Raw genomic sequence first — 141,732 nt, forward strand, 5'->3', positions numbered from 1 at the left:
ACAGTTGGGGAAACTGAGTTCCAAACAGGTTCACTGGCTTGCCCAAAGCCACACAAGGTTCCTGGTCCTTTCTTCAGCCCCACTGTGGTTTGACTCAGAGGTGGATGGAGGGAGGACGAATACCCCACAGGAAGAGCAAGTACAGTGCGCAGCTGAGCAGGAGTGTGGTAAGCAGGGAGGCTGAGGGGGCTGGATGAAGGGCAGTAACCCCTGGCCCAGGCTGCTGCAGCATAGCCACTTGAGTGTCTGCTTCTCCCCTTTTCCCTCCTGGGTGCCCAGGCCCTCAGGACCAGCTGAGGGAGGTCATGGGGCAGGAGGGCTGCTCCCTGGCAGAGCCAGGCAGGACATGGCAGAAGCGGAGAGGTGGCAGCACAAGAAAATCATGCTATGTAGCTGACCACAGTGCTGCAAGAGGGATGCAGAGGGGCTTGTACTGAAGGTGCCATGTGGGCAGGGAGCTGGGGAGGGTACAGACCCAGTACACAAACTTGTGGGGCCTGATGAAGCAGAGGTGGGTAGTGCTGGATGAGACAAGCACAATAGGCTGAAGAGCCTGGGAGGGATCCTGGGAAACAGGGCACTGCAGGGACAGGGAGGAGAAATAGGGCCACCACAGAGACTGTAGGAGAGGTAAGGAGGCTCTGGCTGGAGAGGAGGAGGGTTGGAGAAGGCTTCATGGGTCCAGGCTTCTCCTGGCAGGCCCCTGGAAATGGAGCTGGTTGGTTTGAGGTCAGAGGGCCTTCCCCTGGCCATCCTGGGAGGCCTCTGCAGGTGTGAATACACAATGAGGACAGCAGAAGCTTCAGGCTCTGCAGAAACACAAGGACACACTATGTCCTTTCTAGCCCTTTATCCCACTGGCTCTTGGCCCTCCCTTGGGAGGAGCCCAGAGCTCAGCACAGATCCTGCCTTCCCCAACCTCTTTCACCTTGTGGTTAACTGTCCAAGGGACAGCCCCTGGAGGTCAGCAAGGGAAGAAGGAAAATGGGTTAGAGGCCCCAGGCAGACGCTCCTGCCAAGAAATAGTCCCCAGGGCACCTGTCTCTTCTCAGGACCAACACACCTCTGGGGAGCCACAGCAGTAGGCCAGGCAAGAGGCTGCAGGGCCCTGTGCAGAAGCCAGCAGGGGGTGCCATACACCCACAATTGGCAACAGGTTCCTTCTGCCTTTCCAGTTCAGTCTCCACCTGAAGGGATTAAGGCTCAGAGGCTGTAAGCCGTAGTCCCTCTCAAGCCTTGGGCACAGCATGCCCTACAGAGGACAGCCAGGGCCTGAGTCCAAAGTGGAGGCAGTGGCAAGTCTAAGCAGGTCCTAGCAGGGTCTGGAGGAATAGGCCTGTCCAGCTGAGGCCCTGGCACCCCTGCCCAGCCCAGCATCAGAGCCCCAGCTGTACCCCAATGCTGCCCATGCGTGTGGTGAGATCTTCATTTACTGCCTCCTCCCTGAGGAAGGGGCCCAGCCACCACCCCACCACCCCAGCCTACAGTGGCAGCTCAACCACCATCAGCACAGGCCTGTCAGTGGGTGTCAGGGTCCTGGAAGCCCCAGGCCTCCACAGCAGCGATGAGGAAGTTCTCAGAGCAGAGGGGCTGGTTGTTGAAAGTGTCGCAGTGGCCCGTGCGGCCCCGGTTCAGGTCCCCGTCGATGTAGAGAGCCTGGCCGCCCCCTCCACCTGGAGGATGCTCAGTCAGTGGCTGCTCCTGTTTAGCACTGCTCAGGAGGTGCTCCCCTCCTGCCCCCAAGCATCTCCACTTGTCCTTGCCCCAGCCCTGCCAGAGGCCTAACACCACAGAGCTGACTTTTGACCCTCCAAAGCCCATCAGCCCTCAGCCAGGGTCTAAACTCTAGACTAGAACCCCCTTCCGAGCCAGTTTACCCAGAACACCTAACCCCACTCCCGCTCCTCATGCCTGCTCTCTTCCTCTGCCATCACTGGGCCTCTTGTCTGTCCTTCAGGTGAGGCACCTGCCATCTGGGTCAGCAGTGGCTGACCCAGGGGCTTTTGCCACCCATGACCCTGTACCGTTTTCCCAGGCTGAGACCAGCCTGAAGTGGAGAGAGATGCCCACCTATGATGAGGCAGTCATTGCCCCCAGCCATGAACAGGGACTCAGTCTTGGAGGGCAAGTTGAAGTGCCGAGTGGCCAGGAACGGTGAGAGGCGGTCAGCAGGGTCTGAGGATGAGGACAAGGATGACTGGGAGAGCAGGGACGGAGTGGCAGTGGCCTCCAAGGACATTGGCTTAGTCAGCTCTGGGTGTTTGATGACCACCCACTCATAGCGCTGGACCTCTGGCTGCAACTGAGGGTAAAAGGGCAGTATGAGGAGCTGGCACACTATGCCCTGCAGGGCCTTTTTGGCTACTTTCCTCCCACGAAACTTCATTAAAGCCCTTTGTGTAAAAGCCCTTTGTGCCAGGGCTGGGGAGACAGTTTCATACAGGGTAGGTAAGGGCCTGCCTCCTCTCACGGAGCTCATGGTCCTATGTTCACAAGCCAGAGGAAAATGGGGAGGTTATCCTGTAGGGTAGCTGTTATAACAGAAGTAAACAAGGTCATATGAGTGGGGGTGATGGAGGTGATGGGGCTGATGGGGGTACCAGGCCTGCTGACATTAGAGCACCTGCAGGGAGACCCACTTACCCTAAACACAAAGCATTCTCCGGTCCCAAAGAAGCCCAGTTTGCCTCCAAACTTATTTCTCTCACTCCAGTCTGTTGACAGGTATGCTCCACACACCTGAGAGAAAGACCCAAGGTGAGGCTAAAGCACACTGGCCTCCAGGAGCATCTGCTTGCTCAGTCCCTGCTGAGGGGTCATGGTACCATCACAGCTTGGGGCAGGGTGGTATCGTCACAGCATCCTCCACCCCCGAAGGTAAAGAGAGGTGTGGGAGTCAGAGTTCAGAATGCATGGGATTGGCAGTGAGAGTGGCTGCCATCAGCTTGTCTGGGGTATTTCTGTTTTGGCCCTCAAGCATGAAATAAGCCCCACGTTCACACTCTGATTTTGAGCATCAGCCCCTAGGAGGCCCCTCAGGTGGAAGCTTCCAGGAGGTATTCCTGCTCAACAACATTCTCTAACCCACTGTCAGCCAGGAAAACACTTGATTTCACCATCAGAGTCAAGTCCCTCTAGTGGCTGCAGGGTTTTCCCAGTGTCTGACAGAGTCACCTGCTATATATAATACAGATGCCCATACTCTCCTCCTGTAGAGTATGGAATGGGGTGAAGAACTAAAACCCTCATGGGTTCAGGTTTGGGAGCCACTGAACAAGAAGCCTCTACTGCAGGCAGACACCCCCAGGATGAGGGCACATGAGCTCTGACCTCCCTAGTCTCAGAGAGCTTTCCAGGAAACAGGTACTGTGGAGGAAAGGACCCAGGGAACTACCTGCTAGGGGGTGGAGACAGATGACAGCAGCCAACTCACCTGGCACTGGCCCACTGTGCTGGGGGGAGGCAGGGCCTTGCTTACTAGGCATTTCTGCAATGCTCCCCCTAAGTAGCATGGCTATTTCAGCAGGGCCTGGACCCTCAGGGGAAATCAGGAGCCCTGGGTACTTGGGGGTCAGACAGGGAAGCTGGATTCATGTCTTTATGGAGGGTGGCTCTGCTCTGTGCCCCTAAGCACAGGAAGTCTGGGAGGAGGCTACAGAGGTACCCACCCTTCCTGGGGCAAAGCAGACTCCCCAGTATTCAGAGGCCAGGACCCAAGGCTCCCTCTGGTCCCTGCTCACCTCCTTTTGTGTGGTCTTAATGAGAAGGAGGGTGGGCTCATGTCCTTCACACTGGAAATAGAACCTGGGAAGAGACCACACATTCCAGTACTGATTGGAAACAGTTATCCTGTCCCCTTCCCTGTACCATCTCTAGTCAGCCTCTGCTGACCAGTGCCCCCAATGTCTGAGAAATCTGGACTGATAGGGATAAATGGGCCTGGGAACTATACTTTCTTATCTCCTGGGGACCAGGCACAGTGGCCAAGGACCTGGAATCACTCTGGCCTAGGTACTCTTCTAAGCCAAGGTAGGGCTCCCTGCAGGTGGCCTGCAGGCTGAGCAGTCAGTTGCCCCAGGATTGTCTGCCCTGATGTGAAGCGGGGGTCAGTGGGGGAGGGATGGCAGGGGAGAAGCAGCATGGCAAATAGCCCCCAGCAGACAAAGCTGCGTGCCAGGTGCTTCAGGGGAGCAAGAACAAGAGAAACGTATCCCTTCTCTAGGAAAGTTCAGCGTCTGAGCACGTGGGAGCCAGTTGGCACTGGGAAGCGTGTAAGGAGGCCTAAGGTTGCCGTTGTGGTGGTTCCAGGTACCCAGGGCTTGGATGGCAGCCCTGGTGGCTCTCCTCAACTGTCCCTCAGTGGGCCTCCCAGGCCACACAGAGGTTGAGGCTAGGTGAATGCAGTTCCAGCTGTCCCATCATACTTGTGGGGCTACAGACAGTGCCCACCACATAAGATGGGCCAACTCTGCTTGTGTTGCCTCTGCCAGGTCACCTGTGATCCAAACCAGAGCTTCTGAGGCCACCTACAGTCTGAGGCTCAAGGTGGGGGCTGAACCTGACAGAGAGCCAGCGAGGCAGTGTGCCCTGGAAAAGCCGGCACAGCCTCAACCCCACAGGGCCAGCCTGTTCTTGGCTTGTGGACTGACAAGAATGGGGGTGGGGAGTTCTGAACCACAGCCTGTTTCCTTGAGTAGTCCTCTCTTATAGTTCTGTAGGATAAGCCTCACATGTCATCGCAACGCCTACATGTGGACCTGGAGCTGTAGCGTGCTCAGCAATGACCCTTGAATTTAAATGGCCTGGGAGTGAGAGAAGCCCAGAAAAGTGCCTCCCAATTCTAGCCCCCCAGGGAGAGGCAGGGCATCACCCAGTGTGATCTCCTGGAAGCCCTGGCAGGACCAAAAGCTAGGAAACATGACCGCTCCCTCTGCCCTTCCTGGACTAACTGGCCTCAGAGTCCCTGCCTTGGGGCCTCAGAGGGCAGGTCCAGCCTCCAGCCTCTTGGGTATTACCTGGTCAGACTGTACCCATGCTGCAGTGAGGAGAAGAGCAGGAGGGGCTGACAGAGGGCGAATCGCTCAGGAATCCACGACCAGATGTCTCTCATCTCCTTCACACTGACAATCTCTGAGTGGAAGTTTTCTGCATGGACAGCCAGGTGCACAAACTGCCTGGGGAGAGTCAGGAGAGGTTCAGAGTACAGCTTCGACCCCAGTCCTAACCATACCCCGCACCCAAAGGGCGTGCGTTGACTCTTTTGGAAGCTGAGCCTGGAGTGAACTTCTCACCTATTTAACCAGATTAAAGCCTGATCCTAGGTACTCTTAGGAAGGAATCTGGTGGAGCTGTTCCCTGGAGCCCCACTCCCATTTCATTACTAAGAGGGGAAATCACCCAGCCCAGGTGGGGACAAAAGCACCTTTTCTCTTCGAAATGGGGACAGAAAGTGAGTCAGCTCTGACAAGATAATGCTTCAGGGCAAGCCAAGCACCAGCATAGAGCACAGCTGAGGCAACGGAGCAGATAGGACAAACAGATGGCATCTGCACAGCAGCCAGGCTCTGAGGCAGCACTGCTACTGCTAAAGCCAGCCCTGAGAGCCAGCACAAGCAGCCAGGCCCCCAGGACAGTCAGGTCAGAAGACAAAGAGAATCTAGGCATGGAGATGTGGTTTCCAGACCTACCTTTTAGAAAGTGAAACACTGAAAAACAGGAGGAAGCAACGGACATGGAGAAGAAGAAAAATAAAAACAGACAAGGAGAGAGGTTAGTGGTTAAGTACTGATGTCCAGGATGTGCCTGTGTTTGGCCTGGAAGGAAGGCCTCCACACCTACAGTCACATCACCTGCTACCAAGACAGTACCAGGACACCGTGGGCCCTTCCCATCTCTGCTCCCCAGGAAACTGTGCTCATGGCAGGGGGAACAGGCCCAGCAGAAAAGAAGCCCAGAGCTGGAGGGATGGAAAAAGGGCTGCTGTGAAATGACCAGAGGCCCTAGCCCAGCCCACTGTCTGATCTTCTGACCCCATAGTTAACTCCCAGCTTTCATCTCTGTAATGTGCCTCAGGCCTGAGGGTAGCAGCCTGCACCTTCCATTCCCACAGCTGCCTCAGCAGCCTGTGGCTGTAACCAGGAAGGCCCTTTCTCCTTTTCTGTGGTTTTCTATCCATACACAGATGGTTGCCTGGCAGCAGGCAGAACAAGAGGCTGGCAGGACAAGCTCATGCCCCAAGACCCCAGGATGTATTCCACCAAAGCCCTACCATAAGTGGGCCCCTGGCAGCCTGCCCAGAGGCCAGCCTACCTCTTCTGCTTGACAGTGATGCCCTTTTGCTTCAGAGCTTTCTCATTGGCCATCTGCAGGAGCTGAATCTCCTTCCGAGAGAAGAGGCGGATGGCAAATGCTTTCTCCAACAGCTTTTCGGGAGAGACAGTCTTGGCAATGTCCTTGACAAAGGTACGAATGTCTTGCTTCACATTGTCTGACTCGAGTGGCTGTCCAGCTCTCACCTTGTGGAAGAATTTCAGGATTGCCAGTGCAACACGGTACAACACCTTGTAACCTTCCACCAGGAAGACATCAAAGACGCGAGCAAAGTAGTCGAGGGGCAGTTCCCCAAATAGCCAGCGCTGCCAGTCTGCGTAGACCTGCAGGACATCCTCTGACACGGCCACCATCAGCTTGTGAGCTGCCTGGCAGTACTTGTTCACCAGGTCCCCAAATGTCATGCAGGAAGACTCAAAGGCCAGAAAGCTCTGGTCGATCAGCTTCTTGCTGGGGTCATTGCAGGCCAAGATGCGGCAGGCCTTCTCAAAGCACTCGGCCTCATCGATGCTGTAGTGCAGCAACAGGGCTACGACTGCAGGCAGGGCAGGGCAGAAAGAGATGTCAGGGAACTGGTTGGCGATGCACAGCAGAATCTTCCGAACAGCACTCTCGCCCCGTGTGTTCAGGCAGTAGCTGGGCACCTGCGTGTTGTCCACAAACTCAGGCAAGGGCAGGCTGCTGCTGCTGTGCTTACCCACGATCTTGCCTACAATGTCGCTGTATACGCTGGCATCGGGTGTGACTGTGCGGCAGGGAATGTCCCGGATCAGGCGCTGGTATACCTTCCCTCGCAGAGCATGGCTGTGGGCCCAGTAACCTTGGCGCGCCAGTTGCTTCAGCTCTTGCAACTCTGTGCAGCTCAGTTCCTTGGGTCCCAGGTCCTGGATGGCAGTGTTCATCTTGTCTCTGTCCACAAAGCAGTTGTACCCCTGGGAGTCCATAGTGCAGGGCGTGCCTGGGAGGAGGGCCCTGGGCTGCCAGGAGAGGGCAAAGAGCAGCTAAACCCTCCAGCCCCCTCTCAGAGGCTTTTCTGCTAACCTGTTTGCCATGCCATACCCTGTAGGATTAAAAATCCATGCTTAATATGCATGTATAAAGGTTCACATTTTAAAGAACATGTTTTTGTTTGACTCTGCAGCATTACAAGGGCTTCCATTTAAGGTGAGTCGATATTCTGAGAATTCGTTATGAACTCTGGAGTATAACTTTTCATGGGGCTTATAAAATTACTATAATAGGCCACACAGATTATAAAATATCGAGAGTCTAGAAACAAGTTCCTAGGAGGACTCTGAGAGAGAGCCTGACCCTGCTGAAAACAACTCTCAGCTGGGGGCAGTGGGGAGACCCATCAGGCTCTCACACACCACCACCCTGCAGCCTGTGGGCCTTCTGAAAAGAAGCCATTGATTAGAGAACCTATTTAAGTCAAGAGATGCTTCATTTCAGTTCTTGAAGGCTTCAGGCCTTTAACCAGCTGTGTATCATGAGGAAGATACACATTTACTCTGCCCCACTGTGCCTGGGTTAGAATTCAGAGGCTAGCTCTTAATTTCCTAAAAATGCCAGCTAGGTTTCAGACAGGTATGGCAGAGGAGAAATACTGGTGGTGAGTAGACATGAGGCTGAGAAATAAATGAAGCTGTCGCAGCTTCAAAAATTAGACATTTTTACATCCAAATGAACCAGAAGTATTGGAGGATCTGGTGTTGTTTCTCCATTTGAGGCTACTATTTAAATTTACCCATTTAAAAAATGGGTAAAATGTGCTAAATGAGACTCGCTGGCTGATAGGTAGACATCAAGACAGAAGTCTACTGTTGAGGATACCATAATATAACATCTGTTTTTGCTCAAGGCTACTGTCCTCAGGCTTTACAATAGTCTCCCCATGTACCTCCGACTAACCTTTCTGTCTGCAATGGTACAAGTGTCTGGAGATGTCACAAGGGTTTGCTTCAGTAAGTTTTGGTAAATGACCAGATCATTCCAAGTTCTCTTGAATCTAGAACATTCATCTGAAAATATAAAAAGCAAATAATAACTTAAGAACACTAAGTGGAAAGTAAGTAGAACCTGTATTATGAGAAGATGTCTTAAGAAAGCACTTTGATATGGTTTTTAATAGTAAAATATACATAACAAATTTACCATTTTAACCATTTTCAAGTGCACAAATCAGTGGCATTAAGTTCATTCACACTGTCTGTGCAACATCACCACCACCCATCTCCAGAATTTTTTCATCTTCCCAAATTGAAACTCTGTGTCCATTAAACGCTATCTCCTCATTCCCCCTACTCCTGCAACCACCATTCCACTTTTTTTGCCTCTAAGAATGTGACTAATCTAAGTGCCTCATATTAGTGGAATCATACAATATTTGTCTTCTTGTGTCTGGCTATTTCATTGATCACAATGTCCTCAAGGTTCATCTATGCTTATAGCATGCATCAATTTTTTTTAACACTTTATTTTTTAGAGCAGTTGTATGTTCACAGCAAAATTGAGAGGAAGGTACAAAGATTTCCCATGTACCCCCCACCCCATACATACATAGCCTCCTCCATTATCAACATCCCCCACCATGAGTAGTCGTCGTCGTCGTCGTCGGCAGCCGTCCGTCTCGAGAGACGATGGTGTAGCTTCTTAAGTGTCTATCTGCACCGCCGAGAATGGCTGTGCAGTCCGACACGGGAGTGACACGGCATCTGTCTCCTCCCGTGTTGAATTGACATCTTGCGATGACGCTGGAGTGTCCTCTCCAGTGGAGCTGAAGCTACAGAGCCTGGGCAGGGTGATATGGAGGGTCCGCTGTTGCCCATGCAGCAGACCCCCCCTCTCTTCGCAGCTGAAGGATCCAAGGGAAAGACGGAGTCGATACAGCTTGGCTTCAGGTGCGCCGCAGGAGTTGCCGGTGTTGACTACAACGTCAAACCGCCTTAGGGACTCCGGCTCCGGATTTTCTGTCGGGGTTTACTCCCTTAGCCTTTCCCCAGAAGAGGTATGCCGCAAGGCAGCGGAGGTTTTTTGGAGTCAGAGTTTTCCTTCTCTGATGTACCCTGACTGGAAGATCGAACCAGCGACACTTAGCTCGCAGGCCGACGCTCAATCCACTGAGCTAAACCAGCCAGGGCACCATGAGTAGTACATTTGCTATAATTGATGAACCTACTTTGACACATCATAATCACCTAAAATCTACAGATTAATGAAGGTTCACTCCTGGTGGTATACATTCTACATTTTGGACAAATGTAAAATATTATGTATTCTCATTACAGTATCATATGGAGTATTTTCACTGCCCTAAAAATCCTCTGAGCTCTACCTATTCACCCCTGCCATCCCCCTATTTATCAGAATTTCATTCCTTTTTATGGCTAAATAACATTCCATTATATGAATACAGCACAATTTGTGTATCCATTCACCTCTTGATGGACATGTGGGTTGTTTCTACATTTTGGCAAAGTAAACAATGCTGCTGTGAACATGGGTGTACAAGTATCTGTTCAAGTCCCTGCTTCCACTTCCTTTGAATATACAGTATATCCATTAATACTGCTTTTATAAGGGCTTCCCCACAGAAAACACTGATTAAAATACAGTTTCCTGACAACATCCATTTAATAAGTGCCAGTGGAAAAGCCTTGCCCACAGCAGAACCAGGCCTGTTGCCGGTGCTGGAACCTTCTTTATCAGAAAAAAAGAAACCCTGATTGGGGTTAATTTGCTTGCTCTGTTCTGGAAGGAAAAGCAGTGAGGATTCCCTTCTCCAGGTTATGAAGACCAGTCAACAGGCCCACTCACACTCTCACGGCTATGTCCAGGTTGCACTCCATACTCTTCCATGTGTAAATTACTTACTGCTTTTAAATCCTTCATTCTAGGCTCTGAGCCAGCTAACTTCTGGAGAGACCCCAGGCCCATCCTGTTCGTGTGAAAAGATCCAGCTCTTTCTCGTAGCAATAAACACGTTTATAAACAGAACAAGAGCAGGGCAGGACAGCCCCAACCCTCACTCAACTGGCTTCAGATTCAGGTTGAATATTAAACTGGAAACTCCAAAAGTGATTATTGGACCTTGCAAAGTTCATTCAGAGAAGACCCACAGTTTTGTTTGTTACAGTAAGTTGCCCAGAGACCCAATGGATTCAGAGGGACTCTGAGGCAAGACCACATGCAGGAGACCCTAAAGGAGCCCTCTGGAGTCCTGCAGGTCTCCTCCCCAAGCCTACATCCAAAAAGAGCATGGTGTTGCTGCAACTGGGCAAAAAGGATTACACCGGGTCCAGGGTGGTTTCCTTAGGTTTCTTTTTACATGAATGCATGATCACAAAACAGTCAAAGAGTACGCAGTTACAGAGTAAAACTATAAAGCCCTGTTTACATTATCCCTTCAATCCTATTTCCTCTTCTACCTAAGATAATCAACCATTGCTCACCTGTTAGTGCATATCCTACAAAATCTTTTCTTACATTTACACACACATTCACAGCTGAATTAGACTGTTAAGGCTGGCTACTGGGAAGGGGAAGTCAGGAGGCAAGAAACAGATCAAAAACATAAAATTATCCAGTTGGATACTCACACTCTAGAGGTAAATTTTACAGGTGAAGTCATGTTCTCTCCCTGTTATTCCACCTGCAGTGTGCAGCCATCATGCCACACCTGCTCCTCCACACAAAACAAGGCTCCACCTATACCCCGCAGTCCCCCAGCTCCTGACAAAGGTTGAGGGAGAGAAGGGAGGCAGGAGCAAATGTGGGAAATGATCCAGTTTCAAGTCAGACAGGCCTGGCTTCAAAGTCCATCTTCGCCACTTGTTGGCCTGAACCTCAAACAAGTCATGGCTCTTCCCCAAAAGGTGGGTGCCTGTCTGTAAAAGAGAGCTGACAAACACAACTCACCTTACCTCCATTAGTCCCCATGTGACACCTGAAGGCTGAACTCTTACTTGGGACTCATTGGCTAGGGTGTAAGGGACATCTCACTTTCTCTCACTTCCACTCACCCCTGCTCAGGCAGTCCAAGGCAGGCAGCCAGCAGGGCCCTGCCAGCAGGTTCACTTTCCCTTGTACTCAGAGTGACAGGGAGGGGGGGAATAGTTTCTCACCATAAACAATGAACTCACCTAAAGGCCACCAACCCCAAGTTCATTGCAGAGAAATGGGGGTGGTGGCAGGGCTGGTTCTCTGAGGTGACACCTCTCTATCAGCCCATACCTGTGGGAGGGGGCTGGCCCCAGCTGCCCACAGCTCCCTGAATTTGGAATGTAAGGAAGTACAGTTGACTTTTGAACACCATGGGTTTGAACTTCACAGGTCCACTTATATGAGTTTTTTTTTTTTTTTTTTTAATATTGTAAATGTATTTTCTCTTATGATTTTAATAGTATTTTCTTTTCTCTAGCTTACTTTATTGTAAGAATACAATATACAAATACATATAACATACAAAACAGTGTTAATTGACTATGCTATTGGTAAGGCTTTCAGTCAACAGTAAGCTGCTAGTAAAGTTTTTAGGGAGTCAAAAATTGTATGTGGATTTTCTTTTTTAAAAAATTTATTTTATAGAGAGCTTAAGTGGTAAGAAGGAAGCAGCCAGAAGAGCTGAGGAAAGGTCACTCTGGACAATGAGAAGAGCAAGTGTAAAGGCCCTGAGGCAGGAACAGGCCTGGCATGTTCTGGGAAGAGAAGGGCACCAGTGGGGCAGAGCACAATGAACAAGAACAAGAGCAGCAGAATGGGTACAGAATGGATTGTGCACAGGGAGGGAGTTTGGATTTTATTCTAAGCACAGAGGGAAGCAGTGAAGGGATGTGATCTAATGGATGTGTTTAAAAGCCAATTGTCAGGATTAACAGACTATTTATAGAAAGCACTCAGCCTAGCCTTACATGCCAGGGCAGCTCACACATTCTTAGAGTATCCCAGTTACTGCTCCTTGGGGTCCCCTGGCTCTGAGATGTCTGGGAAGTGACAGGGTTTTGGTGGGTCAATGCCTGATCAGTCCTGCAGAGGTGCCTAAGCACCTCTTCACCATGGGAGAGGTGCAGCCTCAGAAGCTGCCACTGAGGTTCTCCCACAGGCCCACATAGGTTCCCTGCTCTCTCAGGGATGGTCCTTCCAAGTGGCCACTCTGACAGACCTCCTTCCCCTTCCCTTTTGTGCTGCTGCTTTCCACCCAGAAAGCCCCTTCCAGTGACCTTCACATCCCTTTCCCTCACAATTACTGTGCCTGTTTTGAGAGTTCAAGCTACTTGATGGGAAGCAAATATTTCTTTAAAAGAAAAACAAAAATGTACATGGAAATGAGTGACCTCTATTTCCTCAAAACATTATCTTGCTGTCAGTGACACCTCTTTCCAGCTCCCCATCCTGTCATGATGACAAGTGCTCCCAACATACACTGTCCTGGGTCTGCCAAGGGCAAGTTCTCATCAGACTCTGATAATACCCGATGCATTAAGGCCCCCTTCAGTGACTGCAGGCCCACAGCCCCACAGAGAATTCCCCAAATCATGCCCACAGAAAAAGGGAGGTGGCCATCCAGGGTGGGAGCAGCCCAGGCCTCCCTGAGCCTTCCAGCTCTGCATGTAGCCCTTCAAGATTTCTGATCAGGACCAGGATAGGAGGGAAAGCAGATACAGAAGGAAGGATAAGCCTTCTTGTGGACAGTTAGGCAGGGGACATCAGGACCAAGCACCTGGTGTTCAAACAGGACCCCTTCTCACACCATCCTTGGGGACCACCAAACACAAATTTCACAGCTGCTGTCCGTCAGGTGATTTAGCTTCGCATTTCTATCTCTAATCCTGAGAACAACCCTATGGCATAGGGATTTGCTCCAACAGATGAGAAAACTGGGATACAGAGGGGTACCAGAGTGGGAGGTTCTCAAGTACAGAGAGAACTATCCCTGGTCTGTCAACTTCCAGAGCACTCATGGTAACCCCACAGTGCCTGAGACTCCTCTCCCACCCAGGACAGCCAGCCCACCCATGCTCCTTCCTCAGCAAGTTCAGGGCTGGCTTCTCAATGCCACCTGCTGTCCCCAAACACTGCTTCAGGTCTGATGAGCCCTAAGACCTCTTCATTTCTCGCCTCTTTAAGTGGGGAACACAATTTTCCCAAACAACTGGATTTGAAAACAAATTTGTTCTCATGTGACAAACACAGGCCCTCATATTAAGCCTGGGTGATTCCATCTTAACCACCCACCAACATTGGGTGCTGCACCTCCCATCCAGGCCACCTTTCCTGAGGGGCCTAGCACTCCATCATGACTCCCCTTGCTCCAAACTTTTATTGATTTGACAAACTTGTATTGAGTTGCCTTTTCTGTGCTGGGTCCTGGGCAGGGCACTGGGACAAGAGAGTAAAAGATGACTCCTGAGGACAGCAATGATCACAGCCCACATAGGAAGTGCCATGAGGCCAGGCAGGGCCCTGGCAGACCACGAAGGCAGGATGCTGACTCCACATGAGCACTGCAGATGGAGTAATGGTACCCCAACTGTACCATAAAGATAAGTGCATGAGGGAGGATACAGCAAGTTGGGGAGCCTCAGGCAGGTGGTATTGGGTGGCTGATGATGGGATAAGAGGCAGCTGATAGCCTTGCATGCCAGCTGCACTAGGAGATTGGACATCACCCCCAACATAAAGGAGCTGGAGGAGAGTCTAAGCAGAAGGTGACATGCATTTTATTTTATTTTATATATCTTATTTATTTATTTATTTATTTATTTATTTAGAGAGAAGGGAAGGGAGGGAGAAAAAGAGGGAAAGAAACATCCATGTGTGATTGCCTCCTGCACTCCCCCACCTGGGGACCTGGCTGCCAACCCAGGCATGTGCCCTGACTGGGAATCGAACAGGCAACCTTTTGGTTTACAGGCTGGCACTCAATCCACTAAGCCACACCAGAGAGGGTGACATGTATTTTAGAAAAATCCCCCTGGTGGCCCAGGAGAAAGGAGGGCAGAGTGCAGAAGAGAAGGCAAGAGGAGGCAAGAGGATAGCTGGGCTGAGCCTGGCCAGGGAAGATGGAGAAGATGCGGTAGACCTAAAAGACTGCCTAAGGGTTAAATTCTACCAGACCAGATGATCAATGGTGAAAGGCAGGGTCCAAGAAATAAACAGAATTATGGCCTCGTGGTGGAGTTCTGGTGGGCAGAGGCGACACTCCATTTTCAAGTTAAAAGTGCCTCTTATGACATAGATACGTCTCAGGCAAATGCCAGAGCAGCTCAAGCTGGAGGCAGAATCCTGGGCTGCTGTAGTAAGGTCCTGCCAAGACACCCAGTCCTCAGCCCAGAAGCCCACGCTGGCTCCTGGACTTCTCACCCAGCTGATCTTACAGACAGACCACACACACACACCAGGATGCCACCAAAGTGTCAAATGTGGTGTCACTGGGCAAGAGATACCATTGTGCAGAGAAAGGTGGACACTCACCAGGACTCCTACCCACTCCTACTGCTCCCTACCCAGCCTGGGCCTGACTACCACCCCACCTTTGCTGCAGGAACAGCTCACGGTCGTAGGACCCAGGGCTCAGCCTGTCTGGGTCTTAGTCACTGTGCCACAGGAGGGTGGATGCTCTGTGGGTGTCAGCTGCTGTGTCTCAGTTCTTCCTCATCAGTCTGAGCAATGTTACATCTGTTTCCCAGGCATGAAACCAGGAAACAAAGAACTAAGAGGAAGGAGGCTGCAGCTCCAGACTGGCAAATGACTGGGTGAGGACAGGAAGAAGGGGCAGTAAGGTGCTCTATTCTGGGCCTGAAGAGTTCCACGTGACAAAGAAATGCACACTCCTCTGTTTCTCCAGAGCAGAATTCAGAACATTCGCTTTCTACCTTAGAGACCATCAATCCCCAGTGAGGTGGAGCTTTGCAGAGGTGGAGCAAGCAGGGACACAGCAGAATGACTGGAGTCTCTTGACACCTACTTGGCATCAGGGGACAGGCATGCAGAGGTGACAGCACCTCACTCCCTCAGGTGTGCCAAGTCTGGGGATGAGAAAGAGATAGCAATTACAGGATATGTTCACTGCCTGATGAGGAGATGCTCAGAGTTCCAGTGACAGTGGGGAACAGGTCAGGTGAGGAATATGGCAGCAGGACAGGGAAGGGAAAATGACCTGTGTGTGGAAGGAAGGGCGCATCTGGGTGGCTTAGCGTGTGACTCAGCATTAGGGTAGGGGCAGGGGCCATGGGACAGCTGGAAGGCTTCTGGGCATGAGAAGGTGGAAGGAGGTGAGGGCTCAGGAGATATTCCTGAGACCATCCACCGTGCAGCCAGAAGGGGCAAGGATAGGCCTGGAATAAGATGAACTCTAAGGCAGGTGATGAGCACCCTCTCCTGTTATGTCATACAGAAACCTTCCTCTCTTCAAGCCTGAGTCGTCTAACATCTTCATGACAGGCCTAGTCCTCCCACACAGCCATAGGGGAGAGGTCAGGGAAATATCCAATCCCACCCCAGGAATCTGCTCTAGCCCCCAGACACAGTTTCAGGACTTCTTCTCAGCTGTAGGTGACTCCCAATTCTGTGGATGGCCACTGGTGACATTGTTACTGACTGAGGTGACTACTGTCACTGATCCTCCTCATTCCCTTGCCTTGCTGCCCTCTTCTTTGCCTACCTCACCACCACTCCCACCTCTCATCTTTCTCTGGAACTTGTCTGTGGGAAATAATCCATCACTTCATCCTCTCCCAGAATGCTTCCTTCCTCCTCTAGTCAGAGAGCAGCCCGCTCTCCCCAGGACCCTGCTGGCTCCTCCCTGAAGGCTTTCCCCTAGGACTCTGCCCCTCTCTCTCCAGCTCATTACCTCCATTCCTTGGCTGCCATCACAGAGCTCAAGGATTGAGTAGGCAGCCCTGGAGCGAAGCTTCTTACGTTCAGAAGCCTTTACATCTCTAGCGTTTTATCCACAACCTGGTTAGCCTCGGAAACCACTCCACCCAGAGGTAGCATATCACAACCCCACTCTCTCCTAACCTTTTCCTAGAGCTCTTCATTGCCCTCTTCCTACCCGCATGACTCCATCTCCTTCACCTACCAGCCTCTTGTGGCTTTATGCCTCTGCCTGCTAGCCTAGACATGTTCTACCAAGCTCCACCTGTGCTTCTGTTTCAGCCACTGGCAAAATCCTCGGGAAGCCAGACTGAGTGTGCTTCTCCATGCTCACACACCAACTGTAAAGGAAAAAATCATGCCACCTTGCTCATGACCTGGCAGACCTTCCTGGCATGTCTCACCAGAACCCTCTCCTATTCCTCACACTAGCTTATAGCTTCATGTCCACCCGCAGCCCCTGCCCTCCCTTTCTCCTGAGGACAGGGTGCCAGGCAGGAGCTTCCTCTCTTCTCTGACCCTGGCTCTTGATCTGCACCCCCACTCTTGGTCATGGATCTCACCTCCTGGGGACCCCAACTATCCTGCATCCTTAATGGTCCCTCTCTGCTGTTACAGACCCCCGAAAGCCACTCACAGAACCTGATGCCTCACCTCCTCTCCTTCCCAGTCAAGTTTCTAGTGAGAGCAGGCTACACCTGTCTCCCACCCCTCCCACCTTAACTGCCTGGCTGTCAGGTCATTTAACTGACACCTTTGGGCCCTTATCTTCCTAAAACACACACAACTGACCTCAGTGCTCTCAGGTCTTCTCTCCCTGGGCCTCCTGAAACCCTTGCCTCATGTCTGTCCTCATCTCTGTGGCTTCCGCTGTTCCTCTGCCTATCTCTTAAATGTCCCTTTTGCAGGAATCCATCCTCTTCTCAGCCTAGAATCCTCTGTGAACTCAAGTCCCATAGTTGCAACTGCTTTCTCATCCTTTGCACACTCCATGTGACTCCAACATGTTTCGCTCTGACTCCCAATGTGCTCTGCCCCACTCTTCACCTGAAACCATGCCCTCATTCCCCTGCCATCCCTTTAGGATCTGGTCCTACCTGCCCTCCAAAGGCAGCTTCAGGAGCCTTACCCACAGAGCACCAACTGCGGCCCCAATGACACATGCACAGGGTATGTCTACAGTCAGGAAGAAATGAAAGACACACCTGTTCTCCCTTCTCCTCTTGGTCCAATATACTTCAAGCCTCAGCCCAAATGTCCCCTCCTCCACCAGCCCTTCCCAAATTCCCAGGCAGGGCTGAAGGCACCCTGGCTGCATTCTACCCCTCCTTATCCAAATCTGTTTTAACTCTTGGCATGCCATTGTAATGATTTATGAATCCAGCTCTTCTGCTATACTGTGACTTTTGAGCCAGGTGTTTCACACCACACCCAGTGTACCCAGGAAGGAAGAAACAAGAAAAGGAAACAGACGGAGACTCAGAAATATCCCAAACCACTTGGTTCCAAGAGAAAAATTTAATTCCAAATAATAATAACAGGGTGCACTGTTTAGGTATATGACCTTCCCAGCAGGCATCATCACATGACAGAATGGCAGGCCATGCTCTGCCTCAGCCCTGAAGCAGAGCACAGAGATTTCTCAAATATTAATGGCAACTGGCATTCTTCAGTGACTATCAGGCAGCCAGTTACTGGGGAACTTGATAGTGGGCCCTTTGCTAGTAGCACACAATGGAGGCACGTGCCAGCTACAAAGGGTGTAACCAGTAAGGGTATTAGCATTAGGCGTTAGTCACAGCACCACAGGCCAGTTGGCTGGCCAGTCTGCCTGCCACCTGTCAGAAGTTCAAATGCAGGTCTTACTAATGGCGCCTGAACCTGTGGGGCCCCAAGCAGGTAAGAGTCCCAACCCTGTTAGCCACTCAAAACAGTTCCCTGCATCCCCTTCTCAGGCAGAAAACCTTTTTCCCAGCCCGGTCTGGCCCAGGCAGAGGGCTGGGGTTGGGATGGGGCTCTGCTAATTCAGGATCTTTATCAAGGGTCCTTTCAACAGCATGTCTGGGAAAATACCAGGGCACAGGATAAACCAGCCAGCTGCACAGAAGAAGAATCAGAGAAAGAGAACTAGACTGTCAGCAGCATTAGGATTTTGACTGGTCAGGATTCCAAGCAGGGTGCCTTTAATAGGTAGGCCTCCGAAGGCCAGGCACATACCAGGTTCTCCATAAGTATTTTAAGATCTGACGACAAAGCTGGGAATCTTGCAGGTTTAATCATTTGACAGGCACTCAAGACACTTCCTGAATGCTGGTGTACCAAGCGCTGGAGTACAAACATGTGAGGCCCAGCTCCAGCTCTCAGTGAGCTTCTGGCTGTGGGGATATGGGTGTACTGGCCATGCCAACTCAGGTACCAGTGCTATGATAGGAAAACACAGGGTACCTGGGCCCCCAGCACATGAGGAAAGAGGGGTTATGAGTCAATGCTGCCTCAGCTGAGTCCTGAAGCATGAGGTAGCCTATGTCCAGGAAGCAGCAGAAACAGCATGGGCATAGGAAAGGGTCTCAGAGAGCACAGCCACTTGGGATGGTAAGCCCTTCAGCTCTTCGGCCAGTGAGTGCCATTTGTGGCTCAGATTAAAAGACAATTCTATAGTCCAGCCTCATGAGCTCCAATAAGCCAAAGGACCTGAGATAGAGGCCTGGGGTTCACCAGACTGTTGGGGAAGCCAAGTACTCCTGTGTCCTAGGACGTGGGAAGGGTCAGCCCAGGAAGGCAGGAAACACGCCAGAGGCAGGAGGATTTAATGTATACACCCAGATCCTTTTAAGGTCCACAGGTTTATCAAGATATGAAGGCTGGAATCATCCTAGGCAGAAAAGAAGTTAGAGAATTAGGGAACAAAGGCAAAATGATTAAAGGAAAAGATGAAGCGACAGAGGTGAGGGGAGCTTTTGGTGGGACACAAGTATTAACCTACATTTAGAATACTACACAGGGAAGGGCTTCTATTGGTAACAGAATGGCCCACTGGTAAACAACCCTCAATGTGTATGGTAACCCCATTAAAATTGTGTAACAATTAGGCAGACACACAGTTTCAGATTATGAAAAAAAAGTTAAGCCATGTGTAGTGTGTTCTCAATCATTTGTAATAGAAGAGAACCTATCTGAGTTGGATGGAGGGAGAAACCATGACTTCTCACATGTGACTCCTGCCAGTATATCTTTGTGCAGTACCCAACCAGGCCAGGAGACGACATAACTATATAGGACAGAACAAGATCTTGTCTCACATATTATAACTGAGGAGGTACCAGAGACAAAAATAACTCCTAATGGCCCGTGCACTTATCTAGAGGCTAGGCCAAGTCCTGTGGGCAGACAGGGGTTCCTTTCGCAATATCATCTTTTCTCAGCGTCCCCCCCTCCCCCCAACTTACCCCTCAGTGTGGGAGAAAGACTGGGAAGGAGCCACCAAATACAGTTCCACCTGCTGCAAATGCTAAGGTACCACACAGAAACTGACAGCAAGGCGACCTCAAAAATTCTGCAATCTTGGATCTATCTGAGTCTGAGAAGACCTTTCTTTAGAGATGTATTGTGAGAATGCTCTGAGAGAACCAATCTTCAGTCTGGAGGGAAAAGTGAGATGAGTGACAATCTGGAAGTGTCCCAGAAGGCAAATAAACACATAAAACAGGAAAGCCCTTGGAACTGATTATGTGATTTTTGCACCTTAAGCATTTTACATCTTGCCATTTACACTAACCAACAAACTGGGCCTTTGTCACAGAAATAAAAAGCCCACTATCCTGCCCCCACACCCTAAAATAGGCAAGGGTTTATTGATGACAATTCTGTTAGCTTATCTACCCTGTTTCATAGATATAAAACATTAGGTGCCTCCAGGGTTCAGTCTTCCTTTTTTTCCCATACACTCTCCTGGGAAGGCCTACCTCACTACTCCCTGGCTTTACTGCTACACAGGAAGGAGTCCCCAAAATGTTCTTGAGTCCAGTATACTCTCCTCGGCTCTAGACTGACATATATCCACCTACTTCTTGGAAGTCTCACTGTCCCTCAGATCAACATCTCCAAATTTCAAGTCATCATCTACCCCCAAGTATGCCCCCATCCTGCACACTGTGTGTGGCATGGACCCAGTTGCCAGCCACCCAAACTTGGACTGTTCCCTAAGTTCTCCTTTCTCCCTTGCTCTTCCCCTACCTCCACAGGCACCTGCCTCATGGTTTTACTCTCTTTTCTGTACCCAATGTCCTTCATTAGTGCTGGGCCTTACGTCTCTCTAGATGTGCTATAGTGGTCCCAGTACAACCCTTCATTAATCCACCTGGCAACCACTGCCCAGTCACCAGTGGAGAACACAATCTTGATCAGTCGTTGACAGACCCAGGATCCCTTGATGACTTCCTACGGTTCTCAGGGTAAAATTCAAACTAGGCCTGGTACTCAAGGCCTCTCCCAATCTGCTGCCAGCTTAGCTCCTTAATTTCATTTCCCTCTATCCCAACCACCAGAACTACCCGCTGCCCTTCTTTTAACAGCTGATGGGTGGGTCATGCCCTTGTTACTTCACATACACTGTCTCTGCCTGGAAGCTCTTTCCCTCACATGGTCTTGCCACTCCTATTCATTCTTCAAAATTTAGTTCAAGACTTTCTCAGGAGCCCCCACCAAAGGCCACCTGAATGCCACTCTGTGCCCAAAGCAAGCTCTGTCCTCATCTATGGGAACACTCCCACAGTGCCACAGTTCACTGGCCTGTCTCCTAATTCCACTGTAAGCTCCATAAGGGGAGAGAGTCACTCAACTTTGTAGCCACATAACACAGGGTACAGGCCCTCCTCATGTGAATTATGATTTCGATAAAATTTTGTGGAATTTTAAAAAATCATCAAATAATAAAGTAGATTCTTAGTAAAAAGCCTGAGGTTTTGTTTCCTTAATAAAGTGACACTTGACACAGTCACTGAAATTGCTGCTTCAAGTTAAAAAGGGCTTCTTTCTTTTTTTATGTACAGAGTTGTCATAACAGAAAAGGTATGCTCAAACAAGTAAAACATTGAACAGGGTAAATGTTAAGTGCTTTTTTATAACCTGCTTCATTGTCTTTATGTACTTTAAACCAGAAACCATCTAAAAGCAAACTTAAATATGTCATCTGAGGTTAGCTTAGACTGTAATGAGAATTAGAAGCAACAGTGCGTGCCCAAGGTCACTTGGCCTTCTGGACAGTCCTAGCAGGTGTGGTCAGCAAGAGCTGGTGAGGCTCACCTACTGGTGCACTTGCAGATCCAGGGAGTGAATTTTATTATTGTTATGAAAGCCTGCCTAGATTACTAGATTACTTCTGCTTTACCACCCCCGACCCCCACTGAAGGTCACCCTTACTACCAGATGAAAACCACTACACTAGTTTTACTTAGCACCTTGGTCCATTTCAAGAGATAACCCCTGCCCATTGCATGCCAGGCAATGGGGAAGCAAAGATGAATGCAACAGGCCTCCAGCCCTGTTCATAGGGAGAGACAAGCTTCTAAACAGAGCACTCACTACCAGGTAAGCATTTCACTTAAAGGCCTTATCTGAAGACTGAGAAAATTAGATGAGGACCAATCTTCAGAATAAAAGGAAGCTGCCTGATGAGGTCATTTCGCTAGCTGTAAACCTTTGTAAAAGTAACACCTTTGTGAGGTTTCTTGAGCTTTTCTTACCTGGAATTGTTTCCTCCAGCCTATATTCCTTAAAATGAAGAGAACCTGTATACTTGCCTCTAAGACAATTAAGCAAACATTTACAAGTGCCTACTCAGTACTGGGGATACAATATGAAGATTGAGCTCTCACCCTCAAGTGGAGGAAATAGCTACATCTGTTGAATAATGGCGTGATCTTTTTAAAATGCAATTGCCTGTAAGTCCTTGCTGAGTCCCAAACAAACATATAGCAAAACACAGAAAACTACTTTAGAATGCTTCTATTGGCCCTGGAAAGGCAGACAGACTAATAACTTATAATAAGCAGCTAGAAAAGACCACAACACCACCACAGCCACATCGGCCACCAGGACTGTATCTCCCCACACACCACTAATTTAATAGTCAACCTGTGCCTCCACACAACCCAGGGGGTCCTTAGACAACCTTTAGCCTTTAATGTCAGCCCAGAGAGTGGTAATCCAGGAGGCGCACAGCACCTGTCTCCATACTAAGGTCACCAGTACCCCTGCTCAGAGAAAACCAAGACCAGATGTAGCCCACCCCAGACCTCCAGCTCAGATAACACAGAGCCCAGGGACCCTGTGGAAATGCTTCTGTTTCTGGGCCCAGTGGCCAGGACAAGGGCGCACCCTCCAGACAGGGCTCAAATGCTAGGGAGCAACTAGGCGGGCATGTCATCCTGAGGCAAACGGAGGGCAGGAAAAGGAACAGTTGCAGGTTCTCGACAGCAAAACGTTATCAGAGATTCTGTTGCGATTTCGAGTCCTGAAGAGGATTTCCTACCCCGCAGAGACAGAAAGTGGCCCCAGGAAGGAGTGACACAGACAGTTCCTTCTGACTGATGCCTCGCCCTGGGCCAGTCAGCACGCAGACGGGGGCTGGATGAGGGGGCCGGCCCTGCCTCTGAGGTGAGTGTCTGGTGGAGCTGAGGTGCGACGGACAGCGGCGGGGGCGACGGGTAGTAACAAAAGGACCGCCGCGGACCCCGGACCTCCGCGCAGCGGCAGCCCCCTGTGCCCCACCTCAGAATGAGGCCCCACAGTACGGTCCCCACGCCCCCTCCCTCGGCAAGCCCCCGCCGCAGTGACAGTCGGCGACCTGGCCCCGCAGTCCCCGAGGCCCCGCGGCAGGCCATCACACCTAGCACCAGTCCCGCGGCGTACCCACCTCCGCCGCCGCCGCCGCACCGCACCGCTTTCTCCTCAGCTCGCCGCGCAACTGAGCGCGGGCTTCTCTACGCATGCGCTCACGCTGCCCCGCCCCCGGTGAGCACGCGCCACGGGCTGCCCACCGCGGGCGCCCCGGGTCTCCGCCACAGCGGGCTCTGGGCATGCGCGCCGACGCCCCGCGGCAGAGCGGTGGAGGCCTGCGCCAGCTCAGGACCGTGCCGGCGCGGAGGGGCAGGGGTTCGCGAGCGGTTAACCCTGGAGGGAGTCGAGTGAGCGGGCGGCTACCGGGCCCTGCGGAGAATGGGGCTAGGGGCATCAGGAACTGGGAGGACTGTCCGCCTGAGTTGTAGACCCTCCTCGTTACGTGTAGACAGGGGAAGGCGTGTCCGCGTGGGCACGACATCCGTCTTCGAGTGGGAGAAGGAACGCCGGGGATTCTAGAAGCGGGACCTTAGAGGAGGAGCGCAGAGGTCGAGTCTGAGAGAGAGAGCCGGACGAAGAAAAGAGACAGGGACACAACAGGCCAATAAAGAGGGTGAATACTGGCAGAGACGCTGCAGAGACAGGGACGCTCAACCGGCAGAGAAAAGGCAGGCAAAGGGGACAGACAGGGACCAGAGACCTCGGCCCTCGCTGGGGAAGGATTTACAGCGCCCTCTGCGGGTTGTGGCTGGGGGCGAGGGAACCAGTGTCGCCGAGACCCAAGGGGGTCCGTGGACATCTGTGGTGGCCATAGTGCCTCTAGGTGAGTCATAGCGCTCTCTGGCGGATTACGAGACTCCGTGGGAAGTAGAGCTACGGGATCCTTGGTGTGTTCTCAGACCTTTAATGACTGGGTCCTGGATTCATGAGGGACTTCTTAACCTTTTGGGGGATGGCACAATGCATTTTATAAAGGCGAGAACGCTCTTTGAGGGACTACGACATCACGGGGAGGCGGGTCACAGAGGCCCTTGGAGTGTTCGCAGAGCCCCAAAGTATTGGGCCCCACAAGGAAGTTCAGAGCCTTTTGTAGGTATCACGGTGCCCCACCCTTGGAGGGGGCAGATAGCACGAGTGTTGGGGATCCAAGGAATCCTCTGGAATAACAGCGGCCAAAAGGAGTCTCCAAACAGCTTTTTGGGGCTATGACATCCCTTTTTGTCTCTGTGTCGGCCACACCCCCTCTTGGGCCCGAGTGCAAGGCACAGAGGGAGGAGCCCGCCTGGCAGAGTTGGGCAGGGGCCCAAATGGCGACGCGCGGGTACGCAAGCAAAGACTCCTCCGCAGACGATGCGTTAGTTGAACGTGCGCCTTGATGTGGGAGCAGCGCCCAGCCCAGCCCGAGCCTGGCCCGCAGGCTCAGGCCACCCCGCAGCGCCCCCGCCGCTCCCGCCGCTGCAGCCTCCGAAGGCGCCGCGTCCACGCGTCGCGCCAGGGCAGCACGAGACTCCCGCGGGCGGCGCTGAGCCCGGGCCCTCGGCCCCCTGGATCCCTGACCGTGACCCCATGCCCGCCCCCCAGCAGCAGGTAGCGGCGGCCAGGTAGCAGGCGTGGGCAGCCGCAGGCAGCATCCCGTGCTGGCACCCACAGGGCACTGCTTCCGCGCCGTGCGCGCTCCTCGCCGCTCCGGAACACAGCGAGCACGGCCACCGGGAAGCGAGTCCACAAGCCACGTGTCTCGCCGCGTGCACCCACCGCCACCTGCACCGCTGCAGAAAGGGCGAGAGGGGGCGGGAGCAGGCTAAGAGGAGGCAGGCCACATGGAAGAGCACTATGTGCTCGTGGCTGGGAGGGAGGGCAGAAGAGGGCCACAGAGGACACCCACTGGACAGGGAGGGCACAGAGAAACCACCAGGGGCTAAGGGGGCGGGGCCAGCGGCGGTAGGGAACCTGAGGAATGGGGGATGTCCTTGGGGCCCAGCAAGGTTGGGGTACCCAAAGGAAAAGTGGGGAGGGCAAGATGAGAAGGTGGGGGCAGGAGACCTGAGAGTTGCTTACCATAGTCTTTCCTGCAGAACTTCTTCAGGCTGATGCGGTAGCTGCCACGGGTGGGTTTGCAGTGCAAGTCGCAGTCTGGGAAGGTGGGTAAGGTAGTGGGGAGGCTGGCACAGATCCCCCACTTCCTTTCCCCAACCTCTCCTCCTCCCCTTCTTGAACCTACAGCACCCCTCCCTCCAAGACATGTCAGTCTAGGACCCTGATCTGTATACACTCACCCTGAGGCTCCACGGGACTGCTCTCCTCTGTAGGGCCAGGGCCAGGGGTCTCTGCAGAGAGGATGGGAGAATGGCCTGCATTCAAGGGGGGCAGGGGGATTTGGAGCGCTCAATGGACAGGTAGGCAGCATCAGGGAGCTGGGTGGCCTAAGCAGGACAGGGTCACTCACTAATGCAGGGTGCCACTGGAGAGCGACTCTGCTGGAAACCAGGGGCACAGCGATTGCAGGTGAGGCCAGTGACACCATCCTTGCAGGGACACTGGCCTGTGGTCTGGTTGCAGGTTTTACCAGCAGCGCCAACAGGGTGACAGTCACAGGCTGGGGACAAAGGTGAAATGGTCAGAAACCCATTTGGGGATATGGGAAATTGGAGGATGAGGATGTGCAGGCTCACCCCTGCAAGCGTGGCGATCACTTGGTGCACGGCCTGGGTCTCGATAGAAGCCCTCCCGGCAGTAGTGGCAGTGGCGGCCAGCGGTATTGTGCCGGCAGTTGAGGCAGACACCGCCACTACGGCGACCTGACAGTCGGTACAGCTCCATGTTGAAGCGGCAGCGGCGGGCATGGCCATTGCAGGAGCAAGCTGCAGAGAGGGGTGGGTCAGGGGAAAGCTGGCTGGGTCCAAGATCCCCAGACCACCCTCCAAGGCCTCACCAAGGCAGGCGTGGGCTTCCCGGGCTGTGGCCCGCTGCCATGGCCTGTCGCAGTAGAAGGGCTTGCAACGGCCACAGTCGGGGCCCTCGGTGCCATGCTGGCAGTCGCAGATCAGGTGGCCCTGGGTGTCCAGCAAGCACCGCGAGGCATGCCCATTGCACTTGCAGCGCCCGCCCACCTGGAGCTCAGTGGCCGAGTAAGAGTAAGGGATCATGGCCTCAGAGTCCCTGGTATCTCCCAGCATGGCAGGCCTTGTGAGCACTACTTGAATGTCTGTAGCGGTCACCCAGTCTTGGAGCACCGGGCTGCTGTCCAGATCCAGGCCTGGCGGGCTGCTGTCTTGCACGCTGAAGGCCAGAAGGCCACCACCATCAGGCTGGGTCTGGGGCTCAGGGAAGCACAAAGCTTCAGGCCCTGGGCCAGCTGGGCCATTGGCAGGGACAGGCAGGCGACCATAGTCCATGTCACAGCAGGAGGAGAAGAAGCCCAGTGGGACCCAGCTTCGGCCATGGTCCTGGGACTTGAGTAGGGCCACTGAGGTGGGGGGCGTGGAGCAGAAGCGCAAGCTCACAAATACCAGCTCAAAAGTTTTGCCCAGGGATACTGTGAGGGTCACGTTGAGGGGCGCTTGCATCAGCCAGTCGGAGCGCCAGCAAACAGGGCTTGTGGTGCCCCCTGCGAAAGTCAGGAGGGCAGTGGAATGTGCCCGCTGTGGGTCAGAGGAGTCACAGGCCTGTGTGGATGGCTGCCCACATGTGCTGGACGCCAGCACCTCATGGCCCAAGGCCGCGTTCACCAGGCCAGGCACACAGCCTCGGGGCGCGCCCCCCTCGTCGTGGCAGGGGTCGGTGGGCGCCGGCGGCCCTGGACTCAGCGCGGCCAAGAGCGTGCCCGCTGTCAGCAGCAGCCCCCAGGGCCAGCTGGGCATGGCCAGAGCCGCCGTGGATCAGCCAGCTGGCAGTGGCCTCACGTCGCTGCCCTCGAGGGGGTAGAGCCCTGGTCCGAGGCTCTGCCGGCCGGCCTGCAATGCTAAGCAACCACAGGGTCCAGGCAGCCCCAACGGGGGCCCAGAGGTGGGAGCAGAGGGGCGGGCTTGCCCCGGGCCTAGTGCAGCTGCAAGGATGTTGGCGCGTCCTCCCACTGGGCCTGGAGCGATGACAGCCTTCGCCCAGGCTCCGGGCGCCTCCGCCCGCGGAGGCCCCACCCACCGCCCGCTGCTCACACTCACCCACGGAGGGCCGGGTGGAGCAGGTCTCCTGGCCTCCCGGGAATTGCCAAGGGAGGGCGGGCCCTGGGGCTCCCGGGCCTCCCACTTCCTCCGGGCTGCCGCGAGGGAGGGCAAGCTGTACCAGGTGGGGGTGGGGGGCGTCGCAGGATCAAGCCTGGGCCCAGCCGGAGGCGGAGCTGCTGGGGCCGGGAAGGAGGGAGGGGAGAAGAGGGGGCCTCCTCGGCATAGCGGGAATCAGAAGCAGATTCAGACACTGGCTAAGCCAGCGGGGGAGGGGCCGAGGAACCAGGAATGCGCTGTCGGGAGGGGTCTGGAGGGGAAAGTTCAGCCCCGCAGCCTGTGGGGGACCACCCAGCAGGGTCCCTGGCCCGCAGCCAGACCTTGACTGCTCCTGAGGCTGTGCCACATGCTGGGCAGGGGGTCTGGCAGGCTCCTCCCTCAGGTCCGTCAAGTAGGCTGTTCCCTGGGTCTAAAGTCTGGTACCTGGATGCTCTCTGATGTCCATAAAGAGCATACTCGTGGCATGGGAAGTCAAGCCATGCTGGCGGTTGTGGGGTCTAGCAGAAAGAATTAAGAATCAGGACCAGGTCTGATTTTGAATCCAAGCTGCTCTGATTTCCAGCTGTGTGGTTCACATTCTCGGCGGTGCAGATAGACTCTTAAGAAGCTACACCATCCTCTCTCGAGACGTACGGCTGCCGACGGTTCACATTCCTTAACCTGTTCACACCTCAGTTTCCTCTTCGGCCGCACGCCTGTTATTCAACATTCCTCGAGCTTGGGTGGGGGTGGAGGGTTTGATGAGCTACAGGCTCAACATACTTGAGTCCCTCCTGCCTTCTGTTCAGGAAGGACTGCATCCCTGGGACTGACCTGAACTCATCTAAGGGATGAGGCTGGCATTCTCCACCCAGATCAGGATAAACTCTTGTTCCTGGGTCTCTGAGTATCTAGTTGCTAGTTGTAACACCATGATGGGCCCAGCTGAGCTGGCAGGAAGGAAGGGGAAGCTGTGTGTGTGTGTGTGTGTGTGTGTGTGTGTGTGTGTGTTGGGTGTACAGCCAATCAGGTGGCAGGTCTCCTTGGGGGTTCAGGGGCTTGGATAGCTATGGAGAGGTAGGGAGTGGGTTTGATCCAAGGGGATACTGATCACAGATGGCTGTGCCAGTACCCCTGAGCCTGGCCCATATAATAGCAGGCTTGGGCAGAGAAACTGAGGCAGAATCCCAGGTGGGTGGCCTGGACACCAGCTGGGGATGGGGCAGCTGAGAGTGGCCCCAGCCAAGAGGGACCAGGAATCACTCTGGACAGAGAGACCCCTTCCCAACCACCTTAAGGTCCTTGATGGAGTGCAGCTAAGCATCCTAGAAGGGGTTGGCCCCATGCGGGAAGGAAAAGGCACATGGGAACACATCCTACTTGGGACAGCTCTGAGGTCTGAAGTTTCAGATGAGAGGCCAACTCCAGGCCAAGCCCTGCAGCCAGTGGAGGATGTCTATGTTAGTGAAGCTACCATCCTCTGCTGGGCCTGAGACACTGCAAGGACCCACAAGAAGAGGATGGAGAGAAGCAGAATGTTTGTACTGTTTAGGAGAGGAGGGACAGGAGGGTACTGGAGCCTCCTGGGAAACTGAAGAAGAGGAGAGAACCCGGAGGGCTTGACCTTGAGAAGGAGGAAGAGAAGGTAATGAAGCACCTAGAGTGACTGACACCCTCTGGTCACCATTCCCAGGCCTGACTGGCACAAATGCATGGTGGGGGTGTGTATGGAGGGACTGATGAGATGATGGGAGGCTTTGGAAGGGCTCACCCAGCAGGGTCACAGGGGCTGCTGGCCTTCACATTTGGCAGCAACAGGATGGCCGTGGTTTCCCCCTGCCCCACAGAGCAGATGTCATGAGGACTTGCCCCTCAACTTCCCAATAAAGAGAATGTCCCTTACAACAAAGAGCTATACACAAATGAGGGAGCTGGCTGAGTGCAGCTCCCTTATTTATTTTTAAACATTAATCATTTATTCTTTGATTATCTACACAAACACTTAAGTACTGTATTGCAACAGCACCCAGTGGTGGCTCTGAGCCTGTGTCCTGAGCTCTCAGCACTGTCCAGAGGGTAGCAGGCTGTCCTGCCATATCTACTTCAAGAGCAGTAGCAACATGCAAATGACTGTGAGCAAGGTCCCCTTGCTGGGCAGTATGTCAGGGCCCCACTTCCCCTTGGTCCCCAGTAGCTGGCCAGTCCAAGTTGCAGGACAGAGTTCCTCACAGTGAGTCTAATCACCAGTCCACAGTGAGGTGGATGCTGTCAGAGCCCATCCTTGTGCCCTGACTCACTGTGGAGACAGACTCCTCTATAGGCTGGGGGTAGGGGGCTGCTGTGCTTCCTGGAGCTATTCCTGCAGGAGGGCCGTTTCTTCTGGGCTGAAGAGCATCTTTACCAGGTTGTTTGCCTGTACCCTGTCCCACTTACAGTGCATGCACACTCTGCGCGGGAGCGCTCAAGGTCAGAAACAGCACCTTCCAACCACCTTAAGGCCCTCTGGTTGCCATCCTCAAACACTGCCTGGGATGGGAAGAGTTCTGGTGGAAGAGGGGGTGCTGCAATAGATCCTTCAAGGACCTTAGAAGCAAGGAGGTGACCTGACGGCCACAATGGGGAGAAACAGGAGTTCCACAGGGTTTCGCACCAGCTTCCATGGAAACCCTTGCTGTGTGGATTCAGTACTCCTGCCAGGAGGGAGGAAAGTGGGAGCAGCCTCTCCTCTCTATCAGCCTTGGGGGCTTTGTCTGCAGTCCAGCCTCCTTGCTGGGGTCTGCAGAACATCTGGTGGCTTCTGGTGTGGTGGAAGGAGGGCCCCAGGTTTCTTCCCTGGAAAAGGCCCTCTGTACATTCTCTTTTGGCCTCCAGGGCAGCCCTGGCAGATGGTATGATGGGAGTTTGGGAGGCCTTCCCCACAGCCTCCAGCCCAGGCTAACTGCTCCTTATGGATTCTGCCACTTGTCCCCAGTCCCTGACTGGGGTCTCTCACACCTCCTTCCTCCTCCCTGGCCCTGCCCTGTCCTGGTACTCAGAAGAGGCTCTGCCTCCCTTCCCCCTCCTGCAACTCCTCAGGCTGTTGGATTCTCCCCATTCCTTCCTTGTCCCCCCTACCCCTCCCAGAGTGACAGCTGCTGGTTTGGGGGCATTGGGGGCAATTGTCTGGGGAAGGGACCAGTGGGTCTGACAGTCTGAGGTCTCAGAGGGTTGAGGTATTTCCTTTAAAAGGCTGACCTATTAAATACTCCTGGTGTAGCTCAGGACCTGCTGTTTCCGCAGGAAGCTTTCAAGCAACCACATGTATCACACAAACATGTATGTATTAAACGCCTATTACGCCTTGAGGAACTTCCAACCCAATGAGAAAGACAAGACGACTGGAGACAAGGGTATAGCACACTGCTCCTCACCCCAAGGAGGGTGGTCACACTGACTCCATGACCCGCTGCCCACCTACATCCTGCCCACACTGCAGGGACATACCGTGTGGGCTCTCTCCGGCTCCATGCTTAAGCTAGGCCTGCTCTGCGGTTGCGATCAGCTCTGCACACCAAGTGAAACTTGGAAAAGCAATATTGGGTGAAGGGTAGTGCGAAATGGGAAGAGCTGATGGGCAGGGAAATGGTCTCATAGTCCCCTTCGCCTGAGCCTCCCAAGAATTCGGAAAGGGGCCTTCAGAAACCTGCACGTTGCACTGTGTCCACGGGTGAGGTCCGGAGGGAGGAGGCTCCCGGTTCGCCGCAACCTCGCTGGGAACCAGGCCTCGCATGGGGGTTCAGGGAGATCCTGGCTCCCGCTGCTGCCTTGCCGCACCTCCTCTCTGCCCCCCACCCATGCCTGGCCCTCTACCGCCATCTCTAACCAAGGGTGCCAGCACAGGAAGGCGACTCCCCTTGGGCCAGGTCCAGGCAGGGTCCATGCAGGATGGTGATGGCTGCAGTCTTGCAGGGAAGCATGTTAAGTAGGGCCACAGCAAGGAATGGTAGGGCACTTTCAGGCCATGATTCCCTCCTCTCACCACTGCCCAGTGTTGCAGGTGGCCCAGAGAAACGTGTGCAGGGCCCAGGGGTATTGGCATGCGCCATGGGTGGAGACTCAGGTGCGCTCATACTGCCAACGTTCGGACTACATTTGGGTGGATGTGGGCACCTGCGCAGTCCTGGCTCCCACTCAGCAACTCAGAGAAGACACCTGTCAGAGTTCTCCGCTGCTTTCTGACTTGGTGGGGCAGACGCTAATCTAGATGGGGTCTCCTTTTCCTGCTCTAGGAAACTTGCCTACCCAGACAGCCCCCTCATACTACCTGTGGCACCGTGCTGCCCAAGAAGGTCCAGGTCCCCAGTGGTCCATAGGACACCACCAGGGCCCAGGACTGGCCCAATACGTGGGTCTTTGGATGCCCATTTGTGCCTGACTAGGGATCCAAGTGGACAGCACCCCTGCCCTTGTGGGACAAAGGTCCAGTAAGGAAGGTGCACAATAAACCATGTGAACCAGTGGATGAAATAATTCTGGTGGAAACCACCAGCTATGGACTGGTGGCCAGTAACAGGGTGGTGGCCTGATCCATCCTGAGGATTTAAAGGTTCCTCATGATCTGAGCACCTGGGCAGCTCTGGAGGGACCAATGGATTGGCCAGCATGCCTCAGGCTCCTGTCTCTGTTCCCCCTTCCCAGGTTCCTGTCCTGGAGTGGATGGAGCTATTCCATTCCCTTTAGGCCCCTCACTGCAATAAAGCTCTTGGTTTTTCCCTTCCTACTTTGCTATCTGGTCCCCAGCAGTCGTTGAGACTCACGCCTCTATGTCCAAGGTTTCTAGCCTGCTGGATGATGAGGCCTTTTATAGTAGGGCCTCCTGCAGGGAACCTGGAGCCATCCTGAAGCTGGTTCAGCATCACCCAGTTCATCCCTTATAACTGCTATACTTTACCAAGCTGTTACCTACCTCCTGGGCCGGCGTGTGCCCTGGGGCAGAGGTTGTTGCTATTCCCTGTTTTAGTCACTATCCATACTAAGGGTCGGTGCCCCAGCTCTTAGTACTGTGCTTGGTCCTTGTAGGTGCTCAGTAAAGGGTCATTTAAATAATACCACAGCCTCCCAGACCTAACCAGGGCCCAGCACTGTGAAGCATCTTGCCCCATCTCATTCATCGTCATCCTAGTCCCAGAGCCAAAAACCACACTAGGGAAAGTGGGGACAACACTGGCATTGAAGCTCAGGTTCCTTAAGAATCTTGCTAAAAGTCTCATAGCACCAAACAAGTAACAGTGTAAACTCAAATCTGTGACTTGTTTAAAACCAGAGGCTGTGACCTTGACCTCTACTTTCTTGTCTACCAAAGCAATGATTCCTTCAACAGGGAAGGCAGGAGCCCCATAAGAGGTGATAGTGGAGAAAGTGAAGGGTGTTCAGTAAAGGGCCTGTTCCCTGGTGGTGGCTCAGTGTGGGGGGCCCACAATGGCCACAGCAATAGCCCAGGAGGTGGTGGGCATGGGTACCAGGACTGATGGCTGTGGGCACATAATGTCCACCAACTCTGATACAGGCCTGTGGCTTTTGTGTCTTCCAATGAGCCCAGTACATATCTAGGCACTTGTGCTAGTGCCAATACATGAGGTGAGTCCCCAGTGCAGCCCACCCTGAGTGGCCTCACCCCTGCCCTACAATACATAAGGAATATGAGTGTTCTTGGTAAATATATTTGATATATTCTTGGCAAACAAAAACACAAAGAAAATAAAACAATACGCATCAAATCCCACATTGGTATGATGTAAATATATATACTTTCTAAAGTAGCTTTAATGTTACACAAGCGGCTTTTAAGCCTAAAGTGAGAGAAAAGAGGTAGCTAAGAAAAGCCCCTCCAAGGGCCTCTGATCTCCCCAAGCCTGTGGATGGCCCAGCTGTGCCCTTATCAGGTTTAGAAGCTGTGAGAAGGGACCTAGTTTCTCAGGAAGAGCAGGGAGGCTGTCTCTGCCCCTTGGAAGCCTGGATTCCCAGGGGAGTATAACAATCCCAGCTCAGGCTACTGCACCAGTGAAAACCCCTTCAATCCCTGTTCATTTAACTTTGACCAGAGAGAGGGTGTGCTCCCCAACAGACCCAGAAAAGCCTGCCCTGCTGCAGAAAGGGTTCAGTCAGCAGGTTCATCTCGCAGGATGGTGAGGAAACGCTGGCCTCCCTCGCAGAGAAGGCTGTGCACAGCCCGGCATAGTGCCAGCCAGGATGGTCCCAGTGGCTCCTGGGTGCTCACTAAAGGGAGTAGTTCTGCCATCAGGACCTGGGATAAGATGTAGAGTCAAGGTTGCAAGGAGGCCTTGTCCCAGACAGCTAGCCCAGGACCCCCACAGTGGGTGGAGCAATTCCAAGACAGGCTTTGGGTACCATACTCCAGCCCCTCCCTCCTCCAAAAGTTCCCAGGTCTCTCCAGTGCTGGCAAGTGCACAGGCCCAGAGGCTCCTATCCTCCTGGGGCGGGGGCGAGGAGTACAGATAGCGTCTTGAGCCCACAAGGCTCCAGACCTGGAATTCTTCCCATGGACCAAGCTTTCCTGGCACCTAGTCAACTACTCCCCACCTCCTACTCTGGGAGTACCTTTTGCAGATGTATTTGCTGGTCCAGCATGCCCACCCGAAGCCTGAGGGCTGCCAGGGTCTGCAGCTCCTGAGTGCTGGAGTAGAGAAGCAGCTGGGGGCTCCAGATGGGGTCTGCTCTTCCTCCACAGGACCATGAGGCCCTGGGGAGTCTCCCTTCAGGCCATGGCCCCTGCTGCTGCTCCATTACTGCTGTGGGAACAGGGGGATGTGGCCTCACAGAGCGACGGTCAGGCATCTCCTCCCCACTGTCCTCTAAGGGGTTGCAAAGTTTTCTTTTGCCACCTGAATGAAGCCTGATTGTCCACAGGCATCTCTTGCAAGGCTAGGCCAAATATTTGCCAGTACTTCTGATTTTCACATGCTACTTCAATAACTGGACAAATAAGCCAACTACTTAAAAGCGGTGGGGCTTTGTGTGTTGGGAGAGGGATGGCATGGGGGAGCTGCCCTGACTGGTCCCACAGGACAACTAGGGAGAACTCAGAACACAGTAGGGAGATGTGCGTAAGGGCCTGTCTGCCTCTGCTCCTAGCTAGCTGTTCAAGTCCCAATGCTACCTGTGGCTAGAGGACCTTGATCCCTGACCAGACTTCATCACAGGTGGGGGTGGGGTCTCACCTGCCCGAAGCTCCTGCAGCTTATACAGACACTGTCCAACCATGGCCTGCAGCCCCTCCAAGGTGAGCAGGCAGTGGTACTCCTGGATCCAGTCCATGGGGTCTATGAAAGTCAGGGAGGGTAGGCTGGGCCCAAGCTGGTCCTGCAGCTTTCCTTATCCCAATACCTGTATCAGGGTCCACTGACCTGTTGTAAGCTCTTCCCCCATTCGCAGTCTCAGCAGCAAGCAGGCCTTCTGTAAGCGCCCAACCTCTGCCTCCACCTCTGCAGCACTGAGCCCAGAGCTGGGCCAGTCTGACTGGACACAGGTCAGGGAAACTCCCCTGTGATAAGGTACCCCCTCCCACAAAGACAGGGTCTGGGAGTGGCTCTAGCCCTTCTAGTTGCTCCTCAAATTCACCAGGTGCAGAACCAGACACCGTCCCCCCATCCCAAACTGCCCAGCAAATCCACAAGGATACAGTCATTTGCATTTTCTGGAGGAACTGGGTTTTGGAGGACGTAGTAGCATCCATGGAGTCACTGGTCTGTGTAGAGCTGAGCTGGGCCCACAGGCTGGGAGCACACACAGGCACCCCAGGAACCAGAGAGCAATCATTATTCCAGCCAGCTGGGCTGGGCTTTGGGAAGTACACAAGGGCCAGGAAAGGGGCCCCAGCCTGGGGTGTCTGGCTCTGCTGAGTGCCAAGAGCGGCCTTGGGAGGCCTCAAGGAACTAAGAGGACAGAGTCCAGAGAGCTGACCCACTCTGAGAAATACTAGGAGACAATTTGAGGAAGGAGAGAGGGCCTGGCAATGACTGGTAACTAGGACGACTGGTAAGATCTCTAGGTGCTGGCTCTGTACCAGGTACAGTACATAACCTGAAAGGAACCACCTCGGTTAACATCTCTACAAAGCTAGTACTATTATCATCACTTGTACATGGAAGACAAATTGGGATTCAAAGACACGCAAGTGCCTTGCTCGGTCTGGCAGGTTATAAGCAAATAGCTGAGCTGGGGGCCTCAAAGCTCACTGAGTTTAAGGTAACTATGGCAGCCCGAGCTGAGCAGAACTTCGTAATATAGTGTCCCCACCTAGCAAAGAAAGCAGAGGAATCTACTGGAAAAGTCTTACCAACATGGCCCCCAGCTGGTGGGAGGCCTTGACTTCCTTGTTCTCCACACTCCCCTGGTTTCCCCTCTGCCCCCACCCAGTAGCAAGACTCATCCTCACCGAGAGTTCTGAGAAGCCGCCTTCCTGAAGGCCATGGGTAGCTGCAGCAGGGTCCTGTCAGGGAAGCCAGTGCTCAGAGCAGCCTCACCTAATTCTGGGGCTATAGACCCCACCCCCTGCTCAGAGCCAAGTCAGGGGTGAGGCTAACCACCCTACCCCCTTGAACAGGGTTTCCAGAGTGACCATGGGATCCAGCAGAGTGTACCACAAGTAGAACCCATGTGAAGCCCCTGGGCTGTGCAGATAAGAGAATAGGGCACTGGAGAGCCAGAGAAGAGAGTGGGGACATGCCCTAGCTTGTCAAGCCTGGCACATTCACAGCCAGCTGTTTCATTCTGCCAGCTTCAGGGCATGGGCCTCATGAGTGGCACTCCAGAACCCATATCCATCTCAATGCCCTGCCCTCCCTGCCATCCCAAATCCCAGACTCCAGGTGCTAGCCAGGGTCTGATCAAGTAGAGAGCAGTTTCTCCAGTGAAAGACTGGAAAACCTACCCTTTCTCTTCGAGTGTGAAATCTTCTGGGGACAGAGGAGCAGCCGATGGAGCTACTTGTTGGTCCCTGAAGCTTGGTACAGGCTTGGCAGCTTGTGGCCCTCTCCCCATACAGGTCTGATCCCTGGCTGACAGAAGCCTGGGCTTAGGGAGGCCCTTGGCAGGCATGTTGGTCTGGTGGATGCCCCTGGGGGGTTTTCTTTTAGAAGCTTGGGGTGGAGCAGAGGCTGTAGTAGCAGGAGAGGTGGCAATGGACCCAGACTTCAGGCTGAAGGCTTTGTCTCTTTTTCCAGCCTTAGAAATGCCTTTCCGCACCTGTAGAGCCTTCTCCAGTGCCTGGGTCAGAAGCTCCAGCTCCTTGAGGTCTTGCGGGCTGGGTGTGCATGCTGCGAAAGCCGAGGCATGTAGTATTCTTTCATTACTGTCCCCAGGAGGGTCCCCCACCACTGCCATGCCAGAAGAGAGGCAGCAACTGGAGGTGGGTAGCTTAAGTTTACCTGGAAATGAGGCCTCTTCATTAGTTTCTAGCACTGGGGTTGGCTCAGGAGCCGGGGTCTCAGCTGGTTCCCTGCGAAGACACAGGGCAGCCGTGGTACGGCAAAGAGATAGGGCCCAGGCCCAAAAGACCCCACAGGGCCCCTTGGCCTGGAGGAAAAACCCCAGCCTCAGAGCTTTCAGGGAAAGTGGAGAGCAACGACAACCGGCAACTCGGAAACGGACACTAGGCCTGGGAATCCTCTCGGCCCAGGGAATCTGAGAGGGGTTCTGAGGGTCCGAGGGAGGCCTAGTTGGTGGTCCCAGGGTCTGCGTACCAGGTCCGCAGCAGCCGCCTGGAGACTTGCAGGCTTCGCTCCAGCTCCCGCTGTCGCTTGGCACAGGCGTCCAGGGCGTCCCGCAGCTCAGCCACTAGCCTGGAAGGGATGAACCGACAGCTCAGCGCCAGGACCAGCCTTCCTAGGGCCACGCTCGCTCCCGCCCCACTCCGTCCCAGGCACAGGCCGCCGCACAGGCAAGAGCACCGGGTGGGCAGCATGTTGGAAGCAGTAGCTCTTCAGAATTTGCCGCCACCGGAAAGTCCCACCCCTTCCGTGCTATAAGACCACCTCTTCCGTCGGGGTTACCCAATCCCGAGCCCAGAGCTCAGGACCTCCACCTCCTCCCAACCCCGGTCCCTACCTGAGCCAGGACTGAATGCGTAGGTTAATGGACCTCGGGTGCCTCGCAGGCGTCTGGTGTGGATAATTGGGTAGATAGTGGCATCTGTGATTGCTTTGCGGTTGGCTTCTTCTTTGTCCTATTGAAGTCACTCTGAAGTAGGGCCGACCTGCCTGGCTGACTCCACCTCGCAGAGGGTGAGGCACGTAAAGGGGCACAGTGGTATTTACTGGCAACAGTTGCTAGACGTGAGGACGAAGTGTGTGTTGGAAGCAGAGGTGAGGAAGTAGGGAGTGTTCACTTTTGGATGTACTGGCAAGGTGATGACACCCAGGGAAGACATCAGGTTGGCACCTGGGTGGAGAAGGATGAAACAAGATGGTCCAAGGTGGGGCAGGTGTGTATGGACAGAGACAGATGAGGAATGGATGATAGGGCAGCAGAGTCCAGTGTCAAAGAAGCAATGAGAGGCTGTGCTAGGATGTCCAAGGGATGGGGGATGGGGTCTTCAGTGACTAAGGGAACACCCTGGGTGGGAGGAGTAATGAAGGCAGCAAGGCCCAATGTAAATGGAGATAAGAATGAATAGATCTTGGGGTAGTCAAAAGGACGACGCATCTTGGGCGGGGGGCCGGTGTGTATGTGTAAAGATGGAGCTGACCTAGAGTCTCTAATAGGAAGGTGCTGCAGCATAGGGGAGAGACATGAAGGAGGGAAGCTGAGGGGGTCAGGCAGAGCAAGTGGGAGAGGGATTGGGACTCAGGCAACCCTGGGACTGCTCTTAGCGTGGCTCCTCCTATGCAGTGGCCTATTTAATGCCCAGTGAGGGAATGCTAATGCCATTCCTGCCAAAAATGAGATTCTCTGTGAGGTAGGGAGGAAAAATGTTTCCATCAGTACTTGGGAGACCACACACCATTCATAGGGCACCAAGCTGATGGTTAGGACTTGTGGAGATGCAAGCAGACTGCACACCACAGTTAGAGGGTACCAAGGTGACCATTAGAACTTGGGGAGATGCAGGGAGACCCCACACTATCGTCATGCAGTGTTAGGTTCTACTGGAGTGGTTTTCTCCTGCAGGTGTAGGCTGGGAGAAGGCAGAGAACTGGGTTCACCCAGAGTTGGGATTTTGATAAGGGGCTATGGACAAGTGCCCCAATGTGACTTGGGTGACAGTAGGAAGTGACAAGAAGGCAGTTCAGATATGCACATCACTCAGTTTCCACTATCCTCATCACATTTAATCCTCACAACACCCCTGTGAGGTAGGTATTATTGCCCCATCTTACAAGTGAGGAAACTGAGGTTCACACCCAGGGGCAGTCAACAGGAGAGCTCTGCAATCCCAACCACGCCCCACATGGCATGGTCAAGATTCTCTTACAGTAGCAAAGACAGCTCCCTGGAGACATAGACACACATACACAAGCACCCAGAAAAACCACCACTGAGTCAGCATCTCCACATCCTTGTAGTTCTAGTTCAAGAGCATTTCAGGGACACTCCTGGCCAAGTGGTTCTAAAATTTCAAGAGGAAACAAAAGCTATGGTAGAATGGCAAGTGTCAGTGGTCATCCCAACTGGAGAGTGGTCAGGGTCACTTGAGCAGATCCCTCAGGTATTTTGACTACTGCCCCTCAACCCCAGGGGGAGTCCCTATATCTAGGATGGTCATTCTCAGGAACTCACAGCAGACCCACCCTCGCCCAGCAGGCAGGTAACAGTCCTCTGAATTTTGCTCTTCTGCATCTGGGGTACCATCTCAGATGTTACAAATGACTTTTTTTTCCTGGCTAACCTCTCTAGGAAAATTCTTTTTGCATAAATCCATTATACTGTCAGGATAGCACTGAGGGTTTTGAATCAGATTCTTTTTAAAAACAGTTATTCTGTTAAGAATCTCTTAAAAAGTCAAGGCTTTCACACCTGGTCACCACATACAGTCCCTCACAATGCATAGAGCAGGACTCCCTCACCATGGGGACCTCTGCCCTGTGAGGAAGAGAGTAGATGACCTGGACAGACTGAAGTGGACATGGGGACAGTGGTGTGTTTGGAGCTCTCAGCTCCCCTAGAACCCAAAACCAAACAGATTCAGGGAGGGGGGAAGCCATCCCAGGCTACCTGGATCACATGTGTTCTCAATTGTGAAAGCTGTCAGCTCCCAGGGTGAGGGTTCAGTGGGGCTGGTTATCAGGCAGTGGGCTTTTTAGCTTCCCAGAGAGAAAGCAGGACAGACGCAGGAGGGGACAGGGAAATAGGCTGCACATGGTATGTTACTTTGAGATTAAACTTTTTGAAGAGAAGTTTTTGTTCTGATTTTGACATTCTGATGGCTCAAATGGGACTCCACTGGTGAAAGACACTCAATGCCCCAAGTTCTCCTCTCTGTTCCTTGTTGAGGCCACCGGGGCCCCCACCACTCACTAGTGCAGCAGCAGCCCTCTTTCCACAAACATTCAGTGCGGCAAACACTGACACACAGCTTCATTCAGGAAGCCCAAGTTCATGTCCTGCTCTTCCTTGCTGGGGGTGGATAGGTTTTTCCTTTTTACCTGTTGCTGGGGAATACTGCTGTCTGGGGAACTCAGGGGATGACACTGTAAACACGACTTTCTGGCATGGTGGTGGCAAGGTTGTGTGTTTGAGTCACTGCCTGGGGACAGTGTGGAGGTAGGTTGGGGCGGACCACTGTCCACTGAGTTTGTGGGACTCACACTGCTGATGGAGGAGTACCCTGAGGTCAAAATATCCTTGCCCAGTTCTCTGTTTCTGTAGAAAGGGGGCTTGGGTCCTGGGGCCAGAGGTGTCTGGGTGCTTGGCACCATGGCATTCAGGTCCTGGCATCCCCCATCCTCCAGGCAGGCCTCATCATCGCTCGATTCTTGGCAGCAGTGCTGTTCTGGGTTGAGGTACACCACGGTGATATCAAGGATCCCGCTGGGAGCTGTCACTATGGGAAAGTCAGGCCACAGGTTGAGCACTGGGATAAGCCAGTCCAGTTGGGAACCCAGTGGCTCTCTCAGCTACATATCCTGAACCTCGTTAGGCAGTCCCTTTTACTGATCTCCTTTAGATTAAGTGCCTCCTTCAAGTTTGGGGTGGCACCCAACAGGACTTAAGGGATATCAGAAGTGACAACAAACTGGTCATCTTCCCTTGAATGGACTCAAAAGCAAGCAATTGGAAAATTAACAGAAACTGCTTAAATTGGGCTTTCTATGCAGACAGCTAGCTGAGTACATGGGGACAAAGCCTCCTGCAGCCTCCCCTGGAGGAGTGTGTGAGGCACAGAGCCCAACAGGACAGTGGGGGGCACATCTCACAATCTTCTAGAAAGATCTTATCATGAATTCCAGACAGGGTTTCTTCTTCCCCTGCCTCTGTGCGGCCCTTCGATCCACAGAAGCCTGGCTGGAGCCTGATATATATTTGGCCTAAATCCCCACCCCTACCCCATCCCGCGCCGCTGTGGTGTCCTAGGGCTTCTGCTGTCTCACTTCCATCTATGTCTGGACATGTTCCCCTGCAGGTAAGGCCAGGGGCCCTCACTGACAGCTATCCTCCCTGCTGCCCCCTTTGGCGTAGCTCCTGGGTGGCTTTGTGGCCACAGTACTCACCATCTCCCTCCTTCTCGCCCTCGCTCTCCTGGTCACCCTCGTAGCCAGAACAGTAGTCCAGATTCCAGTCTAGGAAGCTGCCCAGTAGTGTCTCCTCCTGGCTGGACAGCTCTGCAGTGGGCGTGGTCACAAAGCTGCCCCTGTCTTCCTGGAGGCTGTTCTCCCGCTTCCTACAAGGTGGGGGAGCCAGGAACCCAGTCATAGGCAGCAGCGTTAGGTCCTTGACACCTGCCCACCCTGCTCCAGTGTGCTGTGACAGACATGACACCGCCAACCCAGTGCCTGCCCTTGGAGTCCAAGAGGCAAGGCTGGAGGCACAGTGAGAGTCCTGGCTCATCTAGACTTTGCAGGATCAATACGAGTTCTTCAGGTGGGTGAGGTGGGGAAGGGAAGTTATTCCAGGTGGTATAGCCAGGACATTGAAATGGGAGAGACAGAAGTAAATGGGATACACACAGGAAATTAAGGTGGAGATGAGGGTGAGCATGGGAGACTCTGAGGACACTAATCAGGTATAGCTGGAGTACAGGGAGTGCAGCAACACCATGGAGGGCCCAGGGTAACATGTGACAAGTGCATGACAGGACCAGAGCCTAAGCTGGGCTCAGCCTGTGCTCAAGCCCATTTTCCCTCAAAGGGTATCAGTCAAAGCAAGAGATAGCATGTTGGAGGAAGAAGGACTGGGCTGCGGACAGCACAGCTCAGCTTCACTTTTCATGGGATCTGTTCCTTAGGAGGCCCCTGTGTAGAAGGGGATAATGGAGCCCCTCAGGAAGTTGCAGGGATCATCAGGAAACCCAGGCCTGGTACGTGGGAGCCAACACCATATCACACCCTTAGAGACATCAGGCTTACTAACCTCTTGGTTCTCCTTGCAGATGGAGAGCTAAGGAAGGAGTGAATGTCCCCTGAGCTGAGGAAAGACGCGGGTTCTGGGCTCTCTTGTTTCACTCCTAGAGCTGCACACACCTGGCTGTAGCTCAGCACCTGAGAGAAAGCCGGGGTCAGAGGGAGGGAAGAGCCCCCTAAGGGCAGGCAGGGCACTTTCCTCACCCCAAACAGGAGACAGGGTAGGAGGGTGGCACCTCTTCCTGGCTGATCTTTTCGTAGCGCTTGTCCTCAAACCGCTGTTTCACTGCGGTCAGAGAGACTTGTCTGTAATCCTTGGGGACATCATTGTGGAAGCTGCAAACAGAGGGACACATGAGGGATAGTGTGGGGGACAGGTGGCTCTGGGGCAGGCATTATCAGCATCACCACTCCAAGAGACTCCCATTTTTAGCTTCCCTCACTGAAATGAGAAGGGAAAAGTCTAACAGTTCCTAACAGTTAAACCTAGAGTCACCTATGACCCAGCAATTCCAATCCCAGGTGTATCCTCAAGGGAGGTGTGAACATGTGTTCACACAGAAAGTTGTCTGCAATGTTCACAGCAGCACAATTCGTTAATAGCCCAAAGGTGGGAACAACCTAAATGTCCATCAGTGCACAAATGATAAACACAATGTGGTCTGTCCATGTAGTAGAATATTATGACTGGAAAACATGAGGGTGGAAGACGCCAGCCACAAAAGGCCACATACTGTGATTTCGTTTCTATGAAATGTTCAGAACAGGCAAATCCATAAAGACTGAAAATAGGTGAGTGTTTGTTTAGGGCTGGAATGGAGGGGAAAATATGGGGTGATACAGGTAGGAAGTGCAGGGCTTTTCTTTTGGGGGTGATGAAAATATTCTAAAATTGACTGTGGTGATGACTGCACAACTCTGAATATACTAAGAGCCTGTTGATTGTACACATAGGAAAAAGGTCAGTTTGTAAATAAATGGCTCAAATTTATCTGGTTTAGAATAAAGGAACTCTCGGAAGTAGGGGGACAACCTAGTAATAACTTTTGGTAGCCAGGCAATGACTACTTGCACTCCTAGTGTAAGCAGCCATGGGGTCAGACACATGCTGACCTGCTGCCTACACTCCTAATCCATGAGTTTCGAGGTCTGGGCACCATAGAAGAAAACAAGGTGAGCTGAATCCCACATCAACCCCTGGGAAATGCTGATAGGTCCCCCCAAAGCTGCAGCACAGCAGGGAGTGGGGTGAAACACCAAGTAGGCCAGAGCAGAGGGTGGTCACAGGGATCTGGGGCCATGTTGGAGTTTTCTGATCTCATCCCAGAAGGTAAAAGCATAAGTGACATGTTCAGAGGCTTCCACTGCAGTAATCCAGGAGGTGGCTGGGGAAGTGACCATGGGCAGACAGTAGAGACCGAGGGGATCAGACCCCTAGATGTACAAAGAAAGTGCATTGCCTTCAGAGCCCCTGGGATGCAGGAACAGAGAACCAGAAATGGGCTGGCCTGAGGTCTCTGCTAAGATGACCAGAGCCTCATCCACACAGCACCAAATGCAATCTATGAGGAGGAATGGCGGCAGGAAAAGAGGGGTTTTGGGTTGGATAAGCTGGCAGGGGAGTCTGGGGCTTTGGGTTTAGATGTGTTCTGAATCCTGGAAGTGGTTACACCTTCCAGGGACATCTGAGGATAAGCAGAAAGCTGGAATTACTCAGGCTCTTGTGCAGGGGGAAAGGGACACTGAGGCAGCATGTCCTGGTGGAGGAAGGTCACTGAGGGCAGGGATTTTACTAGATATGCACATGGTGGGGAGGGAGTGGGGACCAGAGTGAGTGGAAGGAGAGTGAAAGCTGAGCCAAGATGGGTATGTGCCTGGGGGTCAGTTTGCCAGGTCCTGAGCTAGATCATGTGTCTTACACTGAAATTCCTACCCATTAGGGAGGCAGTCTTGCTTATTCTATTATGTTCTGCTACCTGTTGAATTCGGCTTGGGTTGGGAAGATATACTGTATACACACTGAATGTTAAAATTGAGCAAAATAAGCAATATGGCCTTGAAATGTTTAAATGTCAATCCTGAGACACAACTTACTGCAGGAAAGGTCTGTGTGGATTGATGGCCGTCCTGTGAGAGCCCTCTCCCTTCCCCCATACTTGAGCACACAGCCTCTATGGCAGAAGTAGGGTGTGAGAATCCATTTCATTTTATAGACTCACCATTTTTGGTGAAGGCTCAAGACACAGGGTATGAGGTCTTCACAGGAGAACCCAGTGAGGTCCCACAGTCGAGTGGTCCAGGGCTGTGCTGGGGAGAAAAGCAGGAGTGGTGGGGTCGTTATGACACCCACACATGCCTACAGCCCTGATGGTTCTGTTGTGGCATTTCCTAGAGCTCAGGGTTGCAAAGACCCCCACATACAAAACATGCCTGCTCACTGTCAACAGTGAGGGAAATAGTACTTAAGCTAGACCCACCCCAGATCTTACCCCCAGAGAATGGCTTTTAGTCCATTCTGGTGTTGCCTTCTCTAGGAGAGGTAGGCCTGCTTCTTTTTCTCCCTCCTCCCCACTTATAACTAGGCATTGTCTTCTGACTCCAGGAATTGTCCAGGCCCCTGGCTCAGTCTGTGCTGAGTGGCTGGCCTGAAAAGGCAGGATCCTTACTCTGCCTGTGTGTCAGTCTTGCCAGCAGCAGGGCGGCTGCGGCCAGGTGGGCTGGGGAGTAGGCAGCCAGGCTGGTGTGCAGCAGAGAGAGCTCACAGAGGAAACTGCACAGGTGCTGGGTTCTTGGAGCTACAGGGATCAGCGTCAGCAGGATGTCCTTGTAATCAACCACAGTGGGGACCTAGACAGAACCGGGAGGTGAATGTGGGGGTCTCAGCACACAGAGAGCTCATCTACCCACTCAGCAGGGAGGCTGGTCCATCACAGGGTCTGGCATGATGGATGTTCAGGCTGGATGCCAGGGCACCTGGTGACAAGATGCCTTCTGCGTCCAGGAGGACTTCTTAGAAGAGGAAAGCTCAAAACTATGAGGTTGCCCTTGGATCGTGCCACCCCCTCATGTGAACTTCAGTTTGATTTACAAGAAAAAGCAAAAGGCCACTTACTCGAATCTTCCCTTCCAGGGCAGAAATGATCTCTCCCATCATCCTCACCAAGTCCTCATACTTATATGTGTTGTCTGTGAGCCACACGGCTTCCCGGATTGTCAAGATCTCTTTGCTGATGAACCTGGAATATTGAGAAGAGGTCTGAGAGTTGAGCCCAATTTCCTCGGTGGAGCAATCACTTTAGGCTTCAGTGACAGAGGGTCTGGGGTCAAAGAGTGAACCTGGATGCCTGTGGCTGCAGAAGAGAACTGAAAAGGTCACATAACCCTGTCATAAGGGCTGGAAAGGAGGGATTAGTGACATGAACCAGTGGGAGTGGCTGGACTGCCTGGCACACAGATGTTTCTACTAAAAGCACTCATGAATGATGTGATTGGTCAGTGCTCTTAGTGACTGAGGGAGAGGGGTTTGCCCTGCTTTGTGCCATATTCTACAGTGAGTATAAATGGCTTAAGTCCAGGAGGCAGTGAGCCAGCAGAACAGAGCTGGAGATTGTTTGAACGTTTGTACACAGCACAGTCTGGCCACTGGAATTTTGACTGTCCCTTAGGCAGGTGGTCACCCTGTTCTCTACTCTCCACCAGAGCCAATTATCAGTGAACAAGCTGGTCCAGTGGCTTGCTGAGGGTGCCTTCCCTAGTGAGGATGAACTGGGGCTAAGTCTGTGACCATTCTGCCCTAAGGACTCTGCAGCTCCTACATTTGTTGCTGGCATGACTGAAAGAGGCATGGGGACCACAGGTGCTAAAAAGATGAGATGCAAGTGGGGCTGGTGAGAGCCTTGTGCTTGGAGCCATGGCAAATGCTGCCTTGAGAGCAGAGGAGGGGGTGTCTCAGCCTCTAAAAAATTTTAAAGCAAATTATCATCTCACTCCTGGTCAGTCTGTGGTCCAGGAACTCAGTCTCTGATAGCAAGGACATAATTATGCTACCTAGATCCAGAAGGCAGGGGCCCCATCTGTTCAGCCATCTCTGATGAGAACAGAAATGGTGAGGGGCCCAGAGAGTGTGGGCAGTCTGCTTGCTGACACTGAGCCCATGCTCCTCACCCTTGGTCACACTAGCCTGCATCCATGACTACCCAAAGAGATTATGTGTTCTAGGTCCATGTGGCCATATGATTGAGCTTGCTGCAAAGGTAGACATGGTGACTTTAGGGGTCTAGGGGATGATGGCAGAGAGTAAGACAGAAATGGATCTTCTCTGTGATCTCATTAAACAGAACGTCCATCCCAATGACAATGATGAGCCTGGGCCCTCTGCCTTTGGGTTACTGGGCAAAATAAATCAATCTGTAGTTGACAACACTTCATGCAGTGAGCCTGTTCCTCATTCCCCCAAGCCTTGCAGACAAGGCTGGCTGGTCTGGAAAGCACTGCCCAGGGAAAATAGCACACCATCTGATTTAGGAAAACTAGAAAATGCAAAATGTATGTTGTGAATCATCATCCATATTTCTGCTAAAGATGAAACTGGGCAGACAGGTATTTGTTAAAGGATGGCAGATTTAGGTAAATATAAAATGATACAGCTTGAAAAGTCAGAGCTGTCAGGGGTTCAGGCTGCTGTGTGAGGAGGATGTGCTCTGTCCATGTGGTTGGAGTGGGGTCTGCAGGGAGTTGGTGGGGGATGTGAGACTAATTGTAGGTCTCTGATGACACATACTTGAGAAACACATTCTTGGGAACCTGACTGCCAACAAGCAGTCTTTCTGAGATCTTTCCTGGAAGGACCTACTGTCCTTGCTGAGTCACCTTCAGGGGCCAGGGCAAGAGGGATCTAGTCTGAGCCTGCCCGAGCAAGGACACACACTGGGTCCTGAGACCATGTGCAAGGACAATTGTCCACCCCACACCAAGGATCAGTGCTCCCTAAAATTAAAACCCCTATCTAACAAAGTGGAACATTAAATGTTTATTTCACTGAAAAGCCAGCCCATGAACTAGGGCAGGGCCAGTGTGTTGTGCGCCATCCTCTGGGCACGCGCATGACCACAAGGGGTTTCTCACCGGGTGCAGATGACCATGCAGGCGATGCCCAGAAGCTGGAGCCTATACCGGGGCACCAGCCTCCTCCGTAGGTACCGATCCACACACTCCACGGTCAGGTGAAGGCATAGACTTGTGAAGTCCTTCATGGTGGCGACTTCTACCAGCCAGTCGATCAGAATGTACCTTTGGGAAGAGCACCACCCCTGAACACTAGAGTGAGCATTCACAAGTGTCCCGTCTCCCATTCCAGATGGACTGTTTGTCCCAAGGGAGTGAATAGGTCATCTACACCACTGGTTTACCCAGGAACCATCCCAGGTTCAGATGTCATATTCAAGGGAGCTGGGGAGGCCCCACGTCTCCTGACTGTTTCTGGGAGGCAAGTGGACTCACATATCTGTGTCCTGGCCAACCCCACAGATCCACCCCCAGGCACTGGAAAGCCCTGGCACTCTCAGGTAAGGGGCAAGGTAGGGGTGGGGGCAGATCACAAACCTCAGGACTAGAGAAAAGACACTCAAGAGTGTGAGAGCTTTGGCCTTCCTTCAGCTCATCTGTGGGGTCATTTAACAAAACTTTTGCATTGGAGCAAGGACACAAGAACACAAGACCTGACAGAGCCAACAGACATAGGGTCCTTCCTCGAGAGGGCCAGGGACACACACATTGCAAGGGAGTGCTACGTGCAATGGCAAAGATACCAGGGTACGGTAAATGCCCTTCTAAACAAAGGAGAGAGGATGCAGAGAATAAAACTAAGAGGGAGAAAAAGTGTGATACTACAGGATTCTGCAGACACAACAGATGGGATCCTCTAGTGTTAGCCCAGTGAGAAGCATGTCTTATATGTGGAATAAGGGGGGAAAGATGGGGTCAAAGTATGGACTGGTAGGAGGAGGGAAACAATGGAGGTGGAATGAAAAGGGGAAAAGATGAAGGAGGAAGACAGCCTCTATTTTCTTCCAGAAGGAAAAAAAGGGACAGCATGAGCATCGGCTGTTTGAAGTTTAAACCAGCCACTATTGGAACCAAAGAGGAAGCTCCCCTATACAAGCAGACTTAATAACTTAATGATCTGACTTATAAAAACAGACCAACCAAACTATATACTTCAAAATGGTTAAATCTGAAACTAATATGTTACCTATGAAATTATACCTCAGTAAAAAACAAAGTTGGTGGTTGCCTGTCACAAGAGGAAAATGGGAAGATGCTCAATTCAAGGCCTGAAATGATATTAATATTTCGATAACATTATTTTAGTTCTTGAAAAGGAAAAAAAAGTGAAATCTGTTATACCTTACCTAACCTCCCAAAATAGCAAGTCAAAAAAAGGGGGGGGGGTGGATTGAGAGAGGCACAAGGTGTTATCAGCATATTTCTTCCAACAGAAAAAGAGCTGAGGAGTGGGGAGGGGGGCTGCCGCCACCACCACAGGATTCAAAAGCAAAACAGCTTTGTGACATTTAATGTGGGCTCAAAGGACAATGCATCCTGCACTGTGTGTGAGAGAAATCAAGCCTCTCCAGGAAAAGCTAGACCCTTCTAAAAAATAAATGTTTACTGAAAACTTACCAAGTGTTGGGCATTACCTTTTGGAGTACAGCCAGAGCCTAAACATTATAAACTTAAATGCATTTGAAATCTCTTGCATAAGCTTAATGATTCACATTTTCCATTTTATTAACACATTCTGTGATAGAGCATACGAGTGAGTGTGTTATCTCTAAACCTTGGAGGAAGAGGTAGGTAGTGCTGGGGTTTCAGGCTGCTGGGCACATTGCAGCTGTCCTAGGGGCCATAGCTCTCTGGGTCAGGCTGGCTCAGATGGCCATGGAGTTTCACACACCAAGTTGATACTTGTTAATAATGGCTTGTAAAGAAAAGGTGATTTTTTGAGTTCAGAAAGTGGGGATAAAAATCCCATCATTTTAGAAAGATGTTTAAAATGGCTTAACTTGTTCTGAGGCTTAAAAAGGAAAGTTGGAGAGAGCAGACACTTTATGAGGGATATTTTCTCTTCAAAGCCCTGGATAACTTAGGCATTACCAGGTTTATAAAACACACATACATACACACACACACACACACAAATGGGGGGAACCTAGTGGGGTTGACAACACAGAGTGCTCTGTGGCAGGTGGCTCAGGTGAGACAAAACTGATAGTTCCCTTTGCCCCAGAGACCAGTGGTTGCTCTGCCTTCCAATCAGAAGCTCTGGCTTGAACCCCTCACCTCATTGTGTCATTGAGTCCCTTCTGCACGGAAAAAACCTCCTGCTTATTCACAGCGTGGGAGACCTGAAACAGCTGGCAGACTATCTCATTGGACGCTTTTGCTTCTAGTCCAAGCTGGTTTCCATTTGCACAGGCTTTGGCTAACGACAGCTGGGAAGGAAAGACATGCAAAATGAGCACAGAGCAGTGGCTTTTGAGGTTTCCCATTTCCAAATGTGAAAGTCTGTTGAGGGAGAAGACACATGTATACACCTTTGCCCTTCTTATACCTTCTAAGCCTCTGGATACAGTATGGCTAAGATTTTAATTACATGATACATTACATGATAAAGAATTTTAAAAAGGATAAAGGTATATAATGGAATGTCAATCCCTTTCATACCCTGATACAATTCCTCAGCAACTAAGGCCTTTGGTAACTTTTTTAAAAGGTTAAGTTTGTTTCTGTTCAACTCTCAGTTGCCAAGTGGGCAGGGGGTGGAGGGTGGGGGTGGGGGTGTGGTTTGCCTGTCCTGGTTACTTCATGAGACAACTCCCAATTGTGAAAGTTTCATGCTCCAGCAGGAAGCTGAACAACAAAGTGGCAAAAAGCAGGCTGGAGGCTCAATGACCTGCCCTTAAAATCCGGATCTGTTATGTGGCCACTGGCAAACTGGGGGGAACTGTTCTATGACTCAGTTTCCCTTTTTCATGAAATGGCATCCAGTACCTATTTTGGCAGATGGATGTGAGGATTAACTGAGCTTTGCACAGGCCCCACCCAGCACCCACTAAGCTCTGAAATGGTTACTATCAACCATTCTATATATTTCCTGTTTGATTTTTCTGTGCATTTGTAACTGTGTATGTGCATTTGTAACTGTGTATATGCATTTGTGATCACAGTATATATACATCTAACCTACTCTTTGCTCACCTAGCAATAATGTTGTTCCTTAGGAAATGAAATATCTATAGGCATATTTCATCTCTTTCTTTTCAGCTATTTCTGATGTATTTTGTTATTTTGTGGAACATCTTTGTGCAGCCTTTTCAGTTCCTGTACCTGTCTGCTCATGTGGTCAATCCACAGGAATGGCTCTACTAAGCATTTTACTACTTGGACCCAAGTGCTTTCTGAAAGGCAGGCCCCAATGTTAACATCCACTAATAGGAACACTATTTTATTACATCTTTGCCAGCAAAAACAGTATTGTTTAAAAATGTGTGTTTCCTAAAGTTATTAACTATCTACTCAAAAACAGAAATGAGAATATATATACATATGCATGCACATACATAATTTGCTAATGTGATCAACTGTGATCTCACTGAAATTCATGCCCTTCTGGCCAGCAGTGACTGGAATGCTGCTGCTGCATTTCAGCTAGTGTGTTTATTTTCTCTTTTCTCAGAGGGCTCTTGAGGCCCTGTGGACTTTATCAGGGTTTTACTATTCTTTCAGAGTCTGAGCTTTAACTAGAATCACAGTGTTGATTGTCATAGGTCTTGTAAATATGCTGACTGCCTTTTTGGACATGAACATTACAGTGTTCTGTGACATGTCAGGCTGGGCCACCTACTGCTTTGTGATTTCTTTCCTAGCTTTTGAGGGTAGATGATGCTCAACCATTGACTTGTTTGGTTGAGCTTCTATTTGCTTGGCTTTGTCTTGAAACCACAACTTTACAGCTAGAAGGGGAGAGTACTTGAAGAACACCAACTACAAATCCCTAAGGTCCTGGTTCTGACACTGGATGACCTGGTGTGCAGGCCAAATAATGAGAACAGGAGAGCACTCCACACGCCCACCCACCTAAGAAGCCCCAAGTTCTGTTGCTGAGGTAGGCTTTACCTGACAAGACAACTTTAGGGACCAGTATGAATTTTGATAGCAGATGTAGTCTGCAAGCACTTAGAAACTAAGAGGCTGGCTTAAGGGCATTGGGCTTTAAGATGATAGGGTGGTAATGGGCAGAGATGAAGGAAGCACTGCCAGGCTCTCCTTCCACACACCAGAGCTAAACCCCTTTAAGACCCGGCTCAGTCCTGGCCATTCTTACTGCTTCCTGAGTGAGAGCCTGGGAGGTGCAATGCCAGCTCCCGCCTCACCTGGGCTTCCCAGCAGCCTTTGGCAGCATAGTCCCTGAGTTTCCGAAAGTTGTGGAGGCATCGCCCGGGATCAGACATCTATCAATGGGAGAAAGTCAACATGATTTATATGGTTGTGTCTCTGGAAAACCTCAGAACCCATGGGGCTCTTAAATGTTCCTCTAACACCCCCAGAGGGACCCAGCTGTACTTTCTTCCCAGTCCTTTATCCCCCAAATGATGGTGGTCATTTTGGGGCTGTGCTGAGAATGGCCTGATGAGCAGCAGTTCCCAGGGGCCTAGGAGATGTATGACGAACCTTCCTGTGCTGACAATCTCATCCAAGGGTCAATTTGGAGACTATGCTGTTGGCCAAAATAATTCCTCCTCTCCCCAGACCCCGGTCCACTCACATCTATCAGTCTGGCACTTTCCCAGAGGAGGTATGAGCTGGTCAAACATCCCTGATTAGCAGACTCTTCAAACAGGTCACGGGCCTGCTTCTTTTTCTCTTCATCCTGGAATAAGTCCAAGCACAGTTTACTCTTTTCTTATTTTCTTTCTGCTAAACGATTCTACTAACCATCTTTGTCTCTCTCCATACCTCTAAGTGATTGCATATATTGCTCTTCAATAAAAATGAGTTAACTAAATCAGAGTAGAAATGACTTCTTTAAAGATACACAATTTGACAACCAACATGGAAAGCGAATTCATTCACAAGTTTTGCCCTCATAGACTCTGCTTTCTCCTTGACCAGGTTCTGTATCTGGCTTGGCCCTAGGCCAACCAGAGGGCAAGCCCTCCACACTAAACCACCCAGATGGTGATCTTGGGGCTCCTCCACTACCTCCCTCATGCTCAGTGTTCCTCCCTGCTACTGTCAATGCACACCTGTCACCAGAAGCCACCACCTTCCCTGAGTTTGTTGCAGAGAGGGTTCCTTAATTACAAAGCTCATTAAAGCTTTCTCAAGTGTGGAGAGGTCTGAATGATGAATGGGAGAGGGCTGCCAATAACAGAACCATTAAACAAATAAGCCCCTGGTTTGGTATACACTTGGATGCCCTGCCTGGCTCCACACAGCCTCTCACAGGCAGGACTCACTTTAGCTTTGAACCCTGGACACTCCCTTTTCACTGATTTTCTCATCCTTGGTGTTTGTGGCTGTGAGAAAGGTGAGCAGCATGGAAATGTGAAGCTGCTATAGTGGGATGGATAAAACTCACCTCAAAGAGACTCAGCACTCTCCCCAAGCAGTGCAATATGGAGGCTCGGTGAGTCTAAGAAGAGGAGGAGAAAGAAGTGTGATCATTAGTGGTGAGAACATCCAGGGGCTGCCTCCCAGTCTATGGGTCCCATGTTCCCCGATCACCCCTCTTTGCAGAGGATTGTTTCACGGAGCCCCCGCCTTGCCTTTCCAGCTGTCAAGTGTATGTAGGGGACTGCTCCTTGTGGTTTTGCGAATTGTAGCCCAAGCCATGAGCCAGGCCCCTGGGAGGCCTCTAAGTCTCAACGGAAAACCAGAAAGGCTGGGGCAGACAGGACCAAAGGCCACTCAAGAGGGTTCCCATGGGAATTGGATTTAAAGGATAAAAACTATGCTTTAGAACTTGCTCTGATTTTCTTATCTCTTAGTTAACTATAAACAGTGTGTAGCTAAAAAGGTATAAAGCCTTACGCCTGATGTCAGCATGGCGTCAGGATGTTTAGCAGACCCTTACACAGACTGGTCACTGTGTTCTCTCTACTGATATCTGTAATCGGTAACTGTCAACTGTAACCCAAGCGTCTGTACGCTTATTGATGATTCATAAGTCTTGACCTTGTATCTCCCAAATCCCCTCCTCAATAAAAGGCATGGGATACGGGAATTCTGAGCTCTTTTTCCCTAGCGAGATTAGCTGCCTCCCATCCCTCCAGGCAAAATAGTGTCCTGGATAAATTTGTTTCTCCACCGAGGTCCTGAAACCTCTGCAAGACAGAGATTTTCCAACTGAGCCGGGGTGTTGGAGGCAGGACAGCCTCATGTGTGTATGCAGTCCAGCCCCTCATCAGATTCCCCTGAACCACAGCTCTGAGGCCTCCTCTCCTGCTGGGTCATTTCCAAACACTCCCATACCTATGCTTTTGATTTTCTGCACCTCTACTTCCCTCAGGTCCCTGACTTTATATGGTCCACAGTGTCTCTCCTCAAGGTTTTCTCACCTCCTGGGATCCTATGGGGCTTGAACTGCCCAGCACAGCCTGCCCTATGTGTGCCCCTTGCCAGGACTCACTCTTTGTAGCTGGCACTCTGCCTTGAGGCTCTCATGAACCACAGCCTTGCAGCAACTTCCAGAAACTGACCATGGAGGGCGGATGAAGAGCCAGATGAAAGGCGCGGCACTGACATTTAGTCGCTCGGCAAGACTGAAGTAGTGAGAGGCTTTCAGGCCATTCACTTCTGCACGGGCTTCATCAGACACAGACACTGTAGGGGTAGACAGAATGTAACTCAGGATGTCTTAAGAACAAATGTGGAGAGTTCTCCACGGTCTTTTGTGAAAGTTGAAAACTTTAAGTTCCCAGCATCCTGGATTTTGAAGGCTGGGAAGGTGTTCCCTGTAAAGATGTCATTTGCCCATCCTCCCTCATGCTGAGAACTGCTGGCAACCCACCCTCCACCCCTCGGTAATAAGTTTCTTTTGGGGGTAATGAGAATCTCCAAAATTAGACAGTGGTGATAGCTCTACAACTCTGTGACTATACTAAAAAAAACCACTGGGTTGTATATATTAGATGGGTGAGGGTACGTGAAGTATGTCTGGGAACTACTATCTGACAAGATGGGAGGGGCAAAACTGTTGCTCTCCTGAGCCTGGAGAAAGAATGCTCATTGTCTCTATCAGTCACAACAGTCTTGTCAACCAATCACATGAGGGGCTATCTTTCAACAAGATGCCAGATCTTTTAGCAGAAAAATGGGTACTATACCCAGGACAGGATAGACCTCAGGCTAGTTTCCTTGATGTGCTGAGCAAACAGGCACAACTTGGGAGAAGGCCGCACAAGATTCTTTCAAGGAGCACCTGACTCTTGGGGATGAAGAAATTCAGGCATCATGCCGCCTTTGGCCTGCTCATACTTGCCTCCTGCTTGGAACCTTGGCTACCTGCATTATTGATACCCTATGGAATTGGGCACGCTTTGATTACTGCCCCAGAGTCTCACAGGGGACTATGGCTGAGGAGAGGAGCCAGAATCTACACATGGATTGTGGTGTTAACTGGACAGAGGGCGGGCAGCCAGGGGGAGGCTGGCTATAGCCCTCATTATGAGTCTTTGTTCAGTCATTCTTTGCTGATTGAAATTAAAGTATTTATTAAAATAAGAGGTAACTCTTCCCAACCTATATAATCGAAGTTCCTCAACTGGTCCCTCAGCAGGGCACCACTTGGCACAAGCTCCTTGGAGGAGAGTAAGGCACACCACCAGATATAGCAAGAAGAGTAACTAAATTACAAACACTAAGAAGGACTCATTGTTGTTCTAAAACATCAGTACTAAGCAGGGTGACAACAGTTCCAGCCCTGCAAGGACTTACAGCCTTCATTGTAGAGGTAGGCAATGCCCAGCTTCACAGCAGCTTCAAAATTTCCCTTTTCAGCAGCCCTAGAACATTAAGAACATGAAATAACACAATTTTATTCCATAAACGTTATGTTCCTTCATAGCAATTGAAGCTAGAATACTTATTTTTTGAAAAGAAATATTTTTAGGTAATGCAGTCATATATCATTTATCTATGACATGATATATGGGTGAACCCTTAAAAACATGCTAACTGAAAGAAACCAGTCACAAAAGGCCACATGTTTTATGAGTCCTTATATATAAAATGTTCATAATGGGAAAAATTCAGAGACAGGAAGCAGAATAGCAGTTGTCTAGGATTTGGGGGAATACAGATAAAATAGGGATTGACTGCTAATGGTTATAGGGTTTCACTTGGGAGTAATAAGAATGTTCTAGATAATGTTGATGGTTGCATAACTGTGAATATATTAAAAGCCAGCAAGTTGCACATTTTAAAGGGACAAATTGTATAGTTTGTGGATTACATCTCAGGTGGGCTGCCTGAAACCACTAGCACACTTGAACAGTGGGTCTAGTCGTTGGCACAGTGGGGTTCACTGGCTGCAGGATTCATGCCCCCTTTGGGCCTCCCTCTGGGTCCCAACTCTGGCAGAGGGTGGGATCAGCCAGTGAATAAAATGGAACAGGATTTAAATTACATGGTTTTTATAAGATTTTATTTATTTATTTTTGGAGAGAGGGGAATGGAGGGAGAAAGAGAGGGAGAGAAACATCCATGTGTGAGAGAAACATCAATTGGCTGCCTTTTGCATGCTTCCAACAGAGGACCTGGCCTGCAACTCAGGCATGTGCCCTGACCAGGAATCAAACTGGGGACCCTTAGGTTTGCAGGACAACACCCAAACCACTGAGCTGCACGAGTAAGGGCTAAATCACACAGTTCTGATCATAAGAAAAGAGGGCTGAATAAAATTTTCACACACAGGTGACCTGGGTTTGAGTCACAAGGGATGGGTCACAGCCCAAGGAGGACTATTCAGAAGCACCACTGTGACTAATGAGAGTCAGGCCTGTGCTGATGGTGTGGATGACGCAGGACTGTGCTGGAAGTCATGTGACTCAACAGGGGAAGCTGACAGCCCTCAGTTGTTTCGTTGTGAGGGATAAGGCATTAGCAGGGGCTAAAGCAAAAGGAAAATCATTCCCAGGTCAGGCCTTGGGACACAGGCTGGAATATCAGGGAGGTCCCAAGGTGGGAGAAAACCAAGCTGTTCTCAGGGTGAGGAGATACCTTTCAAAGAGCTTCAGGTTCCTTGGAGAAGGCCACAGCTCTTGAAAGCTGGCACATGCCCACACACTGGAGTGGTTGTCCACCAGGTACTTCAGGTGGGAGTGCACCTGCAGTACAAAGCGGGATGGGTGGGGGAATTATTAAGGTAACTCCCCAGAAGCCATGCCTCTGGAGCTCTTGAAAAGGTAGACAGATGTAGGGTCTCCTCTTCCCTTCCTCACCTCAGTAGTAAAGGCCCCAAGTTTCTATGTCTCAAAACAGTTGCTTTGAATAGAGAAAAGAGCCCAGAAACAAGCTTCTCTGTGGCTCTAAAGGAGACAGTAGTCCTGGAAGGGGGAATAAGCACCTAGACTAAGAAAGAGGGGATGATACCTCTTTAAGAGTATATACTTGCAAGGATCAGGAAAACCAAGCCTAATGGGAGTAAGACAGAATCGGTTTTGTGCTGCTCTGCCTGGAGTTTTGCTAGTGCATAGCTGAAAACTGGAGGTAAATAGGGGCTTTTGGAAAAGACTGACACATGTGACGGCAGTCTCAGGTAGGACCTGGAGCCTCTGCCCTGGGCAGGAGCCCTCATCACAGGTTAGCAATTTAAGCGCTAATGCTCCCACTGCCAACAGAAACTCAGCACCCATGGATACTGTAACCCGGTGGAGGGGTCTTTGGGAGTTAGAGAAATGGGTTGTTGTTTTCCCACTAATTTACTATATGCCCTGGGTTAAGTCACTCAAAATGAGGCTACAGTTCCAATATCTATAAAATAGCTCCCAGACTCCCTTTCAGTACTGAATGTTACAAGGAATTTGTCCTCAAGAATATACTTTTATTCTTTTTAATATTATCTTATTTCTTTAACTTTTTAAGTTTTATTTTTAATCATAGTATTATATTAGTTTCAGGTATAATGTCTTATTTCTTAAGAGATGCAAATTTCTCTGTTAAACGTTACAATGAGTGTGCTATGGTTCAGCTTTCCTACAATCAGAACAATCTCAGGCATCTATTAACAATATCATCCTTGTTTCTCTGCCCTCTTTTGTAGCCAAAGTTCTGACATTTAAGAACGTGAAGCCTTGATGGTATGACCAACAACTCTAGGACTGATACTATTTTCACCTGGCAACTTACAGATCGAACGGCAAGGATGTCCCCAACAGAAAGCCATTTCAGGATATGAAAGAGCACATCTTCTGGGAGATTCAAGATGGTTAGGTTTCGAGGTCTCCTTCTTATTCTTCGCTTTGTAGGATAACAGAAACACTTGGCACACCTACAGTGGACCACTAAAAAAAGAAAATCAGAATGGTCTAAGTGATCTATTGATATGAAAAGTTATATTTGAAGGTGACTTAAAAGTTACTGTCCCTTGCCCCACAAAAGGAACCAGTCATATTTCTAGTCCCAAACAAAGAATAAAGGACTATATTATAACAGAAGACATCGTCATTCATTCAAATGCTCAGTAAGTATTTGTAGTGAACAGCAGATAATCATTTAACTTGGCTATCGGGAAATTTTCTGATCCAGAGACCAGATGACAGCCAGGAAGGGGAAAAAGCAGCCAATGATGATGAGGTATCTCAGTAATGCCCTCTGTGACCCTTGCTGATCTCTTTGCTTCCATTTGCATGCATGACTAAAATGCATAATGTTCAATAAGGATCTGTAGACTTGAACAATCTGGAGGTCGAGTCCAAACTAGGAGTCAGCAAAATTCAAGGAAGCAACGGCTGAACTTGTAGGCCAAGCCAACACCCGCTCTGCCTAGTGTCCTCTCTCCCCACAGGGGTCATTCCAGCTACAGCAGCTCCTTCCTCATTCTAAGCAGAATTAGAAGCTCCCGGGCAGGAGCCTCTCACCGACAATTTACCTGGTTTTCCACCCACTCCTTCCTTTTGTCCCGACAGGAGGGGGCTGCTTTCCCCTGCAGCACCCCGCCCCTCGCCTCACTCTTCAATTGGGTTTTCCCATCAGCAGTTAACGTGCGGCGAAACCCAAACCTACACTCAATGGGACCAGTTTCCACAGATTACATGGATTTTACCACACTGTCCTCATTCCCTTGTCGTAGGACAGACACAGAAACACTTAACCGTCGCGGTGATTACCAACGAAACCACGGCTGCGCTCACAGCCCTCGACAGGTGCCAGGACCCGCGCGGGGCTTTCACGCGGACCTGGGCCGCCTGGCATTTAAACCGCGCGCCAGGCAGGTGCCGCCGGGATCCTAGGCCGAAAGGCTCGAGTCAGCATGCTTAGTCTCGGGCCGCCTACCCACCGCCGCCCGCGCCCCGTTACCCGCGCTCACCACCGCCGCTCCCCATTTCCACCTGCGCCGCCACTTGAGTCGCCGCCGCCGCCTCAACCTATGCTGCCCCAGCCGCCCGCCAGCCCTGCGCGCCCCGCCCCACGCACGCGCAGACCCGCCCTGCCGCCCGCCCTAGTTTTCAAACGTGCCCAGCGCTCCCATTGGCCGAGCCGGGAGGGCGAGCACCGCAAGTCTACAGGGCTCCGCCCCCAGCCCCACCCCACTCTCAGACTTTGGGAGCCTTCGATTGGCCGCGCCAGGACGCGAATTCGAACGCCGGCCACTAATTGGTGGAGCCCGCGAAGCCGCCCCGGCGGTCGGGTCAGGGCGGGGATACCGGTGGAGGGCGGCTCAGGCTCTGTGCGCAAGGGCTTCTTTAGTCCGAAATGGCCCGCGTTGTCCCCCGCTGTTCGGTGTTTGAGCCTTGCTGCTGACATGGATGTATGAGGTCCTGGGCACCGGAAGCCACGGCGCGCAGTTGGTTGTCAGTGAAGGTCTGTGCGGACGGGCTGCACCTCCGGGCGTTGGGTCCTGCATAGAGCGCGGTGCAGCTGGAGCCCCGACGGGTCGTCAACCTCTCGAGCAGGCGCCCGCGCGCGGCGCCCAGGGGCCCCTGACCTCCGGCCCTAACCCCTGAGGCCGCACGCCCTGCTTCTCGTTCGTGCTTCGGGCGAGGAGACACCTGGTTCGGAACCCAGCCAGGCTGCATAAATTGTAATGCAGAAAGTGGAATTGGAGATCTGGGCATGAAATCCCAGCACGTTCGATACTTTCTTCGCCAGGGACGAGGCTCACCCTGGACCCTTACTCTATACTTGCCTCAGGGCAAGCCCTAACCCCCTCACTTTGACCAGATATCTTCTAGCCAAGTCTGTCACGGCCACCCGGGAGACCTTCTTTTTAAAAGGGAAGAGCACACTTGTTTGCTTTACTGGTTACTACCAGCCACAGCTGAACATTCTGTTCATTCTGAAAAATATCAGGCAGTGTCCGTCCAGCTCACATCTCACTTCTTTCATGAGACATTCTAACAAGGAAAGAAATGCGATCTCATGGGCGTTTGATAGAGGACAGAGTGGTTTTGCCTGGAGAAGCTAGGGAATCTGGGTGGGTCATGGCTCAGACCCCTCTTCCCACAGACTCAGTCAGCTGTGATGTCCCTTTGTTCCCCTATCCCTGATGCTCACTGAACCCCATGGTGCCCAGTTTTCATCTCAGTCTGGAGCAGGAAATGGAGAAGTGAGAAGATGGATGATCACAACAAGGGATATGAGTCTCAGTGGTCCCCAAAATGACAAGGGACAGAGCCACTGAAAGTTGGGGGTGATGAAGGGGATGGGAACGATGTGCACAGGAAGTCCAGTGGATAGAGCTGAACATGCTTGGGGCCTGCTCCCCAGATATCAAAGTTTGGGAATTGGGAGGAATCAATGGAGGACCCCTCAGATTTCTCATTCTTCCTCACACCTTTGTTTCCATTGGTTACTGTTTCCCAATTTGCTACTTTGTTGCCCTCCTTCCCTGCATTGTTACTTTGTAACTGGTTTCCCCCAGGCAGAGGTGCATTCTTTCAGTGTTAGATTTTGAGAGCATCTTGAAGGCACTAGTAAACTGGATTCACCAATGAGCTAGTCAGTCGTTATGCACCACTTTAACTCCCCTGTGATACTATGTCACTGAGTCCAAAACAGTATCCCTAGTCACTCAAAGTTCCTTAGCTGAACTGTTTCTTTTTTTTAAATTTTCACCCAAGGATATGTTTATTGATTTTTTTTAGAGAGAAATGACGGTGGGGAGAGAGAGAGAGAGAAACGTCGATCTGTTGTCTTCAATAACCCCAACCAGGGATTAAACACACAACTTAGATATGTGCCCTGACGGGTGATTAACGCTTTTGGTGTACAGGACGATGCTCCAACAAACTGAGCCATCAGGCCAGGGTGCCTCAGTCTTGTCCTTATCACTCTCATTCACTCAGCAGTTAAGTTTTCTTAATTTTGGGGAAACACAGGTTCTTCTCTTGGCTATGCTGCAGCCACACCTTCCCCAGCCTCCACCCATAGCCTTAGTAGTAAGAGCCCCTATGGCCCAGTGTGGTGAGAAATAGAGGGTTTGTGAAGAGCCCATTTTTCACTGGGCTTCAGGAGGGTGAGAGAACTCACTGGAAAAGTCTGGACTGTGGAGAGCTTGGGGAAGTTCCCGGTTGGAATAAGATGGCAATTGAAAGCCTGGGGGTGAGTGAGAAAGGAATTCAAGAGTGGCAGGGTGCAGAGGGGAGAGTAAAGAAACATGAAGTAGCCTGGGAACCCAAAGGACCCCACTATTCAAAGAGAAAGGAAGAAGAGCCTACAGAGGAAGCAGGGGAGGGGCCATACAGGGACAGAGAACCACACGAAGTGGGGAGAAGCACAGGAGGGGCTTTCATCAGAAGATTGCAGGGGACATTGTGAAATACCACAGAGAAGTTACATAGAAAAGTCAGGGAGAGACCAGTGACTGTGGTGGCAAGAGATGTGATAATGCTGTAGTTTTTGATGAGTGGTGATGGGCAGGGACAGGGGACACCACTTTCCTGGAGCCTGGCTGAGAAGAGAGGGAGAGAACAACCTGCAAAGGAAGAGCTGAGGGGACTATTTAGAGGGGGCCAAAGTGACCCCACTGGAGAGAGAAAGGCTACTTGATGGGGCATGTCTCAGAGGAGATCTTCGTGACAAAGGTGCATAGCCACATCTGTCCACCCTCATAGGCTAGACAGGGCAATGGTCTGGAGCACACAGACCTTGGGTTCAGTAGTTCTCACACCTGAGCTTCATCAGAAGCACCTGTTAACATGGGGTTCATTATAATGCAAATTGCTGGGCCTTGTCCCAAAATTTCTGACTCAATAGGCCTGGGGTGTGGCTTGTTAACCTGCATTTCTAACAAGTTCTAAGCACTGCTAATGCTCTGGTCAGGAACACCATTTTCAGAACCTCCTTCTGCCTAAGCCAAATGCTGGCTCTATACCTGCTGATTGTGGAAAATTGCTGAAATATAAATCTCAGCTCACTCATCTGGGCAATGGTATAATAATCACAACCACCTTATGGATTAGAGTGGGGTCACATGCAGGCTTATCCTAACATTTGCAGGGGCTGGGGCAGAGAGCAAATCAAAATATGTACATGTTGAAAAATTGTGACTCAGGCTGCAAACTCATCAATCTGTCTCTTCTCATGTCTTCAGATGTATGACATCATTACAACCATGGCCACCTTCAGGCGACTGCTCCTTGAGAGGACACTGTAGGTGTTTCTCTGAGGCTGCTTCCATGGACAGGTCTCAATGAGGCCACAGGCCACCAGGTAGGACTCAAGGAAATTATTTTCCACCAAAATGCACCTGGGTTTTCCACTAGGACTTTAAGGCGAGTATCCTCAATCTGTTAGAGAGCCACCCCATTCCTCTGCCCCTGAGCTGAGCTCACTGGGACCACCAGTTGCCTCTGTAAACCTTGTAGCCCATGGCAGGCTATGAACACTTGGGTTAACCTAGCACTGAGGACTTTTTATTACAGCAAGACAGACTTTGAGGGAAGTGGTGAGGGAGGTTGGGAGAGAGATGGTGATGATGAGGGACCTGTTGGCTCTGCTTGCCTTTATTTGTTTTCCACTTGGGTGGGTGGCCCAGGACAGGTGAAGCTTAGGAAGATGTCCTCCAGGGAGACCTTGCTGACTGAGTAGTCATCCAGCATGTACTTCTTCTTGGCTTGCTCCAGAGTGCCAAATACCTATGGAAGGTAGGAGGCCACTGTGGATGGTGGGCGCTTAGGGAGGGGAGAGGAGACAACAGAGAGTGGAAAGAGGGAGGGCCTCTGGGGTTGTAACAAGACCCCCTAAAAGTCCCATCCCTCTTTAATCTGCAGCCAGAGCCAACAAGTCAGTCCTATGGAATTCAGCTGTCTGCAATCTCAGGGAAAGAGTCCCTGCTTGGGAATGGTGCCAGTAAGCAGAGATCCTGGCTGGGTCCTTGGCTTGCTGTGTGACACTGGGTATGTGGCATTTCCTGTCTGGGCCTGCTGCCCTCTCTGTGAAATGAGGAGGAGCTGGTCTCTGGGGTCCCTTCCAGCTTAAGCATCTTATAGTCTATGAAATCCATGTGAACATTGTCATGGAGACATCAGAGTGGAATTGCAGCAGCACTGAACGTAACTTCTACCCAAAAGAGAAAACACCAGAAAGCAGGTAACATCAGAGCTGTGCTCCCTTCAATGCTCAGGTATGTGCTCACCTTCTCCCAGCTGAGGTCATCGCCAGGCAGGTGGTAATGGACCATCCGTTGGTGCTCATCTTCCAGGATGGCGCTTGAACAAAGGAGAAAATATGTGCCCATGAGGGCCCAGCTTGGGGGCCAAGGGAGGGTAGACTGGGCCCATAGAACTTCAGCCCTCATCCTAGGGGTCAGGGATGTGCAGAGGTGCCCTCTGTGCAGTGTCACACACCTGGGAAGGTCAGGTCCACAAATGCCTTGAATTCCTGCAGCGCCTCCAGCTGCCCGTCACTCCTGACCTTGACCCACAGGGAGTAGCCGCTGCCAAACTTGCTCTTGAGGTGCTGCGGGCTGCCCAGGCACTTGAACTGACCCTGTGCCATAATGGCCAGCTGGATGCACAAGGCCTCACATTCCTCCATGCTGGGGAGAGGGGGCAGAGGCTTGACATAGGGCTGGGGTATGCTGACACCCACTTTCCATGTACAGATGGGCAGGTGTCAACACCCAGATCATCCTGCTCCTGATTCCCACGCTCAGAGTGTTGCCCGACATGCTATAGCCTGGGGATTCTCCTCACAGATTCTGTACCAGCTGAGGTCAGGTTTCTCCCCACCCAGCCCCTCCCAGGCCATCCCTCCCACATACCCGGTCCTGGCTTATCCATTGACAAACAAAACCCCCAGCCCCATCGATGGGAGGTGATGCTGGTGGCCTTGCTGGACTTGCAGACTCTTGCCACAGTACCCCAGAACAGGCTCCAGGCCATGAGGTTCATGCCAGTGGACGGTTCATCCAGGAAGAGGACTGTAGGCTCTCCAAGCAGGGCAATGCCAATGCTCAGCTTCTGCTTGTTGCCACAGCTGGGGGAAGAGGGAAGGAAGGTTGGGATGAATAACAATTGTCAACCTCCAGTAGCCCAGCCCTCCCCACTTTTTCTCCTCTGTCCAGAAACTGCTCACACTCACTGGTGGGGCTTTTAGTAATATGGCCCACCACCTTCCCCCAGGATGGCATTGTAAGTTGGCTGTCCTCTCTGAATATAAACCATTCCGCTGGACACAGGGATCAGTCCTGGTGAGTACAAGATCAATGAATCTTCTTTAAGGATTTATTATTCTGTAATTGGTAACAGAATATACAGAACAAAGCTTTCCCTTTTTAAAACTAATGTTACAAACCCATATTATGGCTTATATATAAATACTGTACCTACAGCCAGTCATAATTAAGTGTCGAAGTCCAACAATGTAGCCCTCAAACTGTTAAAAAACAAAACAAAACAAAATAAAACAAAAAAACAAGAAAAGTTTATCCAAGAGTGGAGTGTTCTGTGTTGCTTATCTTGAATGATCACAGGATTTCGTCAACTTAGGGAGGAATCACTGTGTGTGCATGTCTGTTTAAAAGTGTTTTAGACTCAGTTTTCACAATAATTTTTATCCCTTGAAAACATAAATATACAAATATGAATCCTTCACAGAAATCAAGTACAAATCAATTAGTTTGAGCTAATTTCAAATACAGAAAAAAGTATGGCACAGAATAGAAGCCACAATGAGGTTTTCTTTAATTATCGTATCACATGTGTTGTCATGGAATTTGTTATTAAGACTTTACAGCCATATATTTTTAGTTCAGTCAGCCATGTTCCAAGCGTAAGAGAGGAAATTATTCATTAATAATAATAATAATAATAAATCAGGCCTATTTGACACTATGATACAAATGGGAAAACTAAACCAGGGATGCTTCCACTGGTCCCAGCCTCAGAATATTCCCACTGAAATAACTACTCTCTTTAAAAAAAAAACAAACCGGAATATGAGGAGGGACTAGATTTAGAGAACTATGCAATACAAATATAAGTTTTAGATAGTGTGTGACCCTCTGAGAACCCAAGCAAAAGGCTCCATCCTGCCCAGTGTGGGCCTTAAAATGTCCCAGAACTCTTCAATGCACTACTTCATGTTGCCCTGTCAGCTCTGTTGCAACATCTTGTACTTGTCCTGTTCTTATTGTGGATGATGTTATGGGTCCTCTTGTTCTCGTCTCTGGCCTGGGACAGCTCACTGGACAGGGTCATAAGCTGCTGCTGCGTGTGTTCTCTCTTGGCCTTGGTGATATGTTTCTCCACATTGTGGTTATCCAGGATGCCCTTGGGGACAGCTCAGCACTGTAGGCCGTGTACTTTGTTCCCTCCTCCTGCAGGTTCTCTTGGATGTGGCAGCTCACCAGCACATACACAGAAGAGGGTCAGAGCTGCCATCAACCAGGTGCAGCTCCTCCTTGGTCTTTACCAGGTTATCCCAGGCTTCTTTGCTCCCACTCCTTGACCTCATCCTCCTTATGTCTAAGCATCTTTCCAGGAGGGCGATCTTGGTGATATACCTGGTGAGTTCTATAGCCAGCTGCTCCTGGCTTTTTATCTGACCTACTGCCAGTCTCTCCAGCTCCTCCTTGGCCTCAATGGAGCCAAGGGGTTGGCCTTCAGGCATGGGGCCTCCTCCTGTGTGCTTCCTCTTCTCCTCCAGCTGCAGAGCCAGGGGGCCATTTTAGCTAACTTTTTACAAATGAACACATAGCATTTACAATGTGCGAAGTTCTGTTCTAAACATTGCAAATGTTAACTGTTCTTCAAAAGACAAGAAAACACAAAAACCTGATTGAAACTGAAGCCAAGCGAGAGAGAAGAACCAGGGACAACATCCCTGACCCTTGGGTGTCTCTGACTTCCCAATCTGGGGAGTGGGGAACTATTGCAAATGTTCAGGGGTGCTGTGCATAACTCCAGGAGAGTTCAGGGACTCAGGAGATGTGTGGCCTGGCTTTGTTTAAGCTAATTGAAGTTAATATCATTGGCAACACGAGATCGAGGAATATCCTAGGCTTCTCAGCAGAATATCAGCAGCTCAGATGCCTCAGACACAGCAGGATAAGGTAATGTGTGCTTGAAATGCAAACCTCCCAAAATCAGAACTTTGTGCAGTGGCAGGAAGAAAGGTCTATCCTCATCCTGCCAGGACAATAACACCTGTGGTGCTGCTACCCGACCTCAGTCACATGACTGCTCAGGGTCAAGAGGAAGCAGTGCCTCAGGGCAGCCAAGACCATTGACCCATTCTTACAGGAAGGCAGCCTCCCTGCTAATCCCCGAAGTGGCATGGACTGCACAGCTACCTCCAGCTGGGGGCCAATGGGCATTGCCCTACACACCAGCGCTGAGCAGAGCTGAAACACATCTTATTACTGGAGGTTGGAGGGCCGAGGGAGCTCCAGCTCTTCCCTGTAAGAGGTGGCAGGGCTGAGGGAGCTCCAGCTCTTCCCTGTGAGTCCTCACCAGCTGGGCTGAGTTTGTGTCCATGAATAAGTCATCAGGCATTTGGTCCACACAGGCACTGGTGAGGTGCTCAGGGATGCCTCGGAGCCAGGTGTACATGACCAGAGTCTCTCACCCTGTCATGTGGTCCAGCAGGACATCAAACTGGGGGCAGTAGCCAATCCACTTATGCACCTGGGGTTGGAAGAAGCCCAAGAGGGAGGCATATCAGAAGGAAAGCTGCCAACTGTACAGCTGCCTTGGCCTTGCTCCAGCCCAGGCTCCTGCCTCTGTCCTGTGCATTCCCACATTTGCCAAATGCACAGACACATGCCTCAGGGAGCCTGAGATGCAGAGCTAACTATTGGCATCTGTCAACAAGTGCACATGAGGCTGGAGCACTTACCTGATGCCCTACCTCCTGCCCATCTGGCATGAAACCTCAGCACCCAGCACCTCCCTACTTTTTGTCACCTTTCAAGTGTCCAGTCAATAGAAGATATTTTATTTTTTTCCTCTAAAAGTATTTTCTGTTAGTTGGAATCTTTTGTTGCACCCCTGCCCCAGGCCTCATGTGGTCAGTTTGGTGCATGCCTCCTGACTTTTGCATGGTCATTCACTCCCTGCAGAGGACTGTTTTGTGTTGTTTTTTGCCAAGCAGTATCACCCCATAACTTGCTTTTTTAGCTCAAAATATGTCTTAAAGATCTTCCTCAGTCAATAAACACAGATCTACTCTGACTCAGTTTACTAACTGTGACTTAGTCATCCAGGGAAGGTTTCTAGATTTTACTTAACTGATTATTAAAAATTCAGGCACATTTGCATTATTTCCAGGTTTTTGCCATTATAAACTTGCAGCAAACCACCTTGGTTGTGGCCATGTCCAACACCCCCCCCGGGGTAGATAATGAAAGTAGAATATCATTTTTGAAAACTAGCCAAATTTTCTTTCCCCATCTTCCTCCCCACTTTAAGCAGCTGGATAGCTTGGGTTCCGAGGGGGGCGGTGGTGGTGGGGGGAGTGCTGCTGAGAAAAAAAACAGATGACTTGATTGAAGATGCTTCAAATATTTCACTATTAAATAAAAAGATCTCTGGTAGATTGCCTTTATCAAGGGATTTAAACCCAATGTTCCTTCTATTTCTAATTTACTAAAATTAAAAAAAAATGAGTTGGTACTGTTTTTTTTAAATGCCTTTTTAGCATCTATTGATAAATATTTTTCTACTTACATTTGCCTGAGTTCATCATAATTTTTATCTTTTCAATTTACTACTAAATTTGTATCGTTAATAGTTTATTTAGGGTGTTTATATTCCTATATGAAACTGGCCTATGGCTCATTTTGGGTCCCTGCCTAGTTTTATCATCTCTTATGAGTTGGTAGCAGCCCATCTTTTCTCCCACAATTCTGAAGGGTTCTACAAGAAGGAAATGATCTGTTTGGTGGTGGTTGGTAAACTTGCCTATCAATCCCTTTCAGCCTAGACTTTTAAAAGGAGTAGGTCTTTGACCATTATTACTACACATATATTTTTATCCTCACTCAAGGACTCTTTCATTTGCTTTTTTAGAGAGAGAAAGGAAGGCAGAGAGGAAGGGAGGGAGAGAAACATTGATGTAGGAGAAACACCCATTGGTTGCCTTAATACACACCCAGACCAGGGATTCCTGCGGGTACGGGGGGTCACAAGTGCCTGTGTCCAGATTGGGCATGAACCCGCAACCTAGGTATGTCCCTAGGAATTTAACTCACAACCTTTTGGTTGCAGGACAATGCTCCAACCACTGAGCCACACTGGCCAGGGCTGACCATTATTTTGTCTCTGGTTTTGGTCTATACAGACAGGTTTTCTATTTCTTGAACCAATTTTGGGATAGAAGTGTTGAAAATATAATTTAATTTAAAGAAATGTGACATTGCTTACACATCTGAGTTTGGCATAAACCTGTTGCCACGGTGGCTCATCTGGGATGGCCAAGGAGCCCTGTTTAGCACATAGTGGCACCACGAACCAATGACAGCTTCACAGTGGAGCTAAATCATTCTGGGGCAGTGAGTGGCTCAGACAGAAATGCATGTGGACTCTCAGAAGTCACTGCTGATTTTTGGAATAACAACAGATGTGATAGGACTGTATTTTAGAAGATGTGAAAGAATGCTTAAAAACACTTGTATAGATAAAGGGTGGTGAGCAGAAGGCTCAAAAAGGTAGAGAGCAAGGATGCAGCTTTGCTAGAGTTTTCTAATGATATCACCGGGGAACACAATTTTTGTTGAGTTAGATCTGACACTTGTTCTTGACTAACTTTTGGCATCTGAATCCAAAATATGAAACAGTTTTTCTCTATCACGTCAACTTTTTAAGGTACAGGATACCCACCCTTTGTCCCCCAAAATCATACAAAATGTACATACAAAGGAAAATAAAGGAAAAATTACCTGAATATACTGTTGATTTAGAGTTATTTTATTCATATAAATGCTATATATTGTTACTGTAAGTCAAATTGTGTACAAGTAGTAAAGTTCTGCTACCAAACATACATATTAAGGTATTTTTATCTTTTCAAACGACAGGCTAGGGAATGCTAAAATGAGATACTTGAAACAGCCTCGTTCAGTTGGCAAAGCTGTAACAAATTGCTTCATGAGACCCAGTTTTATGTGCAGAGGTGATAATATAATGTTCTTTCTGTCAACAAGTGTCTCATGTAGAATGTTTGGATCACCAGGTTTGAGGTCAGATCTTGGAGGCCAATTTGACTTCACCCAATGCTTCTCACGAGCTCTGCTGTCCCACACACACAGAAAACAGGGATACTTGGTGTATCCGTGTTGCTGACCAAGAAGGAAGCAGACCATTTTAAGGTCAGCACAGATGATCCAATTGTACTTGTGATATTGCAACAGATCAATGACTCTCTTTATGTCTTCATATTCTTCACGAAAACAAACTGAGTGGACAATTGGGACTGCACCAAAAATAAATTGCCATTGTGGAGGAGGACACACTTCAGCGCTGCTTGGAGCTATCGATAAACAGATGCCATTCAGTTGTGTTCTAGATTGCAATTCCCAATTCCTCCATTAACCCATGTATGTTATGGCAATACACAAAGCCACCATCCTTCTAAAGTACTGCAGAAATGCACTTTCTCTTGACCGAAAGTAGGATGCCTTAGCTCTTTTTCCAAGCAAGTTTTTCTCATGCAGTCTTGATGCTAGGAGTTCTGAAGTCCTTTTGGATAGTCCCAAATTTCATGTCAAATCATTCAACTCATGCTGATCAAATCCCTTATGAACTGAGTCATCTTCAGTTTCAAAATCTTCATCATTGCTATCACTTAGTTCTTCACCATACTCCTGTTTTTCGAAAGAGGATATTTCAATGAAAACTGGCACTGGGATTTCAGCTGAATGAGGCACTGGACGTATAGCTGATGGTAGACTAGGATACTCTATTTTACATTTATTTTTCTTGTTATGTCTTGACATTTTCACTATACAAAAGTAACAGTCACTTGAATGATCTCTGGGCTCTCGTCAAACCATAGGTATATCAAATGGCAATTTATCACGTGTTCCCTTCATCCACATCCGTAAACTCTCAACACACTGCTTGCACATTCTGTGAAGGGCCCAAGACTTACCTTGATCACCAACTTTTACTTTAGAATATAAAAAATAGGCTTGCCTGACCAATGCGCTGATATTTGTCCTTTGACTGGGAATGGTGAAACTGCCACAGATATAACAAAATGAATCAGGGTTGTTTAGGCACTTATGACGAGAAATAGCAGAGGTAGACATGATCTGAAGGAAAGGAAATAAGTACGTATGTAAATAAAAAAGTAAATTCTGCTAACTCCTTGTATACAGACAAGAACTCGGACTACACTTCAGAATACGATTCACTATATAGAGCAGCACACAACCTCTCACCACACTGTCTCATGTGTAACTGAATAGCCTAGACAAGTATGAACCTGTCACTGGTCTCCAAGGTCATCCCCCACCCCTCCCCACTTGAGTGAGGTTTGCTCTCAGCCAATAGGAGAGCACTAGTGCTTCCCTCAATCTAGGCTAGAGTGATTGAATTAAGATAAACTGTACAGTAAAAACTTGACATGATAGAAGAAAACTAACTGTGGTTTTGAAATCAGCATGCCTATTTAAGTTGAAAACAGCTGGAAAATCGAACTCAACAGGAATTATGTTAAAAATTGTTCCCCTGATTAATTCGAGTGGGACTTCTAGAGAAAAAGAAGCCGAGGAGCAGGTTTAACATTATTTAAATCCCATATTTCCAACTATGAATTTTTATAAACTGCCAAGAGGTAATGTGCAGATGGGTTCCAGGAAGACTAAAGTCCAATTTCTTGACAGCTGGGCAGGATGAGGATCTTGCAGCAGATGTCATTTGATTTTAAATATACAAAGAAATGTAGCATTTCTTATTGCCCGAGTGTATGGAATACGTTTGTATTTTCTTCTATGTGAGCTTCAGTAAATGTATGTTGGTGGATAACTGATGACAATAAGGCCAGATGGAGAATCTGCCAGGACCATGTGTCCTTGTACTATTTTTTTTTCTTTCCTTCCTTCCTTCTAAATGACTTTTTTAAAATATTATTTATTTATTTATTTTAGAGAGAGAGGAGGGAGAGAGAAAGAGAGGGAGAGAAACATCAGTGTGTGTTTGCCTCTCACACATCCCCAACTGGGGACTTGGCCTGCAATCCAGGTATGTGCCTTGACTGGGAATCGAACAGGCAATCCTTTGGTTCATAGGCCAGTGCTCAATCCACTGAGCCACACCAGCCTGGGCTAAATCATTTTTTTAATTGTTAAAAGTTGTCCCAATTTTTCCCATTTGCCCTCCTCTGCCCATCCCACCCCTACTCCCACAGTCAATTCTTATGCTGTCCATGTCCATGGGTCATTCATACATGTTCTTTGTCTAGTCCCTTCCTCTTCTTTCTACTATTATCCCCTTCCTCCCTCCCCTCTGGTCACTTTCAGTCTGTTTCCTTGCCTGTGGTTCTGTTTTGTTCATTAGTTAGTTTATTTTGTTCAATAGATTCCTCTTATAGGTGAGATCATATAGTATTAGTCTTTCACCAACTGGCTTATTTCACTTAGCATAATAGTCTCCAGTTCTATCCATGTTGTTGCAAAAGGGATAAGTTCTTCCTTTCTGCTGTGTAGTATTCCATTGTGTAAATGTACTACAGTTTTTTGATCCACTCATTTACTGGTGAGCACTTAGGCTACTTCCAGCACCTGGCTATTGTAAATAGCACTGCTATGAACATAGGGGTGCATAGGTTCTTTTGAATTAATGATTCAGGAGTCTTAGGCTATATTCCCAGCAGTAGAATTGCTAGGTCAAAAGGCAGTTTCATGTTTAGTTTTATGAGGAAATTCCATATTGTTTTCCACAGTGGCTGCACCAGTCTGCATTCCCACCAACAGTGCTCTAGGGTTCCCTTTTCTGCACATCCTCGCCAGCACTTGTTTGTTGATTATTAATGGTGGCAGTTCTGACTGGTGTGAGGTGATATCTCATTGTGGTTTTAACTTGCATCTCTTTGATGGCTAGTGATGTTGAACATCTTTTCATATGTCTATGGCCTACCTGTATGTCTTCCTTGGAGAAGTGTCTATTCAGGTCCTTTCCCCATTTTTAAATTGGATTGTTTGTCTTCCTGGCATTGAGTCATATAAGTTCTTTATATATTTTGGTGATCAAACCCTTGTCTGATGTATCATTTGCAAATATGTTTTCCCATATAGTTGATTCCCTTTTCATTTTGATGATGGTTTCTTTAGCCATGCAGAAGCTTTTTAGTTTGATGCAGTCCCATTTGTTTATTTTTTCCTTTTATTTCCCTTGTTCTAGGAGGTAAATCAGTGAAAATATTGCTGCATGAGATATCTAAAATTTTCCTGCCTATGTTTTCCTCTAGGACTTTTATGGTGTCATGACTTATATTTAAGTCTTTGATCCATTTTGAGTTTATTCTGGTGTATGGTGTAAGTTGGTGGTCTAGTTTCATTTTTTTGCCTCTACCAGTCCAGATCTCTCAACACCATTTATTGAAGAGGCTGTCTTTACTCTTTTGCGTGCTCATGCCCACTTTATCAAATATTAATTGACCATAGAGACCTGGGTTTATTTATGGGCTCTCTATTCTGTTGGGGGCAAGAGCAAGCGAACTCAGCTTCCCCCTACTTGACTGCCATCTTCTCTCCCCTCTTTTCTTCCTTTTTATAACAGCTTTATTGAGCTACAATTCACACACCATACAGTCCATCCATTCACCACATTCACCCATTGATGAATGGTTTTCAGTGTATTCAGAGTGGTGGATCCATCATCACAATCAATTTTAGAACATTTCATCACCCCCTAAGGAAAGCCCACATCCGTTAGCAGCCACTCTTCATTTCCTCTAACACCCCCAGCCCTAGCAACCAATAATCTACTGTCTCTATAGATTTGCCTGTTCTGGACATTTCATATAAATGGGATATGTTGCCTTTTAGACTGGGCTTCTTTCACTTAACATAATGTTTTTTTAGGTCCCCATTGTAGCATGTGTCTGTACTTCATTCTTTTAAATAATATTCCATTGTATGGGTAGATCACATTTTGTTTTTCTGTTCATCTGTTGATGTGTATTTGAGTTGTTTCCACCTTTTAACTATTATGAATAATGCTGCTATAAACATGCATGCACAAGTCTTTGTGTGGATGTATGTTTTCAATTCTCTTGGGTATACACCTAGAAGTGGAATTTTTGGGTCATATGCTAACTCTATGTGGAAACTTTTAATCTTTTAATTGGAGTCTTTAGTCCATTTATACTTATTGTAATTACTGACATATTTGGATTTAAGTCTTATTCAGGAATGTCTATTTGCTTCATGTGTTCTACTTTCCCCATATGTTCTAAGTTCTTTTATATCTAGCTCTTATTTTCTGTAACATTTATTTTTTATTTTTCTGTTGTGTCCTTCTATTGGCCTAAAAGGTATATACACTTTCCCCCTTATTCTTTTAGTTGTTCCCTTAGAGACTAAAACATGAAAACTTGACTTAGCAATGTATAGTATTAACTGGAACTTCATTTTCTTCATGAACAAGGTAAGGACCCTAAAATACTTTAACTTCATTTACCCCCTACTGACTTAAAACTATTACCATCATATATTTAAATAAAAAAAAAAAATCTCACTTGAGGACATTTTTTTCATTGCTTTTAGAGAGAGAGGAAGAGAGAGAGAGAAACATCATTTGGTTGCCTCCTGTATGCATCTGGGCCAGGGATTGTACATGCCCTGACCAGAAATCAAACCAACAACCTTTTGGTGCATGGAATGACACTCCAACCAACTGAGCACCCACCCAAGGCATAATTGTATATGTATTTTAAACTTCATAAGACATTATCATAACTTTGCTTAGTCAAAACTCACACATTTACCCTTTTTAAAATGGCTCTTCATTTCTTTCTGCATTTTTGAGCTTCCATCAGAAATCATTTTTCTTTTGCCTGAAGATCACTCTGTTGTTTCTTTTTGTGCACATCTGCTGGTGAAAAATTCCTTCAGTTTTTGTTTATCTGAAAATGTCTTTTTAAAAATGCCTCCTTTTATAGTATAGTTTTACTGGATATATTATTGTAGTTGGTTGTTATCTCACATACCACTTATGATATGTTATTCTCTTCTCTTTTGGCCACTATTGTTTCTGTAAGAAGTCAACTGACAGTCTAATCGTTGCTCCTTTGAAGGTGGGTCATTTTAAGATTTTCTTCTTGTGTTCATTCTTCAGCAGTTTTACTATAATGTTCCTGGAGATTCATGTCTTTTAATTTATATTGCTTAGGGTTAATAGGGCTTTATTTATTTGTAATTTGATGTCTTTTATTAATTTGGTAGAGTTATAGCCATTATTTTTTCAAATTTTGCTTTGGCTCATATTTTTTCCTTTTCTTCTGGGACTTTGATTGCACATATATTAACTCTTTTCCTTGTGTCCTTTGTATCCAATTAATTATATATTGCTGCATAACAAATTACTCCAAAACTTAGCTGTAATTTATTATATCATGGTTTCTGTGGGAAAGATCTGGAATCTGGGAGCACCTTACTTGGGTGGTTCTGGCCAGGGTCTCTCAAGAGGTTGCTCTTAACCTCTCAGCTGGGCCTGAAATCATCTGAAGTCTGGAGGGTCTCCTTCTGTGCTTACTCACATAGTTGTTGGCAGACCTTAGGTACTCACTGATGCTCCTCATCACATGGGCCACTCCACAGGGCTGCCTGAGCATCTCCATGACATGGCAGTTAGCTTCCCCCAGAGTGAGTACTGTGAGGCAGAACAGGTACCCAAAACAGAAGCTACATGTATTTTATAACCCAATCTCAGAAGTCACATACCATTTCTTCCGCAGTATTCTGTTGGTCACACAGACCAACTCTGTTATAATATGGGAGAGGACTACCCAAGGTTGTGAATACTAGGAAGGGGAATCCCTTGGGGCTGTCTTGAGGATATACCACAATCTCTTTTACCCTCTTTTGTATTTTTCTACCCTTTTGACTCTTCATGCTTTAAAGTTATTTTGGGGGGAATTTTTTATGTACATATACCCATTATTTTTTATTGTGCATTGAACATTGCATTTGCAGAATTGTTTATAGATGTCATCTGAGGCCTAGGATGATACATCTTCCATCAGAGAAGATTTTACATTTGCTTCTGCCAGGTGCCTAAAATCACTGGTTGTTTAGGTCACCTCAGGGGGACTGATTTGACCCCAAGCTGTTATGCAATCCTTGTATGAGCTTGTCTAAGTATAGTTCATCCCTGCTCCTTTGGTGCAGCCCTTCTGGGTCCCTGCTCAAAGAAAGAATGCATTCACCAGGCATCATCCTGCCCTGGGGGATTCACCCTGAATTCCAATGCCTATCACTTCAGCATCAAGAGCAACACTCAGCTCTCAGCCACCCAGGCTTGGCTACTTCTCTGGGCCTCTGTCTGCACCTAGCTCCCGGCTCATAAGTCTTCAGTATCTTGTTAGCTTTCTGAAGCCTTCAAACACATGTTTTTGAAATTTGGTCATGTTTTTCTAATTTTATCACCAAGAAGGGGGGCAGAGTTACCCAATTTGCCATTACTAGAAGACTTGTCATTAATTTTGAAGACAACAAAAGAAGTTAAAATAGTAAATGTTTCATAGCCATGAGAGGCTAATATTGGTTATAATCGTCCAACCAAACAATGGCTGCCTAAAGATAACAGAAAGTGGCCATGGATTCTGCATGGACTCTGGAACTAGCCTGTGTAGGTTTTTCTGCTTTTTCTCTGAACATTTTTTTGGTCATGGGCCTTGAAGCTGGTTTGATAAACTTCATGGCAATATTATGATCTGTGACATGAACAGTGTACCTTTGATTATACCTCTGTGGTTTGGTTCTTTCATATGCTTTTCATTGAATACATTGTCAGCTGACCATCTCTGTTTTTATACTTTCCTCAGTGCTTGGTAATGGTGTGTTCACATGGCAATGAGCTCCTTGCCAGTGAGAATCACTGGGCCTACCACAATTTTTGGCACATATTAGGCATTCACAGACTGTTTCATTGAATTGGTGCCAATATTTTAAGTAGGGACTCCAAGAAGGCAGGTATGAGGTGGACATAATAAGTCAGAGTTTAAATTGGAAGGTGTCTTGTAGGGAACTAAAAAGTTCCTCAGCTGAAGTCTTACTAACTGGCATCCTAAAGTTCTGCTTGGCATGGCCTCACCATCCCATAATAGTTGTTTACTCCTTACTAGGGCAATGACCCTCTTTCTGTCCCTGGGATTGTTGTCCTGCGGTTTAACTCATATCTACCAGATAACGCCCAAGCTGCAGCTGCGTTCCCACCGAATGAAAAATTCCTCCTCTCCTGAGCTATAAGAATACTGTTTTGACTAAGAATAAATGAGACTTGATCAGAGCACTGTCTTGTCTCCTCTCCTTGTGTCTCTTGTCCCTTCTTCATCCTCACTCCCCCTCTAGGGTCCTCGTTGCTCGACCTGCGGGACGGGTCAAGTGGCGCCCAACGTGGGGCCCGAGAACGGGGGACTCAGTGAAGGACGCCATTCGAGGAGCCGGCTAAGTAGAGAAGAGGAAAAGGCTACGCGGGAACCTGCCGCGCTGACCTCACCTCGGTAAGTGAACGGCGATCATGGGTCAAGAAATGAGCCGACATGAGCTTTTTGTTGAACAGCTCGGACAGGCATTAAAGGCACAAGGAGTAAAGGTTAAAGTAAAACAGTTGCTGAAATATTTTGATTATATCAAACACTTATGTCCCTGGTTTCCCACTGAAGGGAACATTGATCCACGACGGTAGAAAAGAGTAGGAGATGCTTTAAAAGACTTTTATGATACATTTGGTCCAGAGAAGGTTCCTGTAACTGCCTTCTGTTATTGGAATCTAATAGATGAACTCCTATCTCAAAGGCATAGTGATCCTGTAGTAGCTAATGTAGTAGAAAAAGGTCAAAATATCTTAGAGACAGAGCATAAGGAGGAAAGTAGAAAAAATAAGGGAAATGACAGCCGAGAGGAGGATGATTTAATATCTCTCGAGAGTGACGGTGAGGACAAGGTAGTCAAACCGAAAGGAAAACAGAACAATCCAAAGAGTAAGCTGTCAAAGGGTCAGACTACTGAAGGGGGAGCTGCGGCACCTAAAGAAGTGTCGGTGAAATCAAAAAAGAAGTTATATCCAGACCTATCAGAATATACTGCAAATAATTCTGATAAGGAAGAGGTTGATTGGGATAGCTTGGCGGAAGAGGCAGCCAGATACAATAACCTTGGCTGTCCGCCTCTGAAAACAAGGCCACTGCCCTATACCTTACCCTCTGCTCCCCCCTCTGCATACCCTGTCCTTGATCCTCGAAAAGAACTGAGGGATAAAATTGAACATTTAAAAGAACAAATAAAATTAGAGAAGGAACATCAGGAATTAATAAGACAATTAGAGGGGCTAAAAATAGGAAAGCAGAAAAAAGAAATTGAGCCTTCTCTCTGGAGGGCCCTCCGAGCCAGAGGCCCCCAGTCAGAGGAGCAGCCCCCAAAATACCCCAATACTAGGCTTAGAAGAAATGGAAGCATTTCCGGTATCAAAAACAGTAAATGCCCAGGGACAGGCCTGGCGACACCACACTGGATTTGATTTCAAAGTCATAAAAGAATTGAAAACAGCAGTAGCTCAATACGGAGCCACGGCTCCTTACACTATGGCCATCTTAGAATCGGTCACAGATCAGTGGCTCACTCCAAGTGATTGGCAAACTTTGGCTCGAGCGACCCCAGCTGGAGGAGACTATCTCCTCTGGAAATCAGAATATATAGAAATCTGTAAGGATACTGCTAGGCGCAATATACAAGCAAATAATGGGTGGAATTTTGATATGTTAATTGGAGAAGACAACTATGCAATTAGTGACAATCAAATGCAATATGATCCAGGACTTTTTGCTCAAATTCAGTCAGCAGGTACAAGAGCATGGAGGAAGCTCCCCACTAAGGGTGATATGAGCTCCTCTCTCACTAACATTAAACAAGGACCAGATGAGCCTTTTGCAGATTTTGTCCATAGAGTCATTACTGCAGCTGGTAGAATTTTTGGCAGCGCCGATGCAGGCACAGATTTTGTCAAGGAATTGGCCTTCGAAAATGCAAATGCTGCCTGCCAGCCAGCTATTAGGCCATACAAAAAGAAAACTGATTTAAGCGGCTATATACGCTTGTGCTCTGACATCGGAGCGGCCTACCAACAAGGCCTACCTCGCATATGATGTAACTGATACAGGGGTTTCTAAACCGAGGTGGTATTGTGTAAATAAGCCTCCTGTCATACCCGCTACCAATGACAAACCAGGAGCATGTCCCAAGGAATGCACCACCATCTATAATCAGATGCATTCTACCTGTTATGAGTCAGTACAGGAATGTACCTCCTCTAATGTCATTTATTTTACTGCCATACTGCAAAAAGTGCAAAATGCTATTGACCAAGGAGATTGGGGGTCCAACCCTTCACCAATTGGGTCTACTAAGTATCTACAGGCCTCTTGCCAAGGCACTGTTGGAAAGCCAGTATGCTGGCATAAGAAGGCCCCTATACATGTTTCTGATAGTGGTGGTCCACAAGATAGAATAAGAGAAATCTCAGTACAAAAACAAATAGAACATCTCATAACAAACCTGTATCCAAAAATCAATTACCACCCTCTGGCATTACCTAAACCATGGGGAATAGATTTAGATACCCAAACCACTGACATCTTGACGGCCACCCACCGAGCCCTTAACATCTCCAACCCCCAACTAGCTGAAGAATGCTGGCTATGTATGACTTTAGGCACACCTATGCCCTTAGCCATTCCTGCTAATATCGCCTCCTTTAATGAGTCTCATCAAAATTGTAGCCCCAGCTTGCCCTTTAGAGTACAGCCCATGTATTTTCCTGCTTCCCTCTGCCTCCAAGGTAAGTCTCAAAATAATAGCTTTGATATTCATGTTGGATTTGTTGAATTTGCTAACTGTAGTAGCATAGTAAACCATAGCAACTCCCTCTGCCCAGACAAAGGGCAGGTATTTATTTGTGGGGGAAACTTAGCATTTTCATCCTTGCCCAACAATTGGACAGGAATATGCGTCCTAGCTACCTTATTGCCAGACATAGATATAATTTCTGGAGATGACCTTGTTCCCATTCCCAGTTTAGACTACATCGCAGGACGCCCACAAAAGAGCAGTATCATTCATCCCCCTACTAGTAGGGTTAGGCGTTTCAGGAGCGTTAGCTACAGGGACAACAGGGTTAGGAATTGCAGTTCACTCCTACACAAAGCTCTCTAATCAGCTAATCGATGATGTTCAAGCTTTGTCCAGCACCATTAATGACATCCAAGATCAGTTAGACTCCCTAGCTGAAGTAGTTCTCCAAAATAGGAGGGGACTAGACCTGCTAACAGCAGAACAGGGAGGAATATGCTTGGCTTTGCAGGAACGTTGCTGCTTCTATGCCAACAAATCGGGCATCGTCCGAGACAAAATAAAGAAGCTGCAGGAAGACCTAGTGAAAAGAAGAAGAGAACTCTTCGAAAATCCCCTGTGGAGCAGACTTAATGGGGCCCTTCCCTATCTCCTCCCACTTTTAGGACCTCTCTTAGGGCTACTCCTGCTGCTATCCTTAGGACCTTTCATTTTCAATAAGGTGATGGCCTTTATCAAGCAACAAATAGATGCCATAAAAATGCAGCCAATACAGGTCCATTATCATAAATTAGAACAAGCTGAGACTGCAACTTACCATGATGCTCATACACGTAACTAATGCCTCGGTGAGCTGGACTGGACAGTCAATGACGGGCAACTGGAGACCACATGCCTTGCCAGCCGCCGCCTAAGACAGGTATCTGGCCAAAAAGAAGCTGCCTTAGATAACCAATGACGGGTAAGGTAAGGCTGGCTCCGTGTGGTGATCTCCTGACCTAAGACAGGCGCAGTCCCCGCGAGGCTCTCAGCTTACATAAAATAAAAAAGGGGGACCTGTAGGGAACTAAAAAGTTCCTCAGCTGAAGTCTTACTAACTGGCATCCTAAAGTTCTGCTTGGCATGGCCTCACCATCCCATAATAGTTGTTTACTCCTTACTAGGGCAATGACCCTCTTTCTGTCCCTGGGATTGTTGTCCTGCGGTTTAACTCATATCTACCAGATAACGCCCAAGCTGCAGCTGCGTTCCCACCGAATGAAAAATTCCTCCTCTCCTGAGCTATAAGAATACTGTTTTGACTAAGAATAAATGAGACTTGATCAGAGCACTGTCTTGTCTCCTCTCCTTGTGTCTCTTGTCCCTTCTTCATCCTCACTCCCCCTCTAGGGTCCTCGTTGCTCGACCTGCGGGACGGGTCAGTGTCTGATTGAGGCTGCCTAAAAGGCATGTCTGTGCATGTCTAAAGCACAGGACAGAGGTTGGGCTGGGGATGTGGCTACTTGGGAGACATCAGGAAAAAGAAGATATTGGGAGTCAGGGGAATGAATGAGATCATGTAGGGATGGTATGTGTGGAATGAGAAGGACAGAGCTGATGTTTCATCTCTGAGGAACACTATAATGAGCTAGATGAAGAAGTACCACAGAGCCTAAAAAGAAGTGTTAGTGACAGAGAAGAGGCAGAGGAGATGGGAAGCCATAGAATATACCAAGGAAGCCTGGAGTATGACAGAGGGAAAAGTCAGCATTATGAAATGCAGAGAAGCAAGAAAAGTGGGACTGAAAGTCAGGAGTAACCTCAACCATGGTGAGTGCAGTGGGAAGGGGCTCAGGAGAGCAGACTACAGGGAGGAAGCATCCACAGCCTATGGCTGTCTGCTCAACATCCTGGGTAGCCATGGGGGTGTGCCACTCACTCCCCCAAGAAGCACAGGAGGAAGTGGGAGTGGAGGTTGGGGGTGTGTGTGTGTGGACAGCCAAAGGCTTTGGGGGTCCATCAAGTTTCATGTGCCTGTGGGACATTCAAGAGGCGATGTTAAATAAGCAGCTCAAATACATGATCTGGACTCAGAGATGAGGTTTGGAATGGAAGTCACAGATAAACCTGATACATGGAATTTTCAAAGATGAAGACATTCCAGTTTTCTTTCCCCAGCCCTCTGTATTTCGGTGCCCCACTCTTCCCAACACAACTACCCCACCCCTAGGATAACGCTTCCCTTGTCCCAGGTTGCAACCCAATCTACCTTCCTCAAGTGAGAGGCGATGCTGAGGCCCTTGACAGAGGCATCCCCAGAGGTGACAGGCTCTTCCCCCATCAGTAATTTAAAAATAGAACTTTTCCCAGCTCCATTGAGGCCAAGGAGGCCAAAGCATCCCTTTGCCTGAACAGTGAAGGAGATCTTGTTCACAGCCAGTGGGGGCACCTTCCTGGCATAGACCTGAGATACCCAGGACAGAAGGTGCGCAGTGAGGAGGTCTGAGCTTGGCAGTCTAAAGCCACCTGTGCTTGTCGCACACGGTTTTGGGACAGGTCCAAACTGTCCTTGGGGCCCAGGGGCTCAGATGTATGGAGGCTTGAACCTGACTGCTCTTCCCAGTTACTGCCCCCAGCCTGATGAGGTTTTCTCTTCTCTGTCCCTGCAAACTGAGAACCTAATTCTCTAAGATAAGCCTCCTTCCTTTTGTCTTTGAAACAAATAAAACTTCTGTGATGTTAACCACCAGTAACTATAGAGAAACAAAAAATAAGACTAACAAACTTGGGAAAAATGTCACAAAGTTCCTGGATGTTTGAAGGTCTCTCAGCAAGATTCTGGCTGGGGCTCTCAGGGAGGCTAACCAGGCTTGCGTGGAACTTTCAGAGCCTTTTCCCCATCTTCGCTCCTCTACAGACTGTCTACTAGATCCAGGAGCAATTTATGCATTCATGTCCAACCTTCAAGGCTCTTTGCTTTTGGGGGTCCCTGGCTCTGGTGTCCCTCTCATCCCTAGCCCTCCTGTCTTACAGGGACCCCAAAAAAGATAAGAGGGCTGAGGTGCTAACCACTGTCCTTGGGTGCGCAAATGAACTCACATGTGATTCATTCACAGAGGAACCTCCCTTGCTCTGAGTCTGTCTCCACTGAAACTCACTTGAGTTCTTTGATGGTACTCCCAGTCAGCAGGCCTAAAACCCTCTGAGGCTACTCCCTTATGCAAAAGGCCCATAAGAGCAATGGTCTTTGCTTTTTAAGCTGTATCTGACTTTACCTTTGACACTTCTTTAAGAACCAGTGGATTTTCCTTACACAACTTTTCCAAATTAGTCTTGATCCTTTTCACCTCCTCTTCCACATCTTGGTCTTCAGGCACTGATGCTATATGCTTTGTGACACTGCCTGCTTTCCAGAGACAAAAATGGAGGGTGTGATTGCTTTTGCTAAGTTACAAGGTAGAGATAGATGGAACTACAGGCACTGGGTCTTCCCTGGGAAGACCCTGACCATGCCCCCACTGATCTCAGTTTTCACATACCACCCCCCTTTCTCAAGGCACCTACAAGTATTAAAGACTGAACATAGATCGATATGATCAGGATATGGTGGACATGGAAACTTAACGTGGCATTGGCTTTTGAGGAAAATTATAAGACTTGAAGCTTTGGAAAGTCAAGGTATAATAAATCTCATTTTCTACAGTCTCCTCTGGAAGATATGCAGGCCAAGAGCTGACAGAACAGACCTTTTTCCTATCTGGAGAAGAGGTATTCTAGAAAGGTGAATGGTTTTAGAAAGCCCGGGGTCTTTTTTCTATTCAGCTGACCAGTGTCAAAGGGGCCAAGCCAACCCCCTTTCTCCCTCTTCTGCCAGGATCCTGGGTATCCAAGATATAGGCTGTCACTTCACTGCCCTAAAGGTGGAGTAAATGGTCTCTAGGTTTCCTCAGATGCTGAGAATCTAGGCTATTACAGACCACAAGAAGGACGCTATGAAGCCAACCCCTTGATGTGTCTTTAGTGAGTTACACTGACCCACTCGCCAATTTTTGCTTCCTGTAGAAGCCAGAAAACCTGACTCTCAGTTGCCACAAGACATTGGTTTCAATGAGGAAAAGCAGGAGGATGTACACAGGTCCTTAGAGACTCCCAGTCATAGATGTCCTTTTGAATTGTATCGTCGGCAGCCGTCCGTCTCGAGAGACGATGGTGTAGCTTCTTAAGAGTCTATCTGCACCGCCGAGAATGGCTGTGCAGTCCGACTCGGGAGTGACACGATATCTGTCTCCTCCCGTGTTGAATCGACATCTTGAGATGACGCTGGAGTGTCCTCTCCAGTGAAGCTGAAGCTACAGAGCCTGGGCAGGGTGATATGGAGGGTCTGCTGTTGCCCATGCAGCAGACCCCCACTCTCTTCGCAGCTGAAGGGTCCAAGGGAAAGACGGAGTCAATACAGCTTGGTTTCAGGTGCGCCGCAGGAGTTGCCGGTGTTGACTACAACGTCAAACCGCCTTAGGGACTCCGGCTCCGGATTTTCTGTCGGGGTTTACTCCCTTAGCCTTTCCCCTGAAGAGGTATGCCGCAAGGCAGCGGAGGTTTTTTGGAGTCAGAGTTTTCCTTCTCTGATGTGCCCTGACTGGAAGATCGAACCAGCGACACTTAGCTCACAGGCCGACGCTCAATCCACTGAGCCAAACCAGCCAGGGCTATTTTGAATTGTATGCCCCTCTGCTAAAATAGTATAAACAGATCTTATCAAACTTTGGGTGATTTTTCTAAGACTTCCCTCACCTTTTACATATAGTAGGTAAATTTTTAGTACAACAAATATTTAAAAGAAGCATACTTGTCATTAATGCTATTACATCATCTCAGCAGATGGTAAAAATTAATATTTTGCTTTCCTTGCTGTAACCAATGTTCTATAAAAATAATGTACATGGACAACAGGGTGGGGATTGACTATGAGGAGGGGAGTGGGCAGGGTAGGGGAGAGCATTGGGGGGAAAATGGGACAACTGTAATAAAAAACTAAAAAATAAAAAAAATAGATAAATAAAAATAATGCAGTAAAGTAAAAAACTTCTTCCTGTCCATGACAGATATTTAAAGTGAAAAAATTTACGTGTTTCGTTCTTCTATCAATCATTAATCACCCTGAAATTTCAACTGACCACTCATGTAAAAACACTTAGGAGGCTCTATGCTCTTTTTAATCTGACCTGCTTTAATTTTTAAAAATTTTAATACATGTATTTTATTTTTTATATATTTTTTATTATTTTTAACTGATTATGCTATTACAGTTGCCCTGATTTTTCCCCCTTTGCCCTCCTCCACCCAGCACCCCCCGACTCCCTCAGGCAACACCCCACCATTGTTCATGTCCATGGTCATGTGTATAAGTTCTTTGGCTGCTCCATTCCCTATACTGTAATTACCATCCCCGTGGCTATTCTGTAGCTGTCTATTTGTGCTTCTTAATTCTTTCACCTCTTCATCCATTCCCCAATAACCCCCTGCCACATGGTAACCATCAAAACACTTACTGTATCCATGATTCTGTCTCTGTTCTTCTTGTTTGCTTAGTTTGTTTTTTAGATTCAATCGATAGATATGTATTTATTGCCATTTTATTTTTTATAGTTTTGATCTTCTTTAAAAAAAAAGATTTTATTTATTTATTTTTAGAGAGAGGAGAAGGGAGGGAGAAAGAGAGGGAGAGAAACACCAATGTATGGTTGCCTCTTGTGCACCCCCAACTGGGGACATGCCTACAACCCAGGCATGTGCCCTGTCTGGAAATCGAACTAGCATCCCCTCGATTCGCAGGCTGGCACTCAATCTGCTGAGCCACACCAGCCAGTGCAATTTTCTTTGTTTCTTAAATAAATCCCTTAAACATTATATAATAATGGCTTGGTGATGATGAACTCCTTTAGTTTTTTCTTGTCTGAGGGGCTTTGATTCTAAATGATACCTTTGCTGGGTAGAGCAATCTTGGCTGTAAGTCCCTGTTTTTCATGACTTTGAATATTTCTTGCCAGTCCCTTATACATTGAAAAGTTTCTTTTGAGAAATCAGCTGACAGTCTTATGGGAAGTTCCCTGTGGGCAACTAACTTCTTTTTTCTTGCTGCATTTAAGATCCTTTCTTTATTTTTAATCTTTTGCATTTTAATTATAATGTGTCTTGGAGTGGGCCTCTTTGCATCCATGTTGTTTGGAACTCTCTGTGCTTCCTGGACTTGTATGTCTATTTCCTTTGCCAAATTTGGGATGTTTTTCTTCATTACTTTTTCACATAAGCTTTCGATTTCTTCCTCTTCTTCTTCTCCTTCTGGCACCCCTATGATGCGAATGTTAGACCTCTTGAAGTTGTCCCAGAGGCTGCTTATATCTTCCTCATTTTGGGGAGTTCTTTTTTCTTCTTGTTGTTCTGGTTGGTTTATTTTTGCTTCCTTGTGTTTCAAATCATTGATTTAATTCTCGGCTTCATCCACTCTACTGTTGATTCCCTGTAAATTGTTCTCTATTTCTGACTAGAAATTTTTTATGCTGCTGTGGTACTCACTAAGTTCCTTGAGCATCCTTATAACCAGTGTTTTGAACTCTGCATCTGATAGATCGCTTGTCTTCATTTTGTTTAGCTCTTTTTCTGGAGTTTTGATCTACTGTTCCATTTGGGCCATGTTTCTTTATCTCCTCATTTTGGCAACCTCCCTATGTTTCTATGTATTAGGTAGAGCTGCTTTGATTCCATGGCTTCACAGTGTGGCCTGATGTAGTAGGTGTCCTGTAGAGTCTAGTGGCATGGCCTCCCTATCACCACAAGCTGTGTGTTCAAGGTGTGCCCTTCATGTGGACTGAGTACACCCTCCTCTTAGAGTTGACCCTTGGTTGCTGTTGGAAGATCAATGGGAGGGACCTATCCTGACCAATCAGCTACAAAGATTGGCTGTGACCACTTACTACAAACCTCTGCCCTCCTTGGAGGATCAGCTGTGCAGCGGCAGGGTGCTGGTGCTCTAACATGGTCTGTAGCTCTCCCCTGGGTACACAGGTTCTAGGGTATAACAGGTGGTGCAGGCCAAAGTCAACCTGCACCATGTTTTGCCCTGGGCCACCCTGCCTGAGCAATCTGAGATTGTTGCTACTTTTCCTGGGCTTGGAGATTCCCAGGTGAAGCCAATCTGTGAATCTAGGCTGGCTACTGCTAGTGCCGGGCCTAAGGCTTACTGAGGCCAGCTTTTGCTTGTTTGAGAGGACATATGAAGTTGTGAAGAATGAGCCAAGACCAGCTATTCATATGGAAAAGCTACTTGGGTGGGACCGTAAGTTGGGTAAGGCAGTGTTTCTGGGGATCTCCAAGGAGGGTCAAATGGTGTTAGTCAGGTGTTAGTCCCATATCTGAGAAAAGGGACAATGGCTTCTGCTCACCTTGATGCCAGACACTTCAGTTTCTCCTTTTATGCCACTGTTGCCTTTTAAGCTGCTACCCCAGTGCTGGAGCTCACAAGGAGTGAGTCTGAATAGGTGAGTCTATGTGTTGGTTCTTTAAGAGGAATTGCTTGTGGCTCCAGCAGTTTCTTCCACCAACTCAATTCCTGCTGGGTTTTGCAGCCAGAAGTTGTGGGAACTTACTTTCCTGCACTGGAACCCTGGCCTGGGTGGCCTGCTGTGGGGTTGGAACTCTTTGGTCCTGAGATAACCCTCCCAAATTTTTATCCACCACACTTAAGAGTGGACCCAGCCCATTCATCATCTGCGCCCCTCCTATCAGTCTGGATGGGTGTGGTTTCTTTAATTCTGTAGTTGTCAGACTTTTATTCAACTCAATTTCTGACAGTTCTGGCAACTGGTGGTTCTATATTTCAGTTGTAATTTTGATGTGGTTGTGTGAAGAGGCAGGCCATACCTGCCTACACTGCCATCTTGACCATGTAAATACATGTATTTTAAAATTATACAATAAATACATACTCACTGAGAAAAAAAACAAGACATGTGTGAGGTAGAAAGTAAAGGTATTTCTTCATTCCCAAAACAATTGGTACAGTTTAGTGTATAATCCTTTCATACTTGCTAGGTAAAATTTTAAAAAATACAAGTGATTTATACTATGCATTGTCTTCACCAATTTGTTTTTTTCATTTAATAATATGTAATGAACATTGACGTATCAGGACATTTAGATGAAAATAGTAAAGATCTCTGGCAAAGGTAAATGTACGGACAATTATAAAATTTAGTATCATTTTTAACTTTGGTTTATAACTCCACTTTTTGTTTCCTATATGATTTAAGAAACTAATGTGTAAAAAAATATTCATCTATGTCTCTGGACACAGAAAACATAAAGATGTATTATGGCATCAAAAATTGAAAGGGAGTGGGGTGGGACTGCATAGGAGCAGTTTTTGTATGTTATTGAAGTTAAGCTGGTATAAATTCAAATTAAAATATTATAACTTGGAGATATTAATTATATATAACCCCCTTGATAACCACAAAGAAAATACCTATAGTATATATACAAAAGAAAATGAGAATGGAATGAAAACATTTCATATGAAGTAGCTAGAGTAGTCGAATTCATAGAGACATAAAGTAAAATGGCAATTGTCAGGGGCTGGAGAAATGGGGAGTTAGTGTTTCATGAATACAGGGTTTCAGTTCTGTAAAATGAAAAAGTTCTGGAAATGGATTGTGGTGATAGTTGTACAACGGTGTGAATGTACTTAATACCACTGAACTGTACACTTAAAAATGGTTCAAATAGAAAACTTTATAGATGTGTATTTTACCACAATTAAAAATAATTTTAAAAGATGTTGGAGAGGGTGTGGAGAAATTGGAACCCCTCATACATTGCTAGAAAAATGTAAAATGATGTAGCTACTGTGGAAAATAATTTGGTGGTTCCTCAGAAAGCTGAACATAGAATTACCATATTACCCAGCAACATGGATGAACCTTGAAAATATTATTCTACATGAAAGAAGCCAGATATAAAGGACCATGTATTGTGTGACTTCACTTATGTGAATTGTCAGGAACAGGCAAATCTATAGAGACTAAAAGTGAATTATTGGTTGCCAGGGATAGGTGGGAGAAGGAAGTGAGGAGTTGCTGTTAGGATAGAGTGCTTCTTTTGGGGGCAATAAAAATGTGTTGGAATTAGATAGAGGTAATGGATACACAACCTTATAAATATACCACTGAATGGTATATGTAAATTTTTTTGATTATTTTTTTATTATTGTTTTTCAGTTACAGTTGTCCCATTTTACCCCCAAGGCTCCCCCCTCACCCAGCCCACTCCTTCTCCCACAGTCATATCCCCCCACACTGTCCATGTCCATGAGTCATTTATACATGTTCTTTAACTAAACCCTTCCCTTACTTATCTCCCTTCTCTCCATGCCCCCTCCCCCCTGATAACTGTTATTCTGTTTCTTGTTCAATTTAGTTAATTTGTTTGTGTTCTTCCTTAGTCTCCTGTATTAGGAGATATCATATGGTATTTTTCTTGCATTGCCTGGCTTATTTCACTAAGCATAATTCTCTCTAGTTCCATCATGTTGTTGCAAATGGCAGGAGTTCCTTCTTTCTTTCTGCTACATAGTACTCCATTGTGTAAATGTACCACAGTTTTTTAATCTACTCATCTGCAGATGGGCACTTAGGCTGTTTCCAGCACCTAGCTATTGTAAACAGCACTGCTATGAACATAGGGGTGCATAAGTTCTTCTGAATTGGGGTTTCAGGATTTTTCAGGTATAATCCTAGCAGTGGAATCACTGGTTCGAAAGGCAGTTCCACTTTTAGTTTTTTGAGGTAATTCCATACTGTTTTCCATAGTGGCTGCACCAGACTACATTTCCACCAACAGTACACAAGGGTTCCCCTTTCTCCACATCCTCGCCAGCACTTGTTTGTTGATTTGCTAATGATGGCCATTCTGACTGGTGTAAAGTGGTATCTCATTGTGGTTTTTATTTGCATCTCTCTGATGGTTAGTGATGTTGAGCATTCTTTCATGTGACTGTGGACCTTCTATGTATCCTCCTTGGAGAAATGTTTGTTCAGTTCCTTTGCCCATTTTTTAATTGGGCTGTCTGTCTTCTTGGTGTTGAGATGTGTAAGTTCTTTATATATTTTGGAAATCAATTCCTTGTCTGAGGTATCATTGGCAAATATGTTTTTCCATATGGATGGTTTCCTTTTCATCTTGCTAATATTTTCTTTTGCTGAGCAGAAACTCATTAGTTTGATGTAATCCCATTTGTTTATTCTTTCTTTTATTTCCCTTGCCTTAGGAGATGTAACGGTGAAAATATTGCTACATGGGATATCTGAAATTTTCCTGCCTGTTTTCCTCTAGGGCTTTTATGGTGTCATGGCTTACATTTAGGTCTTTGATCCATCTTGAGCTTATTCTGGTGTGTGGTGTAAGTTGGTGGTCTAGTTTCATTTTTTTGCATGTCCCTGTCAATTTCTCCCAGCACCATTTGTTGAAGAGGCTCTTCTCACTTCATTTTATGTTCCTCCCCACTTTGTCAAATATTAGTTGATCATATAGTCCTGGGTTTATTTCTGGGCTCTCTGTTCTGTTCCATTGATCTATATGTCTGTTCTTATGCCAGTACCAGACTGTTTTGATCACAATGGCTTTGTAGTATAGTTTGATATCAAGTATTGTGATTCCTCCTGCTGTGTTCTTCTGTCTCGAGATTGCTTTGACTATTCAGGGTCTTTTTTGGTTCCATATAAATTTTTGAAGTATTTGTTCTAGGTCTGTGAAATATGTCATTGGTATTTTAATAGGGATTGCATTGAATCTGTAAGTTGCTTTGGGTAGTATGGACATTTTAATGATGTTGATTCTTCCCATCCATGAACATGGTATTTTCTTTCATTTATTTGTATCTTCCTTAATTTCTTTCTTCAATGTTACGTAGTTTTCTGAGTACTGGTATTTTATCTCTTTGGTTAAGTTTATTCCTAGGTACTTTATTTTTCTTGTTGCTATGGTAATTGGGATTTTTTTTTTTTATTTTAGTTTCTATCTCTGATATTTTATTGTTGGTGTACAGAAATGCCTTAGATTCTGTATATTTACTTTGTACCCTGCTATTTTGCCAAATTCGCTTATTATGTGGAGTAGTTTTTTATTGGAGTCTATAGGGTTTTCTATATATTATACTATCATGTCATCTTCAGATAATGACAGTTTTACTTCCTCTTTCCCAATTTGGATGCCCTTTATTTCTTTTTCTTGTCTGATTGCTGTGGCTAGAACTTCCAACACTATGTTGAATAAGAGTGGAGATAGTAGACATCGTTGTCTTGTTCCTGATCTCAAGGGGAATGCTTTCAGTTTTTGCCCATTGAGTATGATGTTGGCTTCAGGTTTCTCGCAAATGGCCTTCATTATATTGAGGTATGCTCCCTCTATTCCCGTTTTGCTGAGTGTTTTCATCATAAATGGGTGTTATATTTTATCAAATGCTTTTTCAGCGTCTACTGATATGATCATGTGATTTTTGTCTTTCATTTTGTTTAGGTGGTGTATTATATTTATTGATTTGTGAATATTAAACCATCCTTGCATCCCTAGGATGAGTCCCACTTGATCGTGGTGTATGATCTTTCTAATGTGTTGCTGGATCCTGTTTTCCAATATTTTGTTGATGATTTTAGCATCTATGTTCATCAATGATATTGGCCTGTAGTTTTCTTTCTTTGTTGTGTTTTGACCTGGTTTTGGAACTAGGGTAATACTGGCTTCATAGAAAGAGTTTGGGATTTTTCCCTCTTCTTGGATTTTTCGGAATAGTTTGAGAAGGGTAGAAGTTAGCTCTTCCCTAAATGTTTTGTAAAATTCACCCATGAAGCCATCCAGTCCAGGGCTTTTGTGTGCCAGGAGATTTTTGATTACTGTTTCAATTTCTTTCTTTGTTACTGGTCTGTTCAGGCTTTCTGCTTCTTCTTGATTCAGTTTTGGAAGATTATATGTTTCTAGAAATTTGTCCATTCAATCTAGGTTGTCAAATTTCTTGTGATACAGTTGTTCGTGATAATTTCTTACAATCCTTTGTATTTCTGTGATTCCAGTTGTGATTTCTCCTCTTTCATTTCTGATTTTGTTTATTTGGGTCCTCTCCTTTTTTTTTTTTTTTTTTTTTTTTCCGATGAGCCTGGCTAAAAGCTTGTTGATTTTGTTTTGTTTTTTTCCAAAGAACCAGCTCCTACTTTTGTTGATCTTTTGAATTGTTTGTTTAGTCTCTACGTCATTTAATTCTGCTCTGATCTTGATGATTTCCTTGCTTCTACTTGCCATGGGCTTTGTTTGTGGTTGTTCTTCTAGTTCTTGTAGCTGTAGGGTTCAATTTTTTATTTGAGATTCTTCTATCCTTTTCAGGTAGGCCTATATTGCTATGAACTTCCCTCTCAGGACTGCTTTTGCTGTGTCCCATAGGTTTTGGGCTGTTGTGTGTTCATTATCATATGTTTCCAGAAACTTTTAAAATTTCTTCCTTGATATCATTGTTAACCCATTCATTATTTAATATAGTATTATTCACTCTCCATGAGTTTAGATGTCTTTGACTTTTTCCCCTTGAAGTTGATTTCTAGTTTCAAGGCATGTGGTCTGAAAAGATGCTTGATATAATTTCAATTTTCTTGAATTATTTGAGGCTTGTTTTATGTCCTTTCATGTGGTCTATCTTTGAAAATGTCCCATGTGCATTTGAAAAGAATGTATATTTTGCTTATTTGGGGTGAAAAGTTCTATATATATCAGTTAAGTCCATGTGGTTTAGTGTGTTGTTCAATGCCTGTATATCCTTGGTGTTTCTTTGCTTCGAAGATCTGTCCATTGTTGACAATGGGGTGTTAAAGTCCCCTACTCTGAGTGTGTTGCTGTTGATATGCTTCTTGTAGTCTTCTAGTATTTTCCTTATATATTTGGGTGCTCCTATGTTGGGTGCATATATGTTTACCAGGATTACATCTTCTTGATGGACTTTTCCCTTAAGTATTATGAAATGTTCTTCTTTGTCTCTTTTTATGGCCCTTGTTATGAAATCAATTTTGTCTGATGTAAGTATTGCTACCCCAGCTTTTTTTTTTTCCATGTTCATTTGCTTGGAATACTTTTTTCCATCCCTTCACTTTCAGTCTGTGTAAATTTTTTGTTTTGAGGTGTGTTTCTTGTAGACAGTATATATGTGGGTCATGTCTTTGTATCCATTTTGCTACCCTATGTCTTTTAATTGTAGCATTTAATCCATTTACATTTAATGTTATTATTGACAGGTATGTATTCTTTTCCCTTTGTACCTGTGTTCCTCTCCCTCTCTTTTTTTTCTTATTTTTCTTAAAGTATTCCCTTTAGCATCTCTTGCAATGCTGATTTGGTGGAGATGTATTCTTTTAGTCTTCCTTTGTCTGAGAAACTCCTTATTTCACCTTCCATTTTGAATGAGAGCCTTGCTGGGTAGAGTATTCTTGGTTGTAGGCCTTTGTTTTTCATTGCTTGGAATATTTTTTGCCATTCCCTTCTGGCTTGTAGTGTTTCTGTTGAGAAATTTGTTGATAGCCTTATTGGAGCTCCCTTGTATGTTATTTGCTGCTTTTCTCTTGCTGCTTTTCGGATTCTCACTTTGTCTTTGAATTATTACCATTTTAATTATGATGTGCCTTGGAGTGGGACTTTTTGGGTTCTTCTTCCTTGGGACCCTCTGTGCTTCCTGGACTTGCATGACTTTTTCTCTCAACAGGTTAGGAAAACTTTCTGTTGTTACTTTTCCTATCAGGTTTTCTATCCCTTGCTCCTTCTCTTCTTCTTCTTGTATCCCTATGATTCTAATGTTGTTTAGTCTCATGTTGTCCTGCAGTTCTCTTAAACCCTCTTCATTTTTTTAAAATATTTTTTCACTTTGTTGTATTGTCTGGGAATTTTTTTCTACATTGTCCTCTAAGTCACTGATCAGATCCTCTGCTTCATTTAGCCTGCTTTTTATTGATTCTACTGTGTTCTTAGTTCAGAAATTGTATTCTTCATTTATTCCTTGTTCTTATTAATAGTGTCTATGTCCTTTTTAATGCTGGCCTGGTTCTCTGTAAGTTCCTTGTAGCTTCCCTGCAATTCTTTGTAGTTTCCTTGGAGTTCCTTGTTATTTCCTTGGAGTTTGTCATAGTTTTTTTTTGAGATTGTCAAGTCCTTAGAGCTTCTTTATCACCATTCTTTTAAATCCCATGTCTGATAGTTGGCTTATGTCATTCCATCTATCTCTCTTTCTGGGGATTCCTCTTTTCCTTTCATTGGGAGGTTGTTTCTGTGTCTCCCCATGTTGGATTCTTCTTGTTTGTTTTTGTTTATTAGATTTATCTGCTTTGATTTCCCACCTTTGTGGTATGACATTCTTTATAGGAGACCTGGAGGATTCAGTGGTGCAGTCTCTTTGATCTCCTGAGCCTGACGCTCTTGAGATGCCCTTTATGCCATTTATTTATGCTGTCTGGTTGTATTTCAGTTACTCTTTGATGAATCCTTCCCTCTGGCTAGTTGATTGAGGGTCACTCTTCCCACCTTGTCTTGAGTTCTTTTGTGGAGATGCTGTTAAAACATAAACATACAACCCAGGCAAGAAACCCACACCCTCAAAAATATCCCCCACCCACAATTCCACTATTGGCAGCAAATGAGCCAGTATTAATATAAATATAGAGCAGTTAAGACTATTATACTATAGAAGAAACAGATAAGAGTTGTTTTAAATGAAATAAAGATGATTTTTGAAAGGGAAGATGATAGAATAATAGTAGTAGCAAGTAGCATAAAGGCTATGTGGGACAGTAAGTAATATTTACATTGTATGTTTTTTAAAAAAGGGAAGAATGCAGAATAAAGTGAGAAAGTGGAAGTGTATAGTATTAGGTTTAAATAGCAGTTATATGCTATATGTTTAGTGTGAAAGGGAGGCTATACAGAACAGACAAACAAAAATTAAATAAGAAGAATAGGAGGGAGAAGAAGGTAGGAAACAGATTAAAGAGAGAGTTTTTTTTTTAAGGAAGAAAAAATAATATAAAATGAAAAGGAAGAGAAAAAAAGGGGAAGAAAAAAAAGAAAAAAAGAGCTTTTACTCAGTCTCAGTTTTGTGTGCAGTCTTCTTTTTCTGGATCCACACCTGGTCAAAATTCCATGAGTTTCAAATCTTTTCTGGCTGGCTGGCTGTGAGAAGATCTGGCTGGTTTCTGTGGCTGCTTTTCTCTCACTCATGGGCCTGCTACAACTTTCTGCTGTGAGCTGCACTGAGTCGGGTCTCTCCCCACTTGTTCTGAGGCACCCCCCAGCAATCCTCAGGTTTGTCTAGCAACGTTGTTCTGCTAGCAAGTCAGTGCTTGATGTCCCTAGTCCCCGCCCAGCCTTGGGTCTTGTCTTCGCTTCTCCTCCCAAGAAGTCTCTGTGCTCCAAGCTGCAGCACCGGGCTGCCTCTGTCCCTGGCTGGCAGCGTCTCACTGTTGGCCTGTGCGCACTGCTCGCCTGCCTGGGATCCCCACCGAGTCTGCATTTCCGCTGCAGCTCTCCTGTATGGGCCCCTCTCCCCAGCTTAGTTCTGCTCCTTTTTGTTTAGTGGTGTTGTGATGCATGCGCCAAGGGCGCAGGGTTCCCAGCCCAAGGGGTCCCCACCTAGACTCAGTTCATACAGCTTCCCACAGTCCGGCCGCTTACTGTCCTCCCACACCTCTGGCTGTTTCAAGGAAATCTTCCCATTGTCTCCCTCCGGGACACTGCTGTTCCCAGCGCCTATGGCAAGCGGCAGTTTCCAAGGAGATCCCGGCCAATGAGCCGGTCTGCAGCTGCCCCTTTAGGGTGCAGTGTGGCAGCAGCGCCAGGCTGCAGGGCCCAGCGAGTCCCCTTGAGAGCGTGGGCAAGCCTTCTGCCCTTTTCCATGCCGCTCCCACACTCCCTTCCCTGTTTGCGCTATCTGAAATCCGCACTCATTCACGCATCCCCATGTTTGTACTCCAAGCCTTTACACGATGAGAGCAAGCAGACAACACTGCTACCTACTCCGCCGCCATCTTCGGACTCTGTATATGTAAATTTTCTTTTACTTTTTTATTTAATCCTCACCCAAGGATATATTTTTATTGATTTAAGGAAGCGGGGGAGGGAGAGAGAGAGAGAGAGAGAGAGAAACATTGACGTGAGAGAGAAACATGAATTGATTGTCTCCCATATGCACCCTGATTGAGATCAAATTCACAATCTAGATATGTGCTCTGACTGGGGATTGAACCTCAAACCTTTTGGTATGTGGAATGATGCTCCAATCAACTGAGCCACCTGGCCAGGGCTTATTTATTGATTTGAGAGAGAGAGAGAGAGAGAGGAATGGAGGTAATGAGGGAAAGAGAGAAACGTCGTTTTGTTGTTCCACTTATTTATGCATTTATTGGTTGCTTCTTGTATGTGCCATGACCAGAAAGTGAACCCACAATCTTAGCATATAGGGACAATGTTCTAACCAACTGAGCTACCCAGCCAGGGCTTTGAATTGCATACTTTAAAAGTGTAAATTTTACATGTATTATATCTCAATAAAAAATGTAGTTAACCAATTCTACTTGGAATACTCACAAACTTGATCACACTCAATTTGGTTCAGGTTCTTGCCACTGGAAAACTTCTGTAGTTTAAAGTTGTAATATAAGTTGGAGAAAGCCATCCCTAGGCAGTGGCCTGGAAGGAGTAGGAATGTGTGATCCAAGGACTTTGAGACTGTTGTGAAGCCTAGCTCTATGAGAGAAATAGAAAATATTAACTCTACTTGCAGAAAGGGCACATCCCTTAACATCTCTCTGAACCCACTGTGCCTGTTTTTTCTACATAAAGGATCTATTATCTACGTCTTTCACTATATCTATCACTGTACTGTCATACTTACAGGGCTCAGACTAGATATCTGGTTTCCCCTGATTCCCTAATAACTCAATGTGATGCTAAGTACTGTTCTTCATATCTTCACTGACAAAAAGGAGAAACAAAGGGGCGCAGATTGGAGCTCTAATTTCAGACTTCTTGACAACTCACACAACCAACTCTAAACCAATGGGTAGTTCCAGGGAGAGAGCCCATGGACATAGGACTTATAGATCCCATGGGAAGAGACTGAACCCATTATAAAAAATAAACTTACTCTTAGGACTTGGGTTTAAAGCAGTACAGCTTTTGGGTACCAATCTGTGAAACTCCTATCATGGAAGTCATTATGATATTGATGATTTGAACTTGAATATGAGGTATCCCAACTAACATTTCTGGGGCTAGGACTAAGAAACTGTGCAGCAGAACCAGGGTTCATCCATGGGGCATAAAGTACAATTTGAGGCAGAACTTAAGTTGTGACGCTCCACACCCTCCCTGAGATGTTGACCCCAAGACCTGAGGGTTGTAGCTTTGGTGACCAGACATCAGGCGCATCTAAGGAGGCAGAACCTCAGTAGGACAGCTGCAAAGATGTCAGATATGACACAGGGAAGAAGGCACAGTGGGTTATGCCTTCCAAATGTTCTCTCTTTAGAATTCTAAATTTGGAAATCTAGCCTGGAAACAGGGGAGAGGAGAAAACCCTCAGAATATCAGTTTTGCCAGCTCCTATGTGGGATAGAGAGAAAGAGGTAACCACTAAACAAGGCTCCTGAACCCAGCCTAGGAATTAACAATCAGCCATGGGTTCCCCCAGACCCGCCCCTGCTCAGTGACCTCTGAGCCCCTAAGAGAAGAGTGGCTGAAATCTGGGAGCAGACAACCCCCTCCCTCCCCGCTCACACTAACCAGAATCAGAGAAAGTGTTGCAAACAATATATCTAATTGAAGGAATAGATATTCACAGCTCCCGCTTGTTTCCTTTTTTTTTTTTTTTTTTTTTTTCCTTTCTCGCTAGATCCTATTACAAAGTTGCTTAAAAACTGAAAAGAGGCCACAAACCATCAATATCTAGCTCTCCAACTGAAGATGACTTTTCTTTGCCACACTCCTGGGTTGGATCCACTCTTTTCTGAATCTTGTGTCTTCTTTCTTGCTATGCTCCTTCACTTTTCTGATTAACTTTCTGAAAATGTGATGCGGTGGATAAAATTTCTGTTTACTCAACTTTATTCTGCTCTTGAACTTGATTAACTATTAAATTAAGTCTAGAACTTGTCTTCTAGGAAGTGTCTGGGTTTAACAGTGTAGGTCTTTTTGCATTCAGTGTTGGACATTTGATGGATCCCTTCAATCTTGAGGTCTGGTTTCCTCAATTGTGGAAAATCTTGTTTTATTTTTTTGGTAATTCCCTCAACTTCCATTTCCTCTGTTTTCTCTTTCTGGGATGCTTATCAATTGAATATAGTAGTATCTCGTTAACTTATTCTCATGCAACTTGCCTTTTTTCTTACCTTCTCCATTTCTTCTATCTTTGTGTGAGAAACGCTCACAATAAAAACCGGGACACAGGACTTGAGCAGTAAAGCGAGGCCTTTATTCACGAGTCTGCAGAGCCGGGCGCACCCTCACAGCCAGGAGAATGTGCACGCCAAGTAGACAAAGGAAACTGGTTTTATAGTCTTGGCTTCCCCATCCTGAAATTGGCACCCTAAAGTGATTATCTTCTCCACCCTGAAATTGGCACCCTAAAGTGATTATCTTCTCCACCCTAAAATTGCCACCCTAAAGTGAGAGCAATTAGCTTCCCCGCCCTAATGCAACTAGCTCCCCCTCCCCTCTCCTTCTTCCCCGTTTCTCCATGACCGGATACTCCGGAGTTACGTTCATCTAAATGCCCCTATTGTGATTTGTGAATATGCCAATGCTGTCAGTTCACTTCTCAGAGACCCTTTAATTACATTTGCCCTTTGTTACTAATGACTTTCTCCTGGTTTGGAAGTCACTATGTCCTTGTTTCCTACATTTGTGCTCTACTTTCTTGTCTTTATTTTTCCATACCTTCTGCTAAATTTTGTTTGGGCAGTCATCTCTTTCTTGTTCTTAAAGTTTTTCTTCATAGAATTTTGTTGTTTAATAGATTTAATCTTTTCTAAAAATCTTTGTTTTGTTTCCTGCATTTCCCTACTCCTGTGTTTTATTTTGGTTCCTTGTTTTGTCTCTGTCTTTTCTGTGGCTGCTATCTTCAGATGTTTGGAGACTCTTGACTATCTATTCACAGAAACAAATGAGGCATCAGGAAGTTAATTGCTAGCTTTTTTGTATGGGGTGGGGGCAGGCTACATTTTAAGGAAATTGGGCAGAAGACCAGTCAGAATATGTAGATGTCTTTTGGGAACAGGTTCAGTGCATCAAGAGGAGAGATCTCTGATTGCTGTTGTAACTGTCTTGTGTTCTATGCTTCCAGGTGGAGAAGCGGGAGTAGGGACAGTGGAGATGGCAGACTATTTTCAATCCTGCCTTCACTTCCTTTCTCTGAGGTCCCAAGCCTCTGCACAATTCTATGGCACTAAATTAGGTCCTTGCTCAGCCATTTTCCCCTCTAAATGCACTTTAGAGACCAGGGGTGGAGCTTCTTGCCATTCCCAGCCTCTCTTCTCTATGACTCACCCAATTTTCACCTAGTTTTTAAGCTGGAAAATGCCTCCTGCTCAGCAGAAAAAGGGCCTTTGTCCTTGTTACTGCTGCATAGGAGGGAAGAGAAGAAATAGCATGAAGTAATCTAAGAGGAAACAGATCCCAGAAAGGCTGAGGGGTCTAGAGAGAATGTCCTGAGTTAAGCACCCGTTGCTTCGGTAATTTTCTCGTAAAACTCTGCCCCCACCAAGGCCTCTAAGGATCCTTGGACTTTCTGTGCTTGTCCTTTAGGTGTGAGGTTGGGCCACAGAGGAGCGGAGAGAGGGAGAAATCCTTAGTTTCTTTCTGGAGATCAGGACAGCATTTTTCAGTGATTCCCTAGACCTCCTGTGTCGGGATCACCAGGGATATGCCTTTTAGTGTGGATCAGGAATCTTCAATGCACACTATAGTTGAGAACTGCTGGGTTAGGGCTCCCCTAGCACATGCCTTTGTTAATTCCCTTTCCTCTGCCTGCAGTATGTTTTTTGTTCTATTGATATTTCAATTACAAAGCCAAAATGCTGTCACTTTTCTGATCCTCTCAGATGAAAATCATTCTGCCTCTGAAATTCCACAGGTGGTATGTATGAGAACTAGAAAAGGCACCACAAAACTCTAGTAGTTTAGGAGTTAAACTGCTAAAATAAATTCAAAATAGATAAGGATACATACATGTAAAGCCCTTTAAGACATAGAAGAGTGCCCAAGAGGAAAGCAGAGAGAGCTGTTAACATTTTTAAGTAAAAAACCCCAACCACAATAAAACCCAAAAGTCAAATTAAAGGAAGTGGTTAGCATAAAAGTAAGTTTAAAAGAGCATTACAGAGGTAAAATATGTTTATCCAACCCTGAACCAGAGAGAGATGATAGCACTGACCAGAAAATGTTCACTTTAAGATGTGTGATATGAATGATGGCTCCCTCTTCAATTTTTTTTTTAAATCTAATTACATACTCACCAAGTGGTGTTCTCCCAAACTTGGCTTATTTACTTACTTATTTATTACATTTTTTGAAACTGAGGAATCATTTATTTCAGTGAAATTCATGATCATGAGTTGACAATTTGACAAATTTTGACAAATATTTATACCCATGGAACAAACACCTTGATCAAGACACAGAACATTTCCATCACTCCAGTGTAAAAAAAAAACCCAAAAAACTTCCTTGCATATCTTATGCCTCAAGCTTTTGGAATGTTAAAACAGGGCAAAATAACCTTTGGACTGGGCCTAAAGCAACATTATGTCCCAAAGAACTATTTGTAAGTATGAGGTTAAAACCCCAAAAGCCTGTCATTTCAAACAAAAGCTTACCATGAGGCAGCTCACCTTCCCCTCCACCCCTAGCTGCCCTAGACTCAGGGGACTATCAGGAGATGGCAACTGTCAAACTGCCAACCTGCTGGCTGTACAAGGGGGCAACTTAGCCTGTCCTGTACTGCTTACATATTTCAAGCCTCAGAACTCCTTAAAACCACACTCTGCCCTGACCCTCGCTGCTGGTGTCTGCTCCCCAGCCCGCTGTGTCGCATACTCAATGAACCATCTTGTTCAGCATTTGGCTGGTGGCCTTCTCTAACTCTGCTGAGTCCTGAAACCTAACAGTAAGGATAACAAGAAAGCAGATGTTATGACTATGGAGCTGATAACTACCGGACTGAAAATTAAAAATATTTAGAATTAACATCACTACATTAGTTTATCTGCACCAATAGAAATGCCTCTTTTCTACTGATGTAATTAATTGTTCCCTTCCCTTTCCTATAAATACCCTTTGCTTTTGTTGCCTAATTGGAGCACTGTTTGGGCTTTTGCCTGAATCAGTGCTTCCTGAATAGCTATTCTTTGATCTCAAATAAATGCTTGCTGCCTCTCACTTTGGTCCTTTATTTCTGAGTTAACACCAGAAAGCTCCATAAGTTCTCTATTTAGTCAACCGCCTTCCCCCCAACTCTGAGGCAACTGCTTTTCTGGCTCTGTCACCAGGATCACAGGGTGTGCTGTCTTCTGCTCCACACCATGTTGTGACAGTCATCCACAGTGCCCCATGTGGAAAGCAGCTGCTCCTTTTTTGTTGCTGAGTACAAGCCTTGGATGAGTATAACCACCCTGTTCATCCATTCTCCTGCAGCCGTGTGTTTGGGACATGACCAGTTTGGGGCTCTTCAGACTACGGCTGCTGAGAACAGCCTCCCACCAGTCTCTGGTAGACACATGTTTTCATGAGTGCAGCTTCTGTGGCTGCTGACAGAAGAATCAAAGCTCTATGTCATGTGTAGGTATGATGGTTCTCACCTTTTACTCTTGTGACTGAGATAAGAATAAAGGGTCCAGTGCTCAAGAAGGTGAGCATTATGATGAGCTTAACACATGCACTACCTGCACTGTCAAAGCAGAAGCTGGTCAGGTAGATGAAGGGGATGATAGCCAAGTCATAGAGCGTGAGCATCAAGATAACAGCAGGGATGTTTTCCTGGTGTGTGAAAGCTTCTTCATTGTAGTACAAAAACACCACCTTAGGAAAAGGGTGGGGGAATTTGAAAAAGACACTAAGAGTCGATCCCAAGCATTAGAGAAAAAGCATGATAATGTCAATTTTAAAAACGAGGTGTTAGTAATTTAACACAGGCAATTCCCTTCATCCAACAGGGTGGAGAGAGCAGGCTCTGCCCCTGGAAATCGGGGGCTCAGAGACATTTACAAAGCACCTAGGCAGAACAAAGGAGGACATAATCTATTCTACACAAATGACCAGGGAGTGCCAAGCTGCACAATTCAATCGCAACAAATATTTGCACCCTCAATGCCCTAGGGAGCTATTTATGGACTACAAACACGTGTCCCCGTGGCACTGCTCTCAGGATCCCCTTCCACCTTTTTCAGTAGGAATGCCTCCACTGAACCTAAAAGAAAGCAGAACATCTACCTGAGAAGTGGAGGAGGAACGACTTGCCATTGGCCTCACTCCAACCCCGGCTCCTGACACAGCCTTACCCTCAATTCCAGTGATACCTTTGGCCTGCAGGGCCACCTCCTAAGGTGACAGTTTAGGAATGACACAGAGGAGACCCTAGAGCACGCCCCTCTGCTCCAAATGATGCTGGGACCTGAATCATCTTTTACTGAGGCTCAACAATAAAGGTGCTTTCACACCCTTGGTCACCAATCAGGGGCTGAACTACCAGCCTAGAATTCCAGTCTGGTTCTGGTTCCTTTGCAGGTTCCCCAAAGCAAGCTGCCTGGGGCACGCAGGGGAAGAGCCCCAGCACCATGTATCCCTCACCAGCAACGGCAGAGTGGAAACGAGGAAGCAGATGAGGTCCCACAGCAGTGCCCAGAGCCAGAAAGTGGCCACATAAACTCCACTGACAAACTGGATGTGCTTGGCCTGAATGGATCTCTCTTTGACTGTCAAATGGAAAAAGAGCTAGACAGGAAAGCTACTCCAAAAAGCAAGCTGATAACAAGATAATGTCCTTTAGGGCCCCTGTAAAAGCACATGAGGAGAGAGGTAGCAATTTAAGTAGAACTGCTGGCAGCAACCACCCTCCAAAATAACAATTTGTAGTTAAAACAAGAGATAAGCAAAGGAAGAAAGAGGTGGTAAATGCGGAAGTACTGCAGGTAGGAAAGCTTTAACTTGAAGGAGACAAATTACACATACTCATATAGGATACTCTCAAAGGTCTCCATGGTTGACTGAGGTTGAGGGTGGTTGAATATGATAATTGAAGCCCTGGCACCAGAAAGAAGCTTGAAGAGAAAATTATTCACCAGCACTAATGCCAAAGCAGGGGAATGGTACGCCTGGTTATTGAACAGTGCTGTCACTATGGTGTGGTTCTTCACATCTTCAAAGGAAGCTATGATCAAAGGTAGTTCTGATCAAAGCTCTCAAGCTCCTCTTCTGCCTTTTTCAGTAGAAATGCCTCCACTGAACCTAGAAGAGAGCAGAACATCTATCTGAGAGCTTCGCACCCAGTGGGACAAGAAGAACTTGCTACTGGCCTCCCTCCAGCCCTTGCTCCTTTTGACTGTCTCATCACCAACCTTCACCCACATCTGAAAGTGAGTCCTTCCTGACCTGGCCTTGCCCTCAATTACAGTGATCCTCTTTGCTCCTAGGGTCACTGCCTGCCTGAATCCCGTGGCCCTGGTCACAATAAAATTTGACTGGAGCAGTAAAAACAAACAAACCCCAAAAGTCTCATCGAGTCCTCTTAAATTTCTTTCAGCTCTATCTACTCTCCTTCTTCCCCACAGACTATGTGACCCTAATGGAGATCCTTGCTTTCTGTGTAGTTCCTCCAGTCTCTGCATGAGAGGACACATCTGATCACATTGTGCTCCACTGAACAAGTTCAAGTGAGTCCCACTGCCTTGGGATAAAGCCAAACTCCTTCACATACCCTACAGTGCCCAATTACTCTCCAAACTCAGCTTTTCCTTTTCAAGTTCTAGCCATACTTAAGGACTCATGTTCCTCATGCCTACAAAAGCTCTTCTTGAGGTTTAGAATGTTCTTCCCTTTCTGTGGGTCACTTTCTATTCAGACCTCAGGCTCTTATTCTGAAGTCTCCTCAGGCCCTCATGGCTGAGATATGTCTATGTGATCCCAGAGCACTTCATTGTTATCGTCAATTTGCATAGTAACTACTGTCACTTATCCATAGGACCTCTGGGCTAGAAACTTATTAAATGTCTGGCAATAACATTGGTCATCATTGTACTTCCAGCATATATGTAAAATATTTGAAAAATCTGGCATTCTGGAATCTTTAGTGCTGGGAGGGGCCTTCAATCACAGCAATGACAATAATGATAATCATACCACTGACTGAAGGCTCACTGAGTGCCACCTGAGCAAAACCGTTGATAGGCATTCCTCAGGGAATCCTTGTGACTTATTATTCTCTTCATTTACATATGAAGAAAGCAAGACTTGGAGAGGCAGGGCACTGTGATACAAGTGTATAGTATGATGTTTCTTTTTTGTGCCATTTTTCTATATCATGTTCTGCATTTGATTTCTTTATTATAAAACATAATTACTTAAAATTTTTATTTTTAATCAAAATAAAACATGACTATAATTTTAGGAATCAAATAATTATACAAGACTTATAATGAGAAATGGCAGTGCCCTGGCCTATCATTCACCATCCCCATGCCTGCTTATCAGAGGCAACCACTTTCCAACCTTTTAGCTAATGTTTTCTCCAAATTGCTGGATAGCACACTTATCTATTTTTTAAATTGTATTTATTTTTTAGAGAGAGGGGAAGAGAGGGAGAAGGCGAGAGAGCGAAACATTGATATGTGAGAGAAACATCTATCAGTTACCTCTCGCATGCCCCCAACTGGGAACCTGGCCCACAACCCAAGCATGTGCTCTGACTGGGAATCAAACCAGTGACCTTTCAGTTTGCTGGCCAATGTTCAATCCACTGAGCCACACCAGTCAGAGCAACACATTTATCTATTGACAGCCTACTGTGGAAGCAAGGATTTTGTTCTCTTATGACTATCCCTGCCCCTATGTTCTTCCTCTCCCCTCTCCTGCCTCTAGAGTTGTATCACAAATTTGGTTAAATCAAGAGTCAGTTTTGACATTCTTATGACTAAGTAAAAATTATTCACGGCTGAGCCAAGTAGTATATTATGATATTTCCTTTTTTTGTACAAGCTCCCTTTCCCCCCTCAGAGTTAATATCCTTTTTCTCATTTGCTTAGTTTTCTCTACATCTATCACCAAGTCATCCATAAACTCCCTTGATAGAAGTGTAAATTTTTTCTCAATACATTCAAACATATCAGATAACTTATTAGTTTCATTTTTGAACATGCTTTAGTCCCTTGAAAGACGCAATTTTGTCCCATTTCTAGGAACCCTCCCTATTCTGTCACTTGGGTTTGAAAGATGTTTTTTTCTCAGACTTCTGGTTATTCAGTCTGATTTCAGGGAATATCACATGGCTGAAAGGACATGGCTTCACTACAAGAAATCATAGGACTGCTTCATGCCCTATTATCCTGGGCCTAGTACTTACTCAGGATCTCCAGAGGAATCTGTTCCTCAGCCACAAGCATATCCGCAAAATGTTCTAAAAGCTTAGGACCTAGCCTGGAATTCGAAGAAATAAAAAATGGAACAATAGTTTGACCATATGTTTTTAGAGCCAGTTTCAATGGGACATTTTCCATGATTATTCTGAAGTTGAGGGATGCGAGGCTGATGTATAGTGATCACCAGAGGCACCAGGATCTGTATCAATAGCATCATTATCCAGTTGTGCCAAGAATATATAACCTTTTTCAGTACCATGGCATAAAACTGTTGGCAGAGAAGACTGAGCTACAATAAAAAAGGGAGATACACCATTAACATTGTCACAGATAGAAACTGACAGGTAGTTAAGTGGTCCCTGGCTCATGTCTAACTGTATTCTCTCACAATTGTCTAACATTTTGATTTTGTTCAAAATTGGCTTCAAGTTAAAATTCCTTGACCTAATGATTTGATTGACATTTAATGACAAAAAAAAGGGCAAAGACTGGAAAGAGTCTGGAAGACTACCCTAAACAGATACCAAATGTAAGCATGGTACAATTTTTTTTTTTTTACCTACTAAACTGGTAAAAATTTTAAGTTGATGAGGATGTGGGGAAAATACCACTGCTGAGGTTTTAATTTGGTACAAGAAAACAAATTAGCTGAATGAATAAAATTTAATTTAATAGTCACATAGTCTTCAACCTAGAAATTCTACTTCTAGTAATGTATCTTACCAGTACACTTGCATAAATATGCAAGACCCATGCACAGGATGTCCCTGTGCCACTGACGGTAAATGTCAAGTGTGTAGTCATGTGCACTGACATCCCAAGGTCTAGAGTTGGGCCTGGGGGTGGGAGACACTGGAGGTTAACACCACACGTTCCCACTCAGCTTCTCTGTGACACTGAATGAGCCGAGACAGGAAGGAGGTCCTTCAAGCCCCAGGTGCTGGTGTTTCTTGTGCATGAATTATCTACCTAAAAGCCTTTAATGTGATCAGGTCAGAGTCAGATATTCCTAGGTTCCTGGCCCCAAATACTAACAAATCCCTGAAAGTTTCTACTAAACAGCCCCCAAGTTTCCCATATTTGACATGATGGAGGATACATGTACCCTAAATGTTCAAAGGCACTGCTATTGACTTGTCTGAGGTTACACCCTGAGAAAGATTCCTGGGAAGACTCTGAAGCTGCCTCTAAAAGGAAAGCTTGGCCAAGTGGAGGCTGGATAGATCCTTGCTGGGGGCTGGCAAATAACCTCCTGCACAGTGCAGGCGGCTGGCCTAGATGACCCCCAAGACCCTTTCCAACTCAGAGGCTCCATCGATGACAGCTTCTCCTTTACTATGTGATTCAAGATTACAAAACAATGAAATTAATCTCTTTACTAACCCATAAAAACCAGTCTTATTAGTTTACAGTAATACCTTGTAAAGAGCTAAATCAAGACCACCTTATAAAATTCACAATACTCTTTTTTCAACATTAGAAGAATATTACAGGTGTCCCTGTATTTCGTAAGGAGGTATATATATATTTAAGATTGCATTTACTTATTTTTAGAGAGAGGGCAAGGGAGGGAGAAAGAAAAGGAGAGAAACATCTATGTGCTAGAGATACATCGATTGCTTGACTCTCACACTCCCCCAACTGGGGTCCTGGCCCACAACACAGGCATGTGCCCTGACTGGGAATCCAACAGGAGGCCCTTTGGTTCACATGCCAGCACACAATCCACTGAGTCACACCAGCCAGGGCTTTAACAAATTTTAATTTCAGGTGGTACAATACGTGATCTGTTTTACAATGAAAGATTAAAGAGAAAGATTAAATATGTTTTTTGGCCAGTAGATTTAGTGTTTTTATTCTTTTCTTTTTTTTCTGGTGAGAGAAATAGCCAAGACCTTTGCTGTGATCTTTTCTGATACTTTCTTCAATTGGGTTAATCGCAGTCAAAAAAAAAAAAAAATCAGCATTTTGCCTTTGAATCAGAGCAGAGAGCATGGTATTGCTGAAACCTAGTACAGCCAGGCTTTATGCCTAAAATCTGCACATTTTTTTGTAAGCCCCTGCAAAATGTCAATATATACTTCTTGACAGAATAATTCACGATTCCAAGAATGAAACCAAAACTGCTTTCTTGTATGCATTCAAAATATTAACTCACCCCAGTGTTTGGGTGCATTGGCAGGCTGGACTGTATTGAGAACGTTTAATTCTTGAATAAAGATGTTTAATTCTGTTAACAGGTACTCTGCTCACCAGGGAATAAGAATGTACAGAGAGAAGTTTGGTGGTATGGATATCTGTACTGGAATCTACCAACTGATTAACCCTAAAGCAAACCAAAAACAAAAAGAAGTAAAATTCTCAAAATCACAATTCATTTCATTTTGTTTGAATTTTAAGAATAAAAGTCATGTAAAGTTTGAAAAAAATAAAAAGTTAGGAAAAGAATAGCGAGGGGAAAAGAAGCTAGATTATATACTGCTAGCAAGTATACACTGGCCAGAAAGGTCTTAAATAGACACCAAATATCGAATTACCTGACCTATGGCTTTTCCAAAGAACTGAGGTTAACATTAGCCAGAACAGATTCATTGTTTTCCTTAAAAGGTACCATATGCAAATTAAAACAAAAATAAAATACTACTTAATATCTATTTTATGAGCAATACTGTAAATTATAGAACAGCACTTCAGACACTCCAGACCAGGAGTTGGTAAACTATGGCAATGGGCCAAATACAGCCAAGGCCTTTTTTCTGTATGGCCATGAGCTCAGAATGAATTTTACATTTTTAAATGATTACATGTTAGATGGCTATCTAAGTACCTCTATAACATCCTTGATTATGCCACGAAGCCTATGTAGCCTAAAATATTTTCTCTCTGGCCCCTTAAGAAAAAGATGTATTCATTGTTGGCAGCAAACTGTTAACAGGTCAAGAAACAATTTTTTTTTCATAGTCATTGGGCCAGTTATTCTATTCCTGGGACTTTGTCACAACAAAACAATCCAGCACTGGCTGTTGTAGCCCAGTGGATTGAGCACCAGCTGTGAACCAAAGGGTCACTGGTTCAATTCCCAGTCAAGGCACATGCCTGGGTTATGGGCCAGGTCCCCAACTGAGGGTGTGCGAAAGGCAACTGTACACTGATATTTATTTCCCTCTCTTTCTCTCTCCCCTCCCATCTCTCTGAAAATAAATGAAAAAAATCTTTAAAAACAAAAAACAAAAAGAACAGTCCATTTTAATTCATTTTTCCCTTCACAATTCTGTCAAAGATGGTGTATTTGTTATCTATTTCTGTGACACAGATTATTTCAACATTTAGCAGCTTAAAACAATAGTAAACATTTATTATCTCATACAGTTTTTACGGGTCAGGACTTTGGGAGTGGTTTGGTTGGCTGGTTCTTCCTCAAGGTCTCTCACCAGGCTGCAGTTCTCTAAAGGCTTCACTAGGGAAGAAGGCTGAACTTCCAAGACTGCACCCTCACATGGCTGTGGGCTGGAGGCAGTGGGTGCTAGCTAGTTTAGTAGCTAGCTCTATACGTGTAGTTCTAAAAAGGATGTTGGCCGATATTTTATTTTATTTTTTATTTATTTATTTTTTTTAGGATGTTGACTGATATTTTAATTAACATTAATGACTTCTGGTCAAGATGGCAGCATAGGTAAACATGGCTCACTGCCTTGCACAACCACGTCAAAATTACAACAAAACTATAGAACGCCCATCACTCAGAACCAAAAGAATGAAATTGAATGAAATTCTGACAACTACAGAATTAAAGAAACCGCATCCATCCAGACTGGTAGTAGGGGCAGAGATGTAAAACAGTATGGTTCCACGTCCACATGTGGTGGATAAAAATTCAGGAGGGAAATTTCAAAAGCGAGGAGTCCCAGTCCAACACTAGGACCCCATCCAAGGATTCCAGTGCGAGGAAGATAAGTTCCCATAACCTCTGACTGCAAAAACCAGTGGGGATTGAGTCAGTTGAAGAAACTGCTTGAGTCCCAAAGCAGTTCCTCCTAAAGAACCTACACACAGACTTACTTAGTCTCACTCCCTCTGAGCTCCAGCACCGAGGTAGCAGCTTGAAAGGCACCAGTGGCATGCAAGGAAGAAATGAAGTGTCTGGCATCAAGGCAAGAGCTGGGGTCAGCTTTCTCCCAGATAGAAAGGGGGCAGAGGCCATTGACCCTTTTCTGAACCTGCTCCCCAACAGAGCCACAGAGCTGGCAGGTGGATGCCATATCTGAGACTCCACCAACCTGGCTAACACTGTTTGCCCCACTCTGGAGATCCCCGGAGACTATCTTATCCTACTTACAGGCCCACTCAAGCTGTTAAAAGTGACTTTTCCACATGAATGGTGGGTCTTGGCTCATGCTTCACAACTTCCTAAATCCTATCAAACAAGCAACACCTGGCATCAGTGAGCCCTCAGCCCCCATACCTCTTGCTAAGCAGCCCCAGGCCCAGCCCTAGCATCGGCCAGCCTAGATTCACAGCTCAGCCTCACTTGGGAATCTCCAAGCTCAGCACAAGTGTCAGCCATCTCAGATTGCTTTATAGTTCAGGCAGGGTGGCCCTGGGAAAAACACAGGTGGGGCCTGACCTTGGCCTACATCACCAGGAAACCCCAGGGCCAATGCACCCAGTGGACAACTACAGACCATGTTGGAGCACCACCACCCTGCCTCTGCCTGATCCTCCATGGAGGGTGGAGGTCGGTGGTCAGTGGTCAGCCAATCATTGCAGCTGACTGGTCTGGGTAAATTTCTCCCATTGACCTGCCAATAACAATCAAGGCTCAACTAAAAGAGGAGAGTGTACTCAACACACACAAAGGGCATGCCTTGTGTACCCAGCTTGGGTGATAAGAGAGGCTGTGCCACTGGACTCTACAGGACAGCTATTACATTAGGCCATGCTACTAAGACAGTGAGTCATAGCAGCTATACCTAATACACAGAAACAAACACAGGGAGGCAGCCAAAATGAGGAGACAAAGAAACATGGCCCAAATGAAACAATACATCAAAACTCCAGAAAAAGAGCTAAACAAAATGGAGATAAGCAATCTATCAGGTGCAGAGTGCAAAACACTGGTTACAAGGATGTTCAAGGAACTTAGAGAGGACCTCAAAGCATAAAAAATTTCTAGTCAGAAACAAAGGATGCACTAATTGAAAAAAGAACAATTTACAGGGAAACAACAGTACAGTGGGTGAAGCTGAGAATAAAATCAATGAATTAGAACATAAGGAAGCAAAAAGCAACCAATCAGAACAACAAGAAGAAAAAAAAATTAGAAAAAATGAAGATAGTGTTAGCAGCCTCTGGGATAACTTTGTGTATTAATATTCATATTATAGAGGTGCCAGAAGAAGAAGAGAAAGAGCAAGAAATTGGAACTCTATTTGAAAAAACAATGAAAGAAAACTTCCCTAATTTGATGAAGGAAATAGACATGTAAGTCCAGGAAGCACAGAGTCCCAAACAAGATGGACATGAAGAGGCCCACTACAAGTTGCATCATAATTAAAATGCCAAAGGTTAAAGATAGAATCTTAAGTTTTTAGCTGATTTCTCAAAAGAAACTTTGCAGGCTAGAAGGGATTAGCAATAAATATTCAAAGTCATCAAAAGCAGGGACCTACAGCCAAGATTGCTTTATCCAGCAAAGCTATAATTAAGAACCAAAGGGCAGCCCTGGCTGGTGTGGCTCAGTGGATTAAGCACTGGCCTCCCAACCAAAAGGTTGTTGGTTTGGTTCCCGGTCAGGGTGCATGCCTAGGTGGTGGAATAGGTCCCCAGCTGGGGGCATACAAGAAGCAACCGATTGATGTTTCTCTCACATATTGATGTTTCTCTCCCTTTCTCTCTCCCTCCTTTCCCCTCTCGCTAAAAATAAATAAATAAAATCTTTAAAAAAAACAAAGAATCAAAGGGCAGATAAAGAGCTTCACAGACCAAACCATTATTATATAAAATTTTAATGGGACTTATTTAAGAAAAAGAAGATCAAAACTATAAACAATCAAATGGCAATAAATATATATCTATCAACAATTGAATCTAAGAAACAAATTAAAAAGAAAAAAAGAACAAGAAGAACAGAGACAGAATTATGGATACAGAGAGTTTTTTGATGGTTGCCAGTTGGGAGGAGGGTGTGGAGGAATGGGTAAAGAGGTGAGGGGGTTAAGAAATACAAATCCGTAATCACACAATAGCCATCAGGATGTAAAGTACAGTATAGGAAATGGAGTAGCCAAATAACTCATATGCATGATCCATGGACCTGAACAATGGTGTGGGAATTGCCTGAGGGAGTAGGGGGTGCTGGGTAGAGGAGGGAAAGGGTGAAAAATAGGGACAACTGTCATAGCATAATCAATGAAATATAACTTAAAATAAATAAGCAAACAAATAAATAAATAACTTTAAAAATCAGGCTGCTATGATTCTCCTCATAGGTTGCTGATGCACCTTTCATTGAAGACATCTGAAGAACAACCAAATAGTAAAGCTTAGTCTGAGGTGCCTTTGCTACCCCTCTATTATTCAGACTTTAAATATCAAATTTCAGCCCAGCAGATATTCATTAAACAGGCCCTGTGTGCATCAGGACTGGGATCTGAGCTGGTCAGTTTCCTGAGCTGGGATGCAGTAGGGTTTCTAGACAGGTGGTCCTCTCTCAGGTACAAGCATTGCTGCTCCTGGCAGTGTGACCAGTTAGGAAAGAACCTCTTCTCCTATATAGACTATGAGTTCCTCAATGCCTAAAGGGTAATCCAGCCTGCCCCCGGGCTCAGGTATCAAGAAGGCAAGTCAGGCACTAGCATTGTTTCAGGAGGCTGACAGATATAAACAACCCACAGACCTTTCCCTCTTGCATTCCCTTTTTTCCCCAGAATTTGTCACTTTCTATACCTGGTTTGTTTGTATATATATGTGTTACTTCTTTGTCTCCCTCATCTCTCCCTAGGGAACCTGTACTGTTTATTTCTGGATTCACAGTGTCTTGTACAGTGCTTGGTAAAGAATATGCACTCAATAACTATTATTAAAAGAATAACTGAATTAATTAATGAAATATAATTTTTAAAATAATTAAGATTAATTATTGAGGTAAAAGTGAAACAACAAAGATGGATGTCAGAACTTCACTTTTTATCCATGAGTTGAGTAATATTTTTGTTGAACTGAGTAATACTTGTATAATACTGGAAGAATATTTCCTCATTTCTGTGCTATTCTAAGTGAAATGGCTCAGATATGACACACTTTTTAAAAAATGTATTTTATTGATTATGCTATTACGGTTGCCCTAATTTTTTCCCCTTTGTCCCCCTACCATTGTTCATGTCCATGGGTCATATGTATATGTTCTTGGGCTACTCCATTTCCTGTAATGTTCTTAACACCCCCTGTCTGTTTTGCACCTACCAATTTGTACTTCTTAATCCCTGCACCTTTTCACCCATTTTTCCTCTTCCCTCTTCCAACTGATAACACTTCAAATGCTCTCCATATCTATGATTCTGTTTCTGTTCTGTTTCTTTGCTTTGTTTGGTTTTTAGACTCAATTGTTGATAGTTGTGAATGTATTGCCATTTTAAAGTTCATAGTTTTGATCTTCTTCTTTTTTATATATAATTCCTTTTAACATTTCATATAATAATGGCTTGGTGATGATGAACTCCTTTAATTTTACCTTGTTGGGGAAGCACCCTTTCTGCTCTTCAATTCTAATAGATAGATTTTCTGGATAGAGTAATCTAGGCTATAGGTCCTTGCTTTTCACCACTTTGAGTATTTCTTGCCAGTCCCTTCTTGCCTGCAAAGTTTCTTTTGAGAAGTCAGCTAACCGTCTTATGGGAATTTCTTTGTAGGTAACTCTCTGCTTTTCTCTTGCTGCTTTTAAGATTCTTCTCTTTATCTTTAACCTTTGGCATTTTAATTATGGTATGTCTTGGAGTGTGCCTCTTTGCCCCGATCTTGTTTGCGATTCTCTGTGTTTCTTGGGCTTATATATCTATTTTTTTCACCAAATGAGAGAAGTTTTCTTTCATTTATTTTTTTAAAGACGTTTTCAATTTCTTGCTCTTTCTCTTCTCCTTCTGGCCCCTCTGTGATTATGATGTTAGTATGTTTGAAGATGTCTCAGAGGCTCCTTAGCCTATCCTCATTTTTTTGAATTCTTTTTTCCTCTTGCTGTTCTGATTGAATACTTTTTTTCTTTCTTATGTTCCAACTGTTGATTTGATTCTTGGCTTCATCCCCTCCACTGTTGGTTCCCTGTAGATTTTTCTTTATTTCACTTAATGTAACCTTCATTTATTCCTGAGTCATTTTTTAAAACAATACTTCATTTATTTATTTTTAGAGAGGGAGGAAGGGAGAAAGAGAGAGAAGGAGAGAAACATCAATGTGTGGTTGCCTCTTGTGCACCCCCAACTGGGGACCTGGCCTGCAACTGCCTGGGTCTTTTTAATGTTGTTGAAGTACACAATGAGTCCTTGAGCATCCTGATAACCAGTGTTTTGAACTCTTAATCCTATAGGTTGCTTGTCGCCATTTCATTTAGTTTTTTTCTCTGGAGTTCTGTTCTTTCATTTGTGTCATATTTCTTTGTCTCCTTATTTTGGTGACTCCCTGAGTTTGTTTCCATGTATGAGGTAGAGCTGTTTTGACTCCCTGCCTTAGTAGCATGGCCTAATGTAGAAAAGTGCACCTGTGAGTTGTGTGGGGCATAGCCTTAGGTAATTGTCACGCGGGGCAACCTGAGTCACTGCTCTGTGGCTGTGTGTGAGCGAGGGCTCAGAGCCAGGACAATGCCACTTCCTGGCCTCTGGAATTTTACCCCAAAGTAAGCTGTCTCCTTGTACTTGCCCTGATGCCAGTCACTTCAGTTTATCCCCATATGCCACTGCTGTCCTTCCATCTGTTGCCCTGATTCTGAATCCCAGAGGGAGTGGGTCTGTTAAGTCCTAAGTATGTTGCAGGCCCTTTAAGAAGAGTCTCCTGTGAATCTGATAGTTTCTTCTGCCACCCAACCCCCAAATGGTTTTTACAGCTAGAAGTTATGGGGATTTACCTTCCTGGTGCTGGAGCCCTGGGCCTGGTGGTCTGGTCTGGTGTGGGAATCCCTCACTCCTGAGTTATACCTCCCAATTTTTATCCAACACACGTGGATGTGGGACAACCTGTTCTGCGTCTCCATGCCTCTCCATGCCATTCTGCATCTTCCCATCTCTCCGTGCCACTCCCAGACTTCCCACCTTTCTGCGCCTCTCAACTCAATGCCTCTCCTGCCTCTCTGCCCCTTCTACCTGTCTGGACAAATGTAGTTTCTTTAAATCCTTGGTTGTCAGACTTCCATACAACTAGATTTTGTGATGTTTCTGAGTGATATTTGTTTTGTAGACTAGTTGTAATTTTTGCTCTAATTGTGTGAGGAGGCAAGATGTGCTTATGTACTCTCCCATCTTGACCGGAAGTCAGATATGACATACTTTTAACCTTAATTCATGCATTAATATTTTCTCATCACATTATTTACTCTTTACCTGAGGATATGTTTATTGATTTTAGAGAGAGGAAGGGTAAGGGGAGAGAAACACAGATAGGTTGCATCCCTTATGCACCTTGACTGCAGATTGTACCTACAACCTAAGTATGTGCCCTGATCTGGGTTGAACCTGAAACCTTTTTTTTTTTTTTTTTTTCAGATTTAATGTGTTATATTGATTAAAATATTACATTTGTGCCAATTTCCCTTCCCTCTGCTCCCCTCCACCCGGTGGCCCCCCTCCCTCCAGTTGTCCCCCCCTTTTAGATTATGTCCATTAGTTGTGCATACAGTTCCTCCCAACCTCTCTCCGTCTATTCCATTCCCTCCTACCATGATCCCCAATTCCTATATCATCTCCCTCCCTCTCCCCACTCCCCCTCCCTGTTGACCTCCCCCCAATATGCTTCCCGTACCCACAGTTCCTTTTCCACTCTCGTTGCCTGTTTAGTTTGCCTTTGTTTCATCTCCCTAGCTTCTGTTTTTTAAACCAGTCCCTTTAACATCTCATATAACAGTGGTTTGGATCTAATGAACTCTTTCAGTTTTATTTTGTCCTGGAAACACTTTCTCTGTCCTTCTATTCTGAATGACAATTTCGCTGGATAGAGTATTCGTGGTTGTAGGTTTTGGATTTTCATTACTTTGAATATTTCTTGCCAGTCCCTTCTTGCCTGCAGGGTCTCCCTTGAGAAGTCAGCTGATAGTCTAATTGGGACCCCTTTGTACATAATTCTTTTCTTCTCTCTTGCTGCTTTTAAGATTCTCTCTTTATCTTTAATTTTTGACATTTTGATTATAATGTGTCTTGGAGTGGTTCTCCCTGGGTCCAGTCTCTTGGGAACTCTCCTTGCTTCCTGGACCTGCAAGTCTATTCCCTTCCCCAAGTCTGGGAAGTTCTCCTTTATTATATTTTCACTCAATTTTTCAAGTTCTAGTTCATCTTCCTCACTCTCTGGCAAACCAATGATTCTTATGTTGGGCCTTTTATAGCTGTCCCAGAGGTTTCTGATCCTCTCATTGTTGCTTCTGATCCTCTCATTGGGCTCTGCATTGGTTGACTGCTTGTTCTTTCTCCATATTCCAGTTTGTTGAAGTGAACTCTGAATTTTTTTTCCTCACCATCTGTCTCGTATGTGGTTTTGTTCCTTTCGTTATGAATGTTTTTCGCTTCTTTCTTATCTTTTTCCTGCTCTTTTGTGAATTCTGTAAGCCACCTGATAACAATGGCCCAGAACTGAGCCTCTGACAGGTTTCTTATCTGTTCATCTGTCAGGTTCTCTATCTGTTGCCTGGTGAGCTGTGCCACCGGGATTTCTATAGTTGTCTGCCTCATTTTGACAGATGCGTTTTGTTTTCTTGGGCCGGCTGTAGGGGGCAGTGCCTGTGTACGCGTCACAATTCAGCGACCGGCGCCTGTCCGCGACCTATTTCGCAGCCCTGTGGTGCTTTCTTTGGGGGCGGGGGTCCAAGATGGATTCACACAGTTATTCAGCTAGGAGACCGGGATCCGTCCTCCCGCCCCCCTGGGCCTCACTGTTCAAGGCGATGCGGTGGCTGCTTTCCCCAGCGCTGGGGTCGCGCACTGCCAGGGGCTTGACTGCAGCCGGGATTTTTCGCCGCCCCGCCGCTGTCCCAGGTGCGACCGCAAACAGCGCTGCCCTCTTTAACTCTTACCTGCCCAAATGGCACCACTGGTTTATAACTTCATATGTTGGGCTTCCGTGTAGTTTTATTTTCTGGAATTTCTAGTTATCCTTTGTTTTGAAGTAGTTGTATTCCTCTCTAGTTGTAGAGGGAGACCTAGCGTGTCCGTCTAAGCCTCCATCTTGGCCGGAAGTCGAAACCTTTTTTTTTTTGTGCTTGGGATGATACTCCAACAAACTGAGTCACCCAACCAGGGCTCTCATCACTTCATTTTTTTAAAAAAGATTTTATTTTTTAATTTATTTTTAGAGAGAGGGGAAGGGAGGTAGAAAAAGAGGGAGAGAAACATCGATAAACCTGGCCTGCAACCCAAGCATGTGCCCTAACTGGGAATCAGAATTGAACCAGTGACCTTTCAGTTTGCAAGCTGGCTCTCAATCCATTGAGCCACACAAGCCAGGGCTCATCACTTTCTTAATTAGACAACCAACAAAACAAAAAATTAAAGCCTAATTTATAATGTTTACATCAATTTCTATGGTGTAAGTACTCTAACCACAGTTGATTTCAAACTATCAACATAACATTTCCACCATATAGATGTAAGTAGATGTAAATAACTTCAAGAGTGCTGATAATAGTAAAATGCAGCAAAATCATAAGGAAATAAAGTTTTGACTATTATCATTTGAGATATTTAAATTTATGCTAATATAAATTATATATAAATATATATACTAATTATATATATATTTGGTTTTTGTTTGGTCCTGGCAGAGTTCCCTATAACTTCCTAATTGATGAGAGTGATAAAGGTGTCTCTTGTTAGTTAATGAGGTGAAACAACAATGGTAATGAGAATACTACACACCAAAAACAATGAAATACAGATAAGCTCCGAGGGGAATTTATATCAGCAAATATAGTAATGTTGATTATAAATATATATGGCTGAAAATAAACTATATAAAATTTCGTCTTACAAAGAAAAGGATAAACCTCAGGAAATTAAACTAAAAAAATGTAAAAGAAAAACATGGTTATATGGAATGAACCAGTGGTTGTGATGAAACAACATGAAATTTCCCCCTAACTACCAAAGGATATCCACTCTCATTATTTCTACTCAATATTATACTGAAGATTCATTCTATCAGTTAAATAAGCAAGTGAAAGACATAAAAGCTGGAAAATCAGATGTGAAACTGTCAGATGACATGATGGTTACATACAAAATACTAAGGAGAAACTAAATTGTTTGAACTAATAAGTGAGTTAAATAATATTTCTAGATACAAGGTTAACAATAAAAAATCAAATAGTTTATATTTGGAGGAGATCCAAGATGGTGGAGGAGTAAGTGGAAGCTATACTAACTTCCTCCCAGGACCAAGCTGGAATTACAATTTAACTGTAGAGAAATCATCTGGAATAACCAACTGAACACGAGCTGGAGAGAAACCTTAAAACCATGGACAGACAGAAAAGGCAGCTTCATCACAACGTGACTGGTAAGAAATGCAGAGATGCAAATGGGCTGGCTGGGCTCACACAGGTGGTAGCTGAAGGGACTGAGAAACAACAGCTCAGCACCCAGGGGTTCACCCTGAGAAAGGCAGGGTCTAAATCCCCAGCTGAGCTTCCCAGCCTAAAGCAACAGAGCAGAAAGATAGCATCCAGCTTTGAAAAGTGAAAAGCCAAGGTTTTGTTTTGTTTTGTTTTCCTGGTCTGAAAGAAACAGCTGAAGACAAAGAGTTCTTAAAGGGATCACGTTTGAAAATATATTAGCACCCACTTACCCTGGGATCCAGCAGAGGGAGGGCAAAGAGGACTAGAGACACTTAAGGAGAGTTTGGGGTGGTGGCTTTGAGGAGAAAACTGAGGGAGCAGATGATCAGGTCCCAGTGCTGACTCATTCCCCATATTGCAGGCAGACCACTCCCCTCCTGCCTTCAGGAATTAACCTGCCCCGTCCGCAGTGCTTAAGCCTGACCGCTGATCACAGATTTAATAGATTAATAACTAAAGGTGACAGACAAAGGCAGTAGGTCTCTGGTAGTCTCGAAATAGGCTGCCTAGGCCCAGACTGGAACATGATCTGATGTCACCAGGGGGAGATCCAGGAAGTGTAGATCAATCTAAGAAGCAGAAACAAACAAGAAGAGTCACAAAGATGGGGAGACAGAGAAATAACCCCACATCGAAGGAAAGGAGGAATCGCCAAAAAGAGTGCTAAATGAAATAGAGGTAAGCAAACCATCAGACATGGAATTCAAAATATGGATTATAGGGAAGCTCAATGAGCTCAGTGAGCTCAAAGAAAACTACAAAGAACTTACTGAGAATCACACCAGTATTTAAAAGGACATAGAAGCTATCAATAAGAGTCATGAAGAGATGAAGAATACAATTTCTGAATTGAAGAACACAGTAGAAGGAACCAAAAGCAGAGTAGAGGGAGCAGAAGATTGGATCAGTGAGCTGGAGGACGATGTGAAAAAAAATTCGCAGACAGTGCAACAAAAAAAAAAAAAAAAAAGACTGAAAAAGAACTAAGAGGTTTTAAGGACAACATGAGACATAATAATATCCATATCATAGGAATACCAAAAGAACAAGATGAGGAGCAAGGGATACAAAACCTGATTGAAAAAATAATGACAGAAAACTTCCCTAACTTGATGAGAGAAAAAGTCATGCAAGTCCAGGAAGCACAGAGGGTCCCAAGGAAGATGAATCAAAGCAGGCCCACTCCAAGACACCTCATAATTAAAATGGCAAAACTTAAAGAAAGAATCCCAAAAGCAGCAAGAGTAAAACAGCTAATAACATACAAGGGAGCTCCAATAAGGCTATCATCAGATTTCTCAACAGAAACACTACAAGCCAGAAGGGAATGGCCAAAAGCATTCGGAGCAATGAAAAACTAAGGCCTACAACCAAGAATACTCTACCCAGCAAGGTTCTCATTCAAAATGGAAGGTGAAATAAGGAGTTTCCCAGACAAAAGAAGGCTAAAAGAATACATCTCCACCAAACCAGCATTGCAAGAGATGCTAACGGGTCTGTTTTAAGAAGATGAAGAAACAGAAAGAGACAGAGAGGAACACAGGTACAAAGGGGAAAAAAATGACAATGAATAAGTACCTATCAATAATGACCTTAAATGTAAATGGATTAAATGCACCAATCAAAAGACATAGCATAGCTGAATGGATTAGAAAGCATGACCCACATATATGCTATCTACAAGAGACACACCTCAGAACAAAAGATCTACACAGACTGGAAGTGAAGGGATAAAAAAAATATTTGAAGCAAATGGACATAAAAAAAAAAAGCTAGGGTAGCAATACCTATATCAGACAAAACAGATTTCATAGAAAAGGCCATAGAAAGAGACAAAGAAGGACATTTCATAATACTTAAGGGAAAAATCCATGAAGAACATATAACCCTTGTTAACATATATACACTCAACATAGGAGCACCCAAATATATAAGGAAAATCTTGAAGGACTTCAAGAAGGGTATCAACAGAAACACACTCATAGTAGGGGTCTTCAACACCCCATTGTCAACAATGGACGGAACTTTGAAGCAAAGAATCAGCAAAGATATTGAGGCATTGAACAAAACTCTAGATCAAATGGACTTAATTGATATATATATATAACTTTTAACCCCAAAGAAACAAAATATACACTATTTTAAAGTGCATATGGAATATTTTCAAAGATAGACACATGATAAGATACAAAACAAGCCTCAACAAATTCAAGTAAATTGAAATTATATCAAGCATTATCTCAGATCACAATGGCTTGCAACTGGAAATCAATCTCAAAGGGAAAAACTCAAAGACATTCAAACTCATGGAAAATCAATAACATGCTACAATAATAAATGGCTTAACAATGACATCAAGGAAGGAATCAAAAAGTTTCTGGAAACAAATGATAATGAACACACAACAGCCCAAAACCTATGGGATACAGCAAAAGCAGTCCTGAGAGGAAAGTTCATAGCAATATAGGCCTACCTGAAAAGGATAGAAGAATCTCAAATAAAAAATCTAACACTACAGCTACGAGAACTAGGAAAACAACAACAAACAAAGCCCAGAGCAAGTAGAAGGAAGAAAATCATCAAGATCAGAGCAGAATTAAATGGCATAGAGACTAAACAAACAATTCAAAAGGTCAACAAAAGCAGGAGCTGGTTCTTTGAAAAGATAAACAAAATCAACAAGCCTTTAGCCAGGCTCATCAAGGAAAAAGGGAGAGGACCCAAATAAACAAAATCAGAAATGAAAGGGAGAAATCACAACTGATATCACAGAAACACTAAGGATTGTGAGAAATTACTGCAAACAACAGAGTAGATGCTCATGAATGTTACTTAAACTTTTATATCACAGTATTCTTCTCTTTCTTTATACCATCTGAAACCAGAAAGTGACATAAGTAAAGAGACTTCAGAAATGGTAAGTGACTTGTTTAAAATTATACAAGTGATGCAGTAAGCCCCTGGCTGGTTTGGCTCAGTGGATTGAGCGTTGGCCTGCGAGCTAAGTGTCGCTGGTTCGATCTTCCAGTCAGGGCACATCAGAGAAGGAAAACTCTGACTCCAAAAAACCTCCGCTGCCTTGCGGCATACCTCTTCAGGGGAAAGGCTAAGGGAGTAAACCCCGACAGAAAATCCGGAGCCGGAGTCCCTAAGGCGGTTTGACGTTGTAGTCAACACCGGCAACTCCTGCGGCGCACCTGAAGCCAAGCTGTATTGACTCCGTCTTTCCCTTGGACCCTTCAGCTGCGAAGAGAGGGGGGGTCTGCTGCATGGGCAACAGCAGACCCTCCATATCACCCTGCCCAGGCTCTGTAGCTTCAGCTTCACTGGAGAGGACACTCCAGTGTCATTGCAAGATGTCGATTTAACATAGGAGGAGACAGATACCATGTCACTCCCGAGTCGGACTGCACAGCCATTCTCGGCGGTGCAGATAGACTCTTAAGAAGCTACACCATCGTCTCTCGAGACGGACGGCTGCCGACGACGACGACGACGACGACTGCAAACAACAGTACGACAAGAAAATTGACAATCTAAATGAAATGGGAAAATTTCTAGAAATATATAATCTTCCAAAACTGAATCAAGGAGAAGCAGAAAGCCTGAACAGACTGATAACAAAGAGTGAAATTGAAGCAGTAATCAAAAATTCCTGTCACACAAATGTCCTGGACCAGATGGCTTCATAGGCGAATTTTACAAAACATTTAGGAAAGAACTAATTCCTATCCTTCTCAGACTATTCCAAAAATCCAAAAAGGGGGAAGACTCCCAAACTCGTTCTATGAAGCCAGTATTACCCTAATTCCAAAACCAGATCAAGACACAACAAAGAAAGAAAACTACAGGCCAATATCACTGATGAACACAGATGCTAAAATCCTCAACAAAATATTGGCAAATAGGATCCAGCAACACATTAAAAAGATCATACACCACGATCAAGTGGGATTCATTCCAGGGATGCAAGGATGGTTTGATGTTCACAAATCAGTAAACATAATACATCACATAAACAAAATGAAAGACAAAAACCGCATGATCATATCAATAGATGCTGAAAAAGCATTTGATAAAGTACAACACCCATTTATGATGAAAACACTCAGCAAAATGGGAATAGAAGGAGCATACCTCAACATAATAAAGGCCATATATGAGAAACCTGAAGCCAACATCATATTCAATGGATAAAAACTGAGAGCATTACCCCTGTGGTCAGGAACAAGACAAGGATGTCCACTGTCCCCACTCCTATTCAACATAGTGTTGGAAGTTCTAGCCACAGCAATCAGACAAGAAAGAGAAATAAAAGGCATCCAAATTGGAAAAGAGGAAGTAAAACTGTCATTATTTGCAGATGACATGATAGTGTACATAGAAAACCCTATAGACTCCACAAAAAAGGTACTCGACCTAATAAGTGAATTTGGCAAAATAGCAGGGCAAAAGTCAATATTCAGAAATCTAAGGCATTTCTGTACACCAACAATAAAAAATCAGAAATAGAAACTAGAAAAAGTCCCATTTACTATAGCAACATGAAAAATTAAGTACCTAGGATAAACTTAACGAAAGAGATAATAGACCTGTACTCGGAAAACTACATAACACCGAAGAAAGAAATTAAGAAAAATACAAATAAATGGAATCATATACCATGTTCATGGATGGGAAGAATCAACATCATTAAAATGTTCATACTACCCAAAGCAATTTTTAGATTCAATGCAATCCCTATTAAAATACCAGTGACATATTTCACAGACCTAGAACAAATATTTCAAAAATTATATGGAACCAAAAAATACCCCAAATAGACAAAGCAATCTTGAGACAAAAGAACGCAGTAGGAGGAATCACAATACCTGACATCAAACTATACTACAAAGCCACTATGATCAAAACAGCCTGGTACTGGCATAAGAATAGACATATAGATCAATGGAACAGAATAGAGAGCCCAGAAATAAACTCCAGTCTATATGGTCAACTAATATTTGACAACGGGGAAAGAAACATAAAATGGAGTGAAAAGAGCCTCTTCAACAAATGGTGCTAGGAGAACTGGACAGGGATGTGCAAAAAAAATGAAACTAGATCACCAATTTATACCACACACCATAATAAACTCAAGATGGATCAAAGACCTAAACGTAAGCCATGACACCATAAAAGTCCTAGAGGAAAACAAAGGCAGGAAAATTTCAGATATCCCATGTAGCAATATTTTCACCGATACATCTCCTAAGGCAAGGGAAATAAAGGAAAGAATAAACAAATGAGACTACATCAAACTAATTAGTTTCTGCTCAGCAAAAGAAAACGTCAGCAAGATAAAAAGGGAACCAACCATATGGGAAAACATATTTGCCAATGATACCTCAGACAAGGGATAGATCTCCAAAATATATAAAGAACTTACACATCTCAACACTGAGAAATCAGACAGCCCAATTAAAAAATGGGCAATGAACCTGAACAAACACTTCTCCAAGAAGGATATACAGAGGGTCCATAGACACATGAAAGAATGCTTAACATCAGTAGCCATCAGAGAGGTGCAAATTAAAACCACAATGAGATACCACTTTACACCAGTCAGAATGGCCATCATCAACAAATTGAAAAAGAACAAGGGCTAAGGAGGATGTGGAGAAACAGGAATCCTAGTGCACTGTTGGTGGGAATGCAGACTGGTGGTATTACAGCTACATAGGTGAGGTTGAACACTCTGAAGTGGTGTATAAAGTAAGCTAAGAATTTTAATAATGGTCAGGAGTTGGGCAGACCGTGAACTGGTCTCTAACATGCTCCAACCTACAATGGAGTCTAAAACTCTGAGTTTTTATACTGATGAGGCCCCCTTTGTTTCTTCTTTGGTGGGAAACAGCCTTAGGAAGAGGGGGCTGGGCAGGACTGCAGGAATGTCTTGGCAGTAACAGGAACAGAAATTCGCAAGGCTATAAGGTTGTCTCCGGCGGCAGCATAGCTCTTCAGCCAGGGACGAACTCCCTGCAAAGCAATCTATCTTCAAAGGGCTAGACATTCTGCAAAGCACAACCTTCACAAATGTTATAAACCAGACACAAGTAAATGGAAGTTGATAGAGGCTGAGGTCCTTTTAGCTTGTAAATCACCAATTGCTACATTCCTTCCTACATTTCTCTCTTCAAGGCGTTTTAGCAAGTCCTTGCTACTTTTTACAAAGAACATCTGAAGCCCCTACATATTTACATATTTAGCAGACCTTTGAAACTTTTTACAGGGAATATTTGGTGCCCCTACAGTGGGGCCACTATCGAAGACGGTATGGAATTTCTTCAAAAAACTAAAAATGAAACTGCCTTTTGAACCAGCAATTCCACTGCTAGGATTATACCCAAAGAATCCTGAAACTCCATTTCAGAAGAACTTATGCACCCCTATGTTCATAGCAGTGGTATTTACAATAGCTAAGTGCTGGAAACAGCCTAAGTGCCCATCAGTAGATGAGTGGATTAAAAAACTGTGGTACATTTACACAATGGAATACTATGTAGCAGAAAGAAAGAAGAAACTGCCATTTTCAATAAGATGGATGGAACTAGAGAGAATTATGGTTAGCGAAATAAGCCAGGCAAAGAAAGAAAAATACTTACCATGTGATATCACCTAACACAGGATACTAATGAACAACACAAACGAATGAACAAAATTGAACCAGAGGCATGTAAACAAGGAACCGTCGTCGTCGTCGTCGGCAGCCGTCCGTCTCGAGAGACGATGGTGTAGCTTCTTAAGAGTCTATCTGCACCGCCGAGAATGGTTGTGCAGTCCGACTCGGGAGTGACACGGTATCTGTCTCCTCCCGTGTTGAATCGACATCTTGCGATGACGCTGGAGTGTCCTCTCCAGTGAAGCTGAAGCTACAGAGCCTGGGCAGGGTGATATGGAGGGTCTGCTGTTGCCCATGCAGCAGACCCCCCCTCTCTTCGCAGCTGAAGGATCCAAGGGAAAGATGGAGTCAATACAGCTTGGCTTCAGGTGCGCCACAGGAGTTGCCGGTGTTGACTACAACGTCAAACCGCCTTAGGGACTCCGGCTCCGGATTTTCTGTCGGGGTTTACTCCCTTAGCCTTTCCCCTGAAGAGGTATGCCGCAAGGCAGCGGAGGTTTTTTGGAGTCAGAGTTTTCCTTCTCTGATGTACCCTGACTGGAAGATCGAACCAGCGACACTTAGCTCGCAGGCCGACGCTCAATCCACTGAGCTAAACCAGCCAGGGCAAAAACAAGGAATAGAGTAACAGTTATTAGAGAAGAGAGGGGGATGGAGGAAGGGTTTAGTAAAGGAACTAGTATAAATGACCCATGGACATGGACAACAGGGTGGGGATTTACTGTGGGAGAAGGGTGGGCTGGGTGGGGGGGAACAATGAGGGAAAATGTGGGACAGCTAAAAGAAAAACAATAAAAATAAATTAAAAATAAAAAAGAATATAGTGCCCTGAAGGTTTTTTTTCTTTTTTTTTTTAAGTAAGAACAAAAGAAAGGAATTCATTCATTCACACTCAAGTATAAATTACTGTTAAAAGTTTAAGATATGGGCAAGGTCGCTTTGCCCAGCGGGAGTGTGCCTAAGCGACAGGATCCTTGTCTAGGGACGCGCTATTTCCTTCTGTGTGGGTACCAGTGGCGACATGACCGGGTATACACCAGACAAGAAACTGTGGCTGCAGCAGGTGCAAGAACTGAGAAGGCGACGGCTGAAGGCCCAGGAGCTGAGCCCCCGTGAGCCGGTGCTGCCCCCTCAGAGGCAATGGCCTATGGGGAGATTCTGGAATATGTTTCTGCAGGATCAGGCCCCCTGGAAGAACCTGATCTATAAGACATACTGACACAGTGTTCTTGTTTTTACTCATGTACTTATACCAGCCTGGATTGTTCATTATTATATCAAATACCACGTGAATACAAAACCATATGCCATTGTTGACAGCAAGCCCAGAATATTCCCAGGTGATACAATTCTGGAGACCGGATAAGTAATTCCACCAAAGAAAGAATTTCCTGATCAACATCATTGAAGATTAATTTAAAATTTCAGAGGCATATAAGCCCAAGTTTTGTTGCTACATTACCATATTTACTGAATATATATTCTGGAAAAGTAACTTAAATAAAGTGTACTCTCAGGTATCTACTGTCTGTTTTTTCCCCAAACACTGTACAATTTAAGATGTTGAATATTTAAAGATAAGTAAAAACTGGGCATGCTAAAAAAATGATATGAGAAATCACCCTTTACTGGCCATTCTTGACTTAGAAAACAGGATGTAGAAAAATAGTCATAATAGTTATTTTTCTTACATAGTACTTAATCTAGTCTGATGTGTAGGTATGCTGTTATAGCAGATTCAGCGAGAATAAACCACTCGGAGACGGTGGATAAGGAAAGCAAAAGTTTTATTGCTGGTGGCCAGGCCGAGACCAAGTCTCCAAAATGGTGCCGACCCCAAATGGGGTTTAGGGCAGGGTTTATATAGGGCCTTTTCCTTCCGCAGGAAAACGACCCTGGCTGAAAGTGGGGGTGGGGCAGCTGCAGGTAGGTGTGTACGTGACATCTGGCAGCAACAGGGACAAGGTTTACAGGGTTATCTTCAGTCTAGTCGTCTGCTTAGCCAGATTCTCTGCAGGACGGACAGCTCTGCAAAAAGGCCCAATTCTCTGCAAGAGAAAAGCCTCAAAGAGGCAATAACTTAATGTTAGCAGCAAACATTTGCAAATTTTTACAGGCCTTAGGCAATGGACCGTTAGGGGATGGCCAGAATTGCTTACAAGGAATGATTGAAGCCCCTACAATGCAACAGAATAAAACGTTGCAATAAACAAATATAAGAATAGAAATTCCACACACTTGTTTTGAAGGTGGCTTTCTGAGACATTTAAAAAAGTATCTTAGAAAAGTCTAAATTGAAAAGCATGTCATTCCATGTACGATCTGATACTCTAAGGCTGTTAGATCTAGGTCGCTTTGTTATATAAGAATTTAAAAGTATTTTAAAAGTTTTAGCACATTAGTGATTTATTAAAAAGGGCTGTATGCAGGCTCTGGCCTGGTAGTTCAGTTGGTTATAGTGTCCTCCCAATACGCCAATGTTGTGGGTTTTGATCTCCAGCTATGGCACATACAAGAAGCAACCTATGAATGTATACACAAGTGGAACAACAAATAGATGTTTCTGTCTCCCTTCCTCTCTCTCTGAAAAAAAAATCAATTAAAAAAATAAAGAACGATGCAAAAAAAAAAAAAAGTTTAAGATATGCCTAAGGGTGTTTGGGGGAAGGCAGAACTAGCCTTCCAACAGATGTTCAGGCTTTAACCAAATGCAATGTTCATGGCTTCCTGCAATATTTTGGGCAGCACCCAGTGAGTAAGAGAGATTAAACTGAGTTGAGTGCTCTTCCCAAGTCCTCAGAGTTACCTACTTACTTGCAGCAAAACCACCAAAATAATAATAATAATAATAATAACAACAACAACAACAACCAAGAAGTATAAAATGATGCTCAATGTCACTAATAATTAGGGAAATGCAAATCAAAATTACAATGAGATACTACCTCACACCCATTAGGATGACTATTATAAAAAAAATAAAAAAAGAAAACCATTGTTAGTGAGGATGTGGAGAAATTGGAACCCTTGTACACTGTTGGTGGGAATGAAAAATGGTACCACCTTTATGAAAAACAGCATGATAGTCCTTCAAAAAGTTAAATCCACTGGCTGGTGTGGCTCAGTGGATTGAGCGCTGGCCTGTGAACCAAAGTGTCACTGGTTTCATTCCCAGTCAGAGTACATGCCTGGGTTGCCAGCCTGGTCCCCAGTTGGGGGCACGTGAGAGGCAACTGCACATTGATGTTTCTCTCCTTCTCTTTCTCCCTCCCTTCCCCTCTCTCCAAAAATAAATAAATAAAATCTTTTTTAAAAATTAAAAATAGAAATACCATATGATCCAGCAATTCCACTTAGAGGTATACAAGTTCTGCCCAGAAAAAGTCCAGCCACTGTTAATATAACGAGACCGTTTGTGCAACATCAGCCAAGAAGAGTGGACTGGAATGTACATCCCTGAACAATGATGACTTCACTGTAGTCAGTGGGGGTAATAGGTACCGTTGAATGAGTGTGTGTACTGTGTGAACATTGCTTTCAAAATGACTAAGCATGTAGACCAACAAATCTGCAACAAATTTTGTGTGAAGCTTGAAACTATTCCGATGATTCAGAAGGCCATAATTATTGGCAACTGTTGATTAGCAGCTTCATCACACAATGCGCCTGCGCATGCATCACGTCTCATGCAGAGTTGTTTAGCCAACATCAAATCAGCCAAGTGACTCAGCCCCCTGGCAGTCCAGATTTGGCTCCCTGAAACTTCTGGCTTTTCTTAAAACTAAAATCATTTTGAAAGGGAAGAGATTTCAGACTGTCAATGAGATTCAGGAAACTATGATGGGGCAGCTGATGGTGATAGGAAAAACTGTATGAGGTCCCAAGGTGCCTACTTTGAAGGAGCCCGAGGCATCATTGTCCTATGTACAATATTTCTTCTTCAATAAATGTCTCCATTTTTCATGTTATATGGCTGGATACCTTCTGGACAGACCTCATATATACAAAGAATTGAAAGCAGAGTCTCAAAGAGATATCTGTACACCTATGTTCATAGTAGCATTATTGACAATAATAAAATCTGGAAGCAACCCACTGTCCATCATCAGGTGAATGGATATATACATACAATGGAATATAATTCAGCCTTAAAAAGGAAGAAAATTCTGCAGTATGCTAGAACATGAAAAAATTCGAATCATCTGAAATTTATTTTGGTTTGAAGTATTTTTAATCATTCTGAGAAAGTATCCATTGAGTTTTATAATTCTATCTTCAAAAAGTAGCCAAAGATGTAGAATTTTAGCAAATGTATTTTCCTCATTTATGTGGATGATTACATGGTTATTTCCTTTTGACATACTAATATGGTAAATTATATTAATTAGTACAAATGTCAAAGTCCTTTCAACATGGTATATTATTCTTTTAACAAACTTTTCTATTCTCTTGAAGAATTCAAATATGATCTAAATTATCTTTTCTTTAAATATTTGGTAAAAATTAAGAGATTTATAAAAGCCTCTGGTACTTCCTGTATTAATTTTAATAAAATGACTTTTCTAGATAATTATCCATTTTATTTAGGCTTTCTAATATATTTTCTTAAAATTGTGCCAAACATTGACTTCTAGTTCTTTGTATTTGTTTTTTTCCCCAAATCACAAGTCTAATTTTATGTATTTGTGTCTATTCTCCATTCATCTTCATGAGAACTCTTTGCAGGATCCCCCTCCTCAATGGAACCCCCAAATTTAGGAGAGCTTCAGGAATTGGTTTTAAGCCCTATTTTCTTCTTTCTTTACATTGTCTTCCTATATGACCTTATCCCTTCTCATGACTTTAAGAATCTCTAAGATGATGACTCCCAAGTGCATTTCCAGGCTACACCTTGAGCTCTAGGTTCATATATACCTAACTCTCCTGATGTCTCCACCGGGGTCTCTCATGAGCCTTTCAAATGTAAAGATTGAAAACCACCTCTCCCAAACCTGTTTGTCTCCCAGTCCTTCCCACTGGCACTTGGGAGTAGCCAGAGAGATAGAATAAAACAGTAAGGAGTAAAACTTCTCAAGGAAGCTAAAAGAGGAGTATCTGCAGAAGAAAGGAATGGATAACTAACTATATAGCTGATGTCACAGGGTTGAGTAAGATCAGGGTAAAAAGTCATTTCTATGTTTCAGTTCTTAGGTTGATTAAAGGGTTCACCAGTGCTCATTTTATTATTGTATTTCATAACCTACAAGTATATAATGTATATTTATTTGTAGATATAAAATAGTAACCAATAATATTTTTTTAAAGAAAGAAAGAAAATCCCCTACTGCATTTGGTATGATGGAGGGTGATTATGATCTTAAAAGAGTAGTTTGGGTGGTAGGGTATGGGTTAAAGGCACTGTGAAGTAGGCTGAGAAATTCATGAGCCATGAGAAGGTGACAAGCTTAGATCACTCTTCAGTAAAGTTTGGCTGTAAAGGGCAGTAGGGTCATGGAGTCATAGCTGGAGAGACAGGCTCAAGAAGTGACTCTCCAGAGTACACTAATATGTTCATGGAAATGACCCGGTAGAGAGAGAAACTGATGATAGATGAAAGAGGAAATAATCACACAAGTGAATTATTGAGACAGTGAGGTGAATGGGATCTTGAGTTGGTTTTAAAGGATGACTTTGATAAGAAGAGTAGCACATTCTCAGTTGTAAAAATATGGAAGAAAGAAATAAATGAGCATGGAAGGAACCAGGTTTATAAGTTCATGATAGGGATAAAATAGAGGTCTTGTTTGATGTTCTTTTAGTCTGTCTGTGAAGTATAAAGTAAGATTCCTACCTTACCTTATGGGGACTGAGGACAAGGCAAGGGGGAACTGTTGTGAGCCAATCTGAGTCCTGAAATAATTAATTTAAAGGAAAATCGAGTAAAATCTTTATCTGAGCACAGTTACTTGGGTGTAAGTAATTAGCGTTCACACAGTCAAGGGCTCCTGTAAAGCCATAATAAAGAATTTAACTTTAACTTGAAGTCAACTGAGAGCCATCAAGGGTTTCTAAGGAGGGAGATGCCATGATCAGAACCCCATTCTTTCAGGTGCACTCAGGCTGAGGAGTGGTGTCTTTCCAGGAAATACCAAAGGCCTTGAGGTCCAGACCCTTACAGAATAGTGCTTTTGCTGAGGAAAGGGACAGGAGGGATGACTTTGAACACTCAGTACATACAGTTACTTCAGCCCTCTTGGGTCTATACCTGTCCACACTCTCTTTAGGAAGTATAAATGTTAATTCTTTTTCAGTACTGGACTGGAAAATTGCATTTGGTATGTGATGATAGATCAGGTGAAAAACCATCTTTGTGTTACAATCAGGTTCTTTTCACTAAAGTTATATAATATCCTGCACCTGAAACAACATTGAAAAGACCATGAAACAGTTTTATTATTTATAGTCATATTTAGTTTTCTGTAGCATAGAATGGAATAGCTTCGTGGGAAAGAGAAACTGGAGAGCCCTGTGGGGTCAAATTTAAAGCACACTGAACTCGCCTCTGAAGGTCTGTAATGCTACGCTGGAGAGTTTTGCCATCTGCTCCACAATTGGAATGCAATAATGACAAATTTAGCAACGCTAGGCAAAATAAAGGAGGGTTGCATTATGGGCAACACTCTTTAAGTGATAACTAACTTGGGGAGGTAAAAACTTAGTAGGCAAAGGTAAAGAACAAAGATAACTCTAAATATTAAATCACATTTTTTAGGATATGCATCTTATGGCATTCTCAACATTCTTTCAGAAATTAATAACATCTTGTTACTAGTACGCTGGCAATGTAGTCATTCAACAAACATTTCTTAAGCCCCTATAACATAACAGGCACTGTTCTAGATACTAAGTATATAACTAGCAGTGGATAAAACAGTAAAAAATCCCTACTCTCATGGGGCTTTCATTTGAGGGGTATGAGGCAGATAATAAGATAAATAAGTAAATTTATAGAATATTAGTGACAGGTGCTAAGGAGAAAAATAAACAGGGGAAGGAATATGGAATATTGGGGAGTATGATTTTTAAACAGGATCAGGAGGGAAGGACACACTGAGAATGTGACATCTGCATAAGGACCGCCAGCTGGTGACCTGAGGAAGAGCAGGAAGCATGGCAATATGTAGGCTTGGAGGAAGGAGTGGGCATGGCATGCTAGATCAGCAATGGGGCCTGTATGGCAGGAGCAGAACAAGGAAGTAGAAGAACTTTAGGAAACCTGGTCAGGGTAATGGAACCACTCCAAGTAAGGCCATAGGGGACACTCCAAGAACTCTGGCTTTTACTCTTAATGAGTAAAAGCATCTGTTTGACTTCTTCAGGGCATTTCTGGAGTGACAAGCCTTTCAGCTGGAATAGCAGGGGACAGAGGGATTGGCAGGGGCTTCTGACAGGAGGCTAACCCAGACAATAAGCATTTTTATTCTATATACATAAATTATGCACAAGAAAGATACACAAAAACACATACTACCCATTAGGAAAAGGGATGGATGAAAGGCTTTTGCATTTTTGAACCATGGAAATATACAACTTATTAATACTAAATACAATAGCATATTTAAAAGATTATAAACCATGACCAGGTGAGATTTAGCCCAGGAATGAAAGGAAGGTTCAAAATCAATGTAAGTGTATAACTATACTTATATCATAAATATAGTGCTTTCCTGAGTTTCCAGTTAAAGGTGACAGTTGGAACTCTTGTATTTATAGGTAGTTTGTCAGAAGTGCTTTCTTTGTCTGGGAGCCCCAAGCTTGTGGCTGGTTTCTGAAGTGGCAGTCTTGTGGGGTTACTGTGCCTTAATGTGTGAAGTCTGTGCAAACTCTATCATTAGTATCAAATTGCATTGCAGTTAATACAGCATATTTGGAGAGAAAAAAATAGAATGGTCAAACTGATCCTGAAATGGAAATGCTAGGTACCTAGAATAGCTAAAACAATCTTGAAAACAAGAGAAGAGCAGGAGGATGCATGCTACCTAATCTCAAAACTTACTACAAAGCTATAGAAATCAGTCAAGACATTGTGATATACATTGTGATATTGCCGTAAGGACAGACATATAGACCAATGTAATAGAAATGAGAATCTAGAATAACCCCACACAGCTGTGATCAATGGATTTTTGACAAAGGTGCCATGATCATTCAAAGGGGAAAGAATAGTCTTTCCACAAAACAGCGCTGGACAACTGGATCCCCACATGCAAAAGAATGAATTTACCCCTACCCCACACCATATACAAAAGTTAGCTCAAAACTGATCAAAGACATAATTATAAAAATTAAAACTATGAGACTGAGTACTTACTTCTGGCCCAAATGGAGGCGTAGGTAGACACACTTTGCCCCCTTGCACAACCATAAGAAGGATCACAGCTAATCTCAAAACAAAAACAATCAGAACTGCCAGAAAAGTTAACTATATGGAAGTCCAACAACCAAAAATTTAAAGAAACCATATTCATCGAGATGGGTATGAGGGGCAGAGCTGGGGAGCTGGGGTGGAGAGGACACAATATGTCACCAGTGAGGCAGCAGTGACAAGGTGGCAGTGGCCAGTGGAATGGGTGGTCCCACATTCACATGTGGCAGTAAAAAGCCAAGAGGGACACCTGGGAAGCAATCCCAGCCCCAGGCCAGACTGCACAGCCCAGGGTTCCAGTGCTGGGAGAATAAAGCCTCATAGCTTCTGGCTGTGAAAACCATTGGGAGATGGGGTGGCAGAAGAAACTGCCCATCTCTCAGGAGAGTCCATTTAGAGAGCTCCACACTCCTAGAATGTACACAAATCCACCCACTCTGGGATCCACCCCCAGGATAACAGCTAGAGGGGCATCAGTTACATACAGGAAGTGGGTGAAGTGACTGGAAACAGGGCGAGTGCCGAGCAAGTGGTGTTGTTCCTTCTCTGGCCCCTCCCACACATACAGTGCCACAAGGTGGTGAAATGGGTTGCCCCACACTGACAAATACCTACGGCTCTGCCCCTTATAACATAACAGGTGCAACAAGACGGAGTCAAAGCAGCTCTACCTAATACACAGAAACAAACACAGGGAGACTGCCAAATTGAATAGACAAAGAAATATTGCCCAAATGAAAGAATAGATCAAAACTCCAGAAAGAGAAGTAAGCAAAATGGAGATAGCCAACCTATTAGATGCAGAATTCAAAACACTGGTGATAAGGATGCTCAGAGAACTCATTGAGTATGGCAAATGCATAAGGGAAGAAATGAAGGCTACATTAAGTGAAATCAAGAAAAATCCAATGGGGGACCTTTTCCTAGATTGAGCTTATTGGCGTGTGTTACTGCAGAGCAACATGAGTGTGGATTCAGCTTCTCCCCAAAGCCTGTCCTGCCCCCAAACATCTAATTCTAGGGAACCTTCACCAGTGCCTGAAATGTATGAGCCTGAATAAAACTATACATCCTTGCAAATGTCATCTGCTGAAATACACCACATGGAGACTGTCTCTCCTCTTCCTTCCTCCATGGACCTGCTTATTCAGAACAGCCCTGATTCTTCCACTAGTCCCAACATAACACTGCCCACTTCTGTACAGAACAGTACAGGAAAGGAGGAAAAAGGCCAGGTCAAGAAACAGAAGATCAGAACTGTCTTCTCACAGACCCAGCTCTGTGTACTCAATGAGAGATTTCAGAGACAGAAATATCTCAGCCTCCAGCAGATGCAAGAACTTTCCAACATCCTGAACCTTGGCTACAAATAGATTAAGACCTATTCCAGAACCAGAGAATGAAATGTAAGAGGTGGCAGAAACACAACTGGCCAAAGAATAGCAACCATGTAACTCAGAGGAGCTCAGCAACTACAGAGTACCTGGGTCTCTCTTCCTATCATCACCAGGGATGTCTGGTGAATGTTTCTGGAAACCTTGCAATGTAGAGCAGTCAGACCTGCAGTAACCTATCTTGCAGCAACCATTCCTGGAGCAGCCCATCTTGGAACTACCATTCCTGGAATAGTTAGACCAGGTGCCCCCAAGCCTGGAATAACCAGGCTTGGAACAACCAGGCCTGGAACAATCAGTTCTATAGTTATGGAGAAGAATCTCTGCAGCCCCAGATCCAGTTCCAGCAAACTCCCATCAGTGATTTAGAGGCCACCTTGGAAACTGCTGGGGAAAACTATGAGGCAATACTGCAAACTCCTAAGTATTACAGTACCCAGAAAACCATGGATTTATTCCCAGATTACTCCATGACTCCTGACTCCACAAACATACAGCCATGAACATTTAGTGTGATCACAGGTATGTTCAGTCTCAATCTGGGCAGTAGTTGTATCTCTCCTAGAATTTTTTTTTCTCTCCTAGGATTTTTCTGTGTATCTCTTTCTTGATATGCTGCTTCTCATTATTCTTTTTATGCCCATTTGGAGGGGTGGGGGTGAGGTAGGATTAAACTAATCAGAGATTTCTGTAGCCTTGTTGCCATAGACATACAAGATGTCTCTGTCTATAGATAATTAGATATAATACTATTTTGGATTCCTCTAGGAGCTAGATGCTCAACCTCAAGAATAGAAAGTAAAAGTACAAAGACAGGTAATAAAAGATTATTCATGTTTTTTGGGATTGGGAGGTTTGTTAAAAACCTCAATTCAAGTGAATGGTTAAACTATAATACATTTCACTGATTTCCTCTGCCCCTTTTTCTGTTTTACAACAACCCCTAATTTGTTTACTACTCAAGTATTTGTAAAAGATATTTTGTATTTTGCTGTATCATGATAACACCAGTTTGGCTGGTTGGTTTATTTATAAGTTTAAATACAAATAAATAAATTGTCTATTTTCCCATTAAAAAAGAAAAAGAAAGAGAAAAAGAAAAATCCACAGGGAACCAGAAGTGAAGGGAAGGAAGCTGGGGTTCAAATAAATGAATTGGAATGTAAGGAAGAAATAAACAGTCAACCAGTACAGAATTAAGATACAAACTTTTTTTAAAAAGAGGAGAGAATAAGAAGACTCTGGGACAACCTCAAAAGTGCCAACATCCAAATCATAGGGCTGCCAGAAGGAGAAGAGGAAGAGAGAGAAATTGAAAACTTATGTGAAAAAATAATGAAAGAAAACTTCCTTAATTTAGTGAAAGAAATAGACATACAAGTCAAGGAAATACAGAAAATCCCAAACAAGATGGATGCAAAGAGGGCCATACCAAGACACATCAAACTTAAAATACCAAAGGCTAAAGATAAAGAGAGAATCTTAAAAGCAGCAAGAGAAAAGCAGAGAGTTACCTACAAAGTAGTTCCCATAAGACTGTCATCTGATTTCTCAAAAGAAATTTTGCAGGCAAAAAGGGACTGGCCCTGGCTGCTGTGGCTCATTGGATTGAGCATTGGCCTGCGAACCAGGTGTCGCTGGTTCGATTCCCAGTCAGGGCACATGACTAGGTTGCACGTCAGGTCCCCAGTTGGGGGCGAGAGTGAGAGGCAACCACACAGTGATGTTTCTCTCCCTCTCTTTCTCCTTTCCCCTCTCTCTGAAAACAAACAAACAAATTAAAAAATAAAAATAAAATAAATAGAAAAAATAAAAAGAAGAGACTGGCAAGAAGTATTCAAAGTAATGAATAGCAAGGACCTACAACCAAGATTACTCTATTACCCTATCGCTCAAAGATTTCATTTAGAATGGAAGGACAGATAAAGTGCTTCCCAGACAAGGTAAAGCTAAAGGAGTTCATCATCACCAAGACTTTTTATATGAAATGTTAAAGGGACTTATTTAAGAAAAAGAAGAAGATCAAAATTATGAACCTTGAAATGACATCAGACTCATAACTATCAGCAACTGAATCTTAAAAACAAAAACAAACTAAGCAAACAACTAGAACAGGAACAGAACCATAGACATGGAGATCATATGGAGGGTTATCAGCTGGGAAGGGGGAGGGGAAAAAGAGGGGGAAAGGTGCAAGGATTAAGAAGCATAATTGGTAGGTACAAAATAGATAGTGGGATGTTAAGAATAATAAAGGAAATTAAGAAATCAAAGAATTTATATGCACCACCCATGGACATGAATTAAGGGGGAGGGGATTGCTGAAGGGAAGGGGGGTACCGGGCAGAGGGGGGCAAAGAGAAAAAAAATTGGGACAAGTGTAATAGCATAATCAATAAAATATACTTTTAAAAAGAATTAAAATGATGAAACTATTAGAAAGAAACAGGTGTAAAGTCTAAGCAATGGCTTTTCAAGTATGACATCAAAAGCACAAGCAACTAAAGAATACATAAGTTAGATTTCATAAAAATTTAAAACTTTTGTGCACTAAAGAACATTATCAATAAAGGAAAAATATGATACAAATAAGAAAGTCTTTGCAAATCACCAATCTGGTAAGGGCCTAGTATTTAGAATATATATATTTTAAAAACCTCTCACAACTCCACTACAAAGAGATAAGCAACCCAATTGAAAAAACATGCAAAGGACTTGGATAGGTATTTCTAGAAAGAAGACATACAAATGGCCAATCACCGCATAAAATGATGCTCAACATCCTTGTCAAGAGGGAAATACAAGTCAAAACCAAAATGAGATACATTTCACAGCCACTAACATGGAATTGCCTCAAAAAGTTTTCTTTTTAAGTTAAACTTAGAGTTACCATATGACCCATAAATTTTATTCCTAGGTATCTACCCAAAAGAACTGAAGATAAGTGTTCAAACAAAAACTTGAACACTAATATTCATAGTAGCACTATTCACACAGCCAAAACGTACAGTCAACCCAGATGTACATCAGCTGATGAGTAGATAAACAAAATATGGATATACAATTTCTTACAATGAAATATTATTCACCCATTAAAGGGAGTGAAGTATTAGTACATGCTACAACATGGATAAACCTTGAAAAACATTATGTCAAGTAAAAGAAGCCAGACACAAAAGTAACATCCAAGTGGAATATATAATTTTATTTGTATGAAATAGTAAAATTCATAAAAACAGAAAGCAGGCTAGTAATTGCCAGGGGCTGGGAGAAAGGAGGACTGGGGAGTGACTGCTAATGAATACAGGTTACCTTTTGGGGTGATAAAAATGTTCTGCAATTAGATAGTGGTGATGGTTGCACAACAGTGAGAGTATGCTAAAAACTACTGAATTTTACATTGCAAAATGAACAAAATGGTGAATTTTTGTTATACAAATTTCATCTTAGTAAAAAAAGTAAATAATAGTTTCTAGAAACATTTTAACTCAAAAATCTTAAACACGATGCCACCGCGCCGGTCCCCCACCCCCGAATGTTTAGGGAATAGTGTCTAGAAGAGGTTTAAAGACCCTCTGAGGTTGAGTCAGAGAGCTGCAGTTGTATCACCACCCTCAAGAATGAATACAGAGGAAACAAAGCCTGTCATCTACTGACTCACCTGAGCATAGAAATAAAGATGTTCTGCTACTGTCAAGTTGTCAAACAAGATATCGTGTTGGGGGCACCAGCCCACGTTCTTCCGGATATGAACCATTTCTTGTGAAATTTCATATTGATATATACCTGTCCACTTGAAGGGGGAATAAGACCTAGAAGCAAGTGGAAGACACACCCAAAAGTCATCGTTAATCAGAGCACACAGCAGTACAAAGGTTTAATAATGCCCTCTACTTTGCCTGTTATCACACAAACTACACTATTCTTTTTTGTCACAATCAATGACATCCAAGGAGTATATACTCTATGACAGTATTCAAGGATGTGTGAGGGGACAGTAGAGACAGGAAACGTTCTTCCTGCTTTTGAGGAGTTCCAATCTGTTAAGTGAATAAAAACACATAGACATTTGTAAAGCAAATTACGGTGCTATAAGCATTAAGTAATAATATAGATGCACAGTAAATATGGTTAAAGAGAAAAGTATTTTGGCTATCTAACAGTTTTGAACTGAGATTCTTGAAAGCAAGATCCATGACTGATCATCTCTGATTTCTAATAAATTCCCAATAAATCCTAGTGAATGAATGAATGCACTCATAGCCAGCTGTATGTCAGTGTAAAACTTTGAGCCTGCACATCTGCATACTATCTGTGTCTTTATTCTCATTTTTTTATTCTAAGTATATTACTCAGGTTGAAAAAGGTAATAAATGTTTATTGCAAGGTTAGAAGAAGAAAGTATAATAAAGAAAAAAGATTATATAAACCCCATCATTTAAAGATAACTGCTATTAACATTTTTGCTATATAGCTTTATGTATTTTTATGCATATACCTACTTATTCGCCCCTGGCTGGTTTGGCTCGGCCTGCGAGCTAAGTGTCGCTGGTTCGATCTTCCAGTCAGGGCACATCAGAGAAGGAAAACTCTGACTCCAAAAAACCTCCGCTGCCTTGCGGCATACCTCTTCAGGGGAAAGGCTAAGGGAGTAAACCCCGACAGAAAATCCGGAGCCGGAGTCCCTAAGGCGGTTTGACGTTGTAGTCAACACCGGCAACTCCTGCGGCGCACCTGAAGCCAAGCTGTATTGACTCCGTCTTTCCCTTGGACCCTTCAGCTGCGAAGAGAGGGGGGGTCTGCTGCATGGGCAACAGCAGACCCTCCATATCACCCTGCCCAGGCTCTGTAGCTTCAGCTTCACTGGAGAGGACACTCCAGTGTCATCGCAAGATGTCGATTCAACACGGGAGGAGACAGATACCGTGTCACTCCCGAGTCGGACTGCACAGCCATTCTTGGCGGTGCAGATAGACTCTTAAGAAGCTACACCATCGTCTCTCGAGACGGACGGCTGCCGACGACCTACTTATTCACACATTATTTTTAGCAAAAATGGGAATATATTAATTCTGTTTTATTTCAATTCGCTTTTCATATAACAATGTATTAAGAGCATTTGTCCACATGAATAAAATCTATATGATTTTTAAAATTCTCATCTGAAGATGTTTATTGATTTGAGAGAGAGAGGGAGAGAGAGAGAGAGAAATATTGATGTGAGAGACAAACGCTGATTGGTTGCCTTTCATGTGCGCTCTGACTGGGGATCTAACCCGCAACCTAGGTATGTGCCCTGACTAAGAATCAAACCCACAACCTTTTGTTGTACCGGATGATGTTTCAACCAACTGGCTACCCAGCCAGGGAAAAATCTATGTAATCTTTAAAGGCTAAAGAGATTTTATTGTTATGAATATACCCTACTTATTTATTCAACCCACACTGGTATGTATTTAGGTTATTTGCAATTTTTTGCAAGTATAAATATGTGATATTGTTACCAGATAGATAGCCTGACCCTGAGCGGGTCTGCCTATGGCCAGCCAGTAGTGTGTGGATTCTTGACCTCATTTAGGAAAGATTACACAACACGAGTCCAGGTGACTATGAAAGTACATTTATTAAAGCTGAGGACAGTGAAACAAGGAAGGGCTTAGCATAGACGAAGCAACAGGAAAGCCTAGGCTGGGCTGCCTTAGCTCACTGGGAAGTCAGAGAAAAGGGGACAGGTTCAGGGAATTAGCCTGGGACAAGCTGCTGCTGCCCATTGCTTTAGAGTTTAGGAGACATATGCCTGTGGGGGAAGAAGTGGGGGAAGAAGAGGAGAAAGGGAATGGCGGGGTCTGCTCCTCAGAGGGAGAGTGCGCATGCACGCTGGGTCCTTGTCTTGAGGCTTTTTTCTCTCTCTTGCAGTGTGGTAATTAGGGGAGCTTTCAGAGGAGGGTTTCAGCAGAATATTCATCAGTTTTCCAGGTGTGTCCTTTTAGGGTTGTGATCTTTACTGCTTGGACAGTGCCAGGGCAGGAGCTCCTTAGTTATTGCAGTTTCTGGTGTCGCCCATGTGGTTTTGCTGCTTTTCTGGGTCTGGAGCTGAAATACAACTGAGGCCTAGATGTTATCTCTAGGAAGGTGACCTTCTGTATGTGGCTGTAAATTGCTTGGCCAGTTTGTTCAGCTACCTGTTTCCCTATTTCACTTGCCAAGGAATTTTCCTAGCTTCTTACTATCCTATCTCAATATAACTTTGCCTGCTTCCCAATTATTTCCTTACTCTAAATCAACATAAGTAGATTTGATAAGTCAAAAGGCAGACAATACCTTGAAGGTTGTTTTTTATGTTTCTTTATTTTTTTAAAAGTGTACTTATTGATTATCCTATTACAGTTGTCCCAACATTTTTTCTCTTTGCCCCCCTCCGCCCAGTATTCCCTTTCCCTCCAGCAATCCCATCCCCCTTAGTTCATGTCCGTGGGTGGTGCATATAAATTCTTTGACTTCTCCATTTCCTTTACTGTTGTTAACATCCCCCTGTCTATTTTGTACCTACCAATTATGCTTCTTAATCCCTGTACCTTTTCCCCCATTCTCCCCCTCTCCCCTCCCCACTGATACCCTCCATATGATCTCCATATCTATGATTCTGTTCCTGTTCTAGTTGTTTGCTTAGTTTGTTTTTATTTTTTAGATTCAGTTGTTGATAGCTTTGAGTTTGTTGTCATTTTAATGTTCATAGTTTTGATCTTCTTCTTTTTCTTAAATAAGTCCCTTTAACATTTCATATGATAAAGACTTGGTGATGATGAACTCTTTTAGCTTTACCTTGTCTGGAAACCTCGATGTAAGAGAAAAGCATCAATTGGAAGCATCGTCTGTTTGCCTCCACTAGGCACCTGGACCAGAGGTCACACATTCCCACGTGATAGGGGACGATGCTCCAACCAACTGAGCCACACCAGGCAGGCGCAGCCTGATTTTGAAGTGCTAATCATTTCCAAGCAGTTTGGTGTTCTATGTGCAACAAAGAACTATTTGGCTTTCAGAGCTCCTGGAGTTTGGAAATGTATGTCATTCATTTTGTATAGAACTTTACACAGGTAAAGTCTTCAATAAACATATTTTTCTTGAATAAACAATTTTTCCAACATCACAGAATATTAATTTGGTTGATAAATTATGAAAGAAATATTTAGTCATAAATATTATTCTGAAACTGAAATGATTTTAGAATAATTCACCAGGTATTCTAAAAGTGTCCCTGCCATGCAAAAGCAAATGGTTGACTTTTTGGTTGACAGATTAGTGGTGCCTCACTATACAGGCAAGTTCTATCTGGAAAGAAGCATGCTTCTTATTGGGTATGAGATTAAGTTTCTCAGACTGACTAAAAGAGCCAAAGGTTTTCTTCTCCTGGTACATGGTAATATGAACAACCAAATACCACACAGATGGTAAAAACAAATAACAAACAAAAAATGCTTAATATTAAAATGTCATTGAAATCCAATGAGGGAAAATGGAACCAAAAATCTAGATCTATGATTTCTATCTAAGATCTACCCCAACTTAACAAAGAATTTCATTGGTAGGTGATACCTCTAATCAGGTCATTGAAGATTATTCCACTGAATGAGTCAGGGAGACATAATGTACAGCATAGGGAATATAATCAATAAAATGTAATAACTATGTTCAGTGAATGTTGTTACTAGGCTTATCGTGGTGATCATTTCATAATGTATATAAATGTCTAATCACTATGTTGTACATCTGAAACTAATATAATATTGTATTTACTAAGGCCTTAATATACCAAGTGTCGTTCTCAGCATTTTACATGTAATACCCCACTTAATCCTTATAATTAACTTAAAAGTTACTGTTATTTTCCAGTTTCACAGATGGGGAAATGGATGCACAGAGTTGTGGCTTGCTCTGGATGCAAAAACAGCATTCTAAGGCCAGAGCAAGAACTTTTGACCTCAGTGAGGAAGGGATAAAAGCTGCTGTGCATTTGAAGAGTGGGAAGAGCCTTGAAATAGCTGTCTGAGAGAGATGTGGGACAAATTGATAAGGAAAAATGTGGTTGGATTGCAAGGCAGTACCCTGAGGACCCCACTTGAAAATCAGAGGCAAAAATGAAAAGACCTGTGCACACAGTGGAGAGTTAGAGTTTTTCTCCAGCCAAGTTCTGCTCAGATGTAGGTGCAGAGCAGACAGGGAGTTGGGTTTAACCAGGGTTGAGGTTTTGCAGTAAAAGTT

At 45.7% G+C, this 141,732-nt stretch overlaps 5 protein-coding genes and 2 pseudogenes across 9 annotated transcripts; 2 read left to right on the top strand and 5 right to left on the bottom strand.

Moving 5' to 3' along the window:
• Positions 1-329: 329 nt before the first annotated feature.
• On the bottom strand, positions 330-11,039 carry TBC1D24 (TBC1 domain family member 24). Of its 2 annotated transcripts, XM_090277197.1 has the most exons (9): positions 10,929-11,039; positions 8,242-8,351; positions 6,310-7,390; positions 5,688-5,705; positions 5,016-5,174; positions 3,741-3,804; positions 2,644-2,739; positions 2,071-2,302; positions 330-1,673 (listed from the first exon to the last, which is right to left on the bottom strand). In XM_090277197.1, exons 3-9 carry the CDS (start codon positions 7,272-7,274, stop codon positions 1,519-1,521), a joined length of 1,689 nt encoding a protein of 562 aa, XP_090133323.1. In that variant the 5' UTR covers positions 7,275-7,390; positions 8,242-8,351; positions 10,929-11,039; the 3' UTR covers positions 330-1,518. The 2 variants fall into 2 exon arrangements, with proteins under 2 accessions (XP_090133323.1, XP_090133324.1); XM_090277198.1 differs by lacking the exon at positions 5,688-5,705 and having other exon boundaries at positions 10,929-11,038.
• Positions 11,040-23,937: 12,898 nt separating this feature from the next.
• On the bottom strand, positions 23,938-27,272 carry NTN3 (netrin 3). The gene is made up of 6 exons (XM_090277199.1): positions 25,976-27,272; positions 25,716-25,904; positions 25,490-25,639; positions 25,320-25,370; positions 25,102-25,176; positions 23,938-24,812 (listed from the first exon to the last, which is right to left on the bottom strand). Exons 1-6 carry the CDS (start codon positions 26,901-26,903, stop codon positions 24,463-24,465), a joined length of 1,743 nt encoding a protein of 580 aa, XP_090133325.1. The 5' UTR covers positions 26,904-27,272; the 3' UTR covers positions 23,938-24,462.
• A 5,733-nt stretch (positions 27,273-33,005) lies between these two features.
• TEDC2 (tubulin epsilon and delta complex 2) lies at positions 33,006-37,235 on the bottom strand. 3 transcript variants are annotated; one of them, XM_090277202.1, is made up of 10 exons: positions 37,190-37,235; positions 36,983-37,081; positions 36,668-36,738; positions 36,172-36,556; positions 35,677-35,730; positions 34,921-35,014; positions 34,646-34,757; positions 34,460-34,561; positions 33,840-34,030; positions 33,006-33,525 (listed from the first exon to the last, which is right to left on the bottom strand). In XM_090277202.1, the coding sequence occupies exons 1-10, from the start codon at positions 37,201-37,203 to the stop codon at positions 33,379-33,381; spliced, it is 1,269 nt and encodes a 422-aa protein (XP_090133328.1). In that variant the 5' UTR covers positions 37,204-37,235; the 3' UTR covers positions 33,006-33,378. The 3 variants fall into 3 exon arrangements, with proteins under 3 accessions (XP_090133328.1, XP_090133327.1, XP_090133326.1); XM_090277201.1 differs by having other exon boundaries at positions 33,840-34,027; positions 36,983-37,228; XM_090277200.1 differs by having other exon boundaries at positions 36,983-37,228.
• A 1,312-nt stretch (positions 37,236-38,547) lies between these two features.
• CCNF (cyclin F) lies at positions 38,548-58,470 on the bottom strand. 2 transcript variants are annotated; one of them, XM_090277205.1, is made up of 18 exons: positions 58,389-58,470; positions 57,209-57,363; positions 56,081-56,187; positions 54,797-54,864; positions 53,490-53,683; positions 52,440-52,493; positions 51,624-51,728; positions 51,232-51,309; positions 49,139-49,290; positions 46,922-47,086; positions 44,910-45,033; positions 44,464-44,644; positions 44,017-44,104; positions 42,034-42,133; positions 41,808-41,935; positions 40,949-41,118; positions 40,046-40,281; positions 38,548-38,847 (listed from the first exon to the last, which is right to left on the bottom strand). In XM_090277205.1, the coding sequence occupies exons 1-18, from the start codon at positions 58,402-58,404 to the stop codon at positions 38,806-38,808; spliced, it is 2,163 nt and encodes a 720-aa protein (XP_090133331.1). In that variant the 5' UTR covers positions 58,405-58,470; the 3' UTR covers positions 38,548-38,805. The 2 variants fall into 2 exon arrangements, with proteins under 2 accessions (XP_090133331.1, XP_090133330.1); XM_090277204.1 differs by having other exon boundaries at positions 38,548-40,281.
• A 3,555-nt stretch (positions 58,471-62,025) lies between these two features.
• LOC150009430 (ATP-binding cassette sub-family A member 17-like) lies at positions 62,026-104,233 on the bottom strand. The gene is given in 12 exon segments (XM_090279369.1): positions 62,026-62,157; positions 62,658-62,730; positions 62,865-63,059; positions 63,317-63,497; positions 65,961-66,150; positions 80,782-80,976; positions 81,788-81,915; positions 100,439-100,658; positions 101,427-101,560; positions 101,563-101,630; positions 101,808-102,006; positions 104,194-104,233. Coding segments are annotated over 12 exon segments (1,755 nt in total).
• Positions 104,234-124,693: 20,460 nt separating this feature from the next.
• Positions 124,694-125,080, top strand: LOC150009431 (NADH dehydrogenase [ubiquinone] 1 beta subcomplex subunit 6-like; annotated as a pseudogene).
• A 7,958-nt stretch (positions 125,081-133,038) lies between these two features.
• On the top strand, positions 133,039-133,973 carry LOC150009432 (homeobox protein NANOG-like; annotated as a pseudogene).
• Positions 133,974-141,732: the final 7,759 nt, after the last annotated feature.

This window comes from Furipterus horrens, unplaced genomic scaffold (genome assembly GCF_987537825.1).
Source record: "Furipterus horrens unplaced genomic scaffold, mFurHor1.1.pri manual_scaffold_5, whole genome shotgun sequence".
NCBI lineage: Eukaryota > Metazoa > Chordata > Mammalia > Chiroptera > Furipteridae > Furipterus > Furipterus horrens.

What these genes read in the sequence shown, in the direction of transcription:
- NTN3 (XM_090277199.1), bottom strand. Translation starts at nt 26,903, where the DNA reads ATGCCCAGCTGGCCCTGGGGGCTGCTGCTGACAGCGGGCACGCTCTTG. An exon ending in TGATCGCCACGCTTGCAGGG is followed by an intron (nt 25,640 to 25,715) that starts GTGAGCCTGCAC and finishes CTTTGTCCCCAG; the next exon opens with CCTGTGACTGTCACCCTGTT. An exon ending in GTTCTGCAGGAAAGACTATG is followed by an intron (nt 24,813 to 25,101) that starts GTAAGCAACTCT and finishes CCCTTTCTGCAG; the next exon opens with CGGTGCAGGTGGCGGTGGGT.
- TBC1D24 (XM_090277197.1), bottom strand. Translation starts at nt 7,274, where the DNA reads ATGGACTCCCAGGGGTACAACTGCTTTGTGGACAGAGACAAGATGAAC. An exon ending in CATGGGTACAGTCTGACCAG is followed by an intron (nt 3,805 to 5,015) that starts GTAATACCCAAG and finishes GTCTCTTCCCAG; the next exon opens with GTTCTATTTCCAGTGTGAAG. An exon ending in GAGAATGCTTTGTGTTTAGG is followed by an intron (nt 2,303 to 2,643) that starts GTAAGTGGGTCT and finishes TTTTACCCTCAG; the next exon opens with TTGCAGCCAGAGGTCCAGCG.
- TEDC2 (XM_090277200.1), bottom strand. Translation starts at nt 37,203, where the DNA reads ATGCTGCCCACCCGGTGCTCTTGCCTGTGCGGCGGCCTGTGCCTGGGA. An exon ending in AGGCGGCTGCTGCGGACCTG is followed by an intron (nt 36,739 to 36,982) that starts GTACGCAGACCC and finishes GTGTCTTCGCAG; the next exon opens with GGAACCAGCTGAGACCCCGG. An exon ending in AGCAAATACATCTGCAAAAG is followed by an intron (nt 33,526 to 33,839) that starts GTACTCCCAGAG and finishes ATCTTATCCCAG; the next exon opens with GTCCTGATGGCAGAACTACT.
- CCNF (XM_090277204.1), bottom strand. An exon ending in TCTGCAAGGAGAACCAAGAG is followed by an intron (nt 41,119 to 41,807) that starts GTTAGTAAGCCT and finishes CCCACCTTGTAG; the next exon opens with GAAGCGGGAGAACAGCCTCC. An exon ending in GGGCGAGAAGGAGGGAGATG is followed by an intron (nt 40,282 to 40,948) that starts GTGAGTACTGTG and finishes ACTTTCCCATAG; the next exon opens with TGACAGCTCCCAGCGGGATC.